Source organism: Eutrigla gurnardus, assembly GCF_963514095.1.
Source record: "Eutrigla gurnardus genome assembly, chromosome: 10".
In the NCBI taxonomy this organism is placed as follows: domain Eukaryota; kingdom Metazoa; phylum Chordata; class Actinopteri; order Perciformes; family Triglidae; genus Eutrigla; species Eutrigla gurnardus.
The window spans coordinates 23,667,538-23,792,759 of record NC_139924.1 but is presented as its reverse complement, the minus strand read 5'-3'; the positions used below and the strand labels follow the sequence as shown (position 1 = coordinate 23,792,759).

Here is a 125,222-nt window from a genome sequence, read left to right as displayed (position 1 = left end):
ATTAATTTGCCCTTGTTTTCCTGTGCTCTGGAAAATGGCTCTGACTAATCTGCCGTCCGAGGAAACACGATACGCACATGTGACATTCTGGTCTGAATGAGGGGTAAAGTGCACCGCTCTTGAGAGCAATTTCCTCATTGGAGCTCTAAGTCAATAAGGTCAAACATGGGACATTAATCAGCGGAGTTTAAAAAAAGGAGTACGTCTGAGGACAAAAGCGAAGCGGCTCTCAGCTCAACCTATGAGCGGAAACGTAGATTTCCACCCTACTGCTCATTTCACCTGAAGGGCAGATCTGTATTCACCTCGGGTGATAAACCTCTTCTGGCTACCAATTAAGGAGAAAACATTCATATGCACAGCCCAATTTAAATGCACCACCATCACAGTAGACATGCTCAATCACCTCCACGTCTGCCTCATTCATCATGCCGCAGTATATTGACTCTCCGGCATGTGTTTGTTTACCTGTTTTCACTCAGCGGCCTGGGAGGACGTCGGAGCTCAACTGGGACCGGTTGCTGCCGAGCTTTGATGGTGTGCAACGGTGAGGGAAGATGAGCCGACAGCACCTTTTGTTATGACATCACGTGAATGATTTAAGCCTCCAGCATATTGGCATTCTGTACAGTATTGATGCCACCATTGATTCGACAAGTATCATTGTTGCATCCACCTTTTAGATGTCGGTTTGCCTGCAGGACGTTTGAGGTGCACACAGACTGGCAGGAAGCAGCTGGTTTACAGCCTGAAGTATTACGGTGGTCGAAGACAATGACGTTTGCATGCTGGACTTCGGAGACTTCAGTTTATGAATCTTCTGCTGCCATCAAAATGCAACGGTATTATTATCCGTGTTGCATTCAAGACCACCTGAACCGAGGCCATGAGTGTGTCTGGACAGATACAAGACCAAGACTATGAGGCGTTGAGACCAGGATCACCTGAAAACCCCTCTTCAATCGCCTCTGTATTGCTGTTTTATATGCATGTGTGTATTTATAAGTGTCCCATGAGAAATGTTTTGATAAAATAATCAAAAGATGTTGCAGAGGGGAATTCTATGGCCCTTTGTTTTCTATGAGCAATGACAATGTGCAAGTGATATCCCAGCTGTGGTCTTAACTGGTCTAAAATAACACCCAGAGTCTGAGACAAAATTATTATTATTATTATTATTATTATTATTATTATTATTATTATTATTATTATTATTATTATTATTATTATTATTATTATTATTATTAAATGAACCACTAAATGAAAAATAACATCAACTGTGAACTTGAAAATTATGTCCTATGATCATCAGCACACAAAGTGGGTATACAGTATATTAAGTTGCTGTTGTGCGTTTATAAATAATATCTGCACTCCCTTAATGTCACATAGAGTTGGAATAATTGGCCAAAATTGTTTGGCTGGTGCTATCTGGTCAAACAAATCCGCAATCGTTAGCAATATTGGAGTATAAATAGTATATATATATATATATATATATATTAACTTTTGTATTATTTATATTTTTTCTTTAAATAATCTAATATATTATTTTTTTTTAAATCTATTTTCATTTCAAGATTAATTGACACTTTCTTCCATCCTTCTTATGGTTTACATCTAGTTAACGTTTTACAGACATCCCAGATAACATTGGAATCAGCTCGTTCATCTTTTTACACTAATTACAAGCTCCAAGGAAACCGAGGAGCTAATTGAAACACTGTGAATGCAGGGAATAGATGATGTCGTCGATCCTTCTGTTTTTTTTTAACTGAGATCAGCCTTAATGTTTTTTTCCTTATAGATTCCATGCGGGTTGTCAGATAATACATGCATCATTAAACAAAGAGTGCTTCGCTCAATTATTTGAAAGGTTCTTTCAGCAACATCCTTACCAAAACACTTAAATGTCAAAATTCATCAGACAGCTATTTTAGTAAATTAGTATTGAAATGGCACAGCGGTTGTTACTCTGCAATCAGATGCCTTTCAGTAAAGCGAAAATACAAGCACAGGCAGAAAGTTGCCAGTGTGACATGGCGTCAACTTTCACTCAAGTCAATTCTCAGATCTCTTGTACTGCAGAATCTGAAATGGGCAAATATGGGGCTTTTCTGATAATCCATCCAATTTAAAGTTGGAAAAAAAAAAAACAGCAAAAAGCAGCACTGAGACGAGGAAAGTGTGGCCTCTTTACCGTTTTATTACTTAGTTTCACTTTGAAGGAACCCTCAGATTGCCTCAACTGATCCAGGTTTTACTGTGGCCTGCCACCCAGGGAATCTTTAAATCAGGTAATATGTCAGCCCCATGAAAGGTTCGCTGCACCTGGCTTTACTGTAAAGTAGGCAATGAAGCTGTAAAAGGCCAAGCAATGAACTGGATGCTCCCTTGCACAGCCAGGCTCCAGACTAAGGATAAAGCCAGCATTTACCTTTCTGTCCTTCCTCCATGGAAAATGGAAGGTGAAGGCTGCAGCAAGGTCTTAGCGGCAGGTCAGGACGGTTCAATCCGGGAAGGAGTCACTGCATTAAAGGAACTGATGAGACATGAATAAAACATTGGGTATTACCTTCAGATCCACTTGTTATGAAGATCTTAAAAAAGAGAATATACCCAGGATAAAAGGAACTGAAGGTGGGCTGATTCAGTATAATTTATAGACAACAGGAAACTAAGACAAAATCAGATGTGACCATCTGCAGGCCCCCTGCATTCCCTTATTGGTGACAAATGTCAGAAACTCATGCATGCGACATTCTGGTGATTCGCTTCCTTTTTTTATTTACATATGTTTAACCTTTTCACATTGTGTTAAAAATTGAGGGCATACTTCTTCTGCAATTAAAGTCAAGCTGAAATGAAAAATGCCCTTTTAGAGCAAAGCCCAGCTCATATTGTTCATTTGAAAAAATTACAATTATTACTATTTCTTCGTATTAAAGTTCCATTTTTTTTTTTTTATTTGGGGAAAACAATATTTATGCTTGCCTACATCAGCTAGCAACAACCCATTTGAACCAATGACACATCATCCATCCATTAACCAATTTGCAACTTGGGCTCTGCACAGAGCTCGAGAAGGTCATGAGATCATCTCAGGAGGACGGTGTTGGTCTACTCTTACACTTTGGTCCAGACATATTTGAACTACTTTTACACTGACTACAGATATTTAAGCTCCCCAGTGGATGGATCTTAATGACATTCCATTCGAGGTCACCAGCACTTTAATGTGCCCTGTGTAACCATTTGTGTTTCCATTCAGTGTTGTCCACCACAATCAATGGTGTGTATCCTTGCAGTCAAATGAATGTGTTGAATGCATTTCAAAGATGACAGACATTATAAATCCTGCTTTGTTTTCGGTTTCTTGGTGGGAGGAGCATCTAAGCTGAAGTGGAACATACCTCCATGTGAGACGTTGAGTTGGTTTTTATTGGACTGTGGTGTTGAATGTGTTCCAAGGTTAAAATGGTAATCTGCCGAAGCACTACTGAGACATTTCTCTTGCACATTTATGCTTCCATCAGGGTTTTGGTTAACCCCTTGACCTTAAAGCTTGTGCCACCATGGAGTAAAATGTTGGTCACCTTCATGGAGATATTCAGTTATCTGTGGTACACTACTGACTGTGGAAGTCACGCTTAACTGGGGAGATTAGAAGGTCTTGGCGGGGGTCTGCAATGAGCGGACTTGCTTTCTTGGTTGACCTTTAAATCTCCTTATGCAGCCCTCTTCCTCCTATATACATCGCACTTAGATTATCCCCAGATTTACAACTCTATCCCATTATATTTCCTCACACAATGGGTCCGGAGAAAAAGTAGTTTAGGATATCCTAATGGAATCACCACCTTCACCAAATCTGCAGGGATTTGACTGATCCCTGAGAACTGTATAAACAAATTACCATCTGTGAGTTATACTTCCTGAAAGGATTGACAGCTGCAGGAGAAATTCTTGGATTTTTATTTATTTTAGCATGATATGCCACACCCTTATATATTGTAATTTGGTGTTTATTAGCCTTCATTAAATGGAAGCTTTATGAGTCTCAATGCACTATTATCTCAATAGAGCTTTGAGGATGTAGAGCTGTAGAATAAATCCCATTACTATATTTCAGTAGAAGAGATGGCAAATGTTTGGGAGTAGAAAACACAAAGCCTAACTACAAGGGGTGGAAAGTTTAATCAACGGGATTTGTCTTCTGTTCTTCTCAGATTTACTCTTAAACGTGTCTCCCTAATGAGGTCTCTCAGCAGGGCACTTTTACTTTTGATTTCTTACGAGGGAGAGTTCACAGTGTATCAAATTAGCCTGTGTTTCTTAAGAGGTTTCCCTATAATAGAACACCATCTGCTATCACAAAGACAAGAACATTTGTTTTTGAAAAAAAAACTTCTGCAACTCGTGTATCTTTAGTTTAGTTTTAAATGCCGTGTGTTTAATGACTGTTTAAAATGTCTGGCTCTAATAAAACCATCCTTGCATGCAAATGTAATTATACTGCATACTACATTATCAGGACTAAATAATTAAAGTCTTTATTTTCTTTCAAATATATCAAAGAAAACAACAGATGTGTAACATATAAAAGTGTTGTTTAAAACAAAATGCTTCTAAAATGTGAAGTTTGTCCTGAGTGGTGAGAGGAAAGGCTGTTGGATCAATGAGGGTTTACCCCTGTGGGTGCATGAATGTGGCCAGTAAAACTCTCTACTTTGCCAGCTAGATTACACAACACATCTTATCTAAAATGGACATTGTAGGGAGGGGTAAGACTAAAAGTCCCATTATAGAGGATCTACAATGAAAGAGATTCATCCTGTGGGGAGCTTAAATGTACTCAGTAAATATAATCTCAAAAAAGCTCAGTAGATTTCTATATTTCTTGAGCAGAGCTACATTTCTGGGTGTGGTACTGCAGAAGAAGTCAGGGGATTCACCAAAAACATTAGGATCTGTCTGAAGGAAGAATAGCAATCTGATGAATAAGCTGTTGATGATGCAACTCGGTCTCATGGCAGTTTGATAAATAGTAACATAATGCAATCTACAGGAATCGTGTAGCGGGACACCTTGTCGGCACGGAAACAATGCGAATGGAAAGTCAGTTGGGATCCTTTTGCAAGGCAGACACACAAATTAAATCTATGTGATGCGTTCAAACCCAACTAATTGGTTTTGTTGCCTAAAACGTTTGTTTTGTAGGGTAATGTTGTTCCGAAATTTGGTGCAAACGCTACTTCTAATTAAAATACATTAGTTTGCAGTCATGCTGAGCGACACACCCAATCAGTACCCCAATCAGTAGATTTCAATGTGGTGCCTATTTCACAAACTGCCGTGAGACTGTTGGATGTTGAGGGTAAAGAATCACACACATTAAAAAAAAAAAAGAAAAAAGAAAGGGGAATGACTCTTTTATGTCCTCAACAGAACAACACGTTGTGCTCTGCGGCTTCATGACAGTTCAGCTGGTTTTAGAGGTCGAAAGACAACTTCAATTATAACTTCAATAATTACTGGACTGGTGCAATACAATGCTGGATGTTGACTCTCTCCGCAAAGCCGCTCCTTTAATCCCTCTGTTCACAGTCTTCAACAGAACATGGCACACTTCCCTAATTCTCATTCTCGGCCATCTCTGCTTCTACCGAGGGGGGGACCAAAACCAAACATCACAGAAACCTCCTACAGCAAACACAAATTAGCTCGCTGAATCAGATGTACCAGACAGTTATAGTTTTTACATCTATATACCAAAAATCACAGAACGTCTTGTACCACAGCACAGCAATAATTCAGTTGAGATCTCACTCAAACAGCTTCCAAAATGATCAAATATCGGGGATGCGTCATTAACACAGAAGGTTTCACATCACACACAAGCTTTAACGATACAGTGCGACTATTAAGCAGACATACATTCGGTGGTGAATTATGAAGAGTTCATTAAAACTCAGTGAGGAAAAATTGCAGACAAAATTGAATTAGGTGAAACCACAATTATGGTCTTTTATTCAACTGAATGTGTGAGTCGTGCTGAAAAATTAACACTGGTGCGTCAGCCTTCCCACTGAGCTATTTGACATCTAAAATCTCTAGTTTAAATTGGTGTTTTTCCGGGATGGAAAGCCAAAGTATAGTGGACATTTAATCTTAGACTGGACACTGTTTCAATGTCTTTTAATAGATTTTTAATTATGTTACGTTTAAAATATATATACGTTGAAAAGACATCTTGTGCTCAGTGTGGTAATGTTGATAAATCACCGACTCCTGCCTTGACTGGAAACCTTCTCACACTGCATTTTACCACTTTAGTGTTATTTACTGTCTAAGGACTCAATTGCATGACAGAAACACAGTGCAAACAGAAACAGAAAGAAATGACAGGTTGCACTGATAGCCTCTAAACGTACGATGTTACAGTTTACCTCTTACTGTAACAGCAGCGTCTGTTGAGCTCTGCTCTTCTGGCAATTCCAGGACGGGTACTGAACTGTGACCCGCCTGAAAAGCAAAGTCACAGCTCAGCTCTCGATCACCAGAGCGGATCCTTCAACAACAATACGGAGACAATTGAATACTTTTAAAAGGCTATAGGGCATTTGTGGATGGATTAAGATAGAAGGTTTATCTATAGTTGCTGGGATATCATATATGGAGGTTTCTTTTGGATTATACGGTTTAGTTTCAGAGAGAATGAATAGCAAAGACAGGAGATAAACTAGATCTTCTCTCATAGAATGTAAACTCAAAAAATAGACTCATTTGAAACATATTTGTGATAAATGTCTAAACCATGACAAATACATTCCCCCTCGAAACGTACTGCACGGTGCCGTTTGGTTGTATGGGAAGACACTTTGAGGACACAAGTCTGATCCTTCAGCTTGCAGGTCCTAACAGCAAGCATCCGGCTGTTATATTCTGTGTGTTGCTAACCCATCAATAAAAGAGGTTTATTAAATTCAAGTGTAGTGTGACTCTTAAAGCCTCAAGCTTGATGCGACTGTTTCCCCTTCAAAAACTAAGACGCAAGAAAAAAAGTGAGCTATTCAAATATGAAAGTAATATAAGACAGATACTGACAGTAAATCGGAGCCTCTTCATATTCAAGTCGGTAAAAAATAAAAGCACGTCCATGCTAATAATAGGGATTAATAGTACGTTGGTTAAACTAAACTGTAAAACTGACACTTTGTTGTTCCCCAGCAGAATACATTAGCCCTAAAATGATCTAACATAATATACTGTAGATACTACAGTATATCCCACACTCGTGCACACACACACACACACACACACACACACATGCACGGACTGACATTAACCTAGGGGGAGTTCAAGTTTTAATTGCTGACACTATAGTTTCTGGCTTTCTGAACCAAATGGGTCCCCTTGCAGGATACATAATCCATTATCATAAATCAGACGCGCCGACACAGACAGGTGCTGCATGAATAATTAAAGGTCGGTACATTAGCACTTGTGTGGAGGTATATGTTTGAGCCAACGTCATTGAACAGGCTAAAAGCACCGTAAAAACCCCCTCCATCCACATTAAACAGCTTCACGCTTTGCATTACAGATGGAAATGATGTCGTCTCCCCCCTCCAAATGTCACCGAAACAGACAGGTCTGAAAGGAGAGGAGTATCCGTAGGATAGACACCGCTTGCAGCGCTGTTCGTCCTCTGTCTTGCTGTGCGGTCCCGTCTCTTGTGGTCGAGCCGGGTACCCTTGTATGAACCTGGGCGGGTGAGCCGGGTTGCTCTGACTCTGTAATGGAGAGTCCGGGGAGCTGGAGGCAGAGCAAGCAAAAGGTCTGCTCAAGCAAGCAGGGTTTAGGACTACAGATCTCCATTCTAACATTAATTACACTTGAGGCAAATTCATTTGGATTTCTGCCCAGTGTGAGATAAGCTTTTACTGCAGACAAGGCAGGAGAGGAGCCTGCGAGGAGGCAGAGATATGCTTGATGCTGCCCCATTTGGCTCTGCAGTGGTTCTTTTATCACAGAAAGTTTTGTGGCCTCTAATGTCACGTGTGTGGAATTTGATTAACCCGTACTTTACATAACTGTTGGAGAAGGCTTCTCAAAGTGCACATCTGTCTGACAGACCAGCAACAAACAATTACAGATGGAATATAGACTGGACATGGTGAATTTATATTATAGGAATACATTTTACAAGCATTATAGGGATGATTGTCAATTAGTTGATTAGCATTTTATATTATGAATTCATTAAATCAAAAACAGACCAAATATTGTCTGTTTTCACTTTCTTAAATGTGGGGATTTGATTATTTTCTTTCACTGTGAATTTAATTTCTTTGAATCCTAAAATGTTGGTCGGAAACAGCGAGCTAATTAAAGGTGTAAAAGATTTTACAGACGAAACGATGGTCATTATAAAATCATGAATCAATATTGAACATATCAATCAATCAGGGCCCTAGTGTGTTGTTAGATTTCTTTTCTCAAAGTTAGAAAATACAAACAACAACCATTTAAAAAATATACATCACATTTATTTGTACTGACACCAAAAGTCCGTACAGAGTTTTCTCTACCGAAGTGTCCGGGCTCTACAGTTAAGAACCTGTTTCCTATCTCCATACATCCAACAGTCAACAAACTGCATCACCGAGCATTGCTCAATCACTACCAACAAACGGAGAGTTTGACATAGCTGACACACACCACTGTGTTTTTTCTTTTCTCTAAAGGTAACACAATGTACAAAAAGCAAGTCTTGGAAATAGTAGGATTCTTGGTTCCATAAAAAACTTTTTTCCTCCTCAATGTGTGAATAAGAAAACAATGCACTTATCTCTACTGAGCTTCTGCTGCATTGCTTGTTAGGCAGCCAAGGGGTAAATTGACGCAGATAAGTAATGAAAAGAAACAGGCCGGCTGATCCCTGTATTACTACCACAGCAGCTTTCGAGGAATTGTTCATGCTCCGTAGAGCCCCAGAGCTGGAGAAGCCGTCTGGAAGTGGTTAGACGCCAGTCATTGGGAGGAACACATGATGCTAAAGTAAATGATTCAACAAATCTTTCCACACAATGTACAATACAGTACAACACTATCGTGATGTCGGAAAGAACCGTGTAAATCAAATATCCAGGGCCTCGAAAGAAGAAAAACGGGGAACTTAAAAGAATGAACTCTGGAGAGCCGCGTGATGACTGGCAGACTCAACCCCTTTGGCAGGCTTCGGGCCCTCGAGGATGTGTAAGGCCAAAGCAAGCAGGCAGTCAGAGGGAATAAGGGAGCAGAAGACTGGTGGCTCCCTCCGTGGAAATGAGGATGGCACTGTTGGCCTCACCAGGAAGCCGAAGGCACCAGCAGAACCAGGAGGGTCGCTGTCCATGTTAAGCCCAGTGGCAGGCAGTGCACTGAGCACTGGTTGCTTTTTGCTCGTACACCTAAGAGAAGGGAGGAGGGAAAGAGTCAATACTGATGAAAATGAAGAACCCTGGAACTGCATTCATTTTATAACGCTAAATAAGTCCATTGATCGTTGGGATGAATGGTGCTCGAGGAGTTTGTAGCTGAGAGGAAAAAACACAAAAGGAGTGAAAAACAGGGGCAAGGACGAAAACTAAACGACGATGCCCTGAGAAGCTGGCTGACAATGTCTCACACACAGGACTGCAAAACTTTCTGTTTGTCCTGTTGCTTAGAAGTTAATTGTCTGTGTGAGAGCAGGAAGGTTTGTGTGGGCGAGGTAATTAAAACAGTATTAGCCAAAGAAAACTTGGCTCGCACAACAGCTGTGGTGACTCAATTAAGGGCAGAACGTCGCAACAAAGAGAAAACAGCTTGTGCATAGAGATTGGACTTCAGAGGTTACACTATGTGCTCGGCTGGGAGGGGAAGGCGACTATGGAGCTTACCTGAGGAGGTGACCACTCGGACTTGGGAGCTGACTGCTCCCTCTCCTCCTTCGCTGAGGGCACGCACCTCAATGATATAGGTGCCTCCCTCTGGTAGTGACAGCATGGTGGACGGGTTGATGGTTCTGGTCACCTGGTTGTGGCCTCTGCCCTCCTGTTTGAGTAACACCTGCAGGACATGTCACATAGACCCTTAGAGTCCAGCACAGAGCTCCGGGTTCGAGGCCCACCTCCTCCTTTGGACCCTGAGCTTAATTTTGTTCCACATGCTGAACCTCAGGTTTACACTTCAGAGTAGTCTTATAATATTTTCAGCAGTTTAAACTGATTCACTTTTCGGATTCTGGGTCAATGTTGGATAGATTCATAAATGTTTCTGTGCTAGTTTGTTTCCCACTGTGATGATGAAAGGTTATGAATTTGTAACAGTTTGACACTCTCACTGGCTGAGAACCAAGAGTACTATCGTATTAGTGGAGCTTCTGGTTTGACCAAATTAGCAGTCAAGACGTGCTTTCTTAGAAAGAAAGTTACAAATATTGAATCAATAACATAAACCAAGGGCATTTTTAAATGACACAGGAGTCTCTAGTGGTAAAACACTAGCAGATCTTACCAATTATCACATCAATTGAAGAAATGCGACTTTAATTACCATGTACCCGATGACATCAGATTCATTGTCCTTAGCCTTCACTGGGTCCCAGTTTAGAGACACGTTGTTGCCCTCTTGAATCCACATGAGGTTGTTTGGAGGCTGAGCAGGAGCTGAGAACACAAAGCAACACAAACTCAGACTTTCAAACAGAGAATCAACTGGGTCAATTACTGGCCTTTTACATGGGGATTTCGAGCCAACTGAGCAGGTAGCCTCTCTTCCATAGGATTACGTGATTAGTGTCAGCGCTGTACTCACGGGCTTTCCTGGTGTTGGCTGTGACAGCAGCAGTGGCAGGACCCTGGCCGATGCTGTTGAAGCCTTTTACAGTGATGAGATACAGACTGTTGCCCTCTAGGCCTGTCAAGACCACGGATGTTTCGTTTTTCACAGTTCTTTGTTTTTCCCCCGACTCCTCCTGCTCCATGTCTTTCCAGTAGCTGACCTGTTAACAGGAATTTAATGACTTCAAACCTCACTTCCTGCTCAAAGGTACGCATGCTTGTGCAAAATGTCACATCCTGCATGCAAATGTGCAGGTGTGCACACAACCCCACTGAAGGCACAGGATTTACAAGCACCTCATATCCCCTCGGTCTTCCGGGGCCAGGATTGGGCGGTTTCCAGGTGACCCTAATTTCCGACGAGGAAATGCTGTAAGCTTTCACATCGGACGGTGCTTCCCTCGGCTCTGTGGAACACGTTAAAACGGTGACGATCAGAAAATGGTGAAAATGCGTTTCCGCTCTACTTTTAAAATCAATACAGCCACAAACATGAACTCACCCCCCTCAGCAGAGTGGATGATGACAACTTTGCTGAACGGCCCATCTCCCCTGTTGTTGTACACTCCGACCTTCACTTCAAATGGGGTAAGGGGGGGGAAGGTCTCGTCTCTGTACTTGTACGTCGTCGAGTCTGCTGAAGTCACCATCTTCTCCTTCCAGCCTCTGGTTCCGTTGGCACGAAATGCAACGATATACCCAAAGCCCTCGCCGTTTTGGAACTCCTCAGACACAGGCTGCACATATAGGAGGGAAAGAACCAACAGATTAAGTGCAAAGCTGTCTCATATATGTTTAGCACCCTGACTGAAGGTGCATTATTAACACATTTTCTCATTTAAATAGCCCCTTCCTTGCAAGCGAGGACCAGCTTTCAATTTCCTTCCCACTGACTGTTGCTGTCTGCCAGTGTTAATAAAGATGCAGTCAGTCCTGAGTAATGGACACAAATCATATTTGGCTCAGGTGTCCCCATTATGTAGCTATTTATCTTTCCATGTCTGACAAGAGCGTTTTTGGGACGCAGGTTTTGGTGCTCTGGCTTCAGTGCTTATCTGTGCTTTTCCTGAAGTGGTGAAACGGGGGGGGGGGGGGGGGGGGGGGGCTGTCTTCCACAGCTGCTCCATGCTTAATCAAATCAAATGCCAATTCATTAAGTGAGCTCCAATCTAATTAAAATACAAGCTGCAGGGTTTAAATCTTTGGCTAAATTTAATAAATGACAAACACCTGTACACCTGTTTTTGGAAACAAAAACTCTGCATGCTGCAATGTGTTGATTTGCACAGGCTTCAAAGTAACATTGTCCCCTGAAGGCATCACCAAATTAGCCATCTAGTCTACAGAGGGACTGGTGGTGGATGGAGATGTAGTTTGCATTTCATTCAATCACCCTGGCTGCCTAATTACAGGGATGATTAGTGGAAATGAATTAGCTTCCATCAAAGTTATTATCAGAGCTGGCAATGCTTTTAAAGACATGCCAATGAATATAGGTCCTTAAAAACAACATGGACAAATGAGCTAGTTACGTCGAGGAACACTTGGGAATTGAGATATTCACCGATGAGTGTGGACACTGAGAGAGGGCTGATATAACTGAGGTAAGTCTTGTGGATGAAACAGCGGGGCCTGCTAGGCTCAGTGACGGTGACTGTGGGGGCATCACTAATGGTCCTCCCAATGGCTCCTCGAGAAAAAAAGCAGTCTCCCACCGTCGACTCTAATGAGACGGCTGAATGAAGCTGCAGAGACTGTTTAGTCATTCATCCTGCTTAATAACCCTGCCCACCATGGCCGTCCAGGCTCTGACAACTCTCCACAGATGATTGGAGAGGCTGAACTGCCATGTGCTCACATGCCTCGACTGCCAAAAAGGGCTAACATTCCCGCTCTGTCTCCTTTAATATCCATCGCCATTGATCACTGACAATGTCCTGATTTATTTCCAAGCGCATTTAGAAGAAAGGAGAAGAAACAGGACAGAGTTAAAATGACTTAAAATGGCGAGCGCCAAAAGAAGGACACTGTGGGTGCAGTCGAATAGTCAAAAAATAAGGTCCTAACTCCTATTCCTAACTCCTATTCCTTGACCTCTGGGGAAAACATCACGGGGTTAAGGAAAGGCGATAGGAGAACTCAAAAGGACTTAGGAATAGTCGACCGCGGTGCTCAGAGAATCCGACCGGACTTTCACTAAGCTACGTCATTAAAACGCGGCCGCTGATGATTGACAGCTGATGATCGGCACCAGCGATTGACGTGCGTCTGCGCTGGATAAACTACAATAATGGACTACAAAAAACGCGTCGTCCACTTCTCCACAGCTTCTCAGCTGGTTCACTGACCGGCTTCAGGTCCAGCAGCTCCTCCTTCCTGTTTGACCGTTTGCTTTATTTACGTTTCATTCGTGGTTTTAGTTTCGTTTTTGTCAAGTTTGTAACATGATTGAAAAAAAAAAAAAAAAAAAATACCATTCAATTATCACTGTCCACACACATTTATCATCACTATTCCAATTACTATATGTCTGCTTGAAAGTAATTGTTAAATATGCAAATAGGCATATTGTTTGTTTTCATGAACGGCCGAGGTGTGCGGCACTTTAAATGTTGCTCTCGCTAAGAATTGTGGGTCGGCGTGATCTCCTTTCCTTTCGTATAGGAAGGTCCGTTGCATCCTATGCTAAAGGAGCTCTGAAAGGAAGCATTGGAGCTCCTTTCCTTTGCATTTAGAGAATCCGAACGGCTCTTATCATGGCGGCCACTTGTTTACTTCCGGGTCACTTCTTCAGTTAGGAACCTTCCTAAGCAAAAAAGACTATTCGACTGCACCCTATATCTAAGTGGAGTGTCTCCGCATTGTGCTGTGATACTCTTGAAAACTGACACTTATTGATGGGTGACAAATGATTCTGCCTCAAAATGAGCAGGGAAAAAAACAAAAAAATCTTTTAAAAAGTATCTTAATTTTGCTCTATTGTACACTGTACTTCAGGAGTGAGATTATGAGGCACTTATAGAGGAAACAAAGTGTTGCAATCACGGAGGTTTCTTACTTAAAAGCTACAGCTAGAACATTTCTTAAGTCTCATCAAGAGAATCATTATGAAAGAAACCGTTTCACTAAGAACCACTTTTTGTAATTATATTCTGATTCATGCATGGCTTGAATGGACTCTTTATTAATTTTGTACATGCAACCAAGCACCAATCAATGCTTTGTGCAACTTCAAGTATCCCTTGATTGTTCTACCAACATGGGGTCCTGCATTTATTTGTAAGGATGTCATCATTATGTTGTACTGGCTCTAATGACACTCTTTATATAGCATAACTCTCATTTATAAACAGGAAATGTTCTACCTCCAAACACCATTCCATCTGGAATGGACATTATCCCCCATAATGTGCCACTGAGGGGCACTTCTCCTCATGTGAAGGTTATCTTCCCAGTGGCAGTTGGGCTCCCATACTTAATAACTACAAGAATAACTGTCAGTTGCTTCCACATCTGTTCACCGTTCCCCTGTTAATATATCCTTCAACTGATCTCAATTGCAAATTTTCAGCGTTGCTCATAGTAATTCTGCACATGCTGTGCCCTGAACCTGGCCCAGAGCCAAGCTGTCCACTTGGAAACAGTTCACACTAATATCCTCTTTACTTGGTGTGTAGAGTTATTGCACTTTGCACAGCCATTGTCAAGATTTATGTTACAAGCAGACATTCACAAACATCCTTGGATTTATTGGAAACGACTCCGAGATTCAAGGTTAATCATCAGTGTGCCTCTCTGGTGGGACCAAAATTTAAAATTCACAACATCTTAATCACTGGCCCGGCTGATGCAGCTCTGTGTAATACATGGCCCAGCTGGCCTTCCCCGAGCTTTGTCAGCAAGTTCTGCAATCTTGACCAAGCTGTGTCCTCAAACTCGGAGACTCTGTGTGGTTAAATCAACACATTTCCAGCTGAACAAAGTGGTTCCCAGTGGTTAAAATGCAATAGGCTGTGATTGCTGTCTATTGTAATCACAATCTGCAAAACTAACAACTCTCTACACAACCCAAGCTCTTTAAATCTTACAATCAGGGAAGCCAAAGACGAATATAGAAAACAGATCATCTATAAATATGTCAGTCATGAGGTCTGTCTTAAATAATCAACATGTTGTTCATTTAAATAGCCACCAGTGCATTCTTTGCTGCTGCCCCGTCTTTATTTCCGTTGGGACAAAATACACTTCAATCTTTATCTCATAAAGGTGTTTTCTCTTTACAAAAATCACTTCAACCTCTGATCTTGTGGAAAAGCCTCCTGCTCCAGTGGACAAAAGCACTCTCCTGTCTGGTTAGTCCCTTGTCGGAATAGCTGACGCCTTTCTTACGGTTCAACATGCCCAAACCTTTGAATGTGTGAAAGCACGGCAAAGAAAATCATGTCGAATCCTGCAGCAGATGGGTCTACCATGTCTCCCCTCGCAAATTCTGTTTTCATTTTTGCTTTAGCACCTTGAGATTGTTTTTATGAAGAAAAGTGCATTAAAAAAAAAAAGTCACTTTGGCCTTATGAAGGGAAATCACTGAACCCCCTCACTTTTCACAAGAGCCTTAGTTTTTACGACAATAGCTCATAAACGGCACTATTCCCTAAGGAAACTTTAGAAGGCGAAATTGCCTGTGCTAGATTCTTGTCAACTTTTACAGATGAGCAATAGAAAGCATCCTGCCTGGAAACATTACTAACTGGCGTGGGATGTGCCCGGCCCAGGACAGGAGGCTCTACAGCGGGTGATTGAAACCGCTCAGAACATCACTGGTACCATCTAGCTGGCATTGGTGAAATTGGTGACAAGAGGTGCCTACGGAGAGCCCAAAGGATATCAAAAGACAAAACCCACCCAGACACAGGCTGTTCACGTTGCTGCCATCTGGCAAAGAGATACAGAAGTATCAGCTGCCGTACCACCAGACTTCTTCTTCCCTCAGGCAGTCCTAAATTCATCCCCCTCCCTTCATAATAGGTTTGTTTTTTGCCGGGTATTTTTCTTATGTGTAGCAAGGGGGAATACAAACTACATTTCTTTTTGCAAATTGTACCATGAGAATAAATTGGATTCGGTCCATGGCTCCTCCTGTCTGCATGTCTAAGTGTCCTTGAGTGAGACCCTGAACCCCAAGATGCTCCCCGGGGCTTCCCAGCAGCCCACTGCTCCTGATGCGTCGCATGGGTCGCATGCAGAGATACATTTCACTATGCTGTGCTGTGTATGTGACCATATAGATAAAGTTACACTTCATCCAAAAAAGTTTCCAGTACACGGAAAACTTCCTCTAGTTTTCCTTACACAGAGATTCACATATTTATATACATTGTGTCTGTTTTTCACTGTCTACTTAACGTTTTTTGTGTTTTTATGCTGGTGAGAAGCAAGTATTTTAGAGATGAGAAATAGATTTAAAAAAAGAAGAAGATTCACAAATATGAACAATGTCTATTTGGAAACTTTATGAAAGAATCTGTCATTAAATCAAAAATAAACACTCCAGTCAAAGCACTTCCTGTACACCAAATATTTGACCTATGCCACACTGCGTGTTTACAAAAGGAAATGTGAACCATTTTATCAACGGAGAGGAAGTTGTCTGAGCCAATATCCTATGTTCTATAAATAGTCCAGCCAATCCGCCAATATATCTGTCTCCCTACCATTAAGAACATCTCCAGACTTCTGCCGTCATTCCCAATTCTCTTGAGCGTCTGAAACCTTCCTCCATGTTTTAATTAGATCCCACTTTGATGGTTCTGGTAGCCGGGCTGAAAACAAACGCAGGTCCCCAGCACACACTGGAGGAAATGGCAGCTACTCACCACGTCATATCTCAAGTGAATGCAACTGACTGTAAACTAATGCAATCATCGGTATATCTTGAAATCAGTAAACCATTTTCCTTCAAGCTTATGAACCACAAGGACTTGCGTCATCCATCAAGCATGCTTTATCCCCCTTAATAATGCCTGACAACTTTTCCCAGGCAACAAAAGCGAACGTTGTGAATGAATGGCACATGCAGTAGCAACCTCTATGTGATGATTAAGTCACACTCATATGCAGGATTTATTACTTAGTGACAGTGAAATTCCTGAGGGGACATTGGCAGAGCTGTTTCAGCACAGATGGTTTAAAGGAAACCTTGTTTCCGAGGTTTTCACTCTTGGATTATAACACTGATTCTCAACCTGCCGGTTCAGACATTTCCTTAGCAGCGGGTCGGTGACGATTAATTCCCTGTACATACACATTTTTAATCAATTGTTTTTGTTAAATGATTAATATTCACACCCTAAAGGTTTCTTTCCATATTTAATGATGTAAAAACCTAAAAGTAATAATTTCTGTGCTTTAATGCCCTGGGTTTTCAATACCGCAGGCAATGCTTTGTTTCAGAGTCCGACCGCGGGGAAGGTTGAACAACGCTCGCTTACAGGATCAACAGGTTAATTTTTTATAAAAACAGAAACTCATTAAATCACATAATGCAAAATATGTATTTTGTTTCCTATTTTCTAAATATATTATCTCAACTTCAGCATGCATATTATCCTCAATGTGACACAGCAGATTACTGTAAACCGGCTATAAAGGTTTCAGGTAACAGGGACTGTGAACAACACTGTTAAGCCCAATGTTAAAGGAATACTTCACTCATAAAATGACAATTGTATGTTAATTACAAACCTCACGTCACCATTCATTCTGGAAGAAAACTCTATCCCCATATCCTTCTACAGTGAATTTCAACAATATGACAACAAATGTTAGTACCTTTAACAGTAGCAATACTTTATAAAAACATCTGTCTACTACCTCTCACACAACTCCATGTATGTAAGCTCGCTGCTATCCAAACACATGCATCTCCGTCAAAACCTCACTATTTAAAACACTTCTGACTCGTCCAGACGTGAACGGATGTGTAGTGTGACTTTGCAAGAGTTTATGCAAGTTATAAATATACAAATTCAAAAGTTGTCTCGTATTTACCAGTTGGTAAAATACCCTAAAGGATATTTTCTGACTTTAAGTTGAACACAGTTCTATTTCTCAACCGTCTCTTTGCCGGTGTTTTAGTTGAAGTGATCCGCGAGCTTCTCCTCTGGGAAGTAGGAACATCTTTAGATCGTGTTTCCATAAGCACATTAACATTCAAGACATGGTTATGATAAGCAAGCATCTTTAAGCGCTTGAAATGTTGATCTAATCTATTGACTGGAAATATATTGATTTTTGCATTTTAATTAGAGTTTAGATGGTAAAGTTTCGCATTCAGAATTTTCAATTTTCAATTATACAGGAAACCTTAGCGAATGTGTCCTAATACTTATTATTCCAGTATAATTAATGCATGACCTGTAGCAGTGTCTGCCTCAGTTTCTTTAGAAAACAGAGAATGCTCAGTAGAGTAAGCACATTGAATTTCAAGAACCTCAAAGCCTTATCTCATATAGCAATATAGATATACGTACATCATTATTCTCCGAGGGGTTTTAAAAACATTACAGAGTTTGAATGTCATGTTGTTGACATTGCTTAATGCAGAAAACTGCAAAGATTATTTTTAAGTTAGTGTAGACTAAATAAATTCTTCCATCAACTTCTGTTTGTTCAACAAATATGTGAGTTTGCTTAACCGAAACACCAGGCCCGCTGTGACATTTGCATTTTTGCACACGTGTGGTCCCGTTTGTGCTGCGGAGGCAGTTTGGCCGAGGACCCTACCTCCCACGAGATGACCAGTTCGTGCCTGCGGCCGTTCCCTCCGCTGACGTTGGCTGGTGCCACTGACGGGACTGTGTGAAGCAGAAAGGTTAACAATGCATCAGTGACCCCACACCGCAAACTCACTTCAACATGTTTTGGAAAGAAAGAAAAATGATAAAACAGAGATTCTATTCCATCACCACGTACACTTGAGCTTAACTTAGGTTTTATGAATTGGTAAGATTGTCATCATAATAAAAAAGGCAGTGAGCCAACAAATAAAATAATACATTATGTTTTTAAAAACATTGCTGAAGTAAACAGAATATAAGTTATTGTTCTGTGTTTACCTGCATTATATTTAGGGGTGAGTATTGGCAAGAACCTCATGATACTATACATATCACGATTTTTTGCTAACGATGCGATACGATACGTACTATGATATTGCGATATAAATAAAGATGAAATAAATAATAATAATAAACCTGTATAAGTACATCAGATGATATTGATCAGAGGACAAATTGAGTCAAAAGTATTTCATTCAAAACTCCATTTTATTAATTCCCATGAAATGCACTGGAATAAACATTGAAAATAAAATTAAAAAAGGATGAAGTACTGCATCTTTGTTTTTTTAATCGATCTTTGGAGTTGAAACATCTATATTGTATTGGGCGGCAAAGTATCGCGATATATTGCCATATCGATATTTACCCACCCCTAATTATAATACATGTCAATAACGGTGAGAGTGACGGTAGGTTTCAGTGCTGTGTTTTGAATTGTGTAGTCTTTCGTTGGATCACGGATTGTGACTTTATGAATTAATTACCACAACTGTGTGCAGATACAGCAATTAGTCTGTTAATTACGCTGAAGAGATAGGACAGATTAAATAAGCCACTTCCAAATGACCACTGACCTTTTTAATTGTTACATTTCATAGATGAGAAAGAGCAGTTAGTGAAGCGGCACGGCCAATCCAAACTGTCTCAGTCAATTTCTGCTCACCATAAATAGTGTATTGCGTGTAGTGTCTTTGCCTCGGGCAATAAAGGACAGGCTGCTTTGGCAGAAACACTTCTCCTTTTGAGATTCATGTAAGCAGCTTATTTTCAACCCTTTTGCCCAAATAAAATTGAGTATATTAACAATGTGAATATATCATGATCCTGCATCCTAAATGGCATGTTATATGTATTGTGTGTATGTGTATTATGTGTATTCTGGGTGGAGTCTTAGATAACTAACCTGCTTCTTTAGTCCTAACTCCTCTTGAAGGTGCACTGGGATCCCCGGTCCCGATGGCATTGCTGGCCACCACCCTGAACTCATATTCCACCCAGGGGTTGAGCTCCACAGCCATGGCCGACTCCATGTCCCCCGTCACGGGGTCTGGGTCTGCAGACAGGAGGGTTGCTTATGTATTCATTTGTTCAGAACAAGAATCGCATGCAGGAACCGCTTATGCTTTATGTACAGCTCTAAGGGTGTTTGAGTGTTCAGAACCATATTGAGTGAAGAGTTATAGACCGGGCAAAAGATGATATGAACATTTTGTGTCACGATTACCCCGGCCAAAATGATTCACAACATGAACCTGATAATCATCAAAATATGCGTAAAATGTTGAAAAAATGGCACTAAAACATATTGGAATAAATTAACAGTTTGTTTTGAAGCACACTTTTATTTTATGCATCGCAGATGCAACACATCTATTTTAGTGAGCATACGTTTTAGTGAAAAACAAATAACAATCTTCAATGAGGTCTCCCTGCATAAATAAACGATAGATACATTTAAATATGGCAACCTTGCCTGAGTCTGTTTGTTTATTTATTTTTTTTAATCAGGCTAACCTGACAGCAAGCTAGACGGCTTTTTGAAGTCACTTATTATTTTTCCAATAATGAAAATATGCTACAATAAACTTATTGTGAGCATTTTAATGGTATATCCTCCCCTCCCTATAGACCAAAGTCCACAGCAGGTACATGATGTTTAACACACAAACAATCGTAATCGGGGACTTTCACTTTTAATGGCTGAACAATCGAAAGTTCTGTACTTGCCAAGGCAGTCGCCTCACCTCCATCAACCAGCTAAACAGCTGTTTCACTGCACAAGGCCAGACTGACACAAGCAATAAGGTAGGATGGCTACCAGAATCACAAGTATCTGCTGACATCGGTGGGCTGCGATGGATTTTATATGATGACTTCAACGCTGACTCAACTGGGGGATAATTCCTACAATGTACTTGTGTGTAAACGCTGTGGGTTGACACGTTAACCTTGTAGCCATTGTTGCCTTTCAAATGCTGGCGTCCCAGCCAGAAAAACAGAAAAGAAAAAAGAAGTACGCCATTGTCTTCGTCTTCAGGACTACACTGTATTACACCTTTCACACACATTCACTGTGACTTGGCATATTGTTACACCAGGTGGTGAAGATACACAATTTACTTGCAACCTGGTACGATGATGTTTTGATGTCTGAACAACTGCTTTGCTCGCAGCTTTAGAGCACATTAGGAAGTATAACTCATTACATCGACGGAAGCTGATTTCAATCAGTTTCCACAGTATCTACAGAGGGCTTTGAGAGCGATGCAATTACAAATCACATCCTGAGACTGAAAAAATCAAGATTTATGAATGTATTTTGAGCAGAATTACAAGCAGGTAACACAACTAATCTGGTTTCTTCAGCCTCGCCTTAATCAAGCTTTGTCAATATTGATCCTGCAACAACAAACATTGACTGAAAGGCATATCCGTGTCACAAATGAACCAGAGGTCTCTCCCTGTGCTAACCAAGGCAACATTGGGGGGGGGGAGCGGAGCTGAGGAGCTTACACTCTTATCATCCGAAGCAGCTCACGATGAGACCACTCTGTCAAGCAAGCTGCTCTTCAAACACCAGCTGATAACTCTCTTTGCAGGGAGTGTGAGCTGAAAGCCCGACCCCCTTCAAGTGCAACACTGACAATACATCACATAGTCCTAATTGTGCTTTATCGAATTAAATGTGGTTGAACAGGCACGATGTGAGAGGAGTGTATGCAAAGTGTGATTTATATATCTGCCGCAATGAATCATTATCACACCTTAAACTCTGCCATTATTATCACATAGCCATATTAAGACGGATTACACACACGTCTTAGGAAGCCTTCATCCTTAAACGCTAAGTGATAGTAACTGATGCTATATCTGTCAAGGTACAGCAAAAAGAAGCGGATTCATTTAAAAGCAGTGAAAGTGCATCTATGCTAAATGAACATGAATACATCGTCTTAAAACCCAAAAATGCCCAAAAAGGTTAATTTTCCATCAACCGCTGATGTGACAGTGAATAAAATTCCTGACATTTGATGTCGGCTCAGATGACTTTCAGCTAAGCTCCTCTGAACAACAGCAAAGTTCAAACATGAAACGACAGCTGGAAAGAGAACAAGCATCTGACAAAAAAACAGGAAAAACTCTTCAGGTCAGAGTTTGATCCAAAGAAACAAGACATTTGATCCATAAAGTGGTACAGAGATGATGCACTCTTGGACCCCAGAAGCCAGCACTGTGCCGGTTCCCTGAAAAATCTTATCTTCAGGAAGACAATCTGAACAAACAACACTTTTACGATTTTTGAAGTAGGATGGTAATGTTAGGCTATAAACAAACCACACCGTGTTCCATGAGCAGGATTAGACACTCGTCTGCATGATGACGTTCTGTAGCCTCATTTAGCCAAATCAGAGGGATCCTCAGGGGTTTAGGACTCATTCCTGCAGGCCCCTCTTACTCTGTGGACTTGGTCTTGTTGGGCTGATTCACCATTACCGTACATGACTTTGGGCAGGATTAAGGCCTTTGTATACGGCCCCACATTAACCTCAGAGATCTAGTGACTGCAATTTGCTCCTTATTGATTACCTGTTTTGACAGTTTGCCAGCCTAATGAAAATGGGCTGCGGGCCTGTAAATTATAGGTGCTGATAGGGCTGTGGTTGTCCAGGCCACGAGTCCAGGACAGGGTGGCCATGGTATCAGTGATCTCCTCCACTATCACCACCCCGGGGGGTCCAGGAGGACCTGGTGGAAAGAGGGTAAGGAGACACATTAAATTACTGGTTTGAACAGCTGAACCACCAATGTTGCTGTTGTCAGCTCATCCACACTCTGACGTCTTAATCAGTTGCTAGCTACCCTTATGGCCATGCAAGCATTAAGAAGAATGTGCCGTAGTGTGTTCATGACGACTACATCAATTCACTGCTGTAATCTCTGCAACAACAGGCGAGAACACGACATTCTAAACCGAACCAGGATCCGGGGCTGCCACAGATCCGCTGCCAAGGATTTCATGCTGATTCAGGGATATTGAAGCTTTGCTTTTTGGGGGGTTTCAGAGGCAGTTTACCAGTTCTGCTGAGGATGACTGTGCGGTAGACCTTCCTGTGTTCTCATACAGCTGAACATATGTTTACCTCAGCCTTCAGAAGTAAATGTAATCTGCAAGAGCAGCAATCGTCTGAAGACTCTAGGGGAAACAGCTGTAAATGAAAAGCTGGCAGCTGGTGCGCTCAATGAAAACCAATGTTCTGTGTCCCCAAAAAGTGCCCATTAGAAGCTTGCACTGAAAGGTGCATTTGCATTTCGGGACATTAAGATGCATTTTGTGTCACGACAGGAAGAGCACCCTGTTTATAGTGTGCCCCCCAAAAACATGTCCTCCCCTGTAATAGTGCTTACTGTAATGTTAATTGGCAACCACCAACACATTAAATATGTGGTGAAGGTTAATGTCACAATATAGTCATATTTTTGTGATAGAGATATTTCAAATAATTTGGCAAATTATCTAAATTATTAAAGCAGAAGACAGAATGCAGTGTAAAGTGAAGGGCGTTTAACACATTTTTTTAAAATCACAGTTCGTCATAGTGTAATCATTAATTGTTCAATATGAATATGAAATATCTCAGAGAACTATGTTATCATGCCAAAATATCCCGTCATGTCATCTCAACAGAAATGATGTGAGAAACATGGCCAATGACTGTGCTGACATTATCGCCAACAATCAGAAACTGTTCATGCAGGCCGTCTGTCCAGCCGTACTCACAGTGACCATAAAAAGTAGTCAAGATCAAAAGGTCAAATAACATAGAAACAGTCATTGAGCAATTGACCATCCGCTAAGCCCAGCCTGAAAATATAGATTCATGAGAGTCTATAGAGCAGAGCTTATAGTGGTTGGTCCCTGATCAGAGCTGGACGATGCTACGATTTGATTGGTCAGTCTGCAATCAAGGGGCTCCAATTAGCAACTGTGTCCAATAGGAGCACATTTCTAATGTTCTATGTAGATAGCTCCGCAAATCCGCTTTACTTTCTACAAACCAAATTTCAAAGATTTCTGTCGTGATCGTCATCGTGTCTATTTCCACTGGACTAAAGCTGCCAAGAGTAATTCAGCATAAGATGTGGATTCTTTGCAGGATAGTGGGCTCAGTTCAGGGGGAGACGGTGAGTCACTATCTCCACAAAGAGAGCATACAGGAGACATCGCAGTGCACTGACATAACAAGCTCACCTCGAACAAGAAGTTCAGCCTCCGCAAATACAGTGTCAGCACTGGTCTGGGCCCGGCACCCATACTTCCCAGCATGCTTCAACAAAATGCTCCTAATCATCAGATCCACGGTCGAAGACTGCTGCAATTGGGGAAGAAAAGAATTACAGAAGTTAAGTATTAAGCAGGCCTAAAAAGGCTTGACACACAAAAAAAAGTGTGATTCCTTTACATCTTGTAGAGGCTCATGTGGCTCGAGAGACTGCTGTTCAGTTCAGGTGCTAGCTGCTACATTCTTCAGCTCCCCCTATTTCCTCACTCTTGAAATGAGAAACGCCTGAGGCAAGGCTGGGAATAATTCACCGTCTACAGGCAGCTGTTTAGCACGAAACCTGATTAAAATTACAAACCATGCATCAGCCAGGAATCTGTGGTGCCTGAAAGGATTGTCCCTGCAAATACTCTCCTGAGCCTGGCTAGTGGCACAGGACACATCAGGACAGATGTGACTGCTGATAAAGAATAGTGACATAACGACGACTCCCTACTCTTGCAAATTTGCTCCATTTCATGATTGAGTCACTAACGTTTTTTTCCCCCTGTATTTTGCAGAGGGGAAATGTAAGATGCTGCTGTGTAAAAGTATAAAGAATGACAGATATGCTTGATGAAATTCATTAATTCAGTGTGATGCGTGTACAAGTGACATTTAGCAGAATAATGTTACTGTGTGGGACACGTTTCTTTTTTCAGAGGGTTTCATTGTATGACTCATCAGTCATAATCTCCCAGTAGGTTAACCAGAGCAAACGGGCACAACTAAAACATGGCCAGAAGAAGAGAAGGTCAAAGGGGAAGGTTAAAATGACAAGCCTCCACATGTTACAGTGTTGCTTTAGAGAGGCTGGTTGTGTAGGTTTTGTTCTCACTGGGAGAATTTATACGACATCTTGATGACCCTCTGATCTTTAGCAGAACTGATTCTTTATACAGAGCTAACAAGTGTTTGTAGTAAGTAATTAAAACCATTACCTTAAATAGACAGACGGACAGACGGAGAGGGAGAGAGGGACAGACACACAGACGGAGAGGGAGAGAGAGATACAGGCAGACATACCGGTAGATAGACAGAGAGATCGACAGACGGGGGCACGAGAGAGACACAGATAGAGAGAGATAGACGGACAGACAGAGAGGGAGAGAGACAGATATATAGACAGACAGACAGACAGACAGACAGATTAACGCGCATACAGAGAGGGAGAGAGAGATATACAGGCAGACATACAGGTAGATAGACAGAGAGATCGACAGACGAAGAGAGAGAGAGACAGATAGACAGACAGAGAGAGAGAGAGACACACAGACAGACAGATCGACACACAGAAGGAGAGAGGGAGACGCAAATAGGCAGAGAGAGAGAGAGAGAGAGAGAGAGAGAGAGAGAGAGAGAGATAGACGGACAGATGGAGAGGGAGAGAGGGACAGATATATAGACAGACAGATAGATAGAGAGAGAGAGAGAGACAGACAGACAGATCGACACACAGAAGGAGAGAGGGAGACACAGATAGACAGAGAGAGAGAGAGAGAGATAGACGGACAGACGGAGAGGGAGAGAGGGACAGATATAAAGACAGACAGATAGAGAGAGAGAGAGAGAGACAGACAGATCGACACACAGAAGGAGAGAGGGAGACACAGACAGACAGAGAGAGAGAGAGAGAGAGAGAGAGAGAGAGAGAGAGAGAGAGAGAGAGAGAGAGAGAGACGGACAGATGGAGAGGGAGAGAGGGACAGATATAAAGACAGACAGATAGAGAGAGAGAGAGACAGATAGACACACATATAGGTAGGCAGACAGACAGACCAGAGGACAAACAATAGGATCATTTTATTCTTAGTCTTACTTTTGCTCTTACTCTTGCTCTTACTGTTTGGATGTATTCAAAGTGACCGCCGTCCTGCTGAAAGTTGATTGGTTTCTGGTTGAAGAACCACTGGAAGGCCACGTCCAGCGACGTGTCATGTGTGGCCTTGCAGCTGAGCACCACGCTCTCGCCCACGGTCACTTCCACTCTGCTCGGGCTCAGCTCCACACGCATGGCCTCTGGAAGCACAAAGCTGCTAAACTATCACCTCCGGCTAACCAAAAGCTAGCGTCCAAGCAGCTGCACACGCCTGTGACATCACTGCCGGAGCGAGCACGAGAACCCAAGCCTGACTCGGGCAAAAAACGTTCACCATTCTCAGATAAACATCCTGCTTGGCTCTATCTACACTGTGTACAGTGCATCTATGAGGCCGAAGCCTCGACGCTGTGCCCCTGTAATATGATTCTCGAAAGAAAGAGCCCTTGGTTCATGGTTGAGCAAGCACATTAAATGTCCTGGCACCGAGTAAAGGTGGGGGAAAAAATGACATTAGGGGACTGTTTACTGGTGGCTGACTTGTGCTAATTTGGCAGAAAATAAAGGCCCCCAGGGCATCGCTTACCTTTTACCCACAGTATGGCAGTCATCTCTGCCGAGCCCAACTGATTCTCTGCCCGGCACACATAGTTCCCCTCATCATCCCGGCTCGAGTTAACAATTCTCAGAGTATTGTTCCGTAACAACATAATCCTGCGAGAAAGGACACAAAAATCAATACTGGTATGAGAAACAAACACGCGTACAAACAGTTGCCCGACAAGTTTTTAGGCATGAGGCTATATGTTTGTGTCGGGTGACAAGAATAGCAACATTTGGGATTTGGGATGAGACAAGAAGATATTCTTGAAATAATCATCCACTAGAGATCCAGTGGATAAAACAGGGTTTACAGCGAGCAAGTTATCATCATTGAGTTGAAGGACAAAAAGTGTCTGACAGTACGTCGCTTGTGTTACAACAAAGCTCAGAGGACGGAGGGACGTGAAGTCAAGATCAGTCTTTGTGTTCGCTGTGTAACCTTCAACAAGGGAACATGGAAATAAACCCTTTCGGAAAAGATCAATCAACTATTTAAATGTGTTAATGATTCGGATTCGCAGATAGCACTAAGTAGCCCTATCTCGAACAGGATTAAAACACAGATGCTATTAAAGATACACATTGAGGTTATGGGGACACATTTTCAGTAAAAAAAAAAAAAAAGGTATTCGTGTCAAGAACAAAGAAACACATTACTCCTCTGATTTTCAATTTGTGTACAATTATGCATTGCATCTGATCTCGGGCTGTTGAAACAACACTAAACGCTGTCATTTGATTCATTCAACAATTAAAGGAAAACAAGATAAAACATGAAATGAAATAGATGTTGTGATTCTTTGCTCCTCTGCATCGATATTTCCATGAATTTAAATAAACGCTAAACTCTAAATATGGCTGCATTCAATGCATCTAAAGCAAAAGCTGTCAAACCAAGGTGTGCATATCAGTGAACGGTCCTCCTGGGAAACTCAAGTGGAATAGAGAGGGGAAAAAAACAAACAAACAACACCACGCCTGCATTCCTAAGTAGCCTCTCATCCAGCTGAAGGACAATAGCAATACTGTCCCAACATTTTGCTCTGAGTTGTAAATAACAGCTGGAGGATTAAGTGCTTGACATCAGATGATATAGGATGTAACAACAGTGGAATCAGTGTGTCAGCAGATGGCTGCAGAGCAGGAATCATAGACAAGTATAGTATTGGCAATTATGTCAAGCTGCTGCCCTCTCCGCTTGCAAAGCTGTTGCAAACCCCTTCTAATAAAAAAATAGAAATAATATATATTTATATCACATTTAATTCACCTATAGTGGTGGTAATTAAGTCATTATATTAGAAAATCAGTTTCATCCCAAATTAAACACAATGATGGGAATGTGTGTGAGAGGTATCCTCATCTTCTAATTTAATTTGTATTGTTTGGCATTTCTATTTGCAACGGTAAGCTCTTTCATCATGGGCAAGGTGACTGGAATTGGCAAAGAGAAACTCACGAAGGCGTGACAAAATCATGCCACACATAGACAATTCAGGAGCAATCTGCAGCCAGGAGACATTTTTCAAATTAGGGAGGAAATTCACATCTGACAAGGACACTGAGGCAGAGAGGCCACGCTAGAGTCTGTTTGATACACGCGATATAGAGACACATTCAACCTAAGGATATCTGAAGGAAACACTTAGAAGAACACAGCATCCTTATATTGCATTTAGGGAAATACATATAAATAAATAAATACATATATAATTAAAATACATGTATGTGTGTATATTAAATATATTCAATAATATATATTCAATAATAATCATATACAGATGTGTATATATATATATAAATATATATAAATTTGCGAGCATAAGCTGAGTCTGCCACATACTTCCAAACTAATGGGATTAATACTTTCTGTTTAAGAGACAAAAGCCCTGAACATTAGCGGAAATCCATGTTAATTACAAACCTTCATTAAGTCAGCACAGCTGTCAATGCCAGATAAACGTGAAGCTGTTTCGATTCCTCCCTTGTTCTTCCAAGAACAGAACGTCTCTCCATCCATAAACTCTTTACTATAGGTAATGGCAAAAAAATCCTTGCAGGAGTCACCCTGGCCAAGACCTGACAACGCACAGCTTGTCTTTACTTTGGCTCTTTTTTAGATAGAAATCACCTTTTTCACAAGGTTGATCTCCAGTTGAGCAGTGACCCCTTAAAGACTGTGTTATCCAGTTCATTAACTCGCAATACAGTAGTATCGTTAAGTTGCATCAAATATCCTATTAGAGTGTCAAACTCTTAATTGGATTTAGCTTTTTATAAAAGCACCGTGTACATCTTAAGAAGAATCCGTGTGAAAAGTTACTGAATGTGGTAATACTGTGAGATTGTGAAGAAAATGGACCACACTTTGTACATATTATAAGGCCAGCACTTAGCAGTCAATGATAAATCACACAATTAACTGCTTTGCCAATATTATGTGTCAAGAATTGTCTGCTGTCTTTAGAAACGACTTTATTTGAAGTCAGATAAAAATAAGATCACAAGTCGGACAGGTATGAATCACACGCACACAGAAAAATGGATTTGGAAAGGTTTGACAAGTCTAAAGCCTTAAAAGCTTTATCAGATCCAGACAAACCAGGGTCATTTATCACCATTTTAGGGCAACACTCACTATCTGCTGAAGCCAGTACTTCTATAGAGAACAGACATCAAAAATCAGCAAATCAGAGGATCATTCTCTTTTAGTGGAAAATGAAATAAATATTTGCATCAACCTCTGAGACAGCATGAACTAATTCCTGAATACTGCTTTCTCTCACCTGTCAGAGGCTGTTTGGGAGGGCAACACACTCAGGATCTGATTATCAACTGGCTGCAAGGCTGTTGAACAGACATCTGAATCTTGGCTGATAAACAAAGGTTCTGTTCTCTCACTCCAAACTTGTGGATGCTCAGCAGTGACTGATAATTTCAGCGGCGTCGCTCAGTTTGATTGATGGACCCTCACCCTGCTCAGCCCCCTCTCGGTGCAACGGAGAGAGGTTTCTCATAAAAGATGATGCATTAAACTGCATGTGAATTCCAAATGAAATTGTGCGGTCTAAATTGTCAGCATCCCTGAGAAGGAGGTGGGGTTGAGGACGAGTCTCAGGAGCTTTGCCAGTACCTAAGGTGTTTTATCTAGTAGTGACACTTAATTTCAGTTACAGTAATGAAACCGTGATCGGTAACAACAAGACGTGGAAACAATCCCTGAAGGGCATGAGACAGAATGGCTGAAGTTATGCCTTGAAACTATGATGAAAACCCACATGAAGATATTGAGGGAGACAAACCTTTCATGACTTCATACATATTTTACAGGGCAATTAACTTTCTCTCATAATATTCTGTTCTGTACACAGTGCAGAGGAAAAAAATCAGATCTTATTTATAACACAGAGCTGCATCAAATCTACCAGTCTGCAAAGAAATCTTACACCATCCGTCCCAATAACAGAAAAATCCTTCCTAAAAGTCTAAAATACTTTAAAGCTGTAATTCCAGTAACATGGCCTCCAACATTTTCTGACTGTATTTTGAATGAACAGTAAAGAGCTCACGGCAGATCATTATTTTAGTAATATTTCATGGTACGAAATTACACATTTCTCTTTTCAATACCACAGATTATATCAATACCGAGGCTTGGGTGTTATGACGATACGCAGTGCAATTATAGAGACTATACCACTTCTACTGAGGTACCCATCTATCTCTTTAATATCTCCGAATATATTAGACAATGTTGCAAATCAATGACCAGGAGAGCTTCAAGGCACTAGTGTGATGAAGTATGTCAGATATTAAAGTATGAGATATTAAATCACAAGGCATCGTGTCATGGTATCTAGAATAAAAAATAAATAAAAAAATGCAACCCCACCACCACCACGTTTGTTGCTATGATACAAGAGAAGAAGTTAGGCTATAGTCTGGTATGATGACCAAAGTCTGTGGACTGAATGGTCGCAGTTTTTAAACACAAAAAAACTACATAGGATAAGGCAACAAAACTACAGAGTTAGGTTCAGGCAATAAAACTAATTTCAGACTAATTTGTGATCCGTCAAGAGAAAACAATCCATGACCAAATGTTTCCCCTAAAAATGTAATTCACAATGCAGTTATGTTGTGTGAGAAGGTCATATTTTTTGTCAGAGCAGTGGTTCCCTGTCAGCGTCGGGGCTCTCGCAAGCTGCGTGTAAATGGAGAGTTTTCTTCACGGATCAAAAAGCTGACATATTTCTTATTCATATGAGAAAGCGAGTGAAACACGATTCTTCGCCGTACCTTCTATTTTGCTGTATCCTGCGGTCTCCTCTCTTCCACGTTACTCGTGGTTTGGGCGATGCTTTGGGTTTGCACTCCAGAGATACATCTTTTCCAAGTGTGGCGATGACCCGGATGGGATTGTGGACGAAGACAGGGGCCGACGCTGTGTGAGACACATAACACATTTATAAAGAATGTCAGGAAATGATGTAGTCATATCAAAGTCTACACACAAATATGCATACAGTATGTGATTTATTACTTACAAAGTGTGGCTCTTGTCAAAGCAATCATGTTAAATTCCTTTTAGAATCAGTTGAGGTTATGTAAATAGACATTCTGCTGAGCATTGTATTGGTAAGACCATTGATCTATCTTTAGATCAAACACTGAATCAAATGTCTCCTGATAAAAGGGCTTATTGTGAAGATGATTCCCTTTTCTCCGTCAAACAAACTAACAAAAACTAGAACAATGTTGCCTTGGATAAAAATGTGAGCAGCGGTTTGTGGCACATCGGTAAGCTAATTGTATATCTGCTCAACTGAAAATGACACCGACGGATCCTGGTGTAGCCGTTTCTGCTGAACGTCCAAGTAACATCTGAAAACACCCCGACTAGCAGATTCTGTGAGCTTGCTTTACTGGCAAAACTTCTTAATGTGGTTTTAATTAATTGTGTGGTTGCTTAAATGTACCGCATTCATAAACATAATACTCGTAACGTGTCTTCAACTGTGGCATTTCAAAGTCATTATTTCAAAAGAGGCTAGAGGGTTTAGACTGACACTTCATGACTCAAAATGCTTGATCAAAATGCTAATTTATTTCAAATTAGATTTTCCACATGAAGCATTACAAAGTATGCTTCCATACAAACATTGGCTGAACATGCTTTTATATACTGTATCATAACAGTTTGTCTTAATTCTGTGTTAATTCAGCATCCATTCCATAAATATACAATGTGTTGTGCTGTCTAATTATTAAATAACTGTCATCATGCTAATGATGACATGGTTGGATGCTTTGTACTGCTTTTATGAATTTTGTTTTTTTAACCCATATAAAACCAGGCTGCCTGTTTGAATAATAAATCATGTTTAAACAATCACGGCTTGCTCAAGAGAATGAATAAGGCACTAATGGTCTAAATAAGGCTTGAGGCACCAACGCTGATGTGGTACTGGTATACAGCAGTATTACACATCAAGGCCATCTACAGGCTGTAAGGCTTTGTCAACTGTGATTATTCAAATCCTGAATGATGCTCTATAGGTGACATTATACACAATGACAATTCAATCCCATCTGTAGCTACAGGCTGACCCCTCTCCCCGTAACACTTGTGTCTTTGAGGCTGAGTAGTTGCCTGAGTGGCAGAGGTCCCTCTAGACACGGAAAGTAGCCGAAAACAGAGCAGTTGCTGTGTGTATTTGTTTTAATCAAAATAAAAGCAGGCCTGCAGCTGGTGGCAGCAGTACCCTTATTGCTTCACCCGCCACCCTCCCAGAAGAGCTGGATCTGGGACAAGATCACAGGCATGAGGGCGGCCGCTGCCCCTGTGTAGCCTTCAGTGATCGCTCATCTGCAGGCTGTTATTAGCCATGTAATCTGTCCTGATAGTGTTTGCTTGTGGACATCTCCACAGAGCACAGGTCACTGGGAAGACATGCCTGGGGGGTACAGTTATGAAAGCATTCATCACCAGCTTCCAAACATCATCATTGTGACTGTGACTAAGGCGCTGCCCCATCGGCTCACATAAAGCTTATTAAACTCAAGAACAACATTGTGACTTTAAATCAACTAAAATGTGGTTGTTTTTTTTGATGATTTTAAACGGAAGGATTTAGGGACAAACAATTCATAGTTCTTTTGCAAAACAAACTTGGTCCATTTGCAATAAGATTCTCAAAATGCCACAGATTCCCCTTCAAAAAAGGGCACGCCACACAGACAGTAAATCAAACTGTCCCCCTGGGAAACACAAAGGGGGAACGGGTGTCACCAGATGGATCCCAGTAGAGAATATGACTGGGAGAAAATAGTGCATCAACACAGAAGAGGAGACCGTCATTCAGTACGACTATTGTGTTTTTAGCCTGAAGCCTTACATGTAAGTCTGAAGAGCACAGTTTCCTTGGCTTTTAGTGTCCTTCACTTTTCAAGAGCATGCTTTTTTCACCATGTACAAAAACTGAATAAAAAATGAAAACATTGTACAGTGTTTGAGTTAATAACAGTCAGTGGGGGAGGAAGTAATAGATTGTAAAACTACTCGAGCAAAAGACAAAAGTCCTGCATTCAAGATGTCACTTAAATAAAGGCTTATGAGAATAACATAGCCCATGAATATTTACCGAAAGTAATACAATAAAAGTCATATCAGTAGATAGACACATGAAATTAATTAAAAGGAAAAGCAGTGAATCGTCACATTGTAAAGCTGGAACCATGAAATGATTTTGCTTTAAAAGATTGTTTAGCTTCCATCTTCATATATTTAACCAGTTTTCACTGGTGAATCAGTTTCACCTCCTGGATCCTGAGATCCTTTTTGTTTTCCCATAAATTCGATATTATCCATGCAGGGAGTGCAGTTAGTGACAGTGTGGGCTCCGTGGTAGCTCTGACTGCTTGATGGAGAAGCAGCAGGGGGCGGGGCTTAGCTAAGGATCAACTGACTAATAATTTCAGCTGTACTTGTACTTGTTTTAAAAAAAAAATGCTTGTAAAGATGTCAGATCAATGTACTAACTCAAATGTGTATCTGCTACTACTTATAATTGTTATAATCAAATGATGATAGCAAACACTGATGAATAAGTACCTGATGAAAGGCTTGCCCAAAGATTGTTTTTTTCTCAGTAATGAGTATTGTGAAGAAGGTTGCTTTGATGACAAATGATAGAGCAGAGAAATAAGACCCTAATGGAGCCATTAAACTCCATAAAAGAAACCACTGATGTCTTTCTTTCAGAGTTTGCTCCCATTAGTATAAATCTATACCTACAAGTCATTGCTTTTCATTCTCTTCAGATATAACGAAGAACCGTTCCAGACTCTCAACTTGATGCAGGCCGACACCTCATTGAATAGAACCATAAGGGTCCTTTTTTTTCATGCCGTCCACTGCTTGGGCTAAATCAGGGACCATTGATTGGCAATCAGCACATCTCACAGTTCAGCATTCCCCACTTGCATTTCAATCTCCCCCTACCCATCACCCACTCCCTTATTCCGATGCCAATACTCAGTCGGCAATTCTAATCCTTGCAGCCTATCAGGAAATATGCTTGCACTAAAGGTATAGCTGCCAACTTTAACTATATGTTGTGGTTTCTCAAATCTAAATGATCAACCAAAGGTGCAATTAGGCCTACCTAAAATCTTGAGTTCAGCATTCGAGTAGACGGCCCCATATTTATTTCCTGCAGCACACTGGTACATTCCTGAGTCCGTCTGCTGCACTCTGTGAATGGTCAGTTCCCCATTCACTATTTCAACTCGACCCTGCAACAAGAGAACATCACATCTAAATATTGATTTTCTATACATGATATTGCCACAAATAGTGAATGTTAAGTTTTAAAAGAATGATTGAGATGTTTCATGGTACTCAACAAAAGAAGAAGTGTGTAGTATGCGCAGTACCTGGGATGTCAAGGGCAAACCATTACGAAGCCAGTGATAGGTGGGCCGGGGCCTCCCCATGGCCTTGCACTCCCATTGGAGCTTCTCTCCACTATCCATCTGGGTATCATTAATCATTCTGACCCACTGAGGGAGGGCTTGGAAAAAAGAAAGATTTAGAATAAGTGATATATCCTTAAGATACACACAAGTCACAAGTGTGGTCACCTGTATGTAGATGAGAAGAAACACCAATACACTGTCAACACATAAGAGGTTGTATTTGAGACAGTAGATGCAGGAATGTGGTACAGTGACACTTAACCTTACAGCCCCAAAAGAAGCAAAAATAAGGTTTTGGATATACTTGAATAGTATCCATGCCTTCTCATTTGTGTGCTGACACATGTCACACATTTGGTTTTCGTAGTTCTTAATAGTCTTTTGGTGCTACACAATCCTTGAATACACCCATGACACACTGACTTCCATTGCTCCTATAATTCTGCAGTGCACTGAACAGAGATAACGTACACATATATACAAACCACAAACTGCACTTCGTTGTGAACCCTGTTGTACAGTGACGATAAATGAGCCTTGTGCATTGCTATAAATCACACGATGTATCGAGTAATAAGGCACCTTCTTTTTTCCAGTCCTCTGTTATGCTCTTTACCCCTCAAGAACTGAAGGAAAATGCCCACCTATTTTAATGAGGCGCTGGCTCACAGGCAGACATCAAAGAAAGGAAGGGGAACGTTTAAAATGGTGTACAGTAATAAACCAGTCCATTCTTACTCCCAACTCAAGTACCAACGCTTGGTCAGTTCCCCTTGGCGTCTGATCCCGAAGCACCCTTTTTATGAAATGCATCAGCCTTTCAAGTAACTCCATGTGAAGCCACCCGCATCATAATAAGACTCTCAGGGCAACAGATGTAGTATAAAGAGCAACCTTTGTAGTATAACCTACATAGGAACATCAGCAGACATATTTTACAGAACAATTTTTTTTTAACAAAAAACTCAATCTTTTCCTAAGCCTTACCAAGTACCTGTGTTACTAATTAAACTTATGTTGGAAGTTTATTTTGATAAGAGACTGTATAGAGCCACTGAGCGTCTCTTTGATGAGTTGGGAGTGAGATTGTGTTGCCTCAACACCCAGGGCTTGTTTCTGAGACCACAGTGAAGTATAAACTACAGTAAAACCTGTATACCAGCCTTAGACTGTATGTAAGACTAAACTTAGTAATTGTCAACCATTGGTTTGTGGACCAATTCGTTTTGGCTGTCGCCATCTTGGAATTTTTGCAACTAATGAATGGAAGTGACCATATTTGGACTGCAGAGGAGCGACGGGTGGATCTGAATAACACAAGCGGCAAAGAAGTGTTAAAGTGATCTTAGTAGCCGATTCCCTTGGTATCCGCGGTGGTGAAGCCGCGGTAGCGATCTATCACAAGGTAGGCCCGCTCCAAAGCATACACTGCTGTATCATATACTGTCTTTTCATTTAAATGCAACCATAATTTACTGAATGGACATCATGCTGTATTGAAGAAGATTTAAAACTAGAGATGGAGACCATAAACTCATGTTTACAATGTTTACTGAGATATTAATCAAGTGAGAAATAGGATCATTTTCTCTTAGACTTCCATGCAATCAGACTTCTCTTTGGATGGATCACGTTTATGTTTTTTACTATACTTTTCTTTTCTCCGGTTCCACTGCATGGCTGGCCCATGGCACTAGCGAGCTAGGCAACAATGACCATTCCTTGGGGCCCATTATCCATGAAGCTTTCTTTTTCTCCTTTCTTTTTCCCTTCTCTATAGCCTACTTTCTTGTGTTTCCAAGGCTACATCCGCAGTTCCCATCCAACTACACATTCTGCTAAGAATCTGTCTCCTCTAGATCTGAGCACTGTACAGCTATATGTATTTTCTTTTCATCTTGAAGTCTCTTTCCATCTACTGGATCTTATACTACATATGGTTGTGCACTTTCCAATTCCTGTACATTAACAAGGATATACACTTTACATGGACCATTTCTTACTGGGGCTGGATCATTCTGCCAGCGTTGAGTAGGAGAAGGAATGTTAATCAGTTAATCACGAACTGAGGCTTTCTTCCTCCCCTTTTGATTTAAATCTCTTTTGCTCTTATATGCTTTACACTCAAATTAAACATTAAAAAAGGCATATGGTAATTTTAGTTGTTCTATGTGTCATAATGACGTTTTACTACTTATATTTATAATAATACTTTTTTTGTGAATACATTTTTTAATAACAGATGTAACAAAAAAAATAAAAATGAATAAATAACCCGTTTGTCTAGACTAAATTTCTGAGGACAAGTTTGACAGTTTCTGATAATTATGTGATTTCATTATAGGGTCAGTGTGATAAATTAGTACAAATTCCACATTGACAAATGAAATCTGCTGCTTCTTACTATAATAATAATTATACAACTCATTTTTAATCTTGATTAGCTTACTATATGGTCTTACAAAGCTGGCCAGACCCAATCATGTACATTGAATAGTAGTGTACCTCTTCTACAGTGCATATAGAAAACAGCAGAAAGGAGGAAACGACAGGATTGAGCTGCTTCTCCTGCAGTAAGATGCCAAGCACGTTCTTTGCTATTCTTTGCATATGGCACCTTCGGTAGAATACTTTTGTGTGTGTGTGGTGTGATTGAATGATTACGGTCAGGAAGGTCTCTCTCACAATGGAAGTTCAAACTTCCAGCTGACCTGTGTAAATTACATTTAGCGTGAACCTGCTACAAATTAGCTCCCTATTCTCCTTGTGATGTCAACAGGATGGAGGTTGCCAAGAAGTGCAGGGCCTTGGAAATGTGTCCGACCAAGGCTGAGGCAGTCCATTATCTTGGTCCTGTGCACACGGCACAGACAGAAAGGAATGGATGACAGGCACCCTCATAGACAAGTCTATGATAATGGGCAGAGCTAGTAATTCAGGACAGGGGCTAGAAAACAGAAATTGGTCTTTAAGTGAGCTGTATCGTGAAACCGAACACCGTGAAAAGCTCTGTGTTTAATTGTTAAAATACATCATTATAGTGTATACCTGCATTCGATTTTAGATGAGAACATTGCAAAGTGAGTATGGACCAAGCAAGAAGGTGAGGTCTGAATTCCCTAAAACTGATAATTCTATAATTAATGTGTTATCTAATTACAGATGATTCCAACCCATTAACTGAAACCGAATTAAAACATGCAGCACATTCATATGAAGCATCAAAAGGCATGGATGTGACTACTAAGACACAAAATAATTCCATCATATAATGACAAATCTTTTTTTTTTAAAAAGGAAAAGAGCACAATACTAACAATGGTCTATTAAAATAACTCAGAGAGAAGTAGTTCAAAACATTAAACACAAATCACACGTGACAGCTAAAACCTGCTAAAATAAAAAACATTTGATGAGGTGATGAAAACTTGTTCTTGGATTGTCTGCCATGGATAGATAATTAGTCCTTTGACTATTGAACAAATCCATCGGGACCAGGAGAATATTGTAACTGGCAAAGATTAGAGCATGAAAAATACTTGGAAACAGTGCAGGAGGACCAAAATAGCCTACAAAGTTGAACTGTTGTTTGGAGGACTGTGCTCCCACCTTCCTGAAATATTAAAGTACAAGATGAACCAATGAAGGGAGAGAATGAGGGCATGCTTTGGACTCACTGTAGACCTGTAGATGTCCTTTGAAAGCAGTGCCTCCTCTTGGATTCTCAGCTTTGCATTCGTAAGTTCCCGAGTCCTCCAGTTGAATGTTGGGAATTTCCAGCACAGCCTGGGACTTCCGAAGTCTTGCTTTTTTGGGGATGTTGCCATTTATCTTCCTCCATGTGATTGTTGGCACTGGACTGTGGGGAGAGAAGTGTGTACAGTGTACTTTGTAATACTTATTATAAGTATATGTTCATGTACTTTCACAAAATACTGAGTTTCTTTCTATTATTGCATGCGTGATCTGTTATAGGTTGAACTCATCCTTAATGCTCCATCAATAAGTCAAGCTACGTGAGTATTGGACATTTAGACAGAAAAAACAAGTCATAAGAAGACATCGCTGTAGGCTTTTTGAAATTGTCGTGATTATTCCCCTTGACACCACCATTAATTGGAAAAGAAATTCAATAGCGAACACCATTGCTATTTGCCCAACAAGAGATATTTTAAAATATTAACATCTAATTGTACCAGACACTGGCAATGACCTACAGACACCAGAAGTCCTTCACTTGTAATTACATATTGATATACCGTGATGAGTATTCAATGTTGGTTCTGCTCCACATGTAAATCATTGACCTTTTGACCACTCGTGAGATATTTACTGTACCCAATGACCCACACATCAGAGCTCAGGTTTCAGAGGGACAGGGACACGATTCAAATCAGGCTACTAACAGCCTACAAGACTTTATGATTAGTGTTCAAGCAATGTCATCTACCCCTGTTTATTCATGGGCTGCCCTATAGATGTGTGTGATAGATGACTTGCGTATGCAGGGAGAGACTATGCGCTCAGTATCAGTAGTGCTCTTGTATGACAACTAGATTTGACAGGTGTCTGAAAGATGGAAATGTGACACCACACAAACCTCCAGTGAACCCATCAATCATTTAACCGAGATGAAAATGTTACATCCCTGAGCTTTTTTATCTGTTCTAAATTCACAAGGACATCGAAGGTGCAATGGACTTAAATCAGGATTCAGAGCATGTTTTATATTAAACAAAGCATTTCATCTCAAAGAGGGTGTTTCATTTTGGACCGCCGTTTTGTGTGTGTGTGTGTTTTTTTTTTTGTAGACTACTGATTTTAACATTTTCTTGTATTTTGTATTCTTTTTGAATAGCTAACTCATTACCTTGCAGCCTGTATTAGAGCTTTTCTCACATCACTCAGAATGTGAAGCAACTGAATAATAGGCAGTAGTTTCAAGTTTTCGGATCCACACATTTCTGCACAAGAATGCCTTTATCCATAGTTTGAAAAGCAAAGCATTGCAGTGACATAATACAACATCTATGTCAAAAAATAAGTTGCTGTCATCACTTTTTTTCATTTGCAGTTCAGACAGCTAGAGTTGTTCGAGTACCGATAAGGTATTGTCGATACCAGTACACCAGTAAAACACTTGAGTGTCCGATGTTTTCCCTGATAATGCTACGATGTCAACGAGACATGTTGAAATCGGAAGTCCTTAATTAACGGCTAATGTGAACGGCGGTCCCACAGGGTTGCATTATGACGCGGCAAAATTAGTATTAGGCGAAGGTAAATTATAACATGATCATGGTGTGTCAAATATATATTGAATCAACAAAAAAATAGCTTAGTTACTCAAATACCTGTGGTTTAACATGGCGATTTTCATTTGGATGCCCTTGTTGGGTGTCAGAACAACATATGCTAACAATAGACACAGCGACAGAATCAGTAGTCATTAATACGGCATGCCGTTGTTATTAGGCGCTTCCTCATATGTTAACTCTCGAGTAGCCAGAGAACAGAGCAAATCTTTAGAGACCTCGAGGGGCTGGAACATGAGGGTGACTCTTCCCGAGTCCGTGGCAGGATGTGTGTTTGGAGACTGAATAATGAGCTCCAGGCCTGTATGTATTTGAGGAGGGGGGGGACAGGGTCCCTCTTTTTAGAAACGAGAACCTCTGCCTATCAGCGTTTTAAACCTCTGGCAGGGACTCCTGAATTCTGAGGCTGAAATCATATCGATTTGATCAAAGTGTACAAACTGAGGATTTCATACCTGCCGTCGTGACTGTGTTACACAACAGAGTTTATGTAAGGTGTTATAATTAAGCAATGTGCCCACAGGCAAGCAACAGATTACATCTTAATTAGCATTTCACACAATTGACGTGGCCTCACCTGGAGTGGTTCCATAATAAAGGTTGAAAATTCAATCTAATTCCAAAATATAGAGGAGAATTGGTTTGGCTTCAGATCATTAACAACTAGATATTATTCTGCCATTCATCTCATTTGCCAAGCTCTCAATGTTTTGGTGTGTCTAAGATATTCAACACTATTTCTGCTGGACCCGCGGGCCGGCCTACACCAGGCTCAGTGGCTTACTGGCTGGCTGCGTGAGTGACTCCGTATTGTTGAAACATGCATACGTGAGTGAGAGCAGTGGCTGCAAAGGAAATGCTAAAGCTGTTGAACTTCTGGCTCAAGGACTGTAAATATATCACTTTATTGATTTTTAAAAACGCTGCAGGTTGACAAAGTAATCATGTAGATTCCCAATTTTGTCAGAATAACACGTTTCGAAATGTTCTCATGCATTTTATTCATATTTTAAGCTAGCCATGGTGAGAAATTAACATACTTTTTTCACAATAAATCCCTTACTTACGAATAACATGGTCAGTGGTTACAAACAATAGTGGTGCTTTTACAATTTGAACCAGGATGAACAATGTAGCCCCTCTAGTTCTGGCCTGGTTCTTGTTTTGAGGGAAAACTAAAACCACGATTTACCAGTATGATCAGAGTCTTCCAAAACCATTAACCATAATACCGAGAGTCTAAAAGGTGTTGCCATTAAGAGGCACTTTATGCTGCTGCTGCCAACGTGGTCCTTATGGTCGTGTAAAGCTCAATGATAACTGTATCGGCGAAGTGTTTCAAGAGTTTGATTCCCTCGGGTCACTGAAGCTAAAAGTATATCCACTACTCGAAGGCAATTTGGATAAAAAACCCACCACACGTATTATATTTTAAGTGGGAACGAGTGGGAGAAAGTGTAAGCTATCAAATGTACAAGGCTGTTTGAACTTCATACTCTAATATCCCCCGAAATGAATCCAGCTAACAGCAGTGCACTTCTCAGATCTTCTTGTAAAACAGACTGTGAAGCCAGATTTCAATTGAATTTGTGTCATTTAAACATCTATAGGTAGTACATCAACATCTATACATTAGATTAGATTAGGTTAGATTAGGTTAGAATCATTCAAAATAACAATCCTGATAATCTTATTTAAAAATGGATGTACAAAAATGGCTGAATGACAACTGCTTTCATCAGCTTGCAATAAAGAAGCCAAAACAACATGCACAGGAGACCATCACATATCATTTCAATTAACAATCTAACTAACACATACAGGATGTAACGAGCCTAAAGGCGGGCTCACACCGGACCGAAAATCGGCGTCTTTGAGAGAGTCGGCGTCCGTGACATGAGTCTACTTGGTGTGGTCGCTCGAATCGGCCCACGTCGGCGTTCATTTCAGCCGATTCAAATGTGTAATCCGCCATTCGAGTCGGTCATTCTTTTACCATTCTGATTGGTGGAGGCTAGCAGCTTGACTAGCGAATCAGTGAAGCCCGGAAGTGACGATGGTAAACATACCAGATAACCAGTGGAATCGAAGAAGGTGGTCTAGAGAGGACCGGCTACTTCCGGTTTTCGTGTTTTTTGGCCCACAATACAGATTAGCGCCGCCTGCTGTTTTGGAGACATTACATCTCGCGCAAGCGCGGAACGTATGGCGTCGGCTGTAATTCCGTAGGTGTGAACCGCCCATGTCGTTGTTCGAGTCGGCCATATTAAGTAGCCGACGCCGAATTTACCGACGCGAGTCGGGCAGTTCTTCCGGTGTGAACACAGCTTAACAGGAAAGTGTGTATGGTATCCCTGATCCAGCCAAAGCTGAACTTGGTTTTATCTGTATGTATATGGCCATCATTCTGTAGCAAAGCCAATATAACACACATACAAGTTACACAATCATGATTCATAAATCTTGCACTAGAAATTCAACTTTATCAGGTGAAACTATGGGACTTTTTTGTTTTTACTGTCTCATTGTTGTCTTTGCCCTGGAGTGTGGCCTGTAATATCACTGGGTCACTGGGAAATATCACAGGAGACAATCATATCAGGGAGCTTTGGCGGTCAGACAAAGAGCTCTTCTGCTCCCACTCAGCTCGTTGTGTCATCATCAATATTGAACAACAGGAGCACAAAAGCCATTTTAACTTCATTTTCAGTGCTGCATAAAGACTGGCATTTCTTAATAGGGTTCATTGATAAATCATTAATCTCTATGTTAAAGGGTAAGTCGCCGGCATCACTTACTGACTGAAAGCCATCAAGCACAAATTACTCCATTGAGGAAAGTACAGAGAGAGCAAGGACTGTTCTGCAAGCACTCACAAACTTCCACTTTGTTTGATGGGAGAGACTGAGCGGTGTGAAATTATAATGCAGTGTCTATATATTTAGGAAATGACTAACCATAATGTGGATAATTAATTGAAATCAAAGAAAACAATTATGAGGTCCTTAGTCATCTGTAGATTAGAGACTGTTTGAACTTAAGATAGGAGTCAGCCATGAATAATTCATGCTGACTAATTATAAACAACATGGAGTAGGGATGATAAAAGATTATGTTGAACAATGGAAATTATTTCTTGTAATGTCAAACACCACTTCAACTTTACTTTGGAGTAGAACAGATTGAAAATAGATTGCATTTGATTTTGACTTAAATACATTTGAATTGAACATACTATAATCATGGATTAATTATATATATAATAGATTGATTTTTATTCATTATTATATTTTTTTTATTATTTGAAAAGACATCATTTTGTTAACCGTGGAGCCTTCAATGTTAACTTATTAACTGTGATACTTGGTTCACATTGAAGTCTCGGTGTACATTCGTGTGCTTTCCCTCCTCGCCGACAACTATTACCAATTTCATTTCTTCCATGGACATGACCTTGCCTTCCTACATTCATGAGAGGCCCTGAAAGCACCCAGGAAACACAGATACATTTGGGCTCTCAATTATGTGAACACATGGGTTCCTCTGGCTGTATTCCCCATTCAGTCTTCCCCCAATGCACTAACATGCCATCTAACAGCCGAGCTACAATGCTGCACTTCTCTACACTCACTTAGCATCCTGCCTGAAGAGAAGACATGCCTGCTTCCCTTTCAGGTAATGGAATAACGCAATTTAAAGAAGAGGGGAAAAACACAAGGAGTATTATCTAAAGGATCGCTCAGCGGCAGAGCAGCGTAGTTTACTTTTTCATGGTGATTAATATGATCCTGCTGAAATAAACAACAAGCTATATTTTTGCTATATGTTGTGGTATACTTACTTCCCCAGAGAAAAGCACTCCAGCCTGACAGTGACTCCTTTGGCAGCCAGAACAGATGTGGGGAAATGCACTTCAATTTTGGGCTCGTATTCACCCATGACACCTGGAAAAGGTTAAGAAAGAGGAATTGCAGACATTAGAATCAGGCAGACTGAAACCGCTACTTACACCTTTTCCCATCATCTTCGTCTTCTCTTGCAGTGTGCTGCACAGCGACTGGGATTAATGATTTAAAAATATGGAGGCTCTCTGTCTATTACCCCAGTACCTGTTTTATTTGAACCAACGGCTGGGGAACAAAAATGAAGCAACAAACCTACATTTCCTGAGGATTCCTGATACTCAAAAAGATACACACTGGTAATACCAACCCTATTAATAAATAAATACAATTAAACCAAATACAGAGCACTGAATAATTTGATTATTTTTATCTTTACCAAAGAGATTAGCATATTGTAATAAGGCATATACAATAAGCCAAGTTTAAAACATGGTATAGGAGATTGTTTTATATTTTCATGACTTGTCAGTCAAGTTCTGCATAACATCACCCTCTTAAAGTCATATTTTCATGTTTTTCAAAAACAAAAAAACTGAACCAAATATAATAAAATGTTTCTGTGAAATGATAAATACACATCATATACCCTATATTTGGTATGGTTTTTTGAAAAACTATGACTAATGATCTATGCAGGACCATAAAGTCTATACGTTTATAAGAAACAGTAGAAAAACCATTAAGATGATGTTCTAACACACTCCAGTATTGTCCTGTGGAATTAGCAAACCGCTCTACAAACACATTATGAAGGACACAAGTGATAACGTGTTATCAGTCTAGCTAAGTGCCACTATGACTAACACCTCCAGTCTTAGTCCCAGCCAGAGGACATGTCTTTCTCTGTTTATTCATCTGTATGTCGAGGCGGCCATTAATATCCATTAGCCAGAACAATATGTCAGATTGCAATGAGCAAATTTGGAGTAAAAAATTAAAACCTTCACCTGGGATCTAATTACTATTATCAGTCTTACAACACTCATTGCACCACTGACTGACACACTGCTAACCTCAGCAGCTACCTGAATTCCTGACAAAACATACCAGACCATATCCAGGGCCACGCCACGTGATCAGTAAGACAAATGGCTGGCATGACATTTGAGAAACCATAATTACCTCCTACATGTACCTGACACTTTTTATGTGATGAAATGAGTGGTGCAAAGAAGGAGTGGGCTATTGAATTGTGGCCCACTATGTATGGTAAAGGAGTTTTATGATATTTGTTCCAAAGAACTTTTCAATTTCAATCTCATTCTCAACATTTATTGCTCCAAAGCAGCCCTTCACATATAATGAATTTGTAATATATCACTGGCTCGTGCCATAGTATATTCAATATCATATTCAGTCTCAGCTGGACCTGATAGAATTGAAAGCAATAACGTCTTGGTGTACTAAAACATTAACGGCTCTCATCTGTAGTGTAGTTTTATTATGTATGTTCAAGTTTTATTTATTAATCAGATGGAAATTGACATTTTTTCTCTGTTTTGCTTTGTTCTTCTGTTCTTCTGAAATGTACTCGGACTCCAAGATAATTGCATTGTTTTATTGGCTATTTGCAATGATCCAGCAACACACACGTTTTCACCTTTGCAAACTTGAAAATAGAGCAAATAATACATGACTTCAGACTTAACGTTTGTAGGTTTTTAAAATTGTAGACCTGCTTTAAAATATACAAAACAATTAAATAATGGAACCAGAAGTCTTAATGTAATAGTAAAATATAGTTCACTAATGACTTCCCTCTCCAGACACTTGAATTGCTCCAGCCTATTCCTGGACAGCTAGCTTCCCTAATTGTAACTGTAGTACTCATGAGGAAGTGACCCTTCACCATCGATCTGCCATCTACACTGCAAAACCAATGTAGTCATGTTTTGTACAAGAAATAAGAAAGGAGCAACATGTTGTTATATACGAGACGATCCATGATAATGTGGGAGATCAAAATAAAAAAAAAAAAATATATATATAATATATATATTTTTGGATGGTAGTAAACAGGGAAAATAAGAGTCCTTTCACTCATGACATATGCAGTTTTTTTTCCTTCTCATCAGTAATTATAGTATAGACTGCAAGCTGAGGCTTTCTCGATAGCAGATTTACATTCAGGGTAAAGCACAATGAGTTGTATTCACTACACCACTAACAATATGTTGGTTAGTAAATATGACGGCAATATGACGAGGGGTTATGGTTTTCAAATTATGGAGTAGAAGAGAAAAACCTGCCCAAATGGATATGGCATGCGTCCACCAGCATTACGTTTCACTGCTCTCACTGTTGGTGTGACAACAATTACACCACTTTTCTGCATGTAAAGATATAGACATGCTGTAATATATTATCAAGTAAATAAGTATAACTGATGGATGATGTCAAAAACAAAATTACGTAATATACTGCTGTAGCATTCCTTTTTATTAATAGACAAGAAGCTGTTTCAAAGTTCCTGCTATCCACAGTTATATATTCTGCTTCTATTCACACCAAGCAGATAAATCAAAGGGAATGTGTTTCTGAGATGAACTGTATATCTGTTTAAAAACAGTGCATTAGTGCAGAGTTCGGTGCTTAGCCCCACTCCAGTCTGTTCAAGGTGGATTGCGAATTGACGATCAATGGCTTCCAGCAGGGTATAATGGAGCCCAGATGCTTGTTTTGATTAAGAGAGTCAGAGTTGGAGCTGACAGTGGTGAGCTGCACACGGATCCAGCTTGCACTGTCTACTGTGTAATAATCACTCACTTTTACGGAGGCACAGATTGCAGTGTCTGATTGGTCAGAGTCCAATGACTGAGGGGTGCACACAGCACAGGAACATTCGGGTGTCTGCTGTGCCGTGTGCCAATGCAATTTTCAGCATTTTACACCCAAATTAACAACATAGAAGCCCGGTAAATATCATGAGATTTGTAGTGTCAGGTATGCCAAGGCATTCTCTGGCATAACGGGGCTACAGCTGTAGAGATTTGATTTGGTCGTGTTGTGATGCAGGTGAGAGTGCTTTCCTTCAGGCCAGCTCTTATAGCCACATTATGGATGGACATCACAATGTGAAGGCTGAAAAGTGCATCTTTCATGACTCATCCTTGGAAAAAGGAGAAAAATAAATCGGCCTGTATCCGACCATGAGCTAGATTAAAGCGCTGAGAGCGGACTGACCACATGCTGTTCTGACTGTATTCTGCATCTCGGTTAATGAGAGACACAAACCAATTCAGTACGGTTGTGTGCTAAGTATCATGTATGTCTCTGAGGGACATTTCATACGAGGTTATGCAAATACAGAGTAGGGATCTTGCTGGAAGGGATGTAATCCATAAGAGGCATTTGTGTTGCGCCGTTTGGAGCAAACCCTGTTCCAAGGCACGGCGGCCCTTTCACAGCTTCACTGGGGATGTAATCTCAGTGGCTCTGTGAAACCTTGACAATGACAGGCACCTGTGTGAAGTGATGGACACGTCTCTGTGTAGTCAGACGCAAACAGCCTGTAGGTGAAATCCAAACCCGAATCCAACAAACAGCTCCACAGCACGGCTCCTGAGAGGCTAGTATAAAGGAGCGAAATCCCATCCACAGCAAGGGCCATTGATTCAGTTAATTTTATGCCGGAAAATGATTTCCCCCACGACCAGTTTCACCAAAGCACATTGTGTGCAGAGAAGGCTCCCAACACTAATGTTAAAGCATCGCTCACTATCTATTTACGCTGTGTATGGAATTCATAACGTCGTGCACTAACACGAGGCTCGGTGGAAGGCAGAAGCTATTTTTGTTAACCTATCTGATTTGACATGTTGTATCCAAATGATGATACAATAAAATGCACCAGCAGGATATAAAATATGCCTTTTGATTATCATCTGTGTGCCTAGCGTTCAGCGGGAGGAAGCATTGTAATAGGTCTAAAATAAATAAATAAATACATGTTACACATTCAAATGGAGAGAGAGAGAGAACTGTGATATTTTCCGTGTGGTTTATCCAATGAAATCCATTAGACTTGTCTGCCTGGGGCATTTATACAAATCAGAGCCTATCGAGTGTGAGAGGTGCTATAAATCTGAGAGCCTCACCGTCGGTTTTCAGCGTTAGAGGTGTCGGAGGGCTCAGAACCCTTGCATTCGTCACCGTGTTCTTCACCAGACAGATGTAGCTTCCTACGTCAGAGGGCTGCACCTTCGAGATGTACAGGTTCCCGGTGTCCTGGGAGATGAAGCGCCGACTGTCCTCAGCCACAAATGAGGGGAACTCATTAAACACCCAGCTGTAGATGATCTCTACCAAGGCAAGTGGAGAACAAACAGATTAGAACCCATCTTTGTGCTCATTTTGACTTGGTGTGTGCGTGCTTATAATAGTCCTCTATGCAGCATCAAAATCCTGTGCATTCAAAAATAAATGATCCGGAGAGAATATTATATATATACACATACACCATTAAAAACGATTCAATTAAATCCATCCATCCATCCATTGTCTATCGCTTATCCTGTATTCAGGGTCGCGGGGGGGCTGGAGCCGATCCCAGCTGTCATTGGGCGAAGGCAGGGTACACCCTGGACAGGACGCCAGTCTATCACAGGGCCGACACGTAGAGACTTAAACAACCATTCACACTCACATTCACACCTACGGGCAATTTAGAGTCATCAATTAACCTATCCCCCTCAATTAAATGAATAATTTTTTATTTTCTTAGATATTTTTGTCACATGCAATGATGACTTCATGGCAGATCGGGAAATCGTCACAAAACTAGAATATAGTGCTTCGTGTACATGGACACAAATATTCAATTTCTTCAAACGAATGTCTTTCTGCTATTTTTGTCCGTCGGGATGACATTATGCCACAAAACAAACATTTAGGCAAACTCTAAAACAACACTTGAAAGCCCCGTGTTGTAACTCTTTAAAGCAGCATCCGCTGCTATGGATGCAGTTCTGCGAGAGCACCATTGTTTTTGTAGCGGAAGCAATAAAATTATGTTTCAATCAATACATGATTGATCTCTTTATTAAATAGCTGTGTATTGAGTGGAATAATGCACAGCGAGTGGGTCATTATTAGGAAATGGACCCCTCTGCTTCGCATCCTGCTCAACCTTTTGGGATTCATTTCAGGATAATGACCAGCTCACTCTCAAAGCCTCAAGAAGAACTCTGAAACAAATTTTGCTTACTGGCCAAACAGCGGAATCACAACTTCTATGATGTCTTTTTCCCATAGACTTATATTAGGAAAGCTGATCATTTTCGTGATCTCTTCACTTGAATAGCTTTTATTTCAATCAATAGTTCCAAGCCGAGGCTGTTTGTCACATACATTCCAGTAGAAAACTGTATCGACTGTTTCAACTGACAAATAAAAAGACAATTATTAACTCATTTAGCACAGCATTGATTATGCCACCGCTGATGATCACTTTTGATAACTTATGACGACTAATACTTTAAAAAAGAAATGAGTGTGGGATGACAAAGGATCAACAAAGGCTTGCTCATCAGGATAACATGACTGCTATAGTCAATACAAAGACATGAAAAATAATACAGAAGCCACTAAAGGTGGAATTAAAGAAGAAGAAAATGAAACAACAATAGTCCGCAACCTGACTGTGTTAAAATGGATGGATGTATCGACGGATTCAATATGACAGCACGGTGTTTGCGTCTGCCTATTGTGTATAGTCCTGCAGTCCACAGCCACATCCCTATTATATTAAAAACAGTGAAAACTCAGGGATAGATGCAATATTGCCTAACAATATTGCACAACTCTTTGATTCTGGATCCATAATCTTTTCTGTTCTGGAGGAAAAAAAGATGGCTATATATCCTTTCGCTGATCAACGTCCTCTTGGTTAATAATGAATAACGGCCGTTTCAAAGATGCTCAGATCTTAAATTCACTATCGACGTGAGCTGCAAATAAGGAGGGAACACTGAATGTCAGATTCATTTGCAAGGTCAGCATCATATTCATAATCTGCTGAGAGGACTACAACATGGGGCACAAGGTTGCAATCCAGACTGTCAGCTACAAAGCAGACTAGAGCATATATGTACACTATTGAATATAGAATATCATATAGAATACAGAATAATACATGACAATATTTTCGCTACAAAGTATTAGAATTATCAAAGACACAGGAGGTCCAAACGGACTGCTTTCGCTTCAAAAATGTAATACCCTATTTACCAAAGACACATAAAAACTGATCACAAGCACTCAAAGCCATGAAATGGAAAATAATAAACGTTTCACATCTCAGTGATTTCAAATTATTTTCACTTATGAGACCTATCTAATTTAAGAGGTATTTTAATGTCTTCGGAGCCTCCCGCAACCAATTTAACCCAAATACTGTTCAACACGTACAATGTGGATTTCAACTGTCACACGGTCTGACTCACCGAGTCATTCATCACATTTTTATGGCATTTAAAAAATATATATTTCTTTTTGCTGTTGGAGATCATTTTTCATTCCATGTCAGCAATGTTGAACAAATTAATTATAATCTTACCTGTGTTGTGTATTTATGCATACTTCATTTACCAATAAGAAGTAAATATTTGAACAATGTCCTAATCTATATGTGACTTTCTGGGTGAGGTTTGATTATTATAAGACTACTGTTTGTTTACAAAAATACAGCCAACATTTAAGATTAAAGCTTCAAAGCTAAGAGGCTGATTTTTTCTTCTTATAGTTTTAGTTGATGGATCTTTGAAGATTGTAAAATATAAATACAAGTTTTCTTCCAACAAGTCAAGGCTGCCTCATCAAGGACTCATATCCAACTGTAGTTACACTTTAAATAGATTTTAAAACACAGCAGAAGGTTATAGCGAACTTTCCAACACCTTTGAGACCATTTCATAATATTAGCCACGATGTAAATAGAGGTAACATTCACTGAACTTATTCTGGGCTTTCAGTGTCATATGTGCCGCTTTGTAGATCTAATCTTTGACGTCTTTTCTTATTTGTTTACCATCTGTTGTTCATACGTGTTGATTTGACAACATCTGTCACAATTCCTTTGGCGCAATTAAAACACAAACACAAAGATTAAAGTGTTAAAATGACTCAGTACAGCGTTTTTTTTTAGCATTTGACTGATTATTTATATAACATAGTCTGTATTGATCCAGGTGGTCTATCTATCCCAAGCGGTGTAACATGAGGGTCTTACAACATGTCATCATGACTGAGGCCCGGGACAATTCTACAGCCTGCAGCAGTAAGACTGTAACGAACCTAAAATGACAGAAAATCACTATTTCCATTATACTGTTCTCATGCTTTACATCATCTCCAGGGTCTGATTTTAATAGGATGCCAATTGCTCTTTTAACCATTAAAGAGAAAACCTTGATTAAAGTGGAAAAATAAGAGCATGCATGTACTGTGGTTGAACCTGTAAATGCACTGAGAAATATTTCATACGCCACCTGTGCTGTGATTGATGGAGAACTTTAAAGATGAGAATCATCTGCGCTAAACTTGAATCCGTCAATCATTAAGCACCATTAATCATTAATTATCTCCTTTTTTATCAGCTAATCTGTCACTCTCTCCGGTTGCAATCATGTCATTCAAAATGGCATCCAGAAACTGAAGAGCACTTAGCAAACATTCCCGCGGGTGAAGTGCAGCGGCACGATGGAGCAGATGCAAACAGAAAGCCCGGATGATTCATGCCTCACATAAGAGCTTACATTAGAGGACAACTGCAGAGAGGGATATTCAAGATATACCATTAAAGAGCGGTGCCTTTGCTCTGAAATAATTGGCTGTGTAACATTTCTTTTCATTTCAAATGATCCGGCAAATTTGATCTCCGAGAATTTGTGCTCTGGCTCTGTTGGCGCCATAACTTATCGCACTCATCATGCGAAAAGCATGGATGGATGGAGAGGAAAACGGACGGGTGCAAAGAATAACCATCAAAACACAATGCCATAAATAGATAAATAAATAATGAATACAATCCTTCACCTTGGCACAGTAATAACAACATTACTTGTTGTCACTGGAATCGTGACGAATAGTGATGAGTTCATTGACAATCCCAAAGGCAGTGAAGAGAAGAACATACATGTTTTTTCATGGTGGTGGTGAAAACTGCTCGAAGCTCTTACCTGGTGAATGAGGAGGAGGAGTGCACATGAGAACCACACCTTGACCCTCACGCACAGAAACCCCACCTCTGGTCTTCCCACTGAAAGCACCGAGATCTGAAACAAAGACAATCGTTCTCAGCAATACACTCAAATATAACAGCATTAATATACATAGTAGCAGTAGTAGAGAGTGGCGAAGTCCCGCCCCTTCCACTAGACTCCCATTGGACCTCTGAGATCGTAAAAAATGTATGGGTCTCAATGCAGCTAAAATAATGACTTGCTGGTCCCAGTCGTTATATGCCCCGAATTAGAAATATGTTGTTTGTGGATTTAAATGATAATTTTTCATGTCAAGAGTCTGACCGTTTATTGTGCAATTGTTCAGTTTAAGGCTGTAGAGAAAATACAATGAGAAAGACTACACCACATGTATGTGACGTCTTTCTCACAGCGATTCAGTGCTGATCAAACGAAGATGCCGGTGTGTTTTGTTCCTGAATGTTCCCATTCCAGCAGGTTCATGCTCTCGGTTCCCGTCCGATGAAAAGACGAGGAATCGCTGCCTCAAACTGACAGATATCATTCGCCCCGAGAGCAGCGACGAGCTGTAGTTCACAAAGCGGCCTCACACAAAACCTACCATTATCAAACTTCTTCGCGATAAATCATATTTTTTTTGCGTGAAAAATTATCTTTAAAAACCACAAACAACATATGTGAAATTCATGGCACAATTCAAAAGGGACCAGAAAAATATTTCCATCTCGCCATAGGAATACATGCATCAGAAATTCATATTGAGGTCCCAAGTACCGGAAATAGAAAGGCGGGACTTCGCCACTCTATAGCCTTTCATCATGGCAGCTCCCCAAAAGTAAAGCCAAAACACGGGTGGGGCATGAGCCAAACCAAACAGTCAACGTACGCTAGACATCAAATACGTTTCCCCAAAGATAGCTTCTGACATTTTTTATGCAGATCTTATCACGCTGATGTTCTGTATGTTCAAGTGTTAATTCTTCTGAGTTTAATTTAGCTATTTGATGCTATAAAATGGGATGATTGACGGCTGTGATTGACAGCTGCTCTGAGTGAAGTAGTCGTGGAGCCTGGAGGCTTGGGAGCTGTATGAGAGGGAAGATGTAACATTAACTTTCCATAACCGTCATGAGTCTGTATAACAGAGCATGTGTCAATTTAATCAGAAATGTCTCTTTAGAGATGTTAGAGATAGTTGTTCTGTCTTCCGAGCCAAACAGCCACCGGGGTGCGAACGCAGCAGACTCTCATGATGGCTTCTCCAATATCTGGGATATTTTGGCATCACTTTTTGACAGTGGGAGGAAGTAGAGATCCATCGTCCATCTATATATATATACTGTATATACACACACACACACACATATATGGATCATATAGAATTGGCTGTATCCTGGGCTTCTCAGCCGTGTCCCTGTACCATTCCTCCTACTGATCATCATCATGGTTAAAAAAAGCAACTGTGTGAATCTGGAATCAAACAGTTTACACGCCCATCTGCTCCCACAAGCTCCACACCTTTAATTGGCACACTAGCTTCTGCTGCATTTGCACAAAATGCACATCTATCATTGTCATCATCCATATTGTCTCATATGAACGACTCAAGGGAAGCCTGGGACAGAAAGAGACAACAAGGAAAACCCCTTAAACCTGTTAAAATGATCATAAAGTCCGTCTTTGAAATGGTGATGATTCACAATTCAATTGATAATATGAATGAATATGAATAAATCTGTCTTCCATGATATTACTTTTTATTGACCAAACCCCTTTCACTGTCAGTATGTGGAATGTGCTAATGCGGTAGCGTTTTTTTTTCACTTTGTTGGTTTTCCGTGGAGGTAGAACAAAGCTGGTTTAATCTGAAATCCCAGAACTGCAAGCCTTCTACACCCTGATCCCGCCTGCTTAGTTTCTAGTTGATGCAATGCCAAAGTGTGGAAATCAAGCGACAGGCTGCTGACCCAGGGCGGGTCTCTGTGTCACCACCGCTTTCATGGTGCTACTTTGAAGGGCTGTGTTTACCACTACGCTGGAACTGTTGGGCAATTATGCCAGAGTGACTTGCAAACCTGCATTTCTTCAAAATGTCTGGAACATTTCATAATGATCATAAAATATGATCTTAAAATATAGTACACGGTCGATTTTCTGTCAAAGTGCATTTCCTTATTTTTCAAAACATAACAGTGGTCTCTTTTCTGATCACATTTTGTAATATCCGACTATAAAAAAGGGGACAAAATGAAAAAACAAACTAAATACAAAACATGATGTCAATTTGAAGCAAATAAAAGGAATGAAATAGCAGCTCAACCATATAAAAAATAGAGGCACCATGATGGTTCAGTGCACTTCTTCAACAAGGAGAGTAGACACATAACCTGGATTTGCAAGCATTCATTCCACACCACGGATCAATCTGCCCTGCCGACCACTTCCTGTGCTTGGAATAAGGCACATCAACGGTGAATAGTGTGCAACGCTGGAACAACAACACACAAGGCTAACATTTCTGAAATGGAGATGACTGCGTATACCCTCTCTTGGCTCTCAGTTTCATTCAAAATGACCCATGAGTGATACAACCTTTTACCTTGAATTGATTCCCCACAGATTGGACTGTGAATTCAATGTTAGATACCTACATTCAAACTGCATGCTGCTGCTTTGTCCGCATTGTAATGTCTTTTTGATATTGCCGGCCTGGACTGGTATCCTAGTGATACTGGATCCCATCATCTCGGCCCATTTGCTAGGTGTGACTAGTGCTGATTTAACAACCTGCAACCGGAGTACGGGGATGGGGAGCCGCCGACTGTCACCTTGTCACAATTCATCCACCAGCAGCCGTCACCACTCTGTCACTTTTGTCAGTGTAACTACCTTGTTTTTCTTTTTCATTTGTGGCGCTACTCCAACTTTAATGAGCATATAGATCAAAAGGCGGGCTAAACATTTTTTAACCTCTTGATAAAGTGTGTAATCACTGAAATGAGTGTGACACACAAATACAGACACATTAATTGCCTCGGGGCTATACACCCAAGTGTTTTAACAACAACAGTCATTACTGACCTGCAACATGAGTATGTGAGGTTTCTGTAGCAATTCCTTCCCCTTCAATTATTCAGCCAGGCTACACGTTGTGGAAACATGAGTCTTCTTAGAAGGCTTGCCTAATTTAATAAATATTGAATGTAATTTTCATCCTCGTGTATTTCCGTTTTGCTACTCTATATAACCAACTGCTGCAGCATGATAACAATTCAAGCTACAGTACAGTATATCCAGTTAAAGAGACCCATTACAGTTATGTTGAAAACAACCAGTAATGGGTAAGTTGTTTCCTGGGAAACATCTCCAGGCACACGGGAAATTATACATTTCAGACAGCAGCAACACTGGTTGTTTGGAATAAATAAGTCCTGGTTAGGGTGAGCAATAACAGCCATAAAACGGAACAAAAACAAAAAACAACTATATCCAGTAAATCAACCATGCTGTGTGATTGTCACATGAGAAGTACAATGTAAAAGCACCACAGCAATGCTAATAAAAAGAGAAAAGGAGGCCAAGCGGACGTTTCGGTAATCATTTCTGTCATTTTCCACATCATCAGTGAAGCATTTGCATGTTATAGAACCAGGACACGAGGCTCTGGACTGGTGTTGCCCTTTTCCAAACTGCATAAGTGAGTCAATATTAATTACTTTTTAATCAATTGTCTTTATCCAGACATGCAGGGATGAAATTTGAAAAAAGGAAAGCATAGCAGCAGGTGCTCAATGCAAATTAGTTATCAGTATGAATATAATCAATGGGCTTTAACTACTGATCATCCCAGATTTGTAGAACATTTCACAGTGTGTGTGTGTGTGTTTGTGTGTGTTCCAAAGTCAAAGCATCCCATTAATTTCATTACTACTGTACTGCTTAGAGCGGCTCGATACCTGAGCTTCAGCAGAGAGAGAACTCTTTGGGGAGAAGGATCAGAGACCCCCTCTCTGCAGGCTTGCCTTCAAAGTCACGGCTGAAAAACAGCCCAAGTGTGAGTTCGGCAGCTCAGAATTTCAAAACAAAGTGAGAAAAAAAGCATCCTACTGAAACACTTTGGAGCAGAGCCCACGACCAGTGGATAGAATATAGAGTCTTACTCTGGTCGGTCCAGTCCCTCTCCCCTGATTCCCTGCATGAAACGGGGCTGTGTTCAGTTCGACAGCTTGACTTAACAAACCCTCGCGACCAGAGGGTATAGTGAAGTGATTCAACAGGCACATGACTAGTGAGCAAATTTAATAACGCCAACCTGGCCCCAAGTAAATCAGACCAGCCAGACTAAACAATTGACTGATTTTTTTCCCCAAGAATAAATTTGTCTCAGTCGGCTAAAACTATATGAGATTCAGTTGTATATTTTATGCCCCAATGTGATCTGAAACCTGCAGAATAGAGAAATTGGAAGTCGCAGATCTCTAGGAATCAGCACGCTCTGAAATGATAGAAGTTACAAGTGTGTGCAATGTCTTAATGTGCACTAAACAAGAGTCGCATAAGTTCTTTTCCAAGTCTTAACAACGCAGACGGGGATCATTACTTATTTAAACCCTGCGTTCATGAGGGGGGAAAACATTGCTTGTGTGTACCATTAAAGCAGTTGCCAACTGTGTCAATGCATGGAAATGTGCGATGGCAACAAGAAAAGGCAGGAAAAAGTTGAGCTCCGTGCTGAGTGATAAATGCCCGCCATTTGTTATGCTGAAAGCGAGAGGGAAGGTTCTGCATCCAAATGTGCGCTGCAGGGCACCTCTCCTTGTTTCTGGGCCTCTTGAAGGGTCACATTTTAAAGAAACGTAGACAGTGAGGACATTACATGTTGGTGCTGCTGAATATTTGGACCGTTTTATCACCTTTGTGAAGAAACACATTTCTTACACTAGGACAGGTTTGAATGCAAATTATTTAACAACATCTAAAGAACTCTTATGTCAAGTTACGCTTATTTAGGATATGATTTATTTAAATGTAAAGAAAATGTATTTCTTTAATTAAATTATTAAAAACATCTACTATTGGATCCATATTTCCTAAACATGCATATTTGTTTAAGTTTTAAGAAGATAATGTGTATATAATAGAAGAAATAATGATTCCATTTGCTGATTTTACACCGTTGTCCAAAGAAGCGTTAGTTCTCTGACTGGTTCTTTATATCGTGACACAACAACAGTTGGTAAGATGTTGGATTCGTTGCTTTCTCAATAGCACAGCTCAGATAGTCACACATGTTTATTCAGTGAGTGATATTTTAGCGCTGCGGCTCAAAACCCCCGGGGCCTCAGAAAATGTGCTACTGTGCTACGCTGCAAGGGAATTATGTGATTTGGCAACATAGTGGAATATTAATTAATAATTTTGCACCTTCAACTTGGCGCGGCCTGTCTGTGCTGCATCGTTCCACATTACGTGGTGTCACGCCCCAACGACAGAAAACGTACCGCTCTGCCTGTTATGAGAACTAGAAAATCCAATTGTGTGCAAAGGTGGCTTGGGTGAGGCTGATGTGTGATTGTGGCCATTGTCTCCGCTGACACATCTGCCAGTCAGCCAAACGTGAGCCCAAACATCCCCTCGGCTTAAGCCTTAATATGCTTTAAGTCTATTACGCTAAAATTCTGCCAAAGCCGTATGAAAAGATCTTATCACTGAACATAAGCTCAATTTGATTTTAACTGAAACATGGCTGGGTTCAGATGGAGCATCTCTTTTAATTGAAACCTCATCCCCGGATTTATTGACTCAATATGGAAGTGAATAAATTAAAAGCAATAAAAAAAAAAAACTTGAGTTAAGATGTTTTTTTAATACATTTAACCCACGCAACAGATACACTTTAATATATCTGCTTACTATTCATCGAGCACCAAAGGATACATCATTCTGAATCCAACTGCTACTGTTTATTATTCAATGTGACCATTTCTGGTATAGCGTATAGCAACCTCTGAAACCCATTCATGAAAAAGTAAATTAAGATCTCTCTCGATATGGCCGCGCCTGAACTAAAAAGAAATGACTGATTAAGGAAATGCCTTGGGAAAATCAACACATTTGTGTGCTGATTGAATGCAGAGAAAAAGCAATTAAACAATTCACCAAATATTTAAATTTCTTTTTTGAAAATGAGATAATTGTTAATATCTCAGCTAGTTTTGCAATCAAAGACCGGAAATCTTTTGTGAAAATGAGTGAAGTAGAGCTACATAAAACAGTTATGCAGTTGAAGTCTTCCACTTGCTCCCTGCGTGCAATTTCCTCTTCAAGGAAGTTTTTTATAGTTGAATTTGTGAGGTATTAATTATTCTCTGGAGACGGCATTTAGTCACGGCTATTGTCAAGCCTTTACTCAACTTTTACGCTTGTAGAAGTAAGACATTCTCCTTGAGTGAACACAGATAAAAGAGAGTTTTCTATTATTGTGCTTATTGATCAAAATGCTGCATTTGCTTTGAGCCTTGTAAGAAAATAGTAAAACAATGCTGGAGTACACTTCTTGGTAACCATTTGTACTATACGACATTCACTGCAATGTACTCAGCTTTGTTATCTCTAGCAGGCTTGTGTTTGTCAGTTGCAATTATATTGTTGCAGTGTCTGCCTCGCATACAGCTCAGCAGCTAGTTTAAACAAAAACGTTAAACTATTATTATTATTATTATATACTTTAAGCAGCCAGAATCTGTAACGAGCAAATATTGCTACCACTTGATGGCTCAGAGTTTATTTTTCCACAGATGAGAGCGGAGGAGAGGAGAGGCAGGTGAGGGTTTTTTTCATGAACACATAAATGGATGATGGATTCTGTGTTTTTGTGTTTTTAGCTGACCTACACCAGAAAGCATCTGGCTAAAACAGATCGGTGATGGCATTTTCTCCTCGTTGTTCTCCGTGAAGTTTGCTGAAAGTGATGTAATATAGCACCGGTACTACACTGTTTATCAGCAACCGTTCATGTGGTAAGTTAGTAGGCAATTTGGCCTTGTGTGCTCTGATTAATTTGGCATGCTGTTAACAAAGTCATAACATTGTTTTAATGAAAACCCAACTCCTGCTGTTTGCTTCTGGTGTTCATCAACACTGTTTTGGAGGGAGCAAATAAGCAGAGTACCATGCAAACCATCTTTAAAAGAGACAGATTTTCTGTAATTTATGCCGATGTGGAAAGTGGTTCATGTGGATGTTGAAAAGTATCTGATTAATTTTTCAAAACATTAATGTGTGCAATTTGAGAACAGAGTTTGGTGTGCTTTGTTTCCTTGCCGGGCTATATTTTTTTAAATAAATTAGTTTGGATGTACTTTCACTTGGTAACTTGCCAAATCGTCTTTAAAAATTACAGAAAACGTAAAAGAATTATGTTAAGACTGTGGATCGTAATCCTGCCAAAAAATGTGATATGATATTAATACTCCTCGCTCCTCCTCACCGCCTGTACGGCGGCAGGTGATCAACAACTATTTTTTTATTTCTGCTAGGGATTAACAATTCTCCCTGTCCACATTTGCACGCCTTGGTAAGCCGTAAATGTCGGTCTAGTAGTATTCTTGATCCATTTTTCCATTACGATCGTGGCTCAGTGCGGCCGTGTGTAGCATGTGTGGTAGAGAGAGAGAGAGAGAGAGAGATGGTGGTGATCGGAGCAGAGGGAAAGGCAAGCAGTGAAGTTGTCTAGTGGAGTATATGTACAGTGTAGGTTTACGTCTGCCCATGAAAAAACACTGCAAAAAAACACCTCAACACACCCAAAAGTCCCCAAAGTGAAAGGAGAGTCTGTTACTTTTACAAACCAGATCCGAGTCCAGACAGCAGTACACTCTGCTTCCCCAAAGTTGAACGTGTTTATGCTGGTAATATTGACAAAATTGATTTGAAGCGTAAAAACCCCCCACTTTGGTAACAAGCATAAAACTGGTCTGCAAGGAGCCGTGCAGACAGCTGCATAGATTAAAATGAGAGTGTATCTGTTGCGTGAGACATGCTGTGAAGACGGAAAAAATAATAAAATAGCATTGAACATCAGCGGTCTTGCAGACACACCTGCAGAGATCTGAACTCTACTGAGTGGACTTTTATAGTTTTAAGTGGAACAGAATGAGCAACTGCACATTAAACAGATAAACAGGCTGCAAACTTCACAAATTAAATGCACAATAAAGAATGTGCATTGCACAACAGCCACTGATTCCAAAGATTTGGGCAAAATACCACCTTAGAATATTGCATGTCTCCACTGTGAATCTGACATAACATTGTGTCAACAAATGCAATGTATGCAAATCTAAAACAGCTGTCCATGTCTCATCTAAAGCGTATGAATAGAGCTTCGCCTACATGTTGCTCATTTTCAGGCAAGTTACACCTTTCACGAAAAAAAAAAAGAGAGCTCAAACAGATTTGTGATTAATATGCGACACTTGAGTGGAGAGAGGGGGAGGACACGATCTGGACAGCTAAGAGGACAGATAAGTGAACATGTACATGTTGTGGTGCAGCTTCTGTCACTGAAAAACTAGCAGCAATCTTTGTAGCCCCTGTCTGTGCTTTACCATCTGGGCATGTCTGCCTGCCAATGCAGTCTGGCTTATATTTAATTTAGTTCTTCTTCCTCCTTTTTTTTTTTTTTTGATCATGCTGATATATATGAAACTTTGTAAAGAAAAACAAACTAAACAAAACAACACACTTTGATCCTGTTGGCCTGAAGAAAAAAGTGCTCCTCTTTCCAGATATGCGCATACATCGTTTCAGATTAAAGTAGCCATTTGTTTTTTCCTGTAACACATCCTCATAACAACTCATGAGACCATGTATGTTCTCCACTTTCTAGCAACATGTCAGAGAGTTCCCAGCAGACATGCCAATAAGGTAATTATGGTCAGTGCTACTGAGAAAACTGTAGAGAAAACCAACAATGCATGTTCCTCTGAGCCCCTGGTCCCTCTGTGTGTGCTGCCTTAGCCTGTGATGACGTCTTGGAGGTAGGCCAGGAGATTACTGGGGGAAGAAATGTGCTGTTTGCTCTCATTTACTGTTGAGACATGGCATTTGAGGGCACATACCCTGTAAGCAGTGCAACGGTTCCCACTGGAATCTAAACTCAGCAACAAAACCTTACTGTAGACACTGAAGTGTTTATTTACCCCTGGAACCAAACAGGTTTATTTTAACTCACAGAGACAAAGAGCTTGCAGCTAATTATTTGTTTCATATGAGAAGCATGTTCTTCACCCCCCTAAAGGCCTTAACACACTGGCGGTGTGACGAATAAACAACACGAAAATGTGAAATATTTGCCCGCGAACATTTCCCATCAAAACTATTCACACCCGCAGCGATGGGAATTTTGTAAATTTTGCAAGACTTTTTCCAATAAAAGATTTGAATAGATTGATGCAGGCAGAGGACCTACTATCCTGTCGACCCAGAGCAGCATCTGTCAGTCTGTTAGTAAAATGTTGTATAGCCTAGCTACTTTATTGGGTTTGCGTTTAGGAATAGTCTTAGGGAATTTGAGTATTGAACTCTGAGATTCAAACAGTTACATAGTGTATATCTAGGGCTTTTATTGTGAAACGGAAGAATTGGATTTAGTATGCATCGCCTTCGTTGAGGTTGAAAGGATTAATAAAGTATATGTATATTTTGAATATGTCTGTTCCACCAAATGTGATTGCATTATAAAAAAAAACAACAACACAATCTGCTTTGTTCCAAATACAAAAATTTCACCTTTTAGCCACATAATATTAATATGAAATGTGAAAATATGAATGGCAAATACAACAGTTATATTATATTGATATGCAAATTAATCACACAAAAAGATTAACTGTCTGACACTCTCCTGTACAGTATGCAGAGTAGTATATATAGTATATATTTATCAAATATATTATGAGACCTTGTGTATGTATAACTTTTAAAAGTTTACTCACATGCAAACTGCAGTAGAGCTTCTCGACCGAGGACGGTCCCGAAGCTGTTCCTTGCTTTACACTGGTACTTCCCATAGTCAGTGATCTCACTTGCATTGCTGATAATTAGGTTTCCATCAATGAAGCTGTAGCGATAGTCTGCCTCCGCATCCACTTCCGTCCCATTGATGTACCAACTGAAAAACAGAAGAAGAATAGGAGAGTGTAATGCATTTGTGATGAATGACACACTAATGAGCTGTGAATAGGATCACAATTAGGAGACATATGTCACACCTGTATGTGGGTGGTGGATTCCCTCGTGCTTCACAGTGCATCATCACTTTCTTTTCATCAGAATCCAAAGGAAAAACAACGTCGTCTGGCTCATGGATAAAAACAGGCCCAAACTCTTCACTTTCTACGAAGAAAAAAAAAAAGAGAGAGATGAAGACAAGGATGATTGGATTCATGATATTGTGAGCGCCACTCAGTCCTAACGTCCAATTACTTTTTCTATTATCCCACCAACCCACCAGCCCATTATTAACCATTTTACTAATCCTCAAAGTCTAGAAGAGTCTAGAAATAATAACGTACTAATAATAATGAAGTGATGATACAGTTAACCTGGTTAGACATGATTCACACCATTAAGCTCAACATAAAACATCATCATCCAATAACTTTTACAGATGTTGGACTCGGGTTGTCTACCTTGAGCTGCCAACAACGCTGTTAACATGAGCAGTAATATTTCACACCTGCCGTCTCCGTGGTTTCTTTCCCACTATGACCCAAATACACATTTTAAATGAAAGCCCATATGTTCAAACAGTAGTAAGACAGTAATTAAGTGACATTAGTGACATCCTGTTAGTACACCTGTACCAACATACTCTGTATCGCCTTTTCTCGCTCAAATATTTCCATCCTTTGAAAGGATAATTATGACCGAAAATTCGGGAAGTTACAACAACCCAATCTGTTCATTTTTTAGCAGTCATTCACATCAACATCGTTCACTATCCCCTCTAATAGTCTGTGGCAGGCCTATATTTATTTTGATAACAAGCTCTGAAATCAAAGTTACAAGAAATAAACCAAGCCCGTGGTTAAAATGCCCTTTAAGTGGCTCTTATCTTTGGGTGTTAATATGATATTACTAATAGCATTCATGTCATAGCATAGTGCAAATTTCAAAAAGCAATCTGACATTTGGAGCACTGATGATCTGTCATCTAAGACAGAGGGTGCAATCCACCATCGTTTGTGAATCGGAGTGCTGCCTGACACTTTAGTTGTTTTTGTGGCTGGAAGGGTGCGGCGCTTCTCGGGGGAGCACGGATGGGAAAAGGGTGCGATACATCAGGAGTTTGTAGTGTTGCCGAGGCCATAAACAGTGGAGTAGTCGGAGTTGGAGTCAGAGCAACCGTATAAAATAGGCTTTAATGGCAGTGTTTTCACCAAGATTAAACATTCAAATACATATATATATATTATTTATTACATTCTTTTTTAATGTACTCCAATTTTTTTTAATTACTATAAGTGTGCTATTGGTGGTCAAACAGTGCAAATGATTGCACAGAAACAAATATTTTATACAGATTTACATTTACATTGCAATCCTTCAGCCATGAAAAGAGACCAATACAGATATTTTGCAATTTCTTCCAATTTACACTTTTATTATCTCCACATTTATTCATAACATCATATTATGTTGAGTAGCTTTAAATGTTATTTCAAAACATTTAAATATTTATATTTAAATATTTAAATGTGTCTAACCCTAAACCATGCTGTCTCTTGATCTAAGGTGCTCCGATTGGTGATTTTAAAGTGGATCTTGTGTAAGATTCTCTCCTTACAGCCCCTCACTGTAATTCTCCTCTCTTCCTTCACAGTGCTCCTCTCTTTGAGCTAGCCTTCTGTTAACACAGAAGTGATGCACTGATTATAGAAGCCTTGCTACACTACATTGCACCTCAGAATGTCTGGCTCCACAAAAAACAAGAAGAACACTTGTGTTCTTCAGGAATATTATTTCCCTATGAGATCATTGATTTATGAAGAAAATAATCCCTGTAAACAGACAGTTGATGAGGTGCTCTTTGTGACGGCACAATGCAGCAGCTGACTTTCCTACAGTACAAAGATATTCATGTGGATTGTTAAGAGACACCATTTAGGTTTGTTTGGCATTTGATCTGGTAAATAAATAATGCAACAATGCAAGTCACCATTCTTGAGTACTTCTCATTATTTAAGAATGAGCTGATGACAAGATGAATCATAGCTTCTTTTTTTCTCTCAGCGTATGTAGAATCCCAACAACCCTCTGTCAGTGATTTACTGCTCTGCAGGGAAATAAAAAAGCATTTGAAATAATACCCCCAATCAGTGGAGGAAATTGATCAAATATTAAGTTGTAGTGGATATGAAGCACAGCAATTTAGCGCACGCATTTATTTATCTAGTACATTTATGTACACAGCTCTCTGTCTATCCATCCATACAGTACAAGTACATACATTCAACAGGAAGCTCCATCTGTCCCTGTTTAACTTGTGGAGCGGGGCCATGGTGATGATGAAATAGTTTCTATTTCAAATGAAACAATAGATTGTGAGTTAATCTACTCGCAGCAGAGAAGATACCAAACGTCTGCTCGTGTGTATGGGTCACAGCTGACTGGCAGCCATTAACGGCAGACTGCATTACCGTATGTATCATTAAATATGATGACTTCCAATTCCACTTTTTGTCACATTTTCCAATTAATTTCGTTCACCTAAAATCGGGAGATGAAGTGTAAAAATGAGGACAGTTCCCACAATGTTGGGAATGTAAATACCCTGGAATAAAGGCTGAACGTTGGCAGTTTAACCCGAAAGTTATCATTTCAGTTTAAATCCAGTGTGCAGGAGCACAAAGCCAAAATGACAAAACGAATATCATCTGTATTCTGACATAGAAAAACACTTTCCTTCTGCTCCAGGTGACACGTGAAAATAACTATTATAATAATGATAATATCTATAATTTTAAAATAGTTCATGAATGGACAATTGAAGCACGGGTATCGTATTTCCCTTGAGAAGTTACTGCCGTATGAGCCTGACGACGCATTTGGAGGTGTCCAAACATCCAATAAATAGGAGCATCAAAGTGACTCGTTCATTTCGGGGTTTTTTTAGGACAGTTAATTGCTTAATTATTGCTTAATTATTGCTTGTGACCACCTGTAACACATTTTGTGACCATAAGAAAAAAGTTGGAGAGGGTGGATGGGAGAAAAAAAGAGATTTTAATAAGGAGAAATGATCTATGTTGATATATAAAATACAAAACATACAAGCAGAAATCATTCCACTTCAAGTGCCATGACCATCTGCCAATCACAGGCACACAAAAAACCAGCATCCCCTTTAAGGCACCAAAGGTCTCTTACTTTTTGGCATTCATTTCATCCTCTGACATCAATCCAGTGCATTGGTATAATGCTCGTGTCACCACTGACAATGGAGAGACATTACTCTCACCTTGGTTACAGAGATGTAAGTCATTTCATTGCTATATAGTGATGATGCTGTCAGAAAGTAAAACAGACGTGCAGGGAGCTTCAACCGGAGGAATAGGGAAAGACTGAAACCGAAAAAGAAAATTACAAAACGTTTTTTTGTGATCCGTATTTTCTGCCTGTTTTTAATGTCTCCTCACATCCATTCTGCCTATTCAGCAGCTACTTTATGATGTGATGAATCATATTGTAAAGCATCTATGTGTCATTATATCCTCTAGAATTATTCATACTGTAATACAGGATGGAAGAAAGTGACCCATGTGGATTTACGACAGTGCGCTTCCATGCTGTGTTTGGGATATTCAATTTTCCCTTTTGACAAAGATATCCATCATGTCTATAGTTTCCATACTGACAGGAACAGACAGAGAGCTGGATATTGCCATAATCCCACTCCAATTCTGCAAAGGGCACGGCCCTGGTCACTGTAGACCACGCACACTGATGATGGATAGGTGAGATTCATTTCCAGACCGAATGTAAACAGGCAGGAAGTGTGCAAACACAACGTGAGACTGGAGATGGCAGTTGGCAGAGAGCAGAGTCACACCAATACTTTTTGGGGAGTGTTTTTCTTTTCTTTTTAAATTGGTCCATTTTGACAGATGAGAACAATGTCATCTGAACTCGGTGACACTTGCGCTAAAACGACCTGAAATCTCAGGTTTCAGTCCTGCGTGTGACAACAATGCAGTCGGTCAGAGCTCACCATGTAATCCGGGAATAATGACAGGAAATGACACGCAACTGCAAAGCACTCATGGAGGCAGGAAGGAGGCAGACGCTGACATTTGACAGTTGGGATAATAAACCGAACAGCTCTTTACTGATGATTATATTCAGCTGTTCCAGTTTTCTTAAAGATACTAAATTGGATCCTCAGAGCAAATCTTTTGCCTCCACATGGCTCTCAACATGGTGACGGCTGAGCTAATGTTGCTAACAGCTACAGTGCAAACAACAGCAATATAGGCAAACATGATTTGCTGCTATATTAATGCTCTGAATATCATTCATAAACATTGACTAATGGACACGTCAGCAGGTGAATATCCAACGCCAGGGTCCGGGGGAAAAGGATATTGTATGTACAGATTTTAGAGCCGTCTGTGATTTTAGAGCCGTTTAGTGATATTGGGCTGAATTAATAAAATGTAATTTAGCTGAATTTGAGAAAAAGGGGTCAGAAAAAAAGTTTGGTTTTAGAAATATTTTTTTCAGTGATTTGTTTGGTTTTTTTTGGCTGTGTTTGGTGTCTTACCCAGGGAAACGTGCCTGCTTTGCTGTGATCCAGACAAAAACAGACAGCTCTTTTCTTCCTGTTTGGCTGTTTTAGAAGCACCATTCCAGCTGCACTGGGCTAATTACAATACAGTGCCAGCGCCACTGCGAAAATCTGTCTTGTTACAAATGACAGAAACCCGTCGATCCTTTATGGAAAATAGGGTTTTCCATGAAAACATCAGATTGTTGAGAGCTTACGGAAATTTGTTGAATTCTCTATGCAGGAAAAACCCTGTATTAGTTAGCTATTTGTGAGGTTATTTGACCTATGTACAGTTTGTGTGAACGTCAAATAAACCAAAAAGCTAAACTTTTCCATTTTGGCCCAAACAAGGGCAAACGAACTGTTGGTTTGACTGCACCATTAGTTTTACCTTCACTCCTGTAGTCCTCCTGAGAGGTGAACAGGCTCAGGGCTGACAGGGGATGACTGGAGAAAGCAGGCCAGTCAGGAGTCGCCGGCCCACCACTGTGGTGTTGTCGGGGTCTGCTGCGCGAGTTGAGCACTGACGAGCTGTCCGGTTTCATTCTTAATACTGCTGCATATGATATCGGCCGTGCTGCAACAGCTCTGGCAAAGTCTGGAAGAAAAGGTGAAGTTACATCAGCAAATGTATCACGTTGGTCTGTTATTACACATAACACCTGTCTGTCAATAGTCGTGATTTTGAGTTCTTTACTCCTCACAGAGCAGCCCAAAGAAAGGTGTTTTCGAAAAATATTGGAAAAGTATCTTAAATCCGAATTATGCAAATGTCTCTTTAATTGGTAGAACTATTCTCTGTACTATCCTCCTCCTTTGTGAAACTGATGAGCGTCAACCGGTTTTATACTACCGTATGAGGAACAATTAGCAACAAAGTAGCATTTTACAAGGCGGGAATCTTGCTGAACAGAAACAAAGAGTGGAGTCAGCAAGATGAGGAGGTGTCACAGCTCTGATGGGTGGAAAACCCTCTAATGCATGTCCTACTGCCTGCAGCAAATGCATGTTAAACATTACAACAGTATCAGTTGTGTATTTAAGGGGCATTTTTATTAAGGGTTATTTTTTTTTATTTGGTTCTCTCAAAAATGTACACGCCATGGTAACACCCTTTAAGTTTTAGCATTTGTGTCAGTTTCTATACACATTCGTACCTTCTTAACCCATTACACAAATGATTGTCAACAGGAATAAAAGGTGGAGATAAATGGTGTCAGATGAGGTCACTCATCTCTCATCCAACAATTTTGGGTCAGAAGGGGGCCGGAATAGGCGGTCCAAACCGAAATGTAAAATGCCACAACATGCCAAGCTTTGATGTTCGCAGTAATGCCGTGTAGAACTGGCTTAGGCCGGGTTCAAGTGCGTTCCACATGTTTATGTATTGTGCTGGTTTGAGGGTAGCGTAGTGTGTGTGGGTAGCGAGTGCATGGTTGAGCCACAGGGAGAGAGAGTGATGACGCTCGGAGCAGATCAGCTGTTGGCGAGAAAACATTAACGGTGAACTTCTTCTCATGTTATTGAATTCACAAACGCTCGGTCCCCCCTCCCTCCTTCTGGAATGAATCCAGAGCCTCTGGTCAGGATTAAGCATCTTAGCGGGGAGAGAGGTGGTGGAGCGGCTACCGCCAACATTTTTCTTGACGACAGAACAATCAATGGTGGTCTTCATTTTGAATGCTTTTAGGTTGAGGTGGAGTACAGATGCACAAACACACACCTGCTAAATGTCGGGCGTTACCCGTGCGACCAATGGAAACGTTTAGTCGCACTTGACAGATTTTTGGCTGTATGTGCAAACGGTTGCGCGCTGAATAATCACACATCCAAGCAACAAGGTGTTCAAGCTCTTAAACCTCGGTGAGCCTATATCAATTAATCTTTAAACTTCTCTCAATGGGATTATAATTTACCAAATCACCACCAAGACACCTGTTAAAAATAAATTATCAATAAATACCCTTATGTGAACACGTCTTTACTCTGTATTTCCAGAACGATGCTTGGAGTCTTTCCCCTTTGACTTCCGAGTAGTTTTTCAGTTGTTTCTCCGGAGCATCGAGTCGCCATTAGAGGGACTCGGGATTGCGAGGCCCTTACAATGGTTTAGATGAAAACATGCATTTCTCACAAAGTACAACAGAGACTTCACATCTTCTGAAAATCTCTGTCATCAAAGTCTTAAATTGAGTCCACGGAGGTTCAGAATGATATCGTCTCTGTAATGTAGACTTCACAAATCATCAATGTCACTCTATTCTTCTACTAACATTTAAATGGGATCAAATGTATGTAGGGTGATATGCCAGTGTGTTCTTTGATGCTACTCTAAATGTACCTACTCAACATGCCACACACAATTAGTTCACCCACGACAGCTGATCATCAATACATATTTTCCAATACAGCTCACACAAATGATGTGGAGCCATTCCTGTTCAGATATAATCCTTAAAGGAGAGATGCTTGAAGCTTAGCAAAAGTCTAATCTGGAGGATGAAGCAAGGAAGGAGGATAGAAGTGTTTTGCAGTACATGATAAAGTGCTATAAAAGAACTGAATAAAACTGAGGAATAATTATGTGCCCTTGGGGACTTGTCAGTTGCAAAAATGGAGAGTGTGAAATTACTGTACTGCATATTATGAGGAGATGCAAAATATGGAACTCCGTTTGAAGTTAAAGGTATTGTGAGTTTGAAAATTGATAGACAAAGCAATTAGCAGCTGGTTGGCAGCCAGTTAAACCATTTATCTTGCTGGCAATCAGCTCAGTTGAGGCGTGCACCACATCCTCACTGCTGATGCCAACACTTCGTTAGCTCAACAATGCAGAGCCTTTCACTATTTCCCTTGACAGCTGGAAAAGTAATAAAACAACAACATATGTAAGTGTAGGAAGAGTACTTCTCTGTTTTACCCCTTGGGTGAATGGCAATGCCACTTTAATCGAAAAAATGTAGCTATATCAGCTTTAAAGATGCTGAACAATGGTTTTGCTGAACAATTGGTTTCTTAATATTTAATTAGTTGCTGTATTCAGTAATCTACATAATTTCTCAAAAGCCATGTTTTGATTCAAAATTACCAGGTTTAATGTCCGTTTATTCTAGTTATTGTTCTCATTTTTGGATATGTTTAATTAATCTGTGCGTGTTTACTTTTTGCATTACAAACATTGTTGTATTTATTATTTTATTTTTTTTGTGCAATTTTAGCAATGTGTTATAATTCTGTTCCAATGTCCACTGACTGCTTGAGCAATTCTGTTTAGCCAGTTTTTCCCCGGCCATATCATATTTTACGTCCATCATATGAGGATTAATTGATGATTAATCATGTTAAATTATTAACTCTTTATTGTCCCACTAATCATACTTTTTTCCCACACTGAAAACATATTTTAAATGACAGCAGAGTTCTGAATCGAACTGTCAGCAGCAGCAGACTGGACGTTAGGCTTCTAGTTTTTGCTGTACCTTTATTTATGACAGCAGAACTCAGCATCTCTCTAACAATTGCAGTTTGGTTGAGAAAAGCAGCCAGTGACGTCAAGGAAACATCCTGTTATCACATACGATGATCCTATTCAAAGATGACAGCTACGCTGGCTTTATTTAGTCGAGGTTGAAAATACTGTCAGGGCAAAAAGGCTAGTTTCACTTACAGTATTCCATTCAATATCGAGACGCTAACATGCCAGTTAGCATCCTTCTGTCATCGTCATAAATCATAATATAGAGACAATTACTGAGAATGGGTTGAATGCGGTCATAATGTATAATAACAAAAAGCAAAGATTGACATGTAACAATACAAATCATTTTCTCAGTGAGTCACAGCACCGTGAATCAAAATGAAACCTTCATGCCCAGCCTAAAGCAATACTGGACAAGGAGCAGTGATATCACACAAACCCACCAGCAATACTAGCGTTAAAGCAACCCCTCACTGCAGATTTAGACCAGAACCATAAAGAATTCCACAGGACTATTGATAACTGTGGGTAATCAAAGCGTTTGTGCCGAGTTTTAATGTTCTGTGATGTGATTAGATGTGGAACTTTGCAATCGCAATGCGGATGGGAAGGACCAGAACATAATTGGGAGTTTAGCTCAGTGCGAGTCTTCAACTGTGTTTTGCCGTCATTTGCTGTCGAGCTCGTTTCTCTCCTCTCTCTCCTCTCCTTTGATCCCTGCGTTTCACTCGAGGGCGGAGCTTTGCACACACACTCTCCATGTGAACGGAGTTGAGTGGCGGCACTGAAACACTCGACAGTCCGCTTATTTATCGCTGTCCCTCCCAACATCAGCTGCTCTGTTTCAACACTTTTGTTCTGAAAAAAAAAAAAGTGCACGCAGGCTGAAATTCAACTGTGGTGTCGTTAACCCCGTCTGGAGATCCAGTGACTCATTTGTCCCACAAGCCATAAATACATACATAAATAAATACATATATGAGGTGAATAGATGGGGCAATACTACCCAGAGGACACTATTTAAATGAGGAGGCAGCGGCGGGCCTCTGGTCACAATATTGTTTGCCTTCTTCATCACTCTGACTCTGTAGATGCATGTCATGCTTGGTAGGATACTCCTTTACAGTTTGCTGGCCGTTGTTACAGTTTTCCTTTTTGTGTGCCTCAGTAGTATTACCAAACAAGCAGACTATAGAGAAGGTTAAAACATTGAGGAGGCACCAGGGGCAGAGCACTGTTCATCCAGTCTGTCAATGAGAGGCTACACATGTTGCATATTGTTCTGTCAAGTGAAAGTGCAGACTGTTGCTAAATCCTCACGAATACAAAAGCTTAAATACTTAAAATAAGTATTTTTTTGTTTGTGTGGCTATTGAAGTCGACAGGCTCCAGTCAGCTGTAACCTTCATCTGATAAAAGCACTGACCCTTGCAGATCCCATTGATCCCTATCTTTCGAGGGTCCAAAATCACTGTTTTTGAAAAGGCTGCACCTGCTGCATTTTAGGGAGCTGGAGAACAATGCCATCAGTGATCGCTTCAGGTCTTAACATCGCCATCGTGATAACATCACTAAAGCAGATGAGAGCCATTTCACACTTGAAAAAAGAAAGCCATACTTTCCTGTTCCCTTGTGAAACTCTCGAAACAGACAACAGTGTTAAAAAGAATACGTTATGTGTTAATTATTAACACACCGGCGTGTTTAATCAAGTACAACGCAGTTTGTGTTGCTTTTAACACAATGTGCTCGCACATTTAACACATTCAGTGTGTTATAAAATGACTTAAAGATCAACACAAATTAAATCCATTAATTATAATTGTTCATTGCCGTCCACATCAGCAATAGCCGTGAATCAAGGAATTAAAGAATAAGGACTAAGTCATGTATGGCAACCTGGCTACGGTTAATGTTGAGCCCTGATCTACTTGGTGCTTAGTCACTGGGTTGGTCCAGCGCAGGAGACACTGTGGGTCTTGGGCTTGTCTGCAGCCTCTGGACGACGGAAATGTAATTAGAATAACATACAGTAAGTACGTGAGACGCTCATGGGGACTCAAGTAGACAGACATGATTAGCCATAGCCTGTAAGATTAATGAAGACCTTCACAGGGAGATTATATTGACTGAAGCTGATTATGCTTGAGACCATTTATTCAGCGGAATATCATTACAGATTGAACAATCCATACATCATATGCAACCTCACCTCACCTCCTATCACGGCGGACTACTGACTAAATCCCTGTCTTTTTCCTGATCCTCGGTGTACTATGGAGACTGTATGAGCTGGTTCAACCTTGCCAGATTAACGCTGAAACCACAGTGAATTACATTATTATGTTGACATACTTTTTTTCCTTATTTAACGCCCATATTGGAGGTACAACGCAATCTACAGTGACATGATGTTAAATCACATTGTTCTGTATCTAAAATATTAAGCAAATGACAACAAACTTTTGTATTTGGGCTTCAGGCTATGTGGCGCATGACAGTAAGACTCCATCCCCGGGTACTGATTATACTGCTGATCATTGTACACACAAAATATGCTCAACTGCCAAGACTTGAAGTTTGAATCCAACTTCTCTTGTTTACAGGAACCAACATTCACAACCTTTTTTTCTTTTTTCATAATTTCCTGGGCTCAAGTTGTGAGTGTAAGAGAGGCTGTCAGACAACTCGGGTTCTCCTGCCAGTTGGAGAAAGTCCATTAGTCCCTGATGGTGGGACTCAAAAATAGATCCTCAAGTTTGTGCATTTGCACACACAAAGACGATAACCTGCACAGTTGCAACCACATATTATTGTTTAAGGCACTGATTATGTTATTGGGCTTTTGTGGGATGATGGGACGTTGGGAATTGCGGTGAGCCTTCTGCTGCGTCGGAGTAACTTCTAACAAATCTCCATATTTCAATGTTTATTTTTCAGTATACAATCACAGCAATGTATTCATTGCATAGTCCCACTCTATGTGTAGGGAATGCAAATATTCATCCATTTCCCCATATGCAACCACAGTTCTAGTCCATGACTCTTTTGCCCTTGATGAAAATGACTTCATGCATCAGTTATACAGCGCCTCACATCTCTATTCCCTGCAACCCACATTTAATATTGAGATACCCCAGAGTTAGCTGAGGAACATTTGAATTACAATTCTCCCCTTAACACTCCAAGCGACATTGTATTTCAATCAGAGGCAGACTGGGGGGAGGAAATAAAATGGCCCCCGATATGATGCCCGCCCAGCCCACTCTTAAACTTGAGAGGAATCTAATTGTGCTGCCCTCTCTGCTGCTGCATGAATGGAATAGCTATGGGATGAATAAGGACTAGGCAGCAGAGACAGGTACAGAGGGAAATAAAATAGAACAAGAGAACTGTTGTCTTCAAAGTGAGCGTTTTCAGAATATTCAGGGACAACAGTAGGTCAATAATCCATTACACAAGCCATCATGTCACAAGTACCATAATAGACAAAGACTGCATCACACCCCTGGGAGGAGCTCCTCATGGCTCCTGCTGCTGAAAATATTGAAAACCAGTTTGAAGTGTGGCACTCCTACTAAAATATGACATGTTTTGACAGTTGTGATCTCAAAGCACTGCTTTATGAAAACCGCAACTTTTTTAAGTTTTATTTGTGCTCCTGAGCATTCAACAATTCCATAATCACATCAAAATGTGCAACACCTATTCTACTCATGTGATTTCACTTATTGATAAGGTTATGTTCAGCTGTTAGCTTGTGGATGGATGGTGAAACGAGAGAGCTGGTCAAAGTCCACCGAGAGTCCATCCATTATCTGTAACCGCTTATCCTACTCAAGGTTGTAGGGGGACTTGAACCGATCCCAGCTGAGTCTGGCAAACCCTGGACGGGTCCCAGTCACAATCACAGGGCTGACACATAGAGACAGACAACCATTTACGCTCACATTCACAGAATGGTAGAAATGGACAAAATGGGATAATGATAATGTTCATGAATGTGGTCCACATTACAATGCATTTCTCAAATTTCATGTACAATTTCCCATCAAATGAAAATGAAATTATTGCACCGGAAAGGTTTTATTGTTACTGAAAGCACCCAATGTTCAGGACCAAAAATTGATTAGTTAAATCAAAACTCACAACCCTTGTCCATGCAGCGGCCACACAGCCTTAATTATACATACAGTTTCACCTGTAAGTGAAGAGGGGGAAACAAGTCCTCAAGGAGGACGTGGGTTTTATTCCTAATCGAAATAACAGCTTCCATTAAGCATGTGGTACACATAGAGTATGCATGCTTAAAAGCTTAGGCTGAGTATTCTGTCCATTATACTTGGAAACAGCAGACAAACTGCCGTAATCTTGGCCTTGCAAATGCAGCTTGATAATGTGAAAACAGTGTGACTATAATTAATGGTTCATCCAATGGACAATATTTTGTGACATCATCATTGCTGAAAGGTTAATGACTTGCAGTTTAAGAATTTGCATAAAATCATTTTGGATTGAATGTAAAAATATGAACAGCACTCCACTGTCCTTTCCTGAAATGCCATTCAGATACACAGAAGTCTGAATACAAGTTTGTCTGAAACTTTCAATATTTTAATTGTTTGGATTCCAGAAAATCCTACCTTTGGCGAGCTTAAATGGCAATCGTGGTGACAAAACTATACACGGTCACATAGTTCTCTCTACACAAGTATGGAATATAAAAAGGTAGAAAAATCAATCCCATAATAAAGCTCTATAAAAACTTTGAGAAAGAGCCTTCCTATTGAGAGGCAATTATTTTGCAAAGCAGAAAGACAACAGGAGTCAATATAGCATCAGAGGGCTGAGATACCTGTAATGAACAATCAGAGTAAATTTTGCGGACCCAAGGTACCACGGAACCAAATCCTGAAATCAAAAATCAATGAACACAATTGACTGAACTGAAACAAATTAACTGCATGAGTCCTTGTTTACAAAGTTGACAAACTAGTTAAAGTATTGATAAACGGAAGAACGCTAGCTCTTTTGGAATGTTTTTTCCCCCAATGTAATACTTAGTTTGGGGGCTTAACGGTACATCTAAGTTATTGTTTCAGTTGAAACGCAGTAGTGAAGATTTCAAAGACAGACAGAAATGGTGGAGCAAAGGCGACATGTCTCAAGCAACTCCACGTTGACCAGGAACATGAAAATTGGCTTTCAGCTCTGGCATTTGTCTTGTTGACTCGCACGCAAATTAGCTTGCTGTGCTAATCTCACCATATGTTGCTAACAGTCTACGGCGAATAGGTTCCAGGTGGAAGCCGAGCTTGCAGACTTTGGTTATGTGCGACTGCATGCACAGGACCATGACCTCCGTATCGTGTATAACTGTATGTATTATGTGTTTTTCTATACTCATAGAGTCACTTAGATTAAAAATGCTGAAATAAAATGTTCTATTAAGCATTTCTAAAAAAGTACATTTCGATTTTGATCATACAATAATATGAATAGCAGATGATTATCGTGCATGATGAGGTTGGAAATGGGGGGTGGAAATGGAGGTTGGATAGAGTTCATTGGACACAAACTTTCTGGTGACTGATCCTTAACTTTAAACACATAAATAATACACTGTGTTATGAAATACTGATATATACTGAAATACTTGGTAAATGGCAAAAATGGCAAATGGCCTCATTTATATAGCGCTTTTATCCAAAGTGCTTTACAGTTATGACTGACATTCACCCATTCATTCACACATTCACACACCGACGGCGGAGTCAACCACGCAGGGCAACAGCCAGCTCGTCAGGAGCAATTAGGGTGAGGTGTCTTGCTCAGGGACACCAGGCACTCAGCTAGGAGGAGCCGGGGATCGAACCGGCAATCTTGCGGTTGCCAGCTCTACCTCCTGAGCTAAACCCCCCCTACTTGGTGAACGACTGTTGGTGTATTTGTTGTCCAGTCCCACAGTAGACAATGGCGGACCAGACTCCACACATTCCATTCACTTCCACGCAGTTGTGGAAGATGCTATTATCTCACATAAATCGAGACATCCACAGCAGATGTGACATTTCTGAGAGATCTCTTCAGTGCTTTTGTCGGTTTGAAAATGTTTCAATAGTGATTGAACTTTGCAATTACACTGCAGTCGAAATTGTCTGTGTATCATTCTAAAATCTAATTGGCTTGTACTGAATATGCTTGTACATAATGTGTTCTAAACCATTTTCATTTTACTTTTTGTTCAGACAATTGAAATCCTTTGAAATGTGGTTATCTTGGAACTCGGAGAGTGTGGCAGCCCAGTGCACGCATATGACTACCGCCTGTCTTGTTCTCTGCTGGATCTATAAGGGCCAGATGAACCTTGTAACTAGGGGTGACATACGTAAGATATGACAATGGAGAATAGTAAACAAGGTGGAGATGGAGCACAACAGTGTCAGCAGGGTTGATAAAGCACTTTCTTCGCTGATATAAGTCTCTTTGTTTTGTCGGTGAGGTCCGCTGCTGGTGAAGATATCTTTTAAAGATAACCTCAGGTAACTCACCATTTCTGCTACACATCGCCTCGCTTCTCTTGAATCACTTTCACAAACTCCACGGGGAGGCAAGATTTACACTTTAAAAGGCAAGTGTTTAAAGTGCTTATGGATAGATGACTACAACATTCCAAGTGCTTATGCAAACAAAACCACTAGCCTGTCTTCCCTTTAGCATATATTTAGAAAAGAATACTGGCTATACACATACACATATAGTACAATAGGAATCACACTACAGCGCTGAAAGACGTGTCACCCCATGAAACTGCTTTGCTGTTGTTTTTACTGCATTGTTGCCTTTTTTCTACACTGTGATCCTGCCAGAACATACCCAGTTACTTCTACACGATGGTGCAAACTGCAACAGTTAACAACAACAGTGAACAACAAAAACGTTCAGCTTCAGTGAGGAATATCCAAGGAGGGGTGGAGGCGCAACATACAATTGTGTCAGTCAGTCAGAAGAAGAAGCACATCTCAGTCAGATATATACATAGAATGTATCACACAAGGTCAAGAAGAATTTTTCTCCCTGTGAATTTTCCTTTATCCTGAAAACAGCTACAAACTCTGCAATAATCGCATCAAAGAAACAGCAGAGATAGCCGATAAAAACGGATATGATCATTTGCTGGCCTATAAAAAATGGATAAATAAATAGACTGTCGCTGAAGCCAACATATAAAATAAAAAGCATGGCTGTATTGAGACTGTCTGTCTGTCCATCTCCTCTGCACACACAACAAACAGTTCTATCCTTTTGAGAATAATTCATAATAATTAATGGTTAATGTGCTATTAATATTCCTTATTCCATGAGCTATTTGGGATTTTTGAGGTAAAGCCCATATTTAAAAACCAAACACTGCATTCGAGTCATGATTGGATGTTGATTACCAGCTGAAGCTTCAAAACATTCGGATCATCCTTAAAAATATGCATTTGCACCGTCTTTGATGAAACGCACCAATCAAAGGCATAACGTGTTTTCCTTTAAAGCATTCGTGGAGAAAATAATTATTACATTTTGAAATGCCAATGATAATAAGACGAATGAAATGGATCACTGCAATATCCACATTATGGCCTACAGAAATAGTCCTTTGAAAACCAGCGTGATCAAAGTTACTGGTTGACAGAGCAGCTGTGTGACAATGTTACAGTGAATAACCTGAGTTTTACTTCATACTGGTTTTGCCCTTTAAAAGAAAAGGTGATGCTTCCCATGACATGGACACACCACGGCAGGGCTTAAACCTGTGGCATGCAAAATGTCACCTTTCAAAACACTTCCATGTTAGGTATAGGAAGGTAGGACCTTGTTAACCTTATTGTAGTGGGGCACTTCCAGCATTTCTCCCTCCAAAACAGGCAAGTGAAGAAACGGTCATTTCCATTTAATAGTATGGTTAAATGAGCAGATGAGTGAGGTCAGCGCTGGCTGTTTGACCCCCAGAGAGCATGAACCGTCCTCTGGTGGGTTGAAAGAGCCTTTAAAAGGGCGGAATCCATTAGAGCAGCAAACACATAGCTCTAGTCTGACCAATGGGGACACACACTTTAGAACTTACATTTGTGAATTTACTGCTAATCACACCGGTAACATATTCTGCCAGAAAAGTGCTGGTAAACCTGCTCAGGTTTCGATTCCTACTAGGCCACTGAGGCATTAACAGAGGATACTTATAAAGTAAAATGGTATTGTCAGGCTAATCCACCCTGCTATTAAATTGATGTCAAGCAAATAATTAGGACTGTGAAACTACAGCTGTATTGTGATGAGTGGGTGATGGTTCTTCTGAGAACACCTGCTGTTTATCTTAATGAAGCCTTTGCTGAAACGGTGCGGAAACCCCTGACACATATCTACAGTAAGTGGTAAAAGACACCCAGCTGAGATACACTCTCCCCATGGCATCAAAGTGTAATGGACAAACGCTTGTAACGACAGGGATTAAGAAGATTAATTCCTAACTATTTCTTATCATCATCTCTCTCAACACCCCCGCTTGGATTTCTTACCTGAAAGGCCACTGATAACAGACAGGATGAGAAATGGTTTCCATGGTGACCCCATACTTGTTGAAGAGGATCCCTTCTGCAAGAATGTTAGCAGGTCTGCTTCTTCATTAAAGCTGTGCCTACAAACAGAAGGGGGAAAAAAACATCAGAGGCCAGAGTATAAACATGTGGTTTTCACATAGCAGCACAGAGTAGACCTCGAAAAGTGTCAACCAAAATCACCAAGCCGATCTCACTGCATTTAGCATCAATACGGGATGGGTGAGAAATGATTATTTAATGTAAAATAATAAGGTTCGACTTCTTCTTGTGAGTCACAAGGTTTGGGCATCGTTTGGATTGAAACGATTCCGATTCCGATGCTGCTTTTCGATTCCAGTTCTCTCATAGATTGAAGACAGAGTGAAAACAGTTCACTTATTTATTTCACAAGAACATTTTATCTGTTTATAAAAGATAAACAGATATTAAAAAAAACATTAAATCATGCAGTGGAGTAAAGACGGTGGAGGGCGAGGCAGGAGCGGGAGATCGGTGCAACACATCAAACACGGTACACTCGCTGATTTGCACACCATGAAGGCAAAGGTGTTTAGACATGTTAGCAGTGCATCCTCCCTTCAACTAAATTAGTTCAGCACAGGCGTTGCACGGTGCTGCCGAGACGGCATTTTTCAGAGTAACATAAAGCCACACATGCCACAGTCCATAAGTCTACCCATTCAACTCTCGCAGGTCGATACGACGGTGGAAGCTCACACTACGGATGTGAACAAGTGATATTTGTTTAAATTGTAGTAACCAATCACAGGCTAAAATTTAGAAACGGCTCCCATTTAGAACCGGTTTTCCATGACCAACCCTACTTGTTAACTCACTGTACATTACACAGCTCCACATGGTACAGCAGTTTTTGTTTCCTCTGCAGTAATTGATGGAAAAACATAGAGAAACTTTCAGTCAACAGAGCAGATGTGTATTTTTATGTTAATTACAGAACACACTGTATATAGTACAAAGAAAATCATGACATAATATAAACACAGGCCATGGTGTTAATGCAAGTTCAAATCTATTCATGGGTCTCTCTAATTACTGTAGTCACAGCTCTTCAAAGTTCACACTATACTATAACTGTATGTAAGTAGTGTGCTGGGGACACACTTCATGAAATGAATTGAATTGTGAAATCCACAGCACTAACCGGGTTAGATGTATAATTATACGTCACTAAATGCATTCATATACTTGCTACACAAACACTAGAGCTACTAGTCTATTCGGTTTGGCTGGAGAGTGGTTTCTCGTTTCTGAGGTCGTAGTTTGACCTGTGTTTTGAAGGCGAATGTTGTGGGATGCGCCTGATGAGAACCAAGATGCTACACGGCAATTCTTTCCCAACAAAAATGCAAACCAGTGCTTAATTTAAGGCTTTCATGATATTTTACAGCTACAACATCTTCATAAAAGCAGCATTAAAACCTGACCACAATACCAAACACTGGCATTTAGGTGAGAATGACTTGGCTTATTGATAGAATTATATTTGCAAACAATTCTAATGGGATACGCTGCTGATGTGCATGCAGAGAGGAAGATATGCTGCCTTTGTTATTCTCCTTTAGTGCCATTCATCTCCACGGAGACACCAGTACTTCCTTTGACTCTTTGTCAACAGCTTTGAATGTATGCTCCCTCTCTTTGTTTCGATTCCTCTCTTATCTCACTATGAGGCCCTATCATCATCATTTAAGCTGTCTCTCATTTAGGTCATTAATGCAGTGTCACAGACAGCCCTGTAGGTTGAGGGAAGCATGTCCACATCCAGCAGGAGTCGTCTCACATTCATCATTTATGCCTCCTTGTCTTTGCCTCACCTCATTTGCTCTCCGTCCTCCCAGAATGCACCAGCAGGAGAACACGTGGAGCAATTAGTGGCTTAGTAATGAATCTGTTATTTAGAAACAGTTAAGAATTAAAGAGATGGGAAGAAAGATGGTCAAACAAATACAGTTATCCATTTCCAACTGTTTTTGCCGTCTTTTAGGTTGTTCGTCTTCTCTTCTACTTTTCTCTGTAAGTTGAAAACGTTTCTCTACAACTGGAAATAATTTAACAAACTTCTTATTCTTCACTCTCTTTGCTCACCGATGCGAAGAAATAAATAGCTGAAGATCTGCCGTCTAGACAGCTGTCGGCACAGGCTGGTGAAAACTGCTCTTCTTTTTGGGAAATATTTTCACCCTCCTTCACCTCGCTATAACCTTCCACTTTCACACAGCAGTATAAAAATAGCACATACTATTGTGAGCATGAGCTGATGCCTGATGCATACATTAAAACACACAAGTCACCCCAGGAAAGCAAGCCTTCCCTGTTCCTTCTTTTCAGCACTGTCCTCTATTCTTAGCTGCATAGGTCAGCTTGTCGTCAAACAAACCCTGAGGTAAATGTTGGACTGAACAACTTCAGAAGCACGTCTCTCCCTTCAGAAATCCACCAGCAGCTCCTCTGTTTTACCATCTCTGACCTGCAGTGTATTTATGCAGAACACAAGGCATCATCTGAAAATCAGAAGTTGCATTTTTCGAGTGAGACTTCGAAACAACTCCAAAAGGCCACATTCAAGTGTATGATGAAAAAGAATGTTGTGTACATAGTACAGCGATATGCGGAAAACTGATAGAACAAAATTGATTGCGTGGTAGGTGCAGTTTTGACAGGCAATTACATTAAATGACAGAGCTGAAACTAAACCCAGGTAGCGGGGTGAAGGGGGCATCCCCCGCAGGAACATTTTAGTCATATCATTATGCAAATTAACCTTTTGGGGCAATATGAGATTACAATACAATGAAAAAACAACATATTGTACTAGGAAATATGTTTAATTATAAAATAATATATAATTGGATTCTAATTAGAGATGTATAGAATGGAATTCCAATTACTCGTGTAATTATAATTAGCCTTAACAAGTACTGTACAAACACAATCAATGGATCATAATGTGCTTCAGATCTAAAAGTGAATAATATGAGTAATTTCATCATGAATTCTTAAATATACATGAAAAACAGATATGCACTTCTATGGGTCCAAACTAAATAAAAGGGGACCTTTCAATGTTCTTCATCGCAATGTCCATTCATTGCAGTTCTTCATGTTGCAATATCCAACTGTATCAACAATGTTTATCACGCACAGACAATCAGTTTGTTCAGTTGCACTGCTTAGCCGCTAAGTCTGGCAGTACAACTGGTAGTGTGAGGTTTCATGTCAGGATGCATGTGCATGGGAATAGCTGATTCACAGTTTAGCAAGGAGAAAGGGAAAGAATGAGCTCCAGATTAGCAGTTCTATCAACATATACTCATTGTTATGGTTAAATAGAAAATAGAAAAAGAAAAAATGGTAGCAAATAATCTGTTATATTTAAAAGTAGCAATGGTACAAAACACATTGAATTGCAACAGCATATCAGTTGTAAAAAAGATAAGTCATGATGTAGATGAAAATGTTCAGAGAAGATGTATTATCTTGAGAATACTAAGTTACCTCTGACTTACATTACTGGAGGTTTGTGAATCCCTTTCGTCTACTGTCCAGTATCAGAGAGCATGCTCTCTTGTGTGTATCAAATAAAGTTGGTCTGCACTCAGTCAATGTAAAGTTCACCCTCCTTGACTGCTCAGTGTCTCACAGAACTCTGCCAGACTTGTCCTTTGTGGGCTCAGCTTTCACTATCCAGCCAACCATCTAATTCATAAAGGAGGAAAAAATGGTGGAATTTTTTGTGATCCACGAGAGAGAAAAACTACACAAAGCATAGAGACTTTGAGCATAACGTCGTGAAAACATGGGCTCAATTATGCAGAAACACCTGCCAACAAAATGTGAAATTAAATGACAGGAAATGACAAGCAAAGCAAATACATGATAAACCCACCAAATACATGATATATCCACCAATTAAACAGAGAAAAAAATTCCAATTTGAATATCCTTTAAAATATACCATGTGGCCACTCCACCCTTGTCACTAATGGACACAGACTGTTCTGCAAACTTGATTTAGTGAAACCTGTCCAGGAGAGGAATCATATCAGAGAAAATATTACTTTCATGTTTTCCCTGAAAGCAGAAATCTGCACTGTTTTGGTCTTTCATGTAGTCATCTTCAAAAAACGGCACACTCTATAGTATCCTGGAACTTTGCCAGGCGTGTACTATATACTTCAGCTGGCTCTGGAGCTGGATACTGCCACATCGCTGTCCATGCAATCACAACCCAGCCAGATGGTTATTAATGAAGGTAGTGTGCAGGGTGCCACAAGGTCTGCTGACGGCTTTCACGCCTGCGTTTCTACAGGGTCGTTACACATGAAACAAATGCAGACATGATTTGCCAGGCAGAGGTTTCACACCGCCTAATAACCACAGTAGCTATCCTCATCAGCCATGTGTAGCTGTATTATTGTGTCATTTTCAAACAGTACAAGACATAATTATATGCGTCTGACAGCCATATAAAGATTGTATGATTTGCTCACTGCAGTGTGAGTCTGTGAAAGTCATAGCATATTTACGTGTATGTTTGTCAGCATCAACACATTCTGTTGGGAAATTAACCAACCAACAAATAATGCTTGAGCACAAAGATCTATCCCCTTTTTAAATTTTTCATAAAGATAGAAAAGCAACGACGGACAATACCCAGATATACCAAGATCCTGATTGTAATTATAGTTTTCACCCCCTCTCGTCTCACCTTGTCACCTGTTCCAATTAGCATAGGCCTGCATTTAGTACATCATGGAGGGAAAGTCCATCTAAGGATGACACTAGAAATGTAATCAGTGCCATTAAAGAAGAGCAAAGCACCTTCCAGAGCACACACACACACACACACACAGTCTTAAATTACAGTAATTACAGGTAGACAAAAAGTATCAAAAGGAAATTACCTTTGTGAAATTTGGCGTTTCTCCGTCAAGAGTTGCATTGTTGATTTTTAAGTAGGATCTTAATTAATGTGTTGTGTTCTACAACGATGGCACTTACATGAAGTAAGTGAAATGATAACACCAGGCGGTAACACCACGTTAGCTTTTGGTTCTTCTTCAGATGACGATGTGCGTGCGCTTACGCCCACCATGTAATTTGCGCTAATGACAATAATAAGTGGCAGAGGTAGTAGTGATTACAGTTGTGGTAATGACAGTGATATCACAGTAGTAACATCTGTAATGGTACCAATAGCAGCAGCACAAGTACCTGGCAGTGGCAGAAGCAAACATCTGCTTTCTCCTCAGTAACCATTTGAATGCAATCATCCTAAAAATATGTGCAAAAGGCAGTGAGTGAATGGCACTTTACTGCTCTCAGTTATACTTCTATCTGCTACGTTTGCTCACTGATTTGTGGATATTGTGACAGGAACACGTGAAGACATGGTGTGCATTGCAGATATTTTGTACAAATCCCTATTATCATTTGCTCTACAAAATATAAATACCAGACTTTTTGTAGATTGAATACAATCTGATGTAAAACATACTGTATGTATGTAATTCGTCCTACAACATTGTAAAACAAAATTATACGTTTGCATATATTCTAGATGCAGAGAACAAAGAGGCACCACAAGGCAGTGGAGCAGCAGAGTTCATTTGAAGAGCCACCTTTACCCACTTCAAAGCTCCACTTTACAGTAGCACTTGGTCCTGGACAATACAGGGTTTCTCTAGCCCCTTCCTTTCATGTACTTTCATCTGTAAATGTTAGGGCAATTGAACAGATTATCATGTCGCTGGAGTGAATTTCCTCCTTCACATTCAGACCTGGTTCTAGTGTGAAGAAAAGGAGCAACCTTCTAGGGTGAAGCACACAGGTCTATGGCAGTTATTGTTGTATAGGAACTGGGAGCTTGATGTGATGTGAAATATATGTGCAAACATTTAAAAATGGTGATGTGTCAAAATTACAATTTGTAAATAATTTGTTTTTTTGTAATTAGAAGTCATTCATAAAATAAAACGATTTTGTGTATTTGTGGGGGCGGTTCGATTCCCAGCTCCCCCAGTCCGTATGTCGACGTGTCCAAGATACTGAGCCCCAAATTTGTTCCAAAGTCTGCGCCTTCGATGTGCGTGGATGAGCATTTACATTCGATATGACGGTGGCAGCTTGTTATCTTTGCCATCTGTGAATGAATGTGGGTGTGAATGGTGGAACGTTTGCATGTAAAGCACTTTGAGTGGTGTGAAGACTAAAAACGGCACTATATAATCGTATTTATTGTTATTGTAATGAACTAGTTTCACCTTGAATAAATATTAAACAAGCAAAATAATTAAAGAAAAGAATGTCGAGATAAAATGCACACTTTTATGTGTCCTATCTACTTGAGTATTTCTCAGAAAAAATATTATATATTATTATAACAAATAAATGCTTTCAATGTGTACTTAAAAAACCTGTTTTAGGTTTAAGATGTTTTTTTGTATTTCAACCCATACAATCTAAGCTCTTTAGAATGAGTCTTGTTACACACATTGGAGGTTTTAATCCGAGTGCAAGAGGATGAAGTTAAAACATGATAATACGGGGATTAATCCTTTGACCAAAACAAGCCTTTGTTAAATTGGCATATTTTTTCCTTTAGCTAAATCATGTCATTACACAAAAAGGGGGAAATATGTTTTTTGTAAAGACCGTAGACGAGTAACTTCAATAGAGCCCTTCCCTTCCTCGACAATAGTTGTACACTGTGAACAGCATTACATCTGAACCAGATTAAAAAGGGTTTAAAACTAGAATTAAATGGAAAGTACAAAAATTTATATTTGAGGAAGTTTGTGTATAAGTTCCCCATTGTCAACACTAACATTCAGTTGGTGAAGTTCCTCCTCCTTCACTCGTCAGCCATCTTGGAGAAGGGTCTGCTTAGAAAAGGCATGTGTCAGTATATTTAAAGCTATCAGGGGATCAAAGTAGCAGGTGGTGAATACAGCCAATCTGCGAGTAACGTCAATGTTCATATTGTTTAATATCAGTTCCTGGCTGCTGCACATCTACACATCCTGCTTTGTTGTGCATGTGTTCCATTGTTCCACCATTAAATACCATTAAATGCAACTACTGCTTCTAGCAATAACGGTTACAGTCATCAATATTGGTTCATCGTTTCAAATGCTAGTTTCAAGTCTTCTTCGGTACAGCATGATGTTCATTTAGTACATTATGGATTGTAAGAATAAAATAGACAATAAAGCAGGCTATGCTTTAGGACGTGGCTACCTTGTGATTGACAGGCCTGTACCATGGTGTTGTTACCATGGCTACCAATGCAATTAGCTAATGGTTTCACACCAGAAGCTTCTCTGCTGTTTCTTCTGTTCAATGGTGGCAAATATTCTAAGAGCACGACGGCCAAGAGGCCAAAATCGAGGCTTCAAACCCATTGTCCACAAACCAACGGGTGATGTCACAATGACTACGACCACTTCCGATGTACGGTCTATGGCGGTAAACCGTCTGCTTCCAGCTGGCTACCCGAGGCTGATGCAGCGCACATAGAAATCCTGTCAGGAAAAAGAAAGTAATGTTCTCTCAATGAAAAAACGCAGTCTCTTTTAAACAAATGACAAGCTGCCAAAATTGAGCCAATGAGATGCAGCAGTGAACTTGGTGTTCCTCGGGCTACCTTGTGACGTCTACTCAATCAGCAACTGACAGTCACGGCTGCTCGTGATGGAGACACAAAACGGATGCACAAGGGGAAAGCACCTGTTTGGAACCACATTAGAAACAGCTGTACTGTGTTTTTGAAACATAAAATTCAGTAAATAACACAGCTGTCCGTTTCATACTCGTGTAATAAATATACAAGTGTCAATGAAATGGTGATCTGCATGAGAAACAAAAGAAAAAAAGTTACAATAATCGTCCGCTTATCGTGATCCGTTTGTCCTGGAGAGTCGGAATCACTACTTAACCTTTGAATTCACTGAAAAGCCCATTCCAGGCAAACAGCAGGAGGTGAAATTAATTTGTTCCATAATTTGGTTGTTGAAAAATCATTTTCTAACCTTAAAGTATTTAAAAGAGTCACGATGTTCACAGATCTTTGGTTTATGCGTCATCTCAACATTCTGCATGGGTCTGAATGAGGTCCAACTTCTTCATTAAATATCCTAACAATCTCCACGTTGGCTACATTCATTATTTTTTCTCCACACCCAAAGCATTCCAATGTCACCGCCTGCAGCTATTAAAAACATAACACGCCACTCAAAACTGCATTTGGACCAGAGAGGCCGGTGGGAGTCCTGCATTAATGCAAACCTCCACTAATAGAGCAAGCACTTAATTCTAAAAGCAAAAATCCTTCCTGCAACTGCCTTATACAGTAAAGCAAGCAGCGAAAGAGGAATGACTCATTAAACATTTAATGTCATGTGTACATGTTGCTATTCTTAGAACTGGTTGAATCGCAGTTAGGAATAAAAGGAAAGTGGATGTACAACACACGCAGTAACATAGAACGATCCGTAACGTATGTTCTCTGCCAAAATGTGGTTCGTCTTTTCAATTAGCCTAATCAAGTAGCGCTCTTAAAGACTTCAAAGCATGCGGACTAATGACAATAACTGCGGATCAAACTGGAGTGTGGCCTGTGGTTACGCAGTTCAGGGTTCAGCATTATATTCATGAGAATTACTGCAAAGTTTCAAGTGGTGAAAACTTGAAATCATCAAAGCCAGTTGACAAAAACATGAACCAAATGCATTCACTCTCATCCCCTGCTTCCTGCAATATTCTGATATGTATAGTGACATGCCTGTGGGAGTCCACACACACAACCACACACACACAGAAAATCTCTACTTTTTGCAGATGAAACCCAGATGATGCATCACACACTTGTTAATGAAATAGAACACTAAGCTGAAATCTTTGTAGATGTAGCCACAGTAAACATCTCGGAGATATGCAGTACTGCAGTGTACCCGCTTCCAGGCCAGATACATCAAGGATGACCATGTAAGACATCTCTTCTATCTACAACAAGACCAATTCAAACACGCTGTAAACACTTGGTGTGACCTTCTATTTATGGATTCTAACATTTGCTCATATATCTGATTATCAAGTGGCTGTTTTTAGCAGCTTACTAAACTGAATTTGAATAGTCTGTCCTTGAAAAGCAGAGTCAGACTGTAGTGATGATGTCATTTACGAACAAATCCTAGAGCTGCTTCCCAGACGGTGAATAATGACACAACTCCTGGGACACTGTGACAGCACCCATGGTGATGTGACCGGGACACGGGGACATTTTCTGAATCACGGCTGAAAGTCCTACATTCAAACGGAACTCATTTGGATGCAATATTTGAAACAAAAAATCCTCTGAGCCCACAGCACCACTCATTAATTCAGTCTCACTAGATCAGCTCAAAAAAAGGTCACCTGATGACATCAGGATTCACGTCTCGATGCTCAGCTTTGCAGCTTACCGCGTTCGCAGATACTGAAGTTGCTGTTTAAAATATTCTGGAATATTATGTAACTTATGTTTACGGTGGAATATCTCTTCAAGAATGTTTTAGAGACGTCCGTAGACGTTTGCAAGATGCTGCTTTGCAACAATCACTCGCACCAAAAATGAAATGTGACCCGACACATATTTATTTGGTTTTATAATGGCAAGCAGAGGTGGGAGAGGATAAGCAGAATATTTATGTTGGTCATTATACCTGACGGTAGCATTTATTCTTTCTCCTTTTGTGTCATGTGTTTTGTTCCTCATTTATTTGGAAAGGTGATCCTGGGAAATGTTTTAACAATCAGAAGGGGGCCTTAAATTACAAAAGGCTGATGTATGCCCTACTCGGTCTCAGTTGCACTCTGACATGATGAGAAAGTTATAAGAGCATCCTGCTTTCGGCCTAAGAAGAGCAACATGAATGTTCCTGATCAGCCATTATTGTCTCTGATGAGCTTTAAAGGCATACAACCATATGAACAATAGTTGCTATCGGAGTTCTCAAGAGAGATGACATCTTCCCATTTGCAGCCTTTTAGTTATTAATAACAATTCTCCGGAGTGACAGACCATACCCCTCATTACAACATGGAATCCAACTCCAGGGATGATGTCTATTAAAATAGGGTCACTGATGGTTAGCCAAATGGCTAATGAAAATCTAATTGGGGTAAACACATTGCATATTTCCTAAAGACTAAATAATTAACAGTGTAATAACCATCAGTGATATGTCCTAAAGCCTCAGTGAGCTTCCTTCAATTTGGTGTACTCATGTATCTGCTCACTGATACTTTTGAAAGCTTAGTCGTCCATGAAGCTAGAACAGGACGTCTAGAAGTTTGTGTCAAATCATGCCCCAAAACCTCGTAAATTGGAGCGAGAGTGTAAGCTGGACGACCGCAGCCACCGTTCGCAATGGTGACAATTAAGCCGATTTTTTGGTAGCATGCAATAAATCATTACAACAACAAAAAAAACACAAATCTGACAAATATTTTCTGACAAATCTGACAAATTTCTCATACACCCTCAGACTATTCAGTGTGCATTAGCACCGATCCGCCACCGTCTCCCACACAGAGACAGTAAGAGACAACTTCCACCCACGCTTCAATGGTACACATTCACAGAGAACGGCAGGTGTAGATCAAAATAAATAAATAAATGTGATTGGCACACATAACAGGTGGGATTCCTGGAGATGAGTGCACAGTTTTGAACTCTGCCTTCATACCTGACATCCAGCTGAAGGCTACAGTTGAGGCAAACGATGTGTGAATGTTCAGAAACAGTTTTCTTTTCATTCTTTGAACAGTTTATGCGTCTGTATCTCCTTCGTCACAAGCGACATCCCAGAAATTACTGACCCGGTTTTGACAAAACTTGCCTGAATGATCTCTTGCTGTGTCTTATTCCTAAGAACCAGCATTTCACAAAATTACAATGATTTGTCTTGGAGGCCCCACAGCAAATACATCAAGAATCCCGTCTTGTGTGACATACCATCATGAATTTTTGTAGGGATGCGAATCATCGTGAATTATTTCCCCACACTGACACATCCAATTATGTTTTTGCAGATTTTAAAATGGTGGGTATTGCTGCTGTTGTTTTAGAAAAAAGCAGCTCCCTGTTGAATGAAAATCATAGATCATTTAGCTTTGTTCACATCCATTAAAAGTGCAACGTCATTGTGATACTGGAGCTGAGATCTAAGTGAATTCATGACATAACAGACATATCATTTATTAAAAATTGAACATGTAGCCCCCATGATCACCGATGAAACCCTCCTGCTACCTTCAATAGATATGCTAAATAAGGCTGTGATTAATACACTATGATAGAGCAGTGTGCACAAAGTCATTCTGTACAGTGCCCTATCCTGACTCCAGTGGGTCTCCGGACACACGATTATCATTTCTGTCCTTTTTTTCATCCTTTCTACCACCTAGTAGAGCCGTCTCAAGTCTCTTGCTACCACTTTTCACCCCTCAATGGTTTTAATTGTCCTGATGACCTCAATCAAAAGGCAATTACTAAAGAGACGAGCAGTGCAGGCAATTACTGTGTTCAACACGAGATAGAGCACACCTGAATGGAGCTAGCATTTTTCACAGTGGTAAAATTACATGTGCAGTCGGTGATGGCTGGCACGATGGAGAAATGAGCATGAAGTATGTGACTGAAATGCTTATGTGTCTTTAAAGAAGACGGAATAGGAGAAGACACTTGCACTTCAAAGCCAAATGAGAAAGGTGCAACTGTTTGAAGTGGCACACACACACACACACACACGAATGATATGGGAGAATTCAGGGCAAGCCCAGATGAGTTGGAAAATGGGTTAAGAGGGACTCCAACCATACAGACATTTCTGCTCTCCTGTTTAGTAACTGAAACTAATTTTTTTCGTAGAATTTGTAAATCCTCTAGACATCACCTTGCTGTCCACTTATTGATTGTGCAGTTGGTCACTGTGTTGGAAACGAGGCATATTCCAGAAAACTTGTGGCATGCATTGTTAGCTTGTTCAAATTCATCACTGTTTTAAGAAATCGATTCAGAGATGCAAACTGAGGCTGGTGAAATGACATTTTTGGTGTAATTTCCTGGACTGAGGGAGGAGTGAGCCACAGAAGTGTTCATCATCTTTGCAGCCGTCGGGGATTATGACTTACTTCGTGTATCTATGAAGAGATGGCTAAATCCATGTCACAATCAAATACAATATTTATTACTTTCTATTACGCCCGTGTCTATAATGCATTATAATCTGCTCAGAGCAGCATATAATAGTTGGAGCGCATAATGACAACAATCATAACACATTATAAAGCATGACCATGATAAGGTCACATATCATAACACTTTTAAAATTACAATCAATCTTCAAACAGACATCTATCTGCAAAGATCAGTGTATTCTATTTCTCATAGTTGTAATACCGTAATATATATATATATATATATATATATAAACTAAAAGAACGATACACAACATTTTGTAAAATTAATTTGTACTGTTCTTAAAGCAAACAATGACTGAGAGTAATTTATAACCAAATCATTTAGGATCTGTGATTATGATGGATTGGATGAATTGACCCATAAAAAAAGTAAAAAATGGTAGAAAAAAAGTGTATTTCTGCTGAGTTAGACGCATCTTAAAATGTAAGTTTTAATGACTTTGAGATTCCTCTTGTCCTTTCTTTTATTTACTCTTTTGAGACCACTAAAACTATTTGGACCTGGCCAATCAAATAACATCCTAAAAAAAAACAACTGATTTATTCTTAACGATGGACCCTTTCTACCTTTTTTTAACTCCCCCCTCTTCCAAACAATGCACTATATTTTTTTCTTGAAATAACTAAGATGTCAAGTCATTTTAACGTTGGATCTCTGCACGGGCCAGGGAGGCAATTCCACAGTCCTGAGGTCGACATGGTTGCCAGGGGAGAAAACACCACCATGCCCCCTGTTAAAGGTTACAAAGTGGCATACAATTCATATATCTTGCCATTTCACCATGGCTCATGATTCCAAATGTTGTCTTTGAAATATAAGGAAAGGTAAGCAGGGGAGCCTTTCTATTTCTCTGTACAGTAAATGCATGCATGCTCATGAGTAGGAACATTTGAGGCTACAGTGTCAAATCAATGATGCCAGAGAATCCATGATCCCAAACTGCCCTATGGGGCTACTCATAGTGCATCACGAGATTGCGCTCACACCGTGAAAGTCTCCCCTTTATAGAGAATGTGAGGTCACGTCTAATAATAACAGTAACATCGGTAATAACACTAAACTTTAAAGCAATTAAGCACCACAGCAGGCAGCAGTATGCCAATTTTCCAGAGAAATGGATGACACTGAGTAATACCAAAGCTCATTTCAAAATACAATAAAATGAAATGTGATATTTATATAAGCAAGGTGGATCTAATCTGTATCTCTACTTAAGTGCAAACAACGCAAACAGAAAACCATCAGTAAGCCTCAGATGAAAAGTTTCTATGGAAGCGACTGTGTCTGAGTCATGCTGGTTCCCAACCCACTCCATTCTGATGCAGCAGGGCAACATTGTGCCTTTTGATAACGTATCTCCTCTTTCAAAGCAAGCACTCGATAAGAACATTCCAACCAGTAGAGATATGAAAATTAAACAACTTAAACAGTTGCTTCTTTAGATTTAAATTTGACCAACAGCACTCATGGAAACACCTAGACAACCTAAGAAAAGGATTATTTTGTGCATCAACAGTATTGAAACGAGCCTGCAAAGAGCAGACCAGTCATCATTTTCATCTTACACCATGAAAGTAAGCTACTCTTCAATTAAAAAAAGACATTGTAACGTGTATCTCTATCAATGATTGAAGATATGAGATGATATTAAGCAAACTTCCTCAATAAAATAAAAACTCAAAGATTTGATCGTAGTGAATTTCCACTATCAGAACAGGAATAATCATGTCAAAAATAATAGGCTCTTTTTAGATAAACTTTTGATCTATTCATATGATTTCATTATTTATGATTGTTTGATGTCTTTTTCCATGAAAACAGATATTACATTTTTTTGTTTTTGAACAAAATCAAAGGTGAAGTAATTTCAGTATGTTCAAGTGCCATTGTTAGTTATCGGGATAATATTGTGAATCACAATTATTTTGGCCAGTATAATCGTCACATGGATTTTTATATTGTCCCATGCCAAAGAACAATAGTGTTTAAAACCTCTATCAGGGTTCGCTGGAGGAAACAACAGCATAAGAGAGATGATAGCATGAAGCTACTGAGCTAATACATTCAGGCTACAGACCTTTTTCCTGGGACGAACCAGGAACATCACACACCTTGACTTTTGGATGGTCTCACAGCTGTGAGTCGTCCCTCTCCATCATGACTTCATTAAAACAAAAGTGCACCACTGAGCCTCTATACATTCAACGTTCAACTTCATTCAAGATCCAAACTGGCTGGGCAGTCACAGACTCATTTACCACACTTGGAAAGGAAGTAGATATTGTTTTTTTAAATGGATAAATAAATAAAGAGAAAATGGGGTTGTTCAAAGCTCTGTTTGCACTTTTTTATTTGATTTATTCAGAAGACTGTCCTGTTTTCTTTTACTTGGTTGACACATTGGACCTCAGGCAAGAACATTTAGCTATTCTTATCTTAACTTTCTTTTACTTTCTTTCGTACAGTTGGCTCGTAGAAGTGTCCCACGTCAGATTCAGCAAACACTCCTAACCTAACTCCTAATGAGCACCATTAAACATGATGAATGCTACCTGTGTGTAAATGAGCATGCGTTCATGAGAATATGTCCCCGTAGGTCCTAGATTGAAGTCCTTCCTTTGGAGATCGATAAAGGAAAATCTATTATTTTTAACAGCGTCGGCAGCAGACCAGCTAATGGCGAAGAATGGGGACAAATAAAAAGTGCTGTTGATGCCGCATCACATGAGGGGCGTACTGTCAATAAAATAAAGAAGATATGGTTCCATATGATAAACATGTTGCAACAGCAAGGCGCTAGATGACTGCAAATGGAGGGGCCAAATAATTTAAGGTGTTCATATTGATATTGTAGTGTTAAGTCAAATGTTAGTGTATTGTTAGATAAAATGTTAGTGTATTGTCAAATAAAATGTTAGTGTTAATATATTTTAATAAATTATAGCCAACTAATGGTGATATCGTTATATGAATATGTTTGGAATTATAGTAACCTTTATTTCAAATAATTATTAAGCACATTTTAAAAAGGCTTTTCAAACAAGGACCCCTTGTTCATTATGTTCCAACCTAAGAAAATGAAAGGTAGGAGAAAATGGATGCAGCAACTTGTTCAAACCAGGCTAGAAGTTTGTTGAAGTGGTTCTTATATGAGGCCCATTGTGCTGGAACTCATTATATTTATGGTAAACATAGCCGTTAGTTTTCCATACAAGTTAAAAGTGTCTGTTAAGGCAAACCTTGACATTTGCTGGGAGAAAAAAAACAGTTGCTGGAAAATGGTCCTCTTTGAATTTGAATTGAATACATTTGGTACACATCATTGGAAGCCCTGTCAAGTGGCATATAAGAAACGGCCATGTTGTCATAGCAGAGGATAACTGCAGCTGTACACATGGCCTATCTTTAAAAGGGTAGGTGGAAAAGGTGTCTTGGCACATAACGATGAGTGAAATGCTCCTTCACTTCTTTGATAACTAGTCAATCTTTCCAGTATTGAATACAGCTGCCAACGTAAGGAAGGAAGGTAAAGCCAAAAGGTTTGACAGATGTCACAGACGCTCTTGAGATTGATCCAGAGCCAAGCATGAATAACTCTTCACTTATTCTGAGGTGTTATTTTTGTGAACGGCAGATTATTTTATAGATTCCCATTTGTGATTCAGTAAAAGCAGATTTTAGAGCGACAACTGAAGAAGGGAAGACCTTCAGTGCTGTGAATGACATGTTTGCTTCCAGCAGCAGCCTGATTACACACACCTGAGCTTAATCAAGGAGCCAACATTAATCCGGTTCATTGGATCAAATGCGCAGCTGGTGATTTGTTGGGTTTTTTTTTTTTTTAATAAATTAATATATTCATGGCCCTTGATTTAATTCAACATTTAATCTTGCTCACCAGTCTCATATCAACCTTATCAATCACAGGGTTAAAATCAACTTTTTTATTGTACAATAAATCAAAATAACAGCTCAATCAGACATGTCAGGTAAATGTTCTCCACTCAAACTCTGTTTCACAAAAATCTACACTCAGTACATGCTCACCTACTTGAATTAAGTCAAAAGTGTTCCCCAGGGAGGATGCACCACTCGCTCCATCGTTTGTCATTTACGAGCTGCCTCCCACTTCTCCGATTGATGCATCTTCCTGAGGCATCTTTGAACATTTACTAGTCTCAGGAAGATAAACTGAAGGCTCGTCTTCTGTTCATCTTTAATAGTATATTCTGATTCTGATACAACTCTGCTTCAGTGAGAAAAACACCGATGTAAGCTTATTGGACGTAGTGTAGCACCATTATTTCGTTGGCTTTCTATGTATGCAAACAAAGTCCAGCTCTATCTAGTGTATGTAGATTTTTTTATGGGTAATGCTGATCTGATCTTAGAAAAAAGAGCAGCAGCCAAGCACCCACAAAACCGATGTAATTATGTCAATATTTGGTAAATATTATTTGGCACGCAATTAGTGTGACTCATTTTTAAAAAATCAAAAAGGTACAAAGTGCTACTAATTAACAGAATATGCAGAAAACTGTGTGTGCAGCATTAGCAAAATAAAGACAGAAACTTTTAACAGAAACTACAACATTAACCCTTCCTCCACCTGCTTCACAGCAAATCCAGACTCACCCGTAACACCACACAAATCCATGGCTATGATGTTTGTTGTTCTCTCTTCCAAGAAATTGGACAAAATCTTCTGCTGGAAAAATAATTCATGATCTAACACTGCACCAACTCTGGCAAAGGTTGAACACAAGCCACCTACCATCCATACACTGGAGAAGACAACAAGTAATGGGGCAGCTGCACCTGATAGCCAACTATCAGCTCTGTGTTTTAGGGTCTCAATCCTTCAAAAAGCTGACTTAACCTTCAGTAAGTGCGTTATATTCCAACACTCCTTTCAGATAAGGGGCCAGACAGGTCATGCGATGTGGCGAATTTACTGGCTCGAAAATGGCTTGCAGGGCTATATCTGCCTGCGTTCAATAAATCTCTGAGCCCAATTTGTAGACTGTGCAACGTAGCCTGATATGAATTACATTTTGCAGTGGCATAATTGTTGCAATTAAAATGAAACACATTTACAATACGACACCTAAGTCTGCCAAAAGGCACAAGCCCTAACAGCATCTGGTTATTTTTAAGTCTTGGACAATTTCTTTCCTTGGAGAATATTTATGAGTTAATCAACTCAATCGACTCGGTAACAACGTTGCTTTGCTACAGGCAGTGGCTGGCACATGCTAAACAACTCATCAAACCAGAAGTACCCCTCTGTAGCATGTTAAGCCTCATATACATCACATTTACATAGAGAATAATTCAAGCATCTACTACAGAATCCCATGATTGGCCATCCAAGGCTGATGCAGACACACACACACATCGCCGTTTTGAGCACCTGAAGCTTAGCACTTGAATGTATCCCTATTCCTAGGAAACTACAGAACACAGGTTGTGTTTCACACTAGCATTATGCAAGCTCTGATGAAAATTGAGATTTAATGAGTATGTGATCTGGCACATGAGGGAAGTGTCTAACGGCTTATTGTTAGAGCTCTACAGCCGAGGTTAGTATGGTAAATATATCCACTTGTGCAAGAACATTATGCTGTTAAAATCAATAATGACTGCAAACTTAAAATGAATCAATTTGAATGCAAATAATTGAGGAAATGTACCGACAAGGTTTTATCCTCTAAAGAGGTATAAGGACACATGGATAGATCCTGATCCATCCAGGATGGTGATACGGGGAAAGAAATGCTGTGCGCCTACGGATGATCGGCAACTTAGATGCAAAACTTCATCATGCACAGCTATCGTTGCCTTTCTGCCCAGGGTTGCTTTTCTGGTAACGGCAAGTTAGAATAATAAATTATATCATAACTTATTGCAGAGTAACACTGTCAGCTATTCACTTGAGGCACGTAAATGTCAAGACAATATCTGCTGTTTCTTCTCAAGAGTTTTCTGGCCTATGTTAGAGAATATGTTCTCTCTCTTTGTGTATACTGACGTTATATACTCCCACTTATCAGTCAAAATCCATTAAATGAAATAATGAAATGAAATAGCAGAGGTACACACGATGATGATGTACTGAAGACAAAGACAGAAATAAAATGCACAGATGGTCTTTTAAAAGTCCTTGCTTTGATGGTATTATCTCTGTGAATTAGCCAAGATGCTTTTATGCCTGATCAAAATTCATTCTTTGAATTATGTTGATATCCGCCTGAATGCAGACAATTAAGGTAAGAAGCAGAGATGCACACTGAGTGGCAGGTTGGAGAAGGAGGAAACCAACGATTAGACTTGTTTTGAAGAAAGGTTGCATCTAACATAGATGTGACCCGAGTTCCCCCTGCTCAAATCAAAGGTCACTGGTTGCTATAGCAACCATCGTAAAGTACAGTATGGTAGTAAAGGTGTGTTTGGAGAAGCCTACAATCTTCCTTCATCCTCTAAAAATGACTTTCATTAAAATGTGATAGCGTTGTGTGACAGAGATCCATGTGTGGTGACCCTTTAGTCGCAGCAGAGCAGCCACTGAAATGCAGCTGTGCATTTCTATGTTACACGCTCGCCTTCAGTACATTGCCCACAGTCACATAGCACGTGTTAGGTAATGGCATAATGATTCATAGTGGAAACCACTTGTAGTGATCAAGGTTCGGCAATCAAACTGCTTCTGAATCAAAAAGCTTTGGACGGAATCAAATGCTGTTTAAGTAATCTGCTCACAGTCATCAAGTCATCCGCTCACACTGTTCATTTGAGGGTGTTTTTATACTTAAAACTACAGTTGGATGAAATATCAAATTCAATTTTTGTTTTGTTTTTTTACTACTCCCATGAAATTTTGCCTCGCATTTGCGCGTTTGCTTTCAGACTGGCTACCTGAGGCCGATGCATGCACCGTATATCTGGGACAAACTGCAGGTCCACTGCAATTCTCTGTTTGTGGCTACCCTTTATCAAGTCAAATAATTAATAATTACTTACATGTGTGTGTGTGTGTGTGTGTGTGTGTGTGTGTGTGTGTGTGTGTGTGTGTGTGTGTGTGTGTGTGTGTGTGTGTGTGTGTGTGTGTGTGCGCGCGCACACTATTTTATTCTTCTTACATGCCCAGGGACTCCAGATGGAAATTAGCTTTTAGCTATAATCTGGTACAAGCCATCTTTTTACTCCACGTAATAAAAAAAAAAAAAAAAAAAAAAAACATCACACTGTAACTTTTATTCTTTTATTTATTTATTTTGGCGTGTTGTAATTTAATACCGTCTTTGCCTCTTAATGGCTACTTTAATTGTATTTAAATTTATTTTGCAGAGTCCTTCTTTTGCACTTTGTCTTAATGCTTTTAATGTTTTATGTAAAGCAACTTGAACTCAAGACATACAGTCATCCGCTCGCAGTGATAATTTGGGGTCTCTTTATATTTAAAACAACGCTAACGTATTTTATTTAATCCCCTTGATACTTTGCCTCGCAGTTACCCGTCTGCTTTCAGACTGCCTACCTGAGGCTGCTGCTACGCGCACACTGAAATCATGAGAGCAAAAAGAAAGTCATTTTCTCACAATAAAAAATGGATTGTTGAAGCCAGACTCATGAAGAGGATTGATTAATGCCTGGTCACATTATGTCCCCAAAGTGAAACTGTTGATCCTCAACTGGCCCTGCGACACAGCAGCACAGGCAGACAAGCGGCGCCCGCCTCCCTCCACGGCGCTCTCCAGGTGAGCAGGCGAGGAACCCCGGCAACGCGGCGCTGTTCATCAGCATGCACGGCCCGCACTTCAGTGACACAGAGTTGACAAGAACAGACAAAGCCTCACCCAAAGCGAGCCCTCTGCGAGGTAACAGGCAGGAGAGCCTTTCCATTTCATAACTTCATGTATTGAAGATACACATTTCAATAAGGTGCTAATCTGCGTGAGATTTAAAGATAACTTTGAATAACAATGTTAGCATTAGTGACGGAATTGTGGATTTCCATTTCACATATTTTCTTTTAATCCCTGATCACTAACGGTAATGAACACATTATTGTATTATTAGTTTAGGTAAATGTGATTATGATACACCAATAACAGTGTGATTAAAGCAAATAGAAATCTTTATCCTAAACTGATGGTGTCAGACCTGAATTTCAACAGCAACATTAAACCAATTACAAGGTCAGCGTATTATCACCATACGAATATATCAAGGATAAAGGACTTGAAAACTTATCCATGTATTTATCTTCAGTAGCCTCGATTTTTGTAATGGTGTCTTCACAGGTCCCCTTAAAAAAATCAATTAGAGGGCTGCAACCCATTCATAACACTGCTGCTGGAGTCCTCCTAAGACCAAAGAAGTGGATCACATTTCTCAAGTTCTGAGGTTAGTCAAAGATTTGCGGTCTGGGACAGGTCTGCTCCTGTCCCCAGAGTCAAAATTAAATTCATGTTTTTCTGCACCATAAATCTGGAAAAGAAACTGCAATCCTCTCTTCTTTTTGTGGCTGCCTATTATCACATATCAAATAATTATCAATTTCTTACATTTCACTGCAACTTTTATTCTTGTACTTGATAACCATCTTACTATTTAAGCGTGTGGTCGTTTTATATCATCTTGGCTCCTCAATGGCTGTTTAATTGTATTTTAATGTCCTTTTGCAGTGTCTGTCTTTTGCACTTTGTCTCGATGCTTTTAATGTTTTATGGAAAGCACCTTTGTCCAACGTGTACTAAATAAACGTGCTAAAAATACTTCTCTTGCCTAAACTAAGATAAAAAAAAAAATGCATTAGACCAAACATTAGATGAAAAGAAAGATTACACAAGTTATTTTTGTACTCTGGCTTAATGAACCAGACTATGGTATCGTGTTATTGTACTGCTTTAATCTGGCACTCAAATACTATATGAAAACTTTGACAGGCAGGATGTTAAGTTGATTTAATTACCCGATTCACATTTTTAAGAAACATAATCTGAAGGTTAAATATGTGAATTTCCCACAAATTAAGCTAAATATGTATGTATATCTAATCTTTTGTCATATTTAAAATACCTGTTTTAAAGCATGCATTTTATGAAGATAACGGAGTACAGATTCATGAATGAGACCCATTTTAGTGATCATCAATCAATACATAGGCCACCTTTAACAGCAATGCAGTCGTCTCTCATGACTCTTCAATCTCGACCGTCCACGTTTATTCTCTAGTGCTCAAGAATAAGCATCGCCCACCGGACTACTAAATCTAGCAACTCACTTGCCCAGAAAGTGGTAAAAAAGAATAAAAAACACCTTGTTTTTCCCCGAGCTGATGGTGGAAGTAGCTCAGGAGTGAATCATCTCTGTTGAGTCTGTACTTTCACTCACTCACTCACTGTCAGTCTGTCTCTGTGGAGGAGGAGGGTGGATTGTCATCCTGTGTCTAATGGGAAAACTTAAAAAGAGGTGCATGAAGAAAATATTGTGAAGGTTGTAGTTGAACAACACAGACAATCAGAATGTGAAAGATATCAAAATAAAATATTTTGAATGCCTGTGTTTTATTTTTCAGTGCCAATGTTTCCTTGTTCAATGCTCCAATGTAACTATCCATCCATCCATCCATCCATTGTCTACCGCTTATCCTGCATTCAGGGTCGTGGGGGCTGGAGCCGATCCCAGCTGTCTCCAATGTAACTATCTACACACAAAAAAAAAAAAAAGATTTGCTATGGAAAATGGTTGACAACAAATGAGGTGGTATAAATGCAAAAAATGAAGCGAATGATGCTTAAACCGTTTGAGACCACTCTATAAATATTCCCCCTATGAATCACAACTAATTAAGCTAACTCGGTGCAGCAGCAGATACATACGTGTCTGTTCCAGAACATCATACTCATCTCTGCAGCAGATGTTTTAAGGAGCTGATTAATTACAAACTTCCAGTTGTTGACCGCTTGAAAGCTGCTTATCAAAGGCTCAGATGAGAACTCAGCAAGTCAGCGGAATCATTTTAAAGTTGCATTGTTAAGTGAAAGTCTCTGGGGGTTTTTTCAGGCTATGGCCTTCATTCTTTTTGTTATTTTCATAGTGCAAGCCTGCATTTCGCTATTCTAATTTTCATATCTGCTAACAATATTGTTCCATCATCCCTTGCCATCTCCCATTAATCTCCCATTATGTTAACTATCACATATATTGATCTACCGGACTGCCGGAAAATGAGACAATTAGCCTCTCACCCGTTGCTTATCTCATGGTTTTATTAAGAGCTCACCACTTTGAATGACGTTACAAGGAAGGCTGACATGTCAATTAAAACGTCAGCCATGTGAATATATGACTACGCATATTGAAATAATGGCACAGCTACCATGAAATACAGGATAATAAGTTGAAACTGTAATCACAGCACAACCCAATGTTTTTTTAATGCCGTAATTATTTTTTTCCAGGCTCGCTGCAGCCACGACACCGACCACAGCAAGCTGACAAGTGATAGAGAAACTGTGTAAGACCCAACATCAGAATTCCCAACACAATAGTTCTTGATAAAAAAAAAAGCTTTAATCCATTTATTTCCTGTAAGACATCATCAGTTCTTATGTTTTATCTCGATGACTAATGAAGCTTCATATCATCCTAAATATATGGAGGACATTTTACTGGTTTTGAGTCCTACATTTGTGTACGCGTGCACTTTGATGTATTCCTGAAGAATATGATGGAGTTTCCTGGTTAATATTGCCAGTTCACGTTAAGTTGATCATTCACATTCCGTATAGTTAATGTATCGGATCAAGATTTTCATCTAAAATTCACTGGTGAAAAACATGAAATCACTAAACATCAATCATTCTCCCTCCATACGAGTCCAGTTATGTCATAGCATAACAGGGCGATATTGAGGAAATTATTCCACAGCTCCCTCACTTAGGTAGAATAAATCAAGCGTTTGTCACAAGACGATGAACAGGGAGGTACTGCACGTGCACAGCTCGGCATGGCCGTCCTGTAAGTTGTATTCTGACGGATACTACCACACACATTTCATCTCTTGGGAGAAAGGAGGCATGAGAGTGGAACGAAGAGTAGCAACTCATCGTGAGCCTGCAGGATGCAAGACTTAAGTAAGGATGATGACCCTAAAACACTCCTCCTGTTAATGTGCACTAGCTTCCTGCTTCCTTTTAAAAAAAAAACGCCCTCTGGGTTGCAAGAGACGGTGTCTTGACCAGCTAGTGGACACTTAAAGGCCTTGACAACCTCAACAACCATCCCAGAAGTACTGAACAACAATTTGACACGTTTACTTTACATGTTTTACTGAAAGGAACGGCACTTCACTTGAGTGGGATATTTCCGTACTCTTTACACCTCTGCTTCCATGGATTCGAAAACAGCTTTTGTTCGGGAAAAACCTGTGATATTCTCTAAATGGCAAAAAAAAGCCTTGAAAATCATTTTAACAGTCAAATGTGCCAAAGTAAATCTTCCACACTTACGATCAAACTGGAACATATAACATGACAAAGATCCCTGTTGTGGCAGCTTTCAAATGAAAATCCCCAAAATGACACATAAATGATTGAAAACATAATCAGCCAGAATGACGAGGATGTTCTTTGTTTTAGGACCTGCTTTTACATGAAGATGAGAAGCAATTTCACATTAATGAGCTAACAATGTTGATTGTTAACCAGCAGCTCTATAGAGACATTTTCATTAGGGTTAAATGTCAAAATGTAAAAGGGTAATCGTGCATAATCAGGTATAATAACAAATGATACATGAACTCGTATTGATCTACGGAGCTTTTGATGTCGACACAGCGTACGTTGTCCCAGAGTTACTCTCTTTGTCTTCGGAGGTTTGACTTATTAAGATGGCACAGAAATAGAGAGAGACTTGTTAAGAAAGGTTTGGGCAACAATTAATTTCAAGTGGATTAAAAAAAGGACAACACCAACCAAACTAATTCTTTAGGGGATCAATGGCCTGTCTGAGGTAATGAGAAACAGCAATAAATGTAGAGCACAAAAGAGACTGAGAGTGAAATACTCACTCACACTATTGCACTGAAAAAAACAGACAAACTGCTTATCGAATAGCCAGACTGCTCAGAGATTAGGGGACAAGAGCGACCGGCTACCAAGTTCAACTCAAGATTATCCACGAAGCTTGTACGCTCCCCCCTTTTTTCTCTCATTTACTGTGTGCCACAACTAGAAACGTTTACCAATGCTGAAATAATCAAATCGTGTCATGAGATGAATCATATTTTTTACTTTCTTGAACCTGAAGGTCAGAAGTGCGTCAGTAATTTCAGCTAATCTTTGATTTGGTACTATCAGCGTGATGCAGATATAGCCTTAGACCCTGTATTTGACTGTATTCCTCTACCCTGAAAGCACAGAGCTCGCTTTTTTTTACACCTTCATCTCACTAATCTGTCCAGAGCATGAGATTGTTAGACGTTTGGAAGATAAAAAATCAAAGAGTGTTGTGCTTCATCATGGGCCTGGAAGATAAGGCCCTTTACTGTCACATAAAATCAGGAGCTGCCTACTGGAAAACACTCCATCCCCGGGCTATTCCCCACCATCATCACTACTCTCTCCATACCATCTCCACAAATACTTGCTGTTCACTCCACTGACAAACTATTTCCAAAGACATATCAAACCTTCCACCACCACCTATTTCAACACGAGCAATTGTGACTAAAGAAGAAATCCTTTGTGTTAAGCGTGCTACTCCACAGATTGTAATAATACAGGTGCAATGTTTGCTTTGTTGTTCCAAAAGCTGACAAAATATGAATGTCTGAACAAATGAGATCCAGATATTTTCTGTTTGTGTGTGTGTGTGTGTGTGTGTGTGTGTGTGTGTGTGTGTGTGTGCTTTTCTTATTTCAGGTACGACTCAAACGGACACTGGCTCGTTCCGTACTAGCAATCAATAAGCTTTAACATTTTCACAACCACTCATTTTAGCTGTGGCACAGAGGGAAGCCTGCAGCTCTCTGCAGATAACTTGCTCAATGTTAACACAATGAGGACAGCAAAAAGACAAACAGATAAATGGACTGCATAATTAATCAATATGAGGCTGTGGGGAATATTAGCTAACCAAAAACAAGATATTTCGCCCATTCAGATGAGCTGCTAACTACCAAAGAAATGACTGAGAGAAAAGGACCACACGTTGATACCGTCATGTCACTCATCTTAATCAGATTACTGCTTAACATACACTCACATTTATCACGGTGCAAGGATTTATTGTACAATCTACTGGCTGCATCACCGGATCAGATCAGAACAAACAAAAACACAAGCTGAAGCAACGTATTCTCATGAATTTTCGTATGGAAACGTTTGTGTATTATCCTACGAATTTTGAAATGACACCAGGGCGCGTGCGCAATTTTTTCGTATATTATCCTACGAATATCAAAATTACGCTAGTGCGCATGCGCGATTCCCTGCAGTGAAAAATGGCTTCCATTCCTTTCATTCATAATGGAAAATGCAGCATAATGCAGCATTTTAAAGCTGTTTCGGCATTAAAGTGTGTTTTGATGACATTCCTAGCGAAAAATATGCATTTTGTTCTCATATTAATCCTTCAGTAAATGATCTTTCGTTTGTTGGTTAGGGTAAAAGCTAAGGTTAGGGTTAGAATTGTAGGAGCCTGGTATCGAACCGGCAATCTTGCGGTCGCCGGCTAAGCCCCTCTACCTCCTGAGCTAAACTCCCCGAAGGTTAGGGTCAGGTTTAGGCCTGATGGTCTCTAACTACCAGCATAAAGCGCATCGTTTACGTGACTACGGCTCTGTGTAATACGTAGGAAATCATATGAAATTATCGTGCTTTACTTTTCGTACTTTTTACTACGAAAGCAGAGTGAGAGCAGCCTGGCTGAAGAGACATAAAGGGTTTCTTGTGCATAAGGATGCAACACTGTAATCCAATTAACAGTGCTCCTTTTCTAGTTCACACATGCTTCAGGATGACAAAATCAGTGTGACTTGAGATTGTCTGTTTGACTCATTTGACATCAAATCCGAGTCATTCATAACCGTGACAAGTGGAGGAGGGTGCAGAAAGTCAGTCTTTCTCATGCAGCTGCTTCTAAGCAATTATATAAATTAAGTTGTCAGATGGGTCCTGAGGGACGTTTGTCTTCCCAGCACTGCAAGACCAGTGGGCCTCTCTCACAAACAAAGTGCTGGATAGGAAGGCAGCCACGGAAGGCTTTGTCACAGTCATGATAACCAACATTTCTTTAAAAGTAATGTCTTTAATCCAACAAATGCATGTCATCTCGAATCTTACAGGGGCAGATGCCAAGGACCTACATTCACTGTGTCACTGTTGTGTTGAGAGCAAAATACAGCCTTGCATACTCTGGACTCGGAAAAAACATGTTGTTTACAGATTTCTGGATGTTCAGCAATTTTCCCCAACACATTCTAGCTTCACTTATGTCTCTATAGAGGAATAAACACACAGCGCTCTGTATAGACTCTTTATACACTCTGCTGTGTGATACCGTTTCATTATCTTTGAATAAATTTGCTACCATTGTAAGGAAAGCTGACAGTGGGGACATGTTGAGTACTAAGTGTTGAGTACTAAGTGTTGAGCTGAAAGACTTCTTTTTTTTCCAATTTCCCCTCATTAGTCTCAGATTTGTCAGTGAAAATAAGGCTCCCTTGGGTGCCATTGCATTGGTGAAACGGGTTCTATATCCGGTCTCAATCTTGTCACTGCTGGTATACATTTTTCTCAAGTGTCCCCAGGGTCTTGGTGGGTTTGCCTTCACCAGAGTTGTCATTTTCAATTAGCTATAGTCTAAACCCATGTCTGTTGGCCCATGTCAATAATGATTTCATTTAAGAAGATGGGACAGCTGTAACTCCAAGACACATTCAATTTCCATCAAGGTTAGCCAATCTAGTGATTTGCATTTCATCTCACAGCTGCCCCCAAGTGGATTTACAAACATCTGAAAGCATGTATCGCAAGCAAATAACTGATTTACATACGATAAGGATGGAGGTAAACTCTAATTGGTGCCAAGTGAAATGGACACAGCTGTTCGTTCCCTCCATCTATTCCGCTGATATGCGGTGCCGCTTTTTTTTTTTCCATTAGGAATGTGTCTGCTGACTTTAACTGGGCATCTCTTGGTGAGATGAACCATTTTCAGATGATCTTAGGAAATTAAACTAAGCGGTGGAGTAAGCCGATATGAAAACCGTTTAAGCATATTAGATCTCCGGAAATATATATTTCGATTAACATTATGGCAAATTATTGCCCATTTAAAATCACAAGTATGCCTTCAAGTTAGACTTCCATCATTAAGTCTTAATGGGTGCTGTACTGTAGAGCACTAACTGGAAACCATTGCAGCATTATACTGTGACGTAGGTTTCATGCTTTTAACACCGATTTGCAATCATAGGTCAGATTGAAAGTTGTTTGAATTGATTGAATGTTATTCATGTAATTATTTCTGTAAATTTGAATTGGCATTTAGTATTTTTGCAATGGAACATATTGTATGTGAAGAAACCCTTCGATAGTGTTCTCGCCTTTATAGTGAAATAATTTACAAGTTGGTGTCAGCCAAAAAAATAAAAAACTTGAGAAAAGTCAACGGAGCAGTGTGTAAGTTGCTGATTCAGCTAGAATTTATTTACAGTGTAGCAAAATGGAATATCGATTGTTGCGAACAATATAGTAAAACTACAGTGCAGTGTATGTGACACAACAGTTGGAGGGCTCAACTCACAATCCTTTAAACAACGTGGATGAAATTGTGCTTGAAGCAAAAAAGACTGAGTAAGCTACTTTTCTGTGTGGATATAACCATCTCACCTGCACACATACACTATGTAAGTCAGGGCCCAACGCACAGTTTACAAGAGCATTCCGAGCATCGCTATTCTTTTAATAGCAAGAAACACATTTCTTCTGTAGGGAAATTGAATTATTATCAAATTATTTTAACCCTTCTTGTTGACATTTTTTTCATCTTGTGAAATCTCAGCCTCTAAGGCACATTATATTGTATCTGTCATGATCTCTGATGTTGTTTACATCAGGGGTGTTTATAGCAGAAGTGGTATTAAAGCACCACTATATCTGAGCATAATTTCTGTCAAATTCTGAAGCGACTGACACATGCGCGAATTGGTTTCGGTATTTTTAGAAACGAAGATTGTTCCAAAAGTGGTTGAAATCTTCAGGAGTCCTGAATATTGTAGTGACATACTTACTGACTTTAAATTAGAAACTGGCCTTAAAATAGCAGGATAGTAGAGCCTCTGAATGGACCTGCATTAAAAAAAAATGAAGGGACGCCAAAAGCAGCAGTGTGATTTACTGACAGGAAACACACTTTCAACGGTTGTATGGTTGTATTTTCCTCTGGAAGAAATCCTATCTGACACCACTCCGCCATTTGCGGTGACCGAGAAGAAAGTCACATGAACTTCAAGTAAAAAATTGGAAATAATATTCCTAACAGCTTAATATTACCCCTTGATAATCCGAGGATCATCCAAACAGCCCCGAAAAAGCCAAATCAATAAGATCAAACGAGAGTCTGTGAGCCCCGAAGCAACAAAGAACAAGCCGACTGTCACCAGCACAGTCGGATGATAGCATTGTACTAAACATCCAACCGCAGCAAAGCCGCAAAATTAGAGTTTGGGAAATTTGCATATCTCTGATCAGATAATTCCTGTGGGTCTCCTTGTGTGGTAAGTGGTGTGTTAGATGCCTCCTGCTCTGCTAACCTAAAGATGCACTCCCAAAAGCAACAAGGACCTGCCTCTGCCCTTGCAGGAGAGCTCGTCTTTCAGAAATATCTCCATGGATCCCTTTGAGCTCCTATCAAAAGCAGATCTCAAACCCAACATCAGTGTTCAAAGTCTTATCTCTTCCAGGCTGATGATGGTTCAGTGTAGGACATCTTTAATTTGTCCTCACATCTTATTTTCTCAACACATAATAAATAGCAGATATTGTTCATTTTAACACTTTGTTTTGGAGAAACAGCTCCATCGCCCACATGCATAATAATGACTTCACTCTTTATGAAAAGGCAGAAGTTATTGAAGCAACGGAGTGACCCAGACTGAACCAGCAGGTAGTTGTCAATCAAAAAAGCACAAGAAGTTAGTGTGATATCCGGCTAAATGGCTCCGTCCCAATGAACTATTCTCCTCCTTTTGGGTCATTAAGATCCTCATCAGCAGCACTGTCGGCACAACTTGTCTCTCTTTGAACAACCTGCGTTCACTCGCATGGCTGCGAGGCTACATGGGCAAAAACAAACGGACACACGAAAGTTAAATACTTTACTCACGGAAATAAAATAAAAAAAGGTCGGTCGTCCCTGGTCTCTCTTTTTCTTTCCTCTCCCAGCTGCTCCCGGTTGCGGTGACCGCCGTGGTGTCTCTCCCTCCCGACCCGAACGGCGGAGCGGCGGCGGCGGCGGTGTGAGCGATATCAAGTCGGGGTCCTCCTCGTCTCAGTCGCTCTCTCTGGTTAGCCAGCGTAAACAGTCCATCCTCATGTAACAAAATAGCAATACGTCGACATTGTTTATCTCCGTGTCGAGCTCTTCCTCCCCTCGGAGCGAGAACGAACCTTGTTCTTCCACTTCGGGGAGCTTTGTGTGCCGGCGCTGTGCGTCACGGTGGAGGGGAGCTTTGGTTCGGTCTCTCCTCGGTGTCTTCTCGGCCCGGCGCTGCAGCCGACTGAAGGCTCTCTCTGCAGCGCAGCGTCCCGTCTCACTGGAGCTGAGAAAAAAAAAAAAAAAGAAGAAGAAGAAAAAAAAAAGGTGGAACTCAGTTAGTTAGAAGGAGTGGCATCGCATCACTTTGTGCCAATACGTAACGGCAGAGTTATATCCCCAAATGTGTTTTGTTTGTTTATTGTTGCTGCCGTTGTGCACACGTAAACTCGTCAAGGTGATTTAATGAGAGCAGCAGGTAAGAGGGATAACTGTGCTGCGGACATGTTTCACTTCAAACAGGTGCAGAAGGCGGGAAGGCTGACTTTTGGCCGATAAAAAAAAAACATTTTAACACATGGGTTTAAAAAAATGGAAGACATAAAGTAAAATTCCCTTGCAGAGCTCTTTCTGTAGATTTCCCTCATATTTTAGCAAGCTTCTCAACAAAATATTGTGTATTGGCCACAGTTGTGTAGCTAACGTCAATTAAATGTTAAAAGCCCGTTTAGCTAGCAAACACCTCGATTTTTTTAATTTCAGTTCATCAGAAAATGTAGGCTACTATGCTATATACCTCTTTAATTACAAAAAATAATTTTAATTTAATTTAATTACATTTTTTTTTTAATTACGTATTTTAACATCAACAGTTTTAATACAAAATGCAACTTACTTGAATTATCTTTTAAATTGACAAGTATCCATCGTTGAATCCATGGTACATTCAGACAATATCTAAAAATAATTTGTCTCCCACAGTGTAATTTTTTTTCCCCAAAATAAGGTCCCATGGTGACACAGGAAGGGGCGTGGCTTTGCAAAGCGCCGCCCTCCAGTGGTGCATCACCGGAACTAGCTCGTTGTACATGATTACGTCACATCATTGAGAACATCTTCTCTGGTTTCAGTAACTCATGTTCACAAATATGGATTGAAATTTCCCTGGCCATGGCAATAACATATTTAGATGTTTAATTAAGGGTTTTCCCCTTTAAGAACGACTATGCATTCCTAACCTCCGGAGGTTATGTTTTCAGTTTGGTTCATTGGTTTGTTTGACCACAGGGAAACTACTGGGGTGATTTTTATGAAACTTAAGGATGTATTATCTATGGGTCAAAGCATAACCCATAACATGTTGGCGCAGGTCCGTATCATAGGGTGGATACAGAAATAATTTGAACAATAACATTGAAACAAAGGTTTGGTCTTGGCAGAGTGCTGCACTCGCTGAGTGCCCTCCTCATTACCTCCACCCAAAGAGGTTTTTGGTTTGGTTTGTTTGTTTGTCAGCAGAATTATAGAAAAAATAGCAATGTTCATTGAACTTGGTGGACTCGGTAGAGGGTTTGTCACAGAACAATTGGAGAAGTTGTCATTGTAGAGTGGAAAAACACATCTCATACACTTGAGGTCAAGACGAGAGGTCAGCCAATTGTGGGTTATGTTCATTCAATCATACAATACAGAAGTGGTTGATGCAGACACACCGGAGAGCTGCACTCTGATTGGACCTTTCTATCATTGTGACCACAAAGCCAGTAAACATTCATGGTGCTAAACACTATCAGATCAGCCGTTATTTAATTATATCAATCACCATTTTTTTAGTCTAAATGAGGGATTGAAGAGAGAGAGTGAGAAGTTTCAAGACGGACAAATAATTCAATATTACAAAGGGACGGGGAAGAAAGAAGCGTTTTTTAATCTGATTTTAAATCTCAATGAGGTAGTAAATTGGCCTATTGATTTGTGAAGTCTGTGTGGATCCACAGCCAATTGTCACCATAAATAGAAACTTGTCCTGTCAAATCCTTGGGCAAGGCATTAAACCCATGTCACCTTCATACTAGTTGAATTTATAGAAATAAAAGGTTGAATATATGTGAACATATACAAAAATGCCAAGCTTAAAATGTTTTCTCACGATGAAATCAAACAATGGTGGTCAAGATAACAAGGCATAGTATGTTCAATTGAGCAGCACAAAAAACTCTTTCCATAATGTGTTAGTATGTAGCCTATTTATTAAGTATGATTGGTCCTCTGCATTCAGAGGAAATGAAACTGTGTATGTGTGTCATGCAGCAGCCCTCTTAACAAATCATTAATGATACTAGACTGGAGAGTATAGATTAGTTCCTTCTGTTTCATGTGTCAGTTAAAGAGCTCATATTGCCAGCCTCTGCTGTGAGTATTTGACTGACAATATGGAGCTAACAGCCTATCTCTATTCCCCATCATTAATTAAACAGTACCCATGACTGAGTGCTCTTCCTGTTGCACAATTGATCCATTCCAATGTGTGTAGCTCTTATTAGCTCTTGGATGCCATCTTTTTAAAAGCAGTATCTTAAGGGTCATTTTTACAGCTTTGCTTGTTGGCATTGATATCGTTTGGAGAGCTTTGCTTACAGTATGGCCAGTGAAATATATTTCAGAAGACAGTAATATTACTTGCACTCTACCTCCCAGTGCTAAATAATGTTTTACATCCAAAGGATATGCCCTGTTCAATTTGTCTTGCACTTTATAACTAAATGGCAGTAAACTGTTCCATGTTATTGTTTCAGCACAGTGACTGTACAATGCATAAGTGGCATCCATTCAGCAGAGAAGTCCCCTTCCTACATGTGCAAAAATGAGGGGGGGGAAAGGTCATGAATCAGAAATCACAGGCAGTCAAAATTCTAATAATAAACCTCAATCATCAACACTGCTTGTTCTGTCGATGTGACGCTTTACAAAGTGGGAAAAAGGTCTTTGCACATTCAGGGACCTAGTAAGATACGGAAGGTGTAATAGAACTAAAGATAAACCTTAGACGAGCTCCTAAACCCACAAGGAAGAATATGGCGAGCCTGCTCACACTTCAGTCTACTGCCTGTGAGAACACATCAACACCATCGCATGGTTTTTGAGGTACACTGCAGGCAGTAGGCTGTCATTGTGACATCCAAAAGCATGACATATTGGGAACAAAAGAGGAACCTACATCTGAGTGGTCTCTATGTGTCTCTGCAACTCATTAGCAGATACTGTTGTTGGATCATTGGGCCCAACATACCACCTTAAACATGCTAGGCTATATAGCAAACATACAATGGTAGCAATAACTGGAGTAAAGATGCTATCTCTTTATGCTATTTCTTCTCTTGAAATCCAGTCACTTATATGCTAACTTGTAACCAGCTGAAAACACATTGTTTTTATGTGAAAGATAATAACAGCTAAGGACGATAGTAAAAAGCTTCAACTTTCACTTTTATCATTTAGTCGACCACCGATCCTCAATAAAAGTGTCCTCACAGATGCAAAAATGACAACAGGTTGGTGGCAAGAACACAGCAGTCACATATAATTAGAGAAGTGGTGCTTTGGAGCTAGAAAATGATTAGAAATTAGGGCCTGACAAGATATGAAAAGTGTTGACAGATGAGCTGCATGGCAGGATGCAGGACTTGCAGAACTGTTAGCCCCACTTTATATGACATGCACGTAAAAGCTGAGCTGCTGGCTGAATGGAAGAAACTATCAGGGACAAATTTCATCCCTGTCCCCGACACAACCCATTATTTAGATGCTATGTGGGCTAAAAATAAATAAATTTGAACAGTACTGTGTAAGGCTTTAAATTCTTTATAATTAAGATGTAAATCCAAACGAACTGTTCTGACAGCAGTCAGTCTTATGAGTTACTGTAGCTGATAGAAATCAACAGCATGCCTGGAAGACCTGTCTGGTCAGTCACATCGCTTGGCAGAACCTGTTCTTTCCATAATCTTCCTTCACTCAAGTCTGTCTCGTTCTCTGTCAGTGTGGGAATGAAAACACTTTCACACTTCTAACGACGCAAGTGTCCGACATCTGTGGTTTGCAAGGTGGTGTGTGATGTTGCAGCTGACTGAATCCTAATTTCCCAAGAAAAGGCTAAAGAGATGGCAATCCTCAGCGTTTGAGCAAACACAGCACAATCCACGAACAAAACATCTTAATTTATCTTCATTACGCACCCTGAGAGCTGTGTTGTGCTACACTGCTCTCCACTTTACTACTGCACTGCCTGCTGCACCAACTTCTGATTCAAACATGGAGGACAGCATGTATTCTTGGTGCAATATAATGGAATATATGCTTTATACATTTTTGTTGGAAATGTGCAGCGAGCTCAGTGTATTTTATTTGCATCTGTGGCTTTCACAGTCTCCGACCATAAACCTGAGGAAACCATAAAAGTACAGTACAGATGGTGAGTTGCATCAACATGCTTAACAAATTTAAGCAATTTATATCTATTGCTCAGCAGATGCTGACTAGATATGGTGGTAAATTATAATTTGGTTGGTGGACTGATTCTTTTCATTATTGGTAACGCAACATCTGTTGGGTAGATTGTCTACGCAAGGCTTGGATTAATCAATGGTATCAAACCTATCAGGGTGTCAAAGACATATTTACTGTAACGTAAAAACGAAAGGACCCTTTGTATCCCTCAGGAAATCCATTAGTAGGGTACGTACTGGTACGTCTTGGAAACCAGTTTTGCTCCGACGCCAAAGAACATGGATGTATTTTGTGCCAGTACTTAGAATGCAGTATGCAACATAACCAATACATAATATATTTGAGCATGAGCCTATTTCAGGGAAATGGCAAGGACCTTGGACCAGAAACAGAATGAACACCAGAAACAGACGGCATCAGCTGTCTGTGACTATCAGACCTAAACCGCTCACAGTATGGATCAGGGCTCCTGCAGTTCCTTGAAAACTTCCTGATAGGCTTTGAGTTCATTAATCTAAAATAAGGTCTTCATTTTTATTAAAATGTCTTAAATCAATCTTTCAAAATTCTTAAAAAAGCTTAGGCATGAGAAGTAGGAATTTTATGAATGTTTAAATCTCAAAAATAATAATATCATCTACTTTATTTCAGGAAAAAATCATACTCTGTGGCAAGGAAGCTCAGAGCAGATTCAGTGTCTGCTAGCTATAATGACACAAGGAAGTGCAAAATTGGCTATTCAACCATGAGAGTATAATAAGAACGTCTTATTCATGATTCAACCAAGATTTTTGCAGCAGGGCTGAAACCGGTGCCCTGCAATACAAGCCTCAAGGTAGCGTGTAAGAATTGTAGTATTGATTCTTGCATGTAGAGTTTTCATAGCTTGTATAGAGTATCTTTTTGCAATTTTTGCCCATTGAGCAGAGAGAATGGCCACCTAGAGAAAAGTGTTTTTTTTCTTTCAGAGCGCCCCGACTTCTTTGTGCGACCACTCCGAGTGCTTCTAGTTGAAGATGAAGTTTTCATGAAGGCGCTGGTGTCCCCGGCGCCCTGCCAGCGCTTTTCTGCCAAGTTAAACAGACGCCAGGTAATTCCCAGTTCTGTTCTATCCTCATTAACATTATGCTAAGTAATTTATGTATTTTTTCTTTAATTGTAGTTGGTAACATTACATTCCAAGTGGCATTAAAAAGTCTTAAAAAAGCCGTAACTCGAATTTGCCTTAAGCTGTAGGAGCTTTGGATGATATCTGGAAGGGTCATAGGTGATCGACCAGCTGAGACTAAGGAGGATGTTCTCATCAGTTGTAAACAAAGAGGGGTTTTAATCTCCCAAAGTATAGACATTCCATACTTAGGTCACATGATGAAAACTGAGCCCATCGACTGAAAGCTCAAGCAAAGCTGACACAAAGACCTTGAGTTAAGATTAGTCGCTCAGTTAATATAGCACAGTTCTTTTCGTGGAAGGGTTAACAAGAACAAATGATGTATTCACATAATATGTGTAGTTCATGGCACAATTCAATCAACCTATATGACTTCTCTTACACTAACACAATTCTCAGGTAAGCGTGTTGGGTTATCCGGTCCTGAGAGGGACATGTTAACATTGCTCTTTGGCATACATTACTTGGTTTAAATCAAAAAAATAAAACAAAGATTTTTTTTAAATGATTTTAAAAATCCAGATGATAACAGCCCATGTATTATAACTGCATTTTAGCCACAGATTCAAAGAATATGACCGAAGGTTGGATGTTTATGCTGAATTCACACTAAGCTTCATGCATCCCAATCCTTTCACTGTGTGTTATCGAAGTCATTCAGTTGCCTCAGCGACCAGTCCACCGGTCCACCTGCAGAGAATGTGAGATTGTCTGCTGTATCTCTGCAGAAATGCAGAATGTATTTGTCAGTGCTTTTGCCAGCAGAAAGCTTGTATCTCAAATCGCCCCCATCAGATTCATCAAGTGTAGACAGTCACTCCGGTGCTGTCTGTGCTACTGAAATAACACACTCGGACTTCATTCAGCTGTGATTGGAAATAACAATCATAATTACCACAGCGTAATCATATCCCTCAGCAATGACTGTCACCGGAGAAATACTATTACTCTAATGTCATAACAAATCAGCTGGTTTCAAGAACAGGAGCCGGATAAAGAGGAGGGAAGGGAGGTTGGACTCTATTATTGGAAAAATTCAGTATCATGTGTCATGTCATGTCAAGCATAGTGACAAAGCTGTGTCCGAATCCCTTTGGCTGCATCTCAAATTGGGTTTATACCGTAGGTTGAAGGACATTTGTTTTCTGGCCATTCTCGACCCCTAACATTCAATGATTCTTAGTCAGTTAAGAAAAAAATAACACATAGACAGGAAGGAATTTGAGGCAAAAGAGCTTTCGTGGATGCTGACATTCACCTTCTGTCTCGACTCATTGTGGGAAGATTCGTCATCTCTCGTGTGGTGGCCCATTTGTCCTGGAGTAATTCATTACCTGTTCACTCAGTAGTGACAACACCTCAATTCCATCTGGCTCCACTGTCTCCCGGGGCCCCCACTAGCCCCAGAATCATAAGGACGAAACATATTTGCTCACCTATTACCTCAGTAACTAGATGATTGATTCCTTGTTGGATTTTCCATGTGTCACAGCACAGCCAAGAGCCTCTTCAATGAGAGAGGCAGCGCTCACTTCACCTGTGACTCCGTTCCAAATCACAGGTGATAAACATATTCCCAAGAATGCGTGACAGTCGTCGTTGAAGTCGAGTGATAGCCCGTGTTTCACAGAGAAGAGTATATGACAAGTCGAGTTGTCTCAACTCATGCAAAATTGGTTGTGTGCTGAGAGCCTCAACAATGAAAAGTGTGTACCCGTAGATAAAACAAAAACAAAACACATAACACTTGGCCATCAACGAGAAAACTGACCAATTTCACCCGAAGAAAAACACACAAACAAGAACAGTAATTGCTACTTTGAAATCGCTTGTCTTTATCCAAACAGAGCTTTTGTTGTCTTGTATTTATTCAGTTTTCCTGCATGCAATTGGACACAAAATGACCTGGATCTCTCCATAAGAGGTAAATAAAGAAGCCATAATCTTATAATTCTATTATGTAAGAGCAATAATAGAAGCACAGAAGCACAAACCCAAGGACACATTGATATTTAACAGGGTTGCATCACTGTCGTGGCTCAACTGGGGCCACCTCATGAGTTGTGTTGAAACCACCCACTGCAGGCTGCACCCACCCAGGGTATCACTTCAGAGGCCAGCAGCTGTGCCTGACAGCTGGACACATGTTGTCCTCCTCTCCCTGCAGGAAGCTCAGCTTAGGCATTCTGTATCCTAGAGCTACACTTTGAATCCATGCTTGATCACAGTGATATCTCTGTCCCAGAGCTGTAAAAACAAATAACAAGGCATAGCGCTTCCTATGGTGCCAATCGCTTTGCATTTAGCTAACATTTTAGTCGTGTAATTGATGCTTTCATCTAGTTTTCCAATAGATGTGGAATAAGCTCCTGATCACGGATTTGAAAACAATTATTTTAGATAGGAAGTGGAGTGCAAACACCAGGCAAACGTTGAGCCAAATTTCAATCGCATTGTTCTATAGTGTATATTGATCTATCTGCGGTTATCATGGTTTATTTGTGGTCTGCAAGGCATCATTAGTATTTGAATTTGCCTTCCCTCCACCCCCACATTTCTCAGTCTTTTGCTCTTAGGATCATGCGTCTGGGAACTGTTCCAGCTCAGCTAAAATTGATTAATAGTGGCTTTAATTCCACAGAATGCTGACTGCAGACTCGGCAACTGTGTTTCTTGAAACATGCTCCTTCCAGTCTCATCATCAAGATGTGTGTTTTGGAGAAGTAAATGAATAAGTCATTAGGAGGTGACTGTGATTGATGTGTTTGAAACAAGCCAGCTACCATTGGCTTGGAATCAGTGTGGAGGACAGGCGACCTGCAGGTAAGCCAATTGCAGAATAAAGCACTCCAATGTCTTCCTGATGACAGACTATCCATACTTGCTTTTTAAACACGCTTTGATTGCTTGCACCTTTTGGGATTCTGTCATTATCTCTCAGATCAGAGTATCTTCGCAAAGTTGATGTTTTGCTTTCCAGAATTTCAAACACTTGGACCCAACTGGGCGTTACGATTAGCGCTCTGATCGCAGCCTTCTCTGCAAGAATCCAAAGAAAAAGTCATTACTTATACTGTTATCCGCCATTAACCTATAACAGACAGAAGGTTGTCCTGCTCACCGTGTTGGCTAAAGGGCATACAACTATTACAAGGGTTTACTTCTATAGGCTATCTTTATTTTTGGCAGCATAGAAAAGGTTCCGATAAAGCACTTAGATGATGGGAGGCTTCAACCGTCCGCTGGAACCTTTACTGATGAAATTTATTTGGTGGTTTGCAGCTCTTCAGGTCAGGCTGGGAAGGGGAACATGCATACTTTATCACTCCAATCTCCTAAGTTTAGATCTGACTCTGGATCAGGTCACACTTTGCTGGTGCACTCTCTGAGTGCACACTTAGATCCAAACGATCAAACAAAGCAAAAATGAAAGAGAGACGATAGCTGGACACAAATCTTATGTCAGTTTATTTTTTGAATCTGTGATATGATATATGGTAGTGGAGCAGGAAAAAAAGGAAATATACACTACATATAAAACTGGGAGAAAGAGGCCAATATTGTGTTCTTAAGACATCAACAGTGGAAAATAACCTGCTGCTTGTTCTGGAGAGACTTTAAAATAATAACACAGCCTCAGAAAACAAATATCAAGATACAAGGTGTTGGAGTCTAGGGGGGGTTTGAAGGTTGAATTTCCATTTACATATGAGGTATTATATGGAAAACGAACATAATACGAATTGGAATATATATACGTATTGCCTGAAGATGGAGTTACCTAATTATGTATATATACATATATGTATATATCTCACTAAAAAGAAAGAGAGAGGCAAAAGAAAGAGAGAAGGAAATCACGTTTTATATTCAGTGTCACTCTGCACCATTAAAAAGACACTTTGGTGATTTAAAAGACCCACTAGACTGAAGGGGATCCGAAAGCCTTCTAGAAACCTGTCTTATAGTTGCAAACTCCACATTCTGCCCTCCCCAGGCTACAATACAGCAGCGAAAGGTAATAAGCTGCTCTAAAGACAAGAATTCATGCAGAGACAAGCTGTTGAAATGGCTCTAAGTTGTATTGCGCCCAACCCTTCAGCTAAACAATTCCAAATGAATAACTGCTGTGTGAAACATAAACTCATATAATTCCGCCCTGTTTTTTTAAAGTGCATTGTAAAAACGGATCCAGAAAAATTGTGAAGGAGAACACTGCAGTCATTAGCAATGATAATGATAAACCTGGGTGATATAGACTGAGCATAAGGACTGTAAAGGTTGCTGCTTGCATTCCCCAAACAAATTCCTTTAACATAAACCACTGATGTATCCTTTAAAATGGCCCCCTTGAGCCCTGAATACTAAAATCAGCACAGACTGTGGTCGTACTGGGCATCCTCCAGATGTAATTGTGTGTGGAGCTGGTTGAGTGTGAAATAAGCATAGAAGAAATAGTCATTGAACAAACCTTTTCCCAATGAGTTAAGGTTTATTTGAAACACTATTTCTATATCTTAATGGAAAACGATTCATGTTACACATTTCAAATGTACACCCTCCCACTGCACACACACACACACACACACACACACACACACACACACACACACACACACATATGTGGGCTTCGCTATGAAGAAAGTGTTCTAATAAATACCAGACACTCGACTGACTGGACTGTTTAATCACTGCACTTCCAGGCCGCTCTTCTTAAAGCTGCATCAACATCAGTGCTTCACTGTATTGTTAAGTAAACAACAATTTCCTGCTGGTGATGCTGCTATAGTGCTTGACTGCGTCTGCATGTTTATAAGAGTGTCGAATCAGTTTCTCTCCGGCGCAGCCGACCAAGCAAACTACGTGGTGAGATATACATTTTACACATACAGTATATCCAAGTGTTGGCGTCTCCAAAGCAAATATCTGCAGATCTCTGGCACAGCTGATGGCCTTTAATTGTCAATAATAAGATACGATAAGATAATAATCCTTTATTAGTCACACAGTGGAGAAATGTGCAGGCTTACAGCAGCAAAAGAGGATAGTGCAAATCACAAAAGCATCAATAGCAGACATATTTCTATACAAAAAGTGATGAATACCAGACTGGTCAACATAAGTCACACTTTCTGAATGGGAGGGTAATTAGCTAAGTAGAGCACAGATCCTTTAAATCTTCAGATTCAGGTTCAATATTGAACCTGTCTGGTCTAGGCACATTTATTTCACAGTAGACTGTATGTGTACCTGCAACAAGCTTGTGAAAGTTTAAACCTATTTTAAACGTTCGCCCGACTGAACCCATATAGCTGCCTTCATTCAGGTTTGTGGTTTCCTCAGATTACAGAGCGGCTCATGATCTTTATCGTTGAACCTTACATGTTATTGTTCTGCTTCTTTCTCCTCTGCTCAACAAGCTACCTTTACTCTGCACCCACAGCACTGGAAACCTTCTTTATGGGGCTCAAAGGGAATTATTCACCGTCTCCTCAGGACTCTGACAAGGTCGTGGGCTTTCTGTCTCCATTCTCTCTTGGCTTCTGTTCTGAACCATAATTGATTAGGTTAAGCAGCGAGAGAGGGAAGGTCACGCCTGCAGCGGCTGATCTGGAGCACTCAACGGTATGTGTGGCCACAGACGCATGCTCTCCATCACCCGGAGACAACCGCGGCACGGACACGATGAACCACACCTTGGAAATGGATCTGCACACAACCAGATGCTATTTTGGATTTAACATGCTCAATCCACCGGATCGTGTATCAGAGTCAAAGCTTAGGATTTGGAAATTTTATGCTTCCGTAATGAAGATTTTCATTTTTTTTAAATGGAAACATATTCATTTTGGCATCAGGAGCCTGTCAAAGAAGAGCATGCGGTCACATATCTGTGCACAAAGAAAATCTCAAAATACATTCTTTCAAGAACAGTTGTTCCTGGTAGGAGATGGAATGAAAGGGATGCTGTGCTCAATTTGTGCAGCCCGGGCGCCTCCGAATCAGCTTCATTAGTCAGACTAGAATTGTTCTTGAAGGACATAAAACTCACAGAATTGGGAGGCAGGCGTGATGTGGGTGCAGTTAAATCTCAGGGAGTATCTGGGTGTTTGTGTGCCAACACTCCAGAAGCAGCAGCCGCTGGTCCAGGTCATTCAGAGTCAGAGTGTGAGAGGCACAAAATGGGAGAATTCCGTCTTCACATACAAAGTGCATTTCCTCCCGTGAAAATATGTGTTTGACATGTTTATTTCTCTTCTCTGGTGATGTTGGTGATGAGATTTTGGAGCTAGTATTGAGATCCACGGAGATGTACGATTGGTTTCAACATGGGGTGGTAGAAAATAAAATAAAGAAAGCGTGTTTTTATAAGCATGGGGGATGATCCTGGGGAGAAGTGGAATTTCTTCCCCATCCTTATGGCTCGTCTATTCACATAGTGGCTGAAAACGATGCCACCGTGTTGTAAAGATACATAAAGGATGACGAGCGCCTCAGGATGACTGCATAGTCAACAGCAAAGTCAAGGTCTTTTCTAGCTGTTGTTACCGCCTGATGCTATTCACAAACAGAAAAACACACTCTTATATTTTGCATGGCAAGTCTGCTGCCACTGCTGATTGAAAGTAGAGAGAAGATAGATTCATTATGACACATTTTGATTTTCCTACAAATCATTTAAAGGGCCAGTTCGTGCACAGAAAAGTACCCCAAGTAGCAATGCAGATATTTCTGAAAAAAAAATCCAGTGAATGGAATTTAATTTGTGATGCACAAAAAACAAAAATCATCATCTGCATTGCTAGAAAAAGCAACTAAGAAAACAAGTTTGTTTTTTAACAACTAGGTAGACGCAGCACTTACAGCGTTATCCACAGAGCAGGCATAAGGTGAATAGGTTTATAGAATAAAACAAATTACAATTGCTTTTTTTTATTATTTACTCTGACTGACCAGGGATCATTGTGACATTCAAGATATAAACGACATGTAGCATGAACAGCTGCATGTGAATGAGCAGCAGAGCTCCGTTATCCCTATGCAGAGTGGAGCTCCAGAGCGATGTTGAGTCCATCCCTGGCAAATAGATTGGGGTTGACTTTGTGAGGGCCTTGAAGGAAAGGAAATGGAATGGAATGAGAATGCGTTGTGGCTATGCTGCAGGAGAGTATTCAAGGAGGAGGAGAAGCAATGTAATGTACTGTAATGTTTGGTGAGCGAGGTGGCAAAGCTTCATGAAACCTTTGTGAGGGTGAAAGGCATGATGACCCCAGCCACTTTGCCCTGAAAGAATTCAAATGACAGTCACGTTTTCATGAGAGACCCGAGAGAAACCTTACTTCATGTCATCGTCTTGTGTTTTGCAAAGCAACACATTTAAAAATGAAAATAAGTGAACAAAGAAAGTGTAGCTCATTGTTTTAATATCCCTCGATAATTGTCTTTTTTTTCTTCCTTGACATCATATCACAAAAGGCAGCGCCAACTTTTTTTCTAATTAAAGGGCAAAGCCTGATTTGAATATTCATAAACAGCGTTCTGTGCACCTCTGTGTTTGAATGCATTAATAAAACACAAAATGTTTTTTTAAACGAGTGCAGCAGTAAAAATGCAATAAAAGTGTATGACTTTCTGAAGGAGGTCATTAAAATTTGAGGGAATAATGAATCCTTTCAGAGAAATGGCTCTGCTACAAAGTTGAGCAATTAAATTATTTAGACCTCCCGCGGAGAGAAATGGTGCTAATTAGCATCAAACTACTTCAGCATGATGAGATGAACCAGTATCACACAGGTGCAATTGTCACTTTTGTTTTGTTGAATAATGAAGGAGCTGACACTTGTTTCAAGGGCTTGTTACTCCTTGTACTGAGATCTGTGCGGGAATGGCAGAGCCGCTCTCGAAAAGGCCACATGTGCAAATGTCAGTCGTATGTGTAATCTTCACCAGGCAACATTTTCAGGTGGAATAACATGATTCGGTGTGAAACCAATTATATAATTATGCCTGTGAAAGTCAAACATTGAGTAATACAAATTAGCTGACAAACAGATCATTCTGTTAATGAATTAGGAATGAAACCGCTAGCTGATGGGCTTTGACAGGAGGAATTTGTCCGCACATATCTGGCCCTGCCATATTTGAGAGCGTGGCGCCCTGTGAGTAATCCTGTCATGGTGCGTCTCTGGGTGTAGGAGTGTGACAGGAAGGCGGGGAGGAACGGTGTTGGAGGGGGGGGTTGCTGGGGGTCTGAGCACACAGCTTGTTACCCAGACATGAGGATGAGTGGCCGGCTGCACAGAGAGGAAGAAGAGCGCCCTACCGGGGAGCGAAGGCAGCACGCACAGGGACAGCATGATGAATGAGGGAGAAAAGCTGCAGGAGGCTATAAATCAATATCTGCTCTCCCCTCCTCGCTTTTAAGGTGGATACTCTCGCACACGTCTTCTTGTCCTGTCTTATTTTAAAGATGATGGAGGAACACCCCTCAACCTAACCTCTGGGCAGCTGTTAGCCATTCCACTCCCTAAATAGCTCTTCCTGTACAATATCATAGCTTTTCAGCAAAAGCAAACTAAACAAATGAAGTCACCCTCAGGGGGGTCTTACCACTGAGTGCTCTACCACCAAACGCATCCGTAGGACTCCATGAATGATTTATCAAATGGTTTGTAGCTCATTTTAGAGCTGCTGTGTCTCCTGAGCCAAGATTTAAAAACATTAATCCCATCCCCGTTAAGCGTTCTTCTTTACGACAGCATATTGCTAAATAAGTACGTTGTCTGCAACACCTTGTGACTGTCATTACTCATACAACGTAATATACATATTCTTTTGGACGGACAACTTCTGGATGGAAATTTGTTTGAGGCTGGGGAGCTGTAATTAAGACTTTGAGTTCCTATCCCCCTATAATAATCAATACAAATACACATTTGTTGTGTGATTCTGTGCAAAATAGTTTGAATGACTAGAATTATTTAAGTTTTGCATTGAAATGCTATGCTAACCTAGCTGAGCTATGTAGTTATGGCAACAGTTCCTACATTTCCAGCGATATTAGCCGGCAAGCTAACATGTAGTGCAATTTCTGAAAAAGAGTAGCCTGCTTAGTTAAATCATTATTTTCTGAGGTTAAAATATTGTACGTTAGTAATGTTGTCAGTGGTGACGCAGATATCATCCACAGTCAAAGTAAATGAGAAGGAAGAAAGATCTCTAAATTGAAATGGAGAGTTCATTCACACGTTTTCAAGTCGGCCTTTAAACAATAGAAACTGATTTCGCTTCATGTCACATTCTGTCTGTTCATACCGGCAATTCTCAAAGCACTTCCAATTTAAGTGACGAGGGAAAGGCTTCAGCAATCCGAGGTATTTTAATCAAGTGGAAATGTTCAGTTTAGTCTTTTTTTAAATAGAAAATTCCTTTTCTTTTAATGTTAAAAGAAAGAGGAAATCCAGAAGAAGGTTACTGAAGAATACAAAGAAATCAGAAGAGCTGTGTAAATTTCTGACCTGCCTACGCATCTAATTCTCAATGCGGTGAACACTTAAACAAAACTTTATTCACCTTCACAACAAATGTCTGATTGTTGTGAAGAGTGGCCCATAATGAGTTAAGTGCAGCAGTGATTGATTGAAAGCTTGTAAAAGGAGGCGACGCTCACTGAGATTCTTTGGTGACAGAAAACCAGCTAAAATTAACATCACAGAAGTCATTCAAACTATTTGAAATGATCCGCTTCTGATCCACAGCTGATTGTGCATGACACGCTGACACACAGTGATTACTCTCATGCTAGACTTCAGAATGTTTTATACGACGGTGTAAGCTGATATCTTATCAAACCACAAAAGGAAATATAGATATACTGCCTCTGAAAAGACATTTGGGCAGGTCAGCCTCGTCCACAGAGCAGACATCTGACAGCTTTTGGGCTTCCTCCATTATTGACTTGTGTATCAGGACTTCCCAGGAGTATCGGGCAAACAGAGCGGCCAGAGAGCTGTCTCTCACCATTCCCCGGCTCTTAACTCTCCTTGACAGCATCTCTGGGCAAATATTTGAGTTGAGATGAGTTTCACATTACCAGGAGATCTACATTTCTTGGAGCCAGCCACCATCTTCATTTGGGAGCCGAAATAGAGCTGAAACATCCAAGCATCGCTGGCCGAGCGACCACCACACGCTGATACACTTCACTGATCAGCTTTCCTTTATTTACTCTGTTACTATGAAAATCGTTGCAGCACATTCACACATTCAGTTTTTCACTTGAAAGTGATTATCATCCATACTGTCTCTTGACAGTGTTACATTGCACACCGTGTGCAGACTGTGTAACTGATGTGTCAATAATGTACGACAAGCTCTTGTTTCATTCTCGCAGTGTAAGTTCTCACGCTGCATTAATAATCACCAGAGCAGAACTATCTTTACTACACCTGTTGGGAGAAATAGACAGCAAACTTAAGACCAGCTCTCGGTGGATCGTCATCTCACTGGAGCTCAAAAGGGACACAATAGAAGTTGGAGCCGCCACCGAAGGAGAGAGTCAATGAAGCGCGAAGAAAACAGTCCCAAGGTTCAAAATGTTAATGAAGCCCAAGGTTGTTCGGGGAAGAGAAGTTTAAGTTCTGACAAGGCTTAATAACTTATTAATAAGAATTTGACATGAAAA

General features: G+C 40.1%; 1 protein-coding gene across 3 annotated transcripts; it reads right to left on the bottom strand.

Annotated features, from left to right (window-relative positions):
* Positions 1-8,510: 8,510 nt before the first annotated feature.
* Positions 8,511-108,727, bottom strand: cntn5 (contactin 5). Of its 3 annotated transcripts, none has more exons than XM_084019487.1 (24): positions 108,712-108,727; positions 79,008-79,126; positions 67,354-67,560; positions 62,404-62,527; positions 62,128-62,303; positions 52,106-52,201; positions 48,026-48,229; positions 43,865-43,967; positions 38,386-38,567; positions 34,667-34,803; positions 34,396-34,525; positions 31,028-31,172; positions 26,712-26,839; positions 26,126-26,325; positions 24,237-24,357; positions 22,574-22,732; positions 19,890-20,039; positions 18,651-18,721; positions 11,371-11,605; positions 11,166-11,275; positions 10,843-11,029; positions 10,582-10,694; positions 9,927-10,095; positions 8,511-9,455 (listed from the first exon to the last, which is right to left on the bottom strand). In XM_084019487.1, the coding sequence occupies exons 2-24, from the start codon at positions 79,060-79,062 to the stop codon at positions 9,352-9,354; spliced, it is 3,306 nt and encodes a 1,101-aa protein (XP_083875613.1). In that variant the 5' UTR covers positions 79,063-79,126; positions 108,712-108,727; the 3' UTR covers positions 8,511-9,351. The 3 variants fall into 3 exon arrangements, with proteins under 3 accessions (XP_083875613.1, XP_083875614.1, XP_083875615.1); XM_084019488.1 differs by having other exon boundaries at positions 26,138-26,325; XM_084019489.1 differs by having other exon boundaries at positions 26,150-26,325.
* Positions 108,728-125,222: the final 16,495 nt, after the last annotated feature.

Coding starts and splice junctions, on each gene's coding strand:
- cntn5 (XM_084019487.1), bottom strand. CDS start 79,062: ATGGGGTCACCATGGAAACCATTTCTCATCCTGTCTGTTATCAGTGGC. Junction 48,230..52,105: donor TCCTCCTCCTCATTCACCAG/GTAAGAGCTTCG, acceptor TTGCCTTGGTAG/AGATCATCTACAGCTGGGTG. Junction 34,526..34,666: donor GTTTGCCCTTGACATCCCAG/GTACTGCGCATA, acceptor CTCTTGTTGCAG/GGTCGAGTTGAAATAGTGAA.